This window comes from Taudactylus pleione, unplaced genomic scaffold (genome assembly GCF_031769625.1).
Source record: "Taudactylus pleione unplaced genomic scaffold, aTauple2 ptg000093l, whole genome shotgun sequence".
NCBI classification, from domain to species: domain Eukaryota; kingdom Metazoa; phylum Chordata; class Amphibia; order Anura; family Myobatrachidae; genus Taudactylus; species Taudactylus pleione.
In genome coordinates this window covers 15,213,359-15,328,255 of record NW_028284495.1, presented here as the reverse complement: position 1 = coordinate 15,328,255, position 114,897 = coordinate 15,213,359, and the positions used below count along the sequence as shown (strand labels likewise).

General features: G+C 42.6%; 1 protein-coding gene across 1 annotated transcript; it reads right to left on the bottom strand.

Annotated features, from left to right (window-relative positions):
• Positions 1–24,413: 24,413 nt before the first annotated feature.
• On the bottom strand, positions 24,414–107,308 carry B4GALT6 (beta-1,4-galactosyltransferase 6). The gene is made up of 9 exons (XM_088469578.1): positions 106,979–107,308; positions 74,054–74,170; positions 60,137–60,250; positions 58,884–59,005; positions 46,696–46,812; positions 39,759–39,946; positions 37,733–37,855; positions 33,688–33,789; positions 24,414–28,204 (listed from the first exon to the last, which is right to left on the bottom strand). Exons 1-9 carry the CDS (start codon positions 107,094–107,096, stop codon positions 28,057–28,059), a joined length of 1,149 nt encoding a protein of 382 aa, XP_088325704.1. The 5' UTR covers positions 107,097–107,308; the 3' UTR covers positions 24,414–28,056.
• Between the last annotated feature and the right edge of the window lie 7,589 nt (positions 107,309–114,897).

The window sequence follows — 114,897 nt, the reverse complement described above, 5'->3', positions numbered from 1 at the left end:
CAACAAAACAAAATAAGCATTTACTTATCCTGCTGCAATTATCTATTAACCTGTCTCTATTCTCTTCCCTTCTAAACATTTCTTCACAACAACCTTATCATAAGTGTTTGTGTCTGTGCACCAGATATCTTACTTTAAAAGTTCAACCTTTTACCACCCTCCAGTTAACAAAATATATATATTGTATACAGCCTGCTCTAAACATACAACATTGTATATATATGAACATTCCTTTTTCCTAAACAACACATTCACTCATTCAATCATACTGATGTCAGTTTTGTGAATGGTAAGACGCATAGAAAACCCAATATACTCCATGTTGTGTAAAATGGGTGTCTTTGCCTGAATCTTCTCAGACATCCCATAATATCAACAAATCAGTCTGTGTCACATCTTCAGGAAAGTCTCATATCTTGTATCACTCTGCTTGAGACAACTTCACTCCTGAATGACAGTGTTCTCTAGCTGTTCAGTACAACACTCGTCCTCCATCTTATTGGTTGCAAACGATGAATTCAAACTGCCAGACTTGTGCAGTCATTATTTCATAGTATATGAGGCCTTTATCAGTAGCAAGCAAGGTAGGCCACATTTCCAGCTGTTGGCAAATGTAACAGGTTTTTGCAGTGTCTCTGACCATGATTTGGATATAAAGAATCCCTTTGATTTGAGCTTGCTCGAATGCAGCTTCAGCTCCGTCATGGCTTAACAGTTCTAGCACCATCAGTGCTGTCTTTGCAGTAAATTGCAAACCATGTTCTGTGCTCAGTTCACTTGTGCACACACCATTGATGCTGTAGGTGTGTGTATCAGCATGTCCCACGTCGTTCTTCCAGCTTTGGACAGCAACGCATTTAGACTTTGTGTCAAATGTCCATTTCTCAGTGTGAAGACTTACAGGGCATCAAGTCTTGTCAGTGACTTGGAAAACAGTCATAGATGCAACAAGTTCACTAGCCCCTTCTTCTGGCTGTCTGCTGTCAGCTTGTAAAGATAGCTGCTTTGCTACAGCAATGGGCAGCAAAAGTCCTGTGTGCATGCAGATAACACCATAGTCCATGAACCAATAATGCTCTCTGTCTTGGAAATCTTCCCACCACCGTGGAGCTGTGATCATAAAGAAATCCAGTATGGACAGTTCAAACATTGGTTTAAATTTTACTCGGCCAGCCAGTAGTGCTTTAATATCCTCAATTAACATGAGAGTTTCTGCCATTGTCGTTAGTAACTGTGGGCCTGATTCAGAGCCGGACGCTCTGACCAGAGCGCTCGCTCTGAATCAGTGCCCTCCTACCTAAAAATGGAGCGGCCTCCTGGCCGCTCGCAGAGCTGTGGGTGACCACCCACAGCATATGCGAGTGGCCAAAAAGATGGTCGCGATGGTCAAGACCATCGCGACCATCGGGCTTGCGACGAGACCCTGCGGTAGTGTCTCGGTGACCGCAAGCCCTGGAGTGATTTTGGCTCTATAGGAACGCCTCCGTCTGGCAGCCATGCTCCCAGCACGCCCACCAAAGGGGGCATGCTGTCAGTCACCGTCAACAGCATGCCCCCTTTGGTGCAAGACCCGGAGCGACAGCTTGGCCGGGTTTCGCGCATGCTCACGACGGAGCTCCCTCCGTCGTGCGCATGCGCATTGGGGTAACATTGACCTGCTTGCGAGTGTCCTGCACTCGCGAGTGGGTCTGAATGACCCCCTGTGTGTCTTTCATCTGCTTCAAAACCTTTGGCTGGTAAGGCTTTGTAAGGAAATACACTGGGATGTGAATTTCATTACCAAACACAAAATCTGCAACTTTGTCACTACACAAACCCACAGCCAGTGTGTCTGTACTGCATGTATGCCCCTTGTGGTTAGTCAGTGTGTACCCACCAACCCCTCCTTCACAATGAGCAAGTAAACCATGAACATCATTTGCAATGGATGTTTCATCAGAAAACACAACTTGTTCACTTTTTGCATCTTTAAACTCAACAATGACACATTGATCATGAAATGTAAATTTAATGTTATCATGGGGGAAGTCTTCAGTCTCATGGGCATGGTCATTTACTGAAATCCCTTCTATCTTCCACCCCTTGCATTTTGTCTCATTGGGCAAGGCAAAAGGCATCATCACCACCCCTTCACTTAGTGACACCCCTCTGAATGGCCATGCAAACACAGCCTTTTTTTCGATCAGTTCACAGTGCATAGCAAACTGGACAGTCCTGGACAATTCAGACATACCAGAAATCAATGGCATGTTATCTGAAACCTCAACTGCATTCAATTTTGAATCTGATTTCTGGACATATTCCCTGCATTCATGGATTTCAACATTTTGTTTGCATTTTGTGAAATCAGAAATTTTCATCACACTGCTCTGATCAAACACATTTTCTGTAGTGTGAATACATTGTTTCATTTCTGTTTCAAGTTCTTTCTGCGTAACTTCACACACTTCTCTTTGTTTCAAGCGCACAAATTTGTGCACTTTCTGTGTGTAATAAATCAGCACTTATATCTGCGCTAGCTGACATCTCATCTCTTGCTTGTGTGGATTCCCTCCTCTTCCCTAAGGAATTTTTTAAAGGCAGACTGGCAGAATACTCAGAAACACGTAAAACTTCATCTGATTCAAAATCAGTTCCTTTTAAAAATCTCACATCACTACAACTTTGTAAGGCATCCCTAAACATGTTGGATTAATTGAGATTTTTTAACACATTTCTGCAATTTCATCAACTTTTTCTGTACTCTATCTTTTACAATTTTCACATGTTTCAAAAGTTTATAAAATATTTTTCTCAATTTTCTTTTTTTTGTTAAAAGAAAAAGACAAAACAACATACAATGTGATTTAAGCTAAATCAGAATCTTCTCATAGGAATGAGACAGAGAAAACAATACAATGTACAGGACAGCAATGAAAAAGCAAAACATAATTTTGCACTTTTTTTTTACAGAATCAATCAATTGGTAACAAACTAATTAACCTTTCCGATCCCACTTCTCGACACTAAGTGCATAACGGTGGGTTTCGTTCTGATTGAAATGAAATAGTACACACATGTGACCAATATGAGTGAGGTACAAATGAACACACTTTATTTACAATTAACAAACAAACAATAAACAAACAACATACAAAGTATAGAGTATACTCAACTTTTGTCTATGTATTCAGATGACACCAGTAAATCATCATCTTCAGCATAAGATGTACTTCATCTTATCTTCTTCTTTTGGGGAGCCCATCGTTTCACAACGCCCAGGTTATTCAATTTACATTGCAGGCACCTCTACTGCAGAGTCTTAGGTCCATACATGAGCTAAAGGGTCCTTTGTGTACCTCTGGTTTATATACCTTAGTATAGGGTGTTGGCTTTCCAGATATTAAGCATATCAGTTACATACAGTGCTAGGTATCAAGCACTCATTGGTCCAGCATAGCATTGACCAAACTTATCTCTCTTGCACATGCTCCGTAAGCAGTAAGATATTACCAGACAAAGACATACAGTAATGATGTGTCCTAATGTCTGGAGATGAACTTTTTCAAAGCTCCTTTGTGTGTAGAGTCTGGACATCACTGTTAATTACCCATAATGCTTAGCAGCTCTACACATCTTACGGTGGTCATTCCAATGGAATGTAGCTAACTGATAAGAACATAAAAGCTATGAATGGCTCATTATGCTTCTAGTTGCAATAGAAATGACAGGTAGAGCTAGGCCTCAATTTTTGTCTTCTTTGACCTCAAAAGGTTATATCTAACCATTCTGTCCATAGACTGCAACTATAGTACAATCTCTTTTCAAACCTCAAGAGGCCTAGCAAGGTGTGTATGTGTTTGTAACTTATATGCCTATGTAGAAATTAACTATTTAACCCACTGATTACAATGCCCTGCATTGTGCCGTCTGTCTCCCTATCTGTATGCCCTGCATTGTGCCATCTGTCTCCCCATCTGTATGCCCTTCATTGTGCCTTCTGTCTCCCCATATGTATGCCCTGCATTGTGCCGTCTGTCTCCCCATATGTATGCCCTGCATTGTGCCGTCTGTCTCCCAATATGTATGCCCTGCATTGTGCCGTCTTTCTCCCCATATGTATGTCCTGCATTGTGCCGTCTCTCCCCCATCTGTATGTCCTGTGTCGAAGCTGGTATATTGGTTGAGATAAGATCAGTTTAAAATTGAATCGCAGCGATGCCATCTTGGAAATGAGATCGCAAGACGCCATTTTGCGAATGCCCGCCCAAGCGCCATTTTAGCTAAACTCACAATTAAGTACATATGGAGATATTACTATTAGCACCATGCGATTGCATCTATCACCATTTCTCATATACACATTAATACACACAATTGCGCTGTTAACTAGTCACATATTAGCGAATGCATAATGAAAACACTGTTTATTAGCTAAATGCGCACGCATCTGTCCCAAGTTAACTAGCGTCCTTATATCAAACCCCGCATACTCGCACATTACATATCCACATACAAGGTTCCATAAGCTTTAAGGTATAAGATTTAAGTTTGTTCATTTAGTCTAAATGCTGTGAAATAAAGATTATTTGGTAATTAAGGTTTCATACATGATAAGTAAGTCGTGTTTGGTATTGTACTGATGCGTACTCTCTCCACAGTATTCCGGTATCATTGGTGTGGAGATCGCATCATGCATTCTCAACTTATGGACCGCAGAGACTTCAAGCAACAAAATGTATATTATATGAATAACTGTTAGGATGTTGCACGAGGCGGGAAACCAGAGACCCCCAGTTGTTGGAGGCTGGGTTGGGTCTATTTGAATCAGCCTGTTAAATGCTCTGTAACAGATGCATCCCCCTTGGGAACCAATGGCATCAGCAACAAACTTCTGTATTGTGTTGTCTATTTCTGGGAGGTATAAATATGTGTGCTCCAACACTGGGTTTTAGTCTTTGTGCTGAATGGTGATTGATGAAGGAGTTTCTTGCTGATGCGTAACATCTGGTCCGGAAGCGCTGCATATGTATACTGTACTTGGGTCTGTATAATTCCTTTGTGCCGAATTGTGTCTGGATCAATAGCGTGTAACTGACTGTACTTTTACTTGAATAATACTTGTGCTTTGGAACCATAGATTCCAGGTCTGAAGTCTTTATTTACTGTATGACATCTTATGCAAATTAGCGTCATCCTTAGAAGGTATAGGCAGGATATTAGAAGGTATAGGCAGGATATTAGAAGGTATAGGAAGGAGTGTATAGAGGTTCTGATCCAGTATCGTTAGTTGGGGGCTCGTAGTGAAGTCACTTACCTACTCACACGGTACATACGGCTATCGATATCTCAGCAAAGGGTGGAGTGGCCACATGCAGGGTTTACCTGCAACCACTTTGTGCTGAAAGATCGCTATCCGTTTCCATGTGAGCCAAGGAAGCTGACTAGAATCCAGGGACAAGAGAGGAAAAAGTTTGTTTTCCTTTGTTGATAGAACCTAACGTTTAAAGGGGTGCCGCAGTATTGAGTACGCGGCTGAGTCGCAGTTTTGCGCACAGCAAAGACACACTTTTGCATACGCAGCTAAAAAGTTGTCATATGGTTGTGTGGTAGTCGTGTTATTGTGTATACGACTGGTCACACAATAGCATATACGTATTTCCGGTTGTGCTGCCACGTGTTTTAAACAAAGCCATTGAGGTTTTACATTTTTTCGATTGTTATCAATATCTGGGTTAACGTGTATTTTTCTGCGCAGGAAAAAGTGTGTAACAGTGAGTATTTGTTGGTAGGGGTAACTTGTTCCCTACGGTACCGTATGACCTTTAAGGGCTAAGTATTAGTCGCTCGGTAAGCAGCTTACCGTTCTATACACAGTAGTAGGTGTACATGTTGTCTTTGTTGTAGAGAGGTGCATGGAAGTAGCCGACATACAAACTTCCATAGGTGTGGAAGTTGCCTTACTAAATCTTATCCGGGTGTGGAAGTTGCCTTTTTCAAATCTTATCCAGGTGTGTTGGCGCCGCCGTTTAAATCGTCCACAGGTAAGTGAAAGTATCTTGATTTTCTTTCACCAGTTTAAATCTTTATTGAAAAGCGTTGGATTTGTCTTAGAATGGGAGCCGCGCAAACAGTAGAGATGTTAGACAATGATGTGCTGCTAATGGAAGCGCCGATTGAATCGGCCTGTCGTATTATGCATACTAAGTACGGTACTTATGCGATAAGGTATTGTGATGTATGGTTTAAAATGACGATGAAGAGTGTTAGACCGTTTCCCAGAATTGGTAGTTTTGATAAAAATGTACTAGATAATGTCCGAGATCACATCAGTCTGATGCGCTCCCGAGAGAAAAAAGTAAAATATTATGAATGTTCAAAGTTGTGGCAGCATGAAGGGGATGCGTGGCTTAAAAATGCGCAAGCGACGCAAACTAGCGTTGTGAGCGCATTGCCAGAGAATACATCCGCAATGCTAAATTGCAATGGTGCGCAAGTGCACAAGGTAGCATTGTGGAGAGTATTACTAGCAGTTCACACTCACCTCCCCCCACCTTATGTGGATGGAGGTGCAAGTACAGTTACCAAAAATACCCATAAAAATGTAACAAGCAATTTGTACCCTCTCTTAAGCAACCATAAAGAAAATGTTTATGATGTGGATGATGAGCCTATTGTAATGTCTGCCATTTCCCATGCTGTGCAAATGATAGATGCTGCATCACCACAATCACGAGTGGTGCCGACATCTCCATCGGTAACAGCAAGGGAAGTGTTAACACCCTCTGTACCCGTAGAGGAAGTTGTTAATACCATATGTAGCAGCAACAGATTAAACCCCCAGCCAGGTAACAAGGTCAAAGGTAGCAGCGCTACTGATCTGCATCCCATTCGGATGATAACTGTTCCGAATGGAAATGCAGATGCGAAAGGTATAGTGCCCATGAGGGAAGTAGTAATGCATTGTCCTTGGACAAGAGCAGAACTAAATTCCATCATAAATAATTTCCCCGATCCCAAAAAGGAACTAGCCAAATGTCAAAGATTTTTGAGAAATTTGGGTAGTTCACATGAGCCAACCAATAAAGATTGGCGTGTGGTGTTAAGGGCCTGTCTACCATGCACCACCGACGTGACATAATTTATCACGGATTGTGTATTGGATGGTGACATTCCCTTAACAGACCAAGTAAACCAAGGTAACATTTCCCGCATTGTAACTCAATTGGGTATATATTTTCCAGTAGTAGTTATCTGGAACAAAATTTTCACCATTAAGCAAAAGGAGAATGAATCTGCAGAAGATTATTGCGACCGAGCTCTGCAGGCTATCACCCAGTACACTGGGATAGAAGATATTAAAGATAGCACTCACCACAGGGGAATGATAGTCATGGTACTCATGGACGGTCTGAAAGAGAATTTAAAGACTCGGGTTCAGACCTCACAGCCTGGCTGGAGGGGACTCACAATAGATACCCTCATAGAATCTGCCATAGAACTTGATAAAAACATCTCAAAGAAGAGAGAGGCCCAGAGCGAAAAACTAATGGCTGTCAGTATCCAAGCTCTGGAGGGTATGACGGTAACATCACAGCCAACAGACACACTCTCACCTGCACACACACTTACATCTGAACAGATATATGCCCTCACTAACCCCACGCAACAACAAACACAACTCTATTCCACTAACCCAATACAACCACAGGTCCAATACTACTCACAAACTTCATATCCCCCACAATACCCTTACCCTACCTATCTTTACCCATATCCACCACCTTTACCCTCTGCTCAAACCTCACAACAACACATGTCTTCACCCGATCCACGAACATGTTTTAATTGTAAACAAACAGGACACTTAAGTAGAAACTGTACAGTAAAAAGAGTAGGAACCCCAAATCAGGGAAGACCTGGACATCCCCATAAGGGATATGCACTGAGACCAGCAAATGTCCAGCAGGCACCAGCTCCAATTGTGGCCGTAAATGCTTTATTGGAGAATGGTAGCCAACGCTAGGGGTCATGTCATACCTGTAGTCTACAGATAGTCAGGTTAACGGGAAGTACTAGGGAAGAACCGGTCATGATGGTTGATGTAGCTGGTACTGAATATCCTTTTCTTGTAGACACAGGGGCGACCAGGTCAGTGATAAAATCTCCTGTTAATTTACAGGTGACCAATGAGACAGTACCAACAATCTGTCTAATAGGTAAAGTGGAACATTATCCTTTAACAAAGTCCACAGAGGTTACTATTGGGCTGTTGCATACCAGGCATTCTTTTCTTCTGGCTGCTGCGACTCCTACTAACCTGCTGGGTAGAGATCTGTTATGCAAAATGGGATGTGTTATATATTGCACCCCTGATGGTGTATTTTTAGAAATCCCAGAGAGAGTTGCATACGAGGTGCGGGATATGTTGGACACTCCCCAAAGGATAATGTATCACTCTACAAGTTTAAATGAAAATCCATCCAAGGTAGATGAAATGTTGTCCCAAATTCCAGATTCCCTGTGGACTAAGGATGGACAGGACACTGGATTAATGGCAAACATAAGCCCTGTAATGGTAAATTTAAAAAGCGGTAGGCAAGCTCCAAAAATTCCCCAGTACCCACTAAAACAGGAGTTAGAGTTAGGGGTCTTTCCAATTATTGAGCGATTATTGCAACAGGGAATTTTAGTTCGTACAGCTAGTGTAGCCAACAGTCCCATCTTTCCAGTGAGAAAGAGTGGTGGGAGGGGTTATAGGCTGGTACAAGACCGTAGAGGTATTAATAAGGTGGTAGAGAGCCAAATCCAGCTGTCATCCTTATGCAGATCCCACCAAATGCAACCCATTTCACTGTCATTGACCTCTGTTCTGCTTTCTTCTCTGTGCCTCTCCACCCTTACTGTCAGTATCTATTCGCATTTACATACGGAGTTGTACAATATACATGGACATGGTTACCCCAAGGTTTCATAGACAGCCCCAGTATCTTCTCCCAGGCATTACACGACTGTTTACAATCCTTTCAACCTGCCAATGGATCTGTTCTAATTCAATATGTGGACAATTTATTGCTATGTTCTGACTCGTTTATGTCATGTTTGAATAATACTAAACTTTTGCTACTTCATCTCTCACATACAGGATACAAGGTGGCTAAGGACAAACTACAGCCGTGCCAATCCAGAGTAAAATATTTGGGACACTGCCTAACCCAGGGGTTACGACATCTTACAAATGATAGAATCCAGCCCATACAGAACATGACACTACCGCAGAATCAACAGCAAATTCATACCTTCTTGGGAATGTGTGGATACTGTAGAATGTGGATACCAGGTTTTTCTATTTTGGCCTTGCCTTTACAGGAATTAGTCTCTTCCTCAAAGCCCGATCGTGTCATACACACAGAGGAATCAGAGCAGGCTTTCCTTAATCTTAAGGATAGTCTGACAAAAGCTCCTGCATTGGGAATACCTGATTATGAAAAACCTTTTGATTTGTATTGTACGGAAGCCGATGGTTGTGCTGCAGGTGTCCTTACACAAAAACATGGTGATGCCAGTAGGCCCGTAGCATACTACAGTGCCCAATTGGACACTGTAGCAAGATCACTCCCCACTTGTCTATGAAGTGTAGCAGCTACCGCTCTATTGGTGAGTAAAAGTGAGGACATAGTACTGGGTCATGATATGATTGTCTACACTCCCCATGGTGTATCTGCTCTGTTGAACTCAGCTCAAACCAGACATGTCTCTTCGGCTAGGTTTACCAAATGGGAACTAGCTCTAATCGCATCCGCAAACATCACTGTTAAACGTTGCAGCACGCTGAATCCAGCAACGTATTTACCATATGTACAACATGATGTACAAAGGGTGGAAGGAGGTGAGTTGCTGGCGGGAGGTGAGTTCAGCGGACATAATGATACGCACGATTGTATGAAATATCTGAATCAGACCTTTACTGCTAGACCTGACATACATGACACACCTTTAGAGAATGTGGATGTGACTTTTTATATGGATGGGAGTTGTCATAGACAAACAGACACAGGTGAATTATGTACAGGTTATGCTGTTGTAAATGACACAGACATCATAGAAGCTAAACCTCTTGTTTCTCCTCACTCAGCCCAGGTGGCAGAGTTAGTAGCACTAACTAGAGCATGTGAACTGGCAACAGGCAAATCTGCTAACATTTACACTGACTCGAGGTACGCGTTCGGGGTGGTGCACGATTTTGGGGCTCTATGGCGTCTGAGAAATTTTATGACAGCAGCAGGCACACCAGTTTCACATTCCCGACACATAAAACATCTTTTAGAAGCAATCCAACTGCCAAAGCGGTGGCAGTAATTAAATGTAAAGCCCATACATGTGAGGATGATCCGGTGTCACTGGGCAACCACAGAGCCGATGAAGCTGCAAAATGGGCAGCAGGGTTAAAAATATTTTCACCAACTGAAAAAATTATGTCTTTCCAAACAATTGATATGCTGAAATTAACTGAGATGCAAAACTTGTGTTCAATTCAGGAAAAATCCATTTGGAAGTCCAAGGGATGTGGGCAGGAGTCCTCCGGGCTCTGGAGGGATGGACAAGGTAAACCAGTAGCCCCCAAGGCATATTACCGCAGCCTGGTTGAGGCAGCACACGGTCTGACTCATCTGGGAAAACAAGGTGTGTGCAAGTTGGTGAGAGCATACTGGTGTGCACCAGGTTTTTCTTCACTAGCAGAAAAGATAGCAATGTCCTGTCTGACCTGCTTGAGGAAGAACATAGGGAAAGCGATCCCTACCGAACCGTCCCACATTCCACCGACTGATGGACCTTTCCAGGTGATACAAATTGATTTCATCCAATTACCACCCTACAGGAATCTTAAGTATGTATTAGTGTGCACTGATGTATTTTCTAATTGGGTTGAGGCCTACCCAGTGGCCACTAATACTGCTGCATTTACTGCCAAGAAAATAGTTCAGGAATTTGTATGCAGGTACGGTATCCCTAAAATCATCGAGAGTGACAGGGGTACTCATTTCACAGGTGATGTTTTTCAAAATATGTGTAAGCTGATGGGTATTAATAGCTGACTTCATACCCCCTAACGTCCGCAAGCCAGTGCCAAGGTAGAGAGGATGAACGGGACTATTAAAAATAAGTTAAGTAAAATCATGGCATAGACTGGACTAGGATGGCCAGAAGCGTTACCTTTGGTCTTACATAGCATAAGGACCACTCCTAGACCTCCTTTAAATCTGTCCCCATTTGAAATACTGTTCGGAAGACAACCTCATTTGATTATAAGTCCACAGGAAGACTTGAAGGGTAACAATGAGGTAACTGTAAAGTATCTTATAGCAATGAGTAAGCAGTTAAAGCAACAGCAGCAGAAACTGAAATTGTTGTCCCATGATATGCCCGAAACTAACTGTCATGATGTTGAACCAGGAGAATATGTTATGATCAGAAATTTCTTGCATTCAGGTTGTTTGACTGATCGGTGGGAAGGTCCATACCAGGTGCTGCTGACAAGTATTACATCTTTGAAAGTGGCTGAGAGAGATACCTGGGTCCATTCCACTCACTGCAAAAAGGTCAATCAACCGGTGGAGAAACAAGTCAGAGACAAGGCTGATAGCGTGGACCTGTCGCTCGCGAGCTTGTTCCGGGAGTGTTGAAAAGGTCGTAGTGAGATACCTGAACTAAGAGAAATTTGCAGGTCTTGTTGTGACAATGGACGGGCCTGCTGTGTTCATTTTCATATTCTCTTTTAGAGTGTTCACCATCCTGGTCGGTTTAGGAATATCCAGTTTTTGTGATGGGAGATCTATTAAGGAAATGGGAGCTGATGGCAGTGCTGATGGAGTGGAGTCAGGAAGAGTGCAGTGCCAATCAGGGGAGTGTCTGACCAATCTTAGTACTGTTATTGTTAAGAGAGCTGTCATTCCGGATACTCGGGGATGGTGTGGAGGTTTATCATCTGAAGATTCCTGCATTTGTGAGCTTTGTGGGTCCCTAGTTGATGAGAACTGTATCCAACGGTGCCAACCTAAATATAACCTGTACTGGGGTGGGTATCCTTTAGAGGATTATCATAGCATGGTAGGCAAAGTAGTAAATCAAACTGATTGCTGGGTGTGCTCACATGTGCCACAGAGGCAGCATAACGTAGGGTTGGTGCCATTTCCACTGAATATCATGGAAATTTTAGAATTACAAAAAGGGAAAACATTGGATGGAAAATTCCTCTCATCCAAACCACCTCATTTCAAACTCTATCAATTCCAAGTAGATAGATCACTTTTGTGTTTAAACATAACCAACCCCAATAAACCCAGGAGTTGGGAAGTGACGGGGAATAATCAGACGATGACCTTCTCACAAAGAGCTGATAATGAGTCCATAAACCATGATCTGTTACGCTCAATTAAATCTGGTGGGAAACATTTTAGGTATCGGTATACATTGAGTTCCACCAAAGAAATTATTGGTAAGGTGCCAGATGGTTATTGTGCTAAAATAATACAGCCAGAGACTTGCATGTACCAGATGGAAGACCCAGAAATAGGATTGTTTGCAAGGGAAATGTGCTTAATGATAATGATGCATACCATTCCTTATGTTCTCCCTGATAATGTATATTTTATATGTGGAAGAAAAGTGTATAAGTGGCTCTCCCCGAGTTCCGAAGGTTTGTGTTACCTGGGAAGAGTAGTCCCAGAAGTTATGACCCTCACACATGTTGAAATGCTTGGTATACATAAGAACACACCATCACCATATCTTCACACACAATATGAACACAGAGGCAAAATAAATATGATACCTGGTGACGTGCATAAAGCCACTCAGTTAATTTGTGAGACAACTGGCTTTCAAGTTTTAGTTGTACCCCACAGGATTGCTCGGGGTACATAAAATTTTAGGTATATTCAGTAACTTGCTAAATTGATAGATAATATCACCAAGATGTACGATGACACATTCAGGTATACAGGGAGAGAATTGCAAGCGTACAAGAAAGAACTGGTGCAACACAGGCTAGTGTTAAATTATTTAACTGCTGTTACTGGGGGGTATTGCGTAATGTTGGCCACCCAATTTGGAGTAAAATGTTGCACCTATGTCACCAATGATACCAGCGACCCCAAGGAGGTGATAGACCGGAAGATGGATGAAATTCTGCAGCTAAAATGGGAGTTTCATAAGAACCATAATGCCTCAGTGGCTGAAATAGGGGAAAAGATAGAAGGATGGGTTTCATGGCTGAACCCAGTGAAATGGTTCTCAGGTCTAGGGGAATGGGTTCAGGAAGTGATCGCCAGAATAGGCAAATTCTTGATCCTTATACTGATTGTCATCATAACAATTGGCATATGCATCTGGTGTGTTCCTATTGTGTTGAAGTGTGGAAAATTTAAAAATAGAGTAAAATGCAAGAATGAAACTATGATGGTGATCAGTAATGACAATATGAATACCGAGGTAAATATAGAACTGCATTACAACCCTGAACTAGGAAATATCATCATTTAATGTATTATATTTAGACGTGCATAGAATGTATTATTGAAATGTTATTTTTTTATAACACCTCAGATAATGTAAAGTCTCAATTCCCCTTCAAGACTGCATTTATAAGACTGGTGCATTCCCACCCCTTTCACATGATCTTCCAAGATCCGCGGTGTGCGTATAATAGTAGTTTTATGTCCCCACCCAGAGACACATTATTGATGGATTAAGAACCACCTTGTGCCATCCCATAATAACACTAAATAGTATATAAATGTAACCCTAAATTATATTTTAAAATCAGATTGTGATAGCATGTTGTTCGCTATCAAAGGGTGGACTGTCGAAGCTGGATTATTGGCTGAGACAAGATCAGTTTAAAATTGAATCGCAGCGACGCCATCTTGCGACTGGCCGCAAGACGCCATCTTGGAAATGAGATCGCAAGCGCCATTTTAGCTAAACTCACAATTAAGTTCATATGGCGATATTACTATTAGCACCATGCGATTGCATATTTCACCATTTCTCATATACACATTAATACACACAATTGCGCTGTTAACTAGTCACATATTAGCGAATGCATAATGAAAACGCTGTTTATTAGCTAAATGCGCACGCATCTGTCCCAAGTTAACTAGCATCCTTATTTCAAACCCCGCATACTCACACATTACATATCCACATACAAGGTTCCATAAGCTTTAAGGTATAAGATTTAAGTTTGTTCATTTAGTCTAAATGCTGTGAAATAAAGATTATTTGGTAATTAAGGTTTTATACATGATAAGTAAGTCGTGTTTGGTATTGTACTGATGCGTACTCTATCCACAGTATTCCGGTATCATCGGTGTGGAGATCGCATCATGCATTCTCAACTTATGGACCGCAGAGACTTCAAGCAACAAAATGTATATTATATGAATAACTGTTAGGATGTTGCACGAGGTGGGAAACCAGAGACCCCCAGTTGTTGGAGGCTGGGTTGGGTCTATTTGAATCAGCCTGTTAAACGCTCAGTAACAGATGCATCCCCCTTGGAAACCAATGGCATCAGCAACAACCTTCTGTATTGTGTTGTCTATTTCTGGGAGGTATAAATATGTGTGCTCCAACACTGGGTTTTAGTCTTTGTGCTGAATGCTGATTGACGAAGGGGTTTCTTGCTGATGCCTAACATCTGGTCCGGAAGCGTTGCGTATGTATACTGTACTTGGGTCTGTATAATTCCTTTGCACCAAATTGTGTCTTGATCGATAGCGTGTAACTGACTGTACTTTTACTTGAATAATACTTGTGCTTTGGAACCACAGATTCCAGGTCTGAAGTCTTTATTTACTGTATGACTGCATACGCAAATTAGCGTCATCCTTAGAAGGTATAGGCAGGATATTAGAAGGTATAGGCAGGATATTAGAAGGTATAGGAAGGAGTGTATAGAGGTTCTGATCCAGTATCGTTACCTGCATTGTGCTGTCTCTCCCCCATATGTATGCCCTACATTGTGCTGTCTGTACCCAATCTGTATGTGCTGCATTGTGCTGTCTCTTCCCCATATGTATGCCCTGAATTGTGCTGTCTCTCCCCCATCTGTATGTGCTGCATTGAGCTGTCTCTCCCCCATCTGTATGTGCTGCATTGTGCTGTCTCTCCCTCATATGTATGCCCTGAATTGTGCTGTCTCTCCCCCATCTGTATGTGCTGCATTGTGCTGTCTCTCCCCCATCTGTATGTGCTGCATTGTGCTGTCTCTCCCCCATCTGTATGTGCTGCATTGTGCTGTCTCTCCCCCATCTGTATGTGCTGCATTGTGCTGTCTCTCCCCCATCTGTATGTGCTGCATTGTGCTGTCTTTCTCCCCTACTTGCCTACTTGTGAAAACTACTTTCAGGGAGATTGTAGATAGCAGTAGAATGAGCCACGTATAGAGCGGCTCACCGCTGAGGAGGCATGACCAGCTCCGCCCATAGGGTTTGTTTAGCTCCGCCTATGGGCGTATCTAGTTCCACTCAGGGGTTTGTCCTGTTGTGGAAGTTGAAAGCTATAGTACTATGAGAAGCATGCTGCCAGAGCAGGTTTGTGTATGGGAAGTAACAAAGGACATATGAAAACATGGATCACTAAATGACTGCAAGTGTGGTAATCTGATAGACGCCCCCTCCCCTCCTCATTAAAAATAAGTTCCCAGATCTTACATCTCCTTCCTACCTAGTTTACAATCAAACCCACCCCTGATCTGACAGCCTGCCTCACTTATGATCATACACTATTACTGACAAACCCCCACCTCAATTATGATCATACACCACACTTCACAAACCCCCTCTTCAATTGGAAACATACCCTAGTCCTGACAATCTGCCCCTCCTTCCTCAATATACTTTATAATTAAATAAGTCTCAAATCTGAGAACTCCCCCAATTAAAATCACAGAATTGTCCCCCAGACCAAACAACCCCTTCTTCCTCAATTAACATCATGTCCCAGAAGTGTCCTACCCTTACCTACCACCCTTCCCCCCTCAATTACTAGCATGTTCCAACTGCCTTAAATCTGGTAAATAAAAATCCATTTTAGATGAGACCTCAGATCTATGGGGGTAGCCCATTACTCACCATCCTCCTGCTGCTGCTGTGGTCCCTCATATCTCTCCAAAGCTGGCTCTCTCCCAGTCTGCATGGCGGCTTGCACTGCAGTTTCCAGGAGCATCCACTGCCTGACACCTAGCTGTGGGGGGAGATGCCCTCCTGCCCAGTCCGCCCCCTACTTAGTTTTATTTATTTACTAAAGTTGTGCACACGTGGGGCTTGGGCCGGCTGCCAGGGAGTGGAAGAGGCCACTGATGCTACCGCCGCTGCCAGTCCCTCGGAGCAGGTACAGCAGTAAGTGATTTCGCAGGGCTAGGGGGCCACCACTACCCGCTATCCCGCGGTGGCCGGCCTATCGTATCAAGCTAAATGACGTCACATGTCGTGACGTCCTTGCACCCAGGCCCCGTCCCCATCACAGCCGACTTGCGCATGCGCAGAGCAGATTTTGACGGAGCAGTGGGGAAAACCAGGCGGTTGTTTACACTTTCCGGCGTAGCGGGAGCTCACAGCGTATAGCGGGAGGCTCCCGCGGAAATCTGGAGGGTAGGTAAGTATGCTTTCTCCCCATATGTATGTCCTGCATTGTGCTGTCTTTCTCCACATACGTATGTCCTGCATTGTGCTGTCTTTCTCCACAAATGTATGTCCTGCATTGTGCTGTCTGTCTCCCCATATGTATGCCCTGCATTGTGCTGTCTCTTCCCCATATGTATGTCTTGCATTGTGCTGTCTGCCTCCCCATATGTATGGCCTACATTGTGCTGTCTGCCTCCCCATATGTATGTCCTGCATTGTGCTGTCTCTCCATTATTTGTATGCCCTGCATTGTGCTGTCTGTCTCCCCATATGTATGTCCTGCATTGTGCTCTCTCCCCCATATGTATTCCCTGCATTGTGCTGTCTGCCTCCCCATATGTATGTCCTGCATTGTGCTGTCTCTCCATTATTTGTATGCCCTGCATTCTGCTGTCTGTCTCCCCATATGTATGCCCTGCATTGTGCTGTCTTTCTCCCGATATATGTATGTCCTGCATTTTTCCGTCTGTCTCCCCATATGTATGTCCTGCATTGTGCCGTCTCTCCCCCATCTGTATGCCCTGCATTGTGCCGTCTGTCTCCCCATATGTATGCCCTGCATTGTTCCGTCTGTCTCCCCATCTGTATGCCCTGCATTGTGCCATCTCTCCCCCATCTGTATGCCCTGCATTGTGCCGTCTGTCTCCCCATATGTATGTCCTGTATTGTGCCATCTCTCCCCCATATGTATGCCCTGCATTGTGCTGGCTGTCTCCCCATATATATGTCCTGCATTGTGCTGTCTCTCCCCCATCTGTATGTCCTGCATTGTGCTGTCTGTCTCCCCATATGTATGCCCTGCATTGTGCTGTCTGTCTCCCCATATGTATGTCCTGCATTGTGCTGTCTTTCTCCCCATATGTATGCCTGCATAACGGTGGGTTTCGTTCTGATTGAAATGAAATAGTACACACATGTGACCAATATGAGTGAGGTACAAATGAACACACTTTATTTACAAGTAACAAACAAACAATAAACAAACAATATACAATGTATAGAGTATACTCAACTTTTGTCTATGTATTCAGATGACACCGGTAAATCATCATCTTCAGCATAAGATGTACTTCAGCTTATCTTCTTCTTCTGTGGAGCCCATCATTTCACAATGCCCAGGTTATTCAATTTACATTGCAGGCACCTCTACTGCAGAGTCTTAGGTCCATACATGAGCTAAAGGGTCCTTTGTGTACCTCTGGTTTATATACCTTAGTATAGGGTGTTGGCTTTCTGGATATTAAGCCCATATCAGTTACATACAGTGCTAGGTATCAAGCACTCATTGGTCCAGCATAGCATTGACCAAACTTATCTCTCTTCCACATGCTCCGTAAGCAGTAAGATATTACCAGACAAAGACATACAGTAATGACGTGTCCTAATGTCTGGAGATGAACTCTTTCAAAGCTCCTTTGTGTGTAGAGTCTGGACATCACTGTTAATTACCCATAATGCTTAGCAGCTCTACACATCTTACGATGGTCATTCCAATGGAATGTAGCTAACTGATAAGAACATAGAAGCTATGAACGGCTCATTATACTTCTAGTTGCAATAGAAATGACAGGTAGAGCTAGGCCTCAATTTATGTCTTCTTTGACCTCAAAAGGTTAAATCTAACCATTCTGTCCATAGACTGCAACTATAGTACAATCTATTTTCAAACCTCATGAGGCCTAGCAAGGGGTATATGTGTTAGTTAATTTCTACATAGGCATATAAATTACAATTTAACCCACTGATTACAATGCCCTGCATTGTGCCGTCTGTCTCCCCATCTGTATGCCCTGCATTGTGCAGTCTGTCTCCCCATCTGTATGCCCTGCATTGTGCCATCTGTCTCCCCATATGTATGCCCTGCATTGTGCCGTCTGTCTCCCCATATGTATGCCCTGCATTGTGCCGTCTTTCTCCCCATATGTATTTCCTGCATTGTGCCGTCTCTCCCCCATTTGTATGTCCTGCATTGTGCTGTCTCTCCCCCACATGTATGCCCTGCATTGTGCTGTCTCTCCCCCATCTGTATGTGCTGCATTGTGCTATTTCTTCCCCATATGCATGTGCTGCATTGTGCTGTCTCTCCCCCATCTTTATGTGCTGCATTGTGCTGTCTCTCCCCCATCTGTATGTGCTGCATTATGCTGTCTCTCCCCCATCTGTATGTGCTGCATTGTGCTGTCTCTCCCCCATCTGTATGTGCTGCATTGTGCTGTCTCTCCCCCATATGTATGTGCTGCACTTCTCCCATACTTGCCTACTTTTGAAAACTACTTTCAGGCATATTGTAGATAGCAGTAGAATGAGCCACGTATAGAGCAGCTCGCCGCTGAGGGGGCATGACCAGCTCCGCCCAAAGGGTTTGCTTAGCTCCGCCTATGGGCGTATCTATTTCCACTAAGGGGTTTGTCCTTCCTACCTAGTTTACAATTAAACCCACCCCTGATCTGACAGCCTGCCTCACTTATGATCATACACTATTACTGACAAACCCCCACCTCAATTATGATCATACACCACACTTCACAAACCCCCTCAGCAATTGGAAACATACCCTAGTCCTGGCAATCTGCCCCTCCTTCCTCAATATACTTTATAATTAAATAAGTCTCAAATCTGAGAACTCCCCCAATTAAAATCACAGAATTGTCCCCCAGACCAAACAACCCCTTCTTCCTCAATTAACATCATGTCCCAGAAGTGTCCTTCCCTTACCTACAACCCTTCCCCCCTCAATTACTAGCATGTTCCAACTGCCTTAAATCTGGTAAATAAAAATCCATTTTAGATGAGACCTCAGATCTATGGGGGTAGCCCATTACTCACCATCCTCCTGCTGCTGCTGTGGTCCCTCATATCTCTCCAAAGCTGGCTCTCTCCCAGTCTGCATGGCGGCTTGCACTGCAGTTTTCGGGAGCATCCACTGCCTGACACCTAGCCGCGGGGGGAGATGCCCTCCTGCCCAGTGCGCCCCCTACTTAGATTTATTTATTTACTAAAGTTGTGCACAGGTGGGGTTTGGGCCGGCTGCTAGGGAGGGGAAGAGGCCACTGATGCTACCTCCACTGCCAGTCCCTTGGAGCAGGCACAGCAGTAAGTGATTTGGCAGGGCCAGGTGGCCACCACTACCCACTATCCCGCAGTGGCCGGCCTATCGTATTAAGCTAAATGATGTCACACGTCGTGACGTCCTCGTGCCCAAGCCCCGTCCCCATCACAGCCGACTTGCGCATGCGCAGAGCAGATTTTGACGGGGCAGTGGGGAAAACCAGAGTTGTTTACACTTTCCGGTGTAGCGGGAGCTCACAGCGTATAGCAGGAGGTTCCCGCGGAAATCTGGAGGGTAGGTAAGTATGCTTTCTCCCCATATGTATGTCCTGCATTGTGTGGTCTCTCCCCATATGTATGTCCTGCATTGTGCTGTCTTTCTCCACATATGTATGTCCTGCATTGTGCTGTCTTTCTCCACATATGTATGTCCTGCATTGTGCTGTCTGTCCCCCCATATGTATGTCCTGTATTGTGCTGTCTGTCCCCACATATGTATGTCCTGCATTGTGCTGTCTTTCTCCCCATATGTATGTCCTGCATTGTGCTGTCTGTCCCCCCATATGTATGTCCTGCATTGTGGTGTCTGTCCCCCCATATGTATGCCCTGCATTGTGCTGTCTCTCCCCCTATATTTATGTCCTGCATTGTGCTGTCTTTCTCCCCATATGTATGTCCTGCATTGTGCTGTCTGTCTCCCAATATGTATGGCCTACAATGTGCTGTCTGTCTCCCCATATGTATGGCCTGCATTGTGCTGGGGACACTGCGTGCTGCAGACATTGTCCCCCTCAGCAACTGACCAAGGCCCCGGCCGGGCCCTTTCAAAAACCCCGGCCGGGCCCTTTCAAAAACCCCTGGAGTGGGTAAAATTCGATAAAAGTTTACCAAACTCCATAACAGTCCAGGTTTTAAGGATATCCATGCTTGATTCCAGATGGTTAAATCAAATTGACTGAGGTACTAATTAAGCCACTGAAGTATGGATATCCTTAAAATCTGGACTAAAATAGTGGAGTTAGGAAAACTCTGGTCTAGTGTGTACTAAGTAAAAATACACCTTACCTATATGGTGGTGTCTCTGCCACGGGGGACCTCTGAAGAAATTAATCCTCCCTCAGCCGACAGTGACTTCAGTTGGTAATCACTATTTATGTAGGAGATCCCATGGTCTGGAAGATGCCTGTTTGTGTAGGAATATAACCATTGTCATTATCATATGGCAGCGGTTCAAGAAGACTTGTGCCCCCAGTGTCCCGTCCAGCCTCCTACCCGTCTCTCCAGCCTCTTGCTCTCTTTGTTTCAAGCCTCTTGCCCTGTGTCTCTCCAGTCTCGTGCCCTTTGTGTCTCAGCGCCTCCTTATCCCGATGTCTCTCCACTGCATCCTGCCACTCCAGCCTCCAAATTCCACCTTTATGGCAGCTGGGGATCCATCCATCCATGGAGGTAGGGAAATGCTGCTGCTGCATAGACGCTCTGTCCTTTGACTGCACACTGCTGCTGCACGGCTATGCAGCTTGACTCTCTTATACCCCTTTTCCACCAAAATTTCGGGGGCTGACCCGGAGTTGGAACAGCGTTCCTATCCGGATTAGACTCGGAATTTTGCCGGCGCTGACTCGGGATATTCCCGAGTCAGCGCCGCTCACACCGGAGTCGGGTCTGCATAGACCCGGCTTTTCCGGCGTGTAAGTGGTCGCTTAGAGATGACGTCCTCTCCAAGCACCACTGAAGCCGGACCAGTCGGCCTGGTAGCAGCGCACTCCAGGTCATCGTGACCCGGACTGCATTGTTCTCACAGCAGGGTTTCACGGGCTACGCCAGTGTTAAACCCTGCTATTTACCTGGGGTGGATTGCCGGGTCACTCGACGCGGTGATCCAACCCTCTCCCCTTTTACACCAGGGAGCTGCCTGGGTTAACCCTTCAATAACCCGGTTTTTAGCTCCGGTGTGAAAGGGGTATATGTGACAGTGATGCTGTATGTAGCAATGTGATAGGTTTGCCATGATATCCCTTTAATCTGGGACACCTATGAATTACACAGGTTCAGGCTAGCTAAATTCAAGCTTGGATTTCACCTCGTATAAATCAACCACAGAATCTGTGTAAATCATAGGTGTCCCAGATTAAAAGGATATAACGGTAAGCCTGTGTATAATACAGAATGGGTGGCAACCCTACCTCTCCCACACTTATCCTCTATATCTCGTATTGTCTCCTTCCTCCGGCCCTCTGTCATGCATTGTCCCTCCCCCTGCCCTCAGTCTGGCACTGTCCTCTCATTATTCCCTCCCTCCTGACCTTTGTCCTACAATGCCCTCTACCATCTGTCTCGCATTGTCGTCCCCCCTCGGTTACCGGTCTGTCTCTGCACTCATGTGCTCCTTCGCGCTGCTGCTCCTCCCAGGTACAGTACAGCTGCAGCATAGTTGTCAGACAGCAGTGTCATGATGTTGTCATCTGAGTCATCTGCATCGCTGCCTGGCCGTTGCGCCGAGGCCCGGCCCCAGCAAGAGAGGGGACAGAGTGGGGACTGTATCGGGATCAGAGGTAGGCGTTTTGCTGTGGAAGCAGTAGCAGGAGATCAGTCCCACGGGCTGCCGCCTTTCGTGTGTAGCAGCTAGACGAAGCATCCTGTATTCCCTGTCACTGACACTCGTTCAGCAGGCACTTGAGTGGGCAGTAAGGTGGTACAGCTGCCGGCCGATCCTGTGGGCCTATTATCATGGATAGGCCTGGAGCTGCAGTTCCACCCGCCCCATTGTTAATCTCCCCTATAATTTAGTAGACGTACTTCATTAAGGGGCGTTTTAAGAGACGAGGTGGCCCGTGTGCAGCCTTCGTTAGGGCCCCCTCCTGACAGCGCACTGAGCACAGTAGAATCTATTGCACAAGCACAGGTCTCTGAGAAAATGGCATCCGCGCCTTATTCCTGGAGACTTCTTTTCTGCACATGCGCAGGTCACAGAGAAAATGGCCGTTCCCATTTTCCCTGTGATTTTTGCTGCTCTGCAGAATTGGCCCGGCTCTGCAGGGCAGCACTGTGAAGATGGCATAAAGGTAAGTATAAACTAAATATGGGTGCAGGGTGTGGGCCCCCCCGGACCAAGGAGCACAGTTTTTGCATGGTTTTTAGCGATATTCTCACTTTTTTTTTTTTTTTTTTTTAACTCCGTATCCAATTCCATTCCGTTTTCGCCCATGCGGAAAGTCAAGGCACTAAAATAGGCGATACTTTTTCTCCACAGAATAGCAGGTGAAAAAGTGTCAAATCTATATTTTGGGGTGCAATGTTGGGAAACCACTCAAAACCCTTGGTATAACCCCCCATGGACAATTCATCCCAAAAAAATTATTTAAAAAGTTCCAGGAACTGAAAAAAAAAACCTTTGAAATTGGAGGCGAAAAAGACAAAAGTGGTGGGACAACTTCAAAAACTAGCGAAATAAGCTTCTGGGGGTGCTCTGCTGATACAGGTTTATAATCAACCTTTCCCAAGATATTCTAGAGTGGTCCAAACTGCTCTTCTCCTAAGCAATGACACCACCAAGGTACCAAGGAAGTGGTGACAATTTAGGGAGTGACCTTGACAGTGTGATAAAATTTGCATATGTAACTTGAAACTCATTTTGAAAACCACATACGGATAAATTAATCCTTAGATCTACAAGTAGGTCTATAAATGTGTTAGAATTGTTATTAAATGTACTCATATTGAAGACAAATGTACTCTCAACCTGAAATAGTCACATGAATTCCTGCCAACATGTGTGTCAAAAGCTCTATAATCAGAAGATATAAACAAACAAGACAAGTTTGATTTTATTTCAAGTTTATTATGTAACCAAGGTGGAATAACCGCAAAATAGGATGACCTTCATTGAGACATGCAATGCAAAGAAAAGCACTTTTGTTCATATTCAGTCTACTACAAATTGAATAGTGTAAGCGTCCCAGTTCATAGACATTATTGCTATTGTTCTGAAGAGCAACCTTCTCTTCCAAGACCGCATAACCATTAGCCTATTTAATAAATAAAGCACTGTACCAAAAAGAATATGGTCTTCATGCCTTTATATTACAAAATGTCACAAACTTCACGATATCCCATATTTAAATGTTTCAACACTACCCTAATTATTTAATAAACAAGGCACAGTAAATATGGCCTATATTTTATCTTGCCTTTGCGAGAAGAATGCACTCAGTGTTTAATTAGTATTTAAGTGTCTGGAGGACTGTTTCTAGAGAGGTTTTTCTTTACAATGTGTAGGGAAAAGTTTGCAGTGATGAGAGTTAAAGAGCCCATGTCATATACAGTGACAGCAGCCATTCTTCAATCGCTGCCTCACGCATGGTCATGTACTGTACACTGACAAGGGCTTGTTGATATTTTGGTTGACACACACAGTGTGTGTGTGTGTATATATACATACATACACACACACACATATACACACACACACACACACGCATATATATAGTTCTTAAAATGTATGTAATTTCAGTTTCCGCACTGACTTTCTTGATGGATCATTAAAAATGCTGAATAAATTTGATATACTTAAATGCCTGAATGTGTAACAAACAGACAATTCCTAAAATCCAGGAATCTTTATACATTTTAGTCACTTTTAGTAAACTCGGACTTCAAAAAGGTACAGTACTTTAATTTAAAAAAATGTGATAAGGCGCCCCCCCCCCCCCCAAAAAAAAAAGCATAAAAAAAAATTAGTGCTCGTGTATTTTAGTAAAAATTATATAGTATCTCTCATACACAACAGTCCTGTTCTCATGGGATTCAAAATAGCAGCCTCCTCTGAAGACACTTGTTTGTCAGCAAGCATAGCAATCTAAGGGGCATATGTATCAAATCTTGATACGAGATAAAATTGTGAGATATATAGCACCAACCAATCAGCTTCTAACTTACATTTTGCAGGCTGTGTTTAAGAAATGATAGTTTAGAGCTGATTGGTTGGCGATATCTATTTCACAATTGTATCTCACCATCAAGCTTTGATACATATGCCCCTAAAACTATAAAGGGGTATCTGATAGTTAAGTGAAACACACCATGTACTGTAAGTACACATATACACACGAATGTATAATGACTTTTAGCCCACAATGGCTCCTGTCACTAGAATGGTCCCGTATAGAGCTACGCATTTCAACTTATCAAAGACTTGAGAATTATTTTCCATTTGTCACAGCTCATACCAATGCCAATTAAGTGCTTCACTAATATACTGTGAAACATGAGAAGTAGGTTTTAAGACCTCAGATGTACAGTAGTCTTGAAAAGATGAAACATATAAGATCTCTGTACAAACCAGTTAGGCCATTACTTAGACCACAGTGGGACCATGTGGAAGGAGTTACTTTGTTCAAAAGGACTGTATGTCCAGTGTACTCTATTCCGATTCCAGATCATAATTGTTTTAATGTAGTTGCAATTTTAATAGTTAAATTAAAAAGTTTGCTTTTGCTACACTATATAGTAATTATTTTTCTGTTCTATTTGTTTGTACTAATTGGAACATTGACAGAAGGGAGAGAGATCTATTACATCTGAGCTAAAAGGTTAAGTTTTAATGGTTACACATTTGTTACGTAGGGTCAAAATCCCTGAGCCGGCATCCCGATAGGGTCATGATACAGACACCTCTCGGGAAGGTAACCTAACCCTCTAACCCTCCCTGGTGCCTACCCTCCCCACAACCCCACTATTTATCTTCGGGCTGCTGACGCCAGGATTCTGACAGGGATATAGAACGTATCCTGTTATGTAGACACTATACCTTCCTTAACACATGGTTGCGGTGCCGTTCATACACTGCAGTATTAGACTTCCTGCTCTGTATATTATTTTCAGAGTACTTGAAATTAACTTGTGGAATTTGGCATTTCCATTGACGTTGGAAAATACTCTTCGGAACTGTTAGGATTAATATAAAAATATATATACTAAACTCACAAGGTACAGTGGGGTTGAAAATGTGGAATTAAAAAAGTAAAGCTTCTCTGATGGCTAGAATGAAGTTTTGCGTCCCATATGTAAAGTAAACTGAATTACCTATCATTCCCTAATGCACGGGCACATTTATGAAAACTAGTGGTTAAGACAAACTTTATGTACATAGAGATATTTGCCTTAATTTTACAAACTATACTAGTTTAGAGCAGAGTTTTAGTGTTGATGGTACAATAAGGTTAAGCTGCATTCAGCCGCTTGCAAAACACAGATTAAACGTCTAAGTTGGAGTCTCTTATTTGAAAATGTCCACATGGAATAGATGAATGGACATTAAGTAAAACTATTTATTTAATACTATGTTCAGTGTGTTGTTCCTTACAGAGATGAGTTACTGGAGGAGGAAACCAGTGGTTGTTTCTCAATATTTATTGCAATTGACTGGGCAAGCCTTTAAGAGCAGGAAGTTTCTGGCTGAAGATAGTGCCTTGAGAACAACTGAAATTCTACCCTGGATGCCCTCTTATGGCAAAAGGAGAAAGCCACTGCTGCCAAGTCCCCTGGCCATTCGCTACAATACATTTTCACTTTAAAGCTGGGTACACACTATACGATGTGCGACCCCAGCGACGGTGCGATGCACGATCCAGCGTATGATGCGTCGATACATGCTGCATGTAACCAGCACAGTGCTGTGCAGCACAACAGATGGGACAGAGATGGATGACCACTGTTAACAATAGGTCAGACATACACACACTATACGATGTGTATGATATGTCGTTCTCATCTGCGTTGGAACAATAAATATTACAATAGATTGTCTAGTGTGTACCCAACTTTACTCTATTTCACATTATATAAGTGGAGACCAGCATAAGACTGAATGCAACTGAACATTCCAGTGCCAAACACACTCAGGGAACACCTTATGTACATTGCCCTAACCTGATTGGTTGTTGTGGGTTACGGCACCTTTTTCCTGCGCGCCAGTATTCATAAATATGTATGGAAGTGTGGTGAAGTGCTTCTTAACACTAAAGCAATTTGTTTTGCATTCTTCAGTTACAAAGTATCAAATGTTGAACACAGGTTTTCATTTTATAACTTATAACATAAAAAGACATATCAAATACACCAAACTTATTTACCTCCGAAAATGGAGAATAAAGTACATAATATATTCTCTGAAGCAATGTGAATTATATTGTACTCTTAGAAAAACATCACCAATATAATATGTAATAGAAGAACATATTTTTGGCTCATTCTGAATTTCAAAAGTAATTATGTGCTGCAAATAAAAATATACAGTATAAAAAAACCCTTAAAAATAAATTAGCAACGTAAAAACAAAAACACAAAACATATTCTTGGCATCAGCTCCCTGACATTAACTAAGTTGGCACAAATATTTTTTGACGACCTGTATGTATATGATATGTACTGTACCTTTTTTTTTTAAGATACAATAACGATGCCATAGAATAAATCATACCATTACAAATGATATGGGGATTAGCTGTACATTCTGTAGCACTGTGGCTGCGGCTGTATTTGATCAATTTATTACAGGACCCTTTTCTTTCAACTGAGATGACAATGAAGATATGAACCCCTAACAGACTTTTCATTAAGGCCTTAAGCTCACAAACCTTTATAACAGTTTACAGTCATAGCTGGCCATTCAGTATAAACATTTCCTTCATTTTACATAAAGCGTAAACATTTTTAAAAACTCTAATATGTACATGTTCCTTTTTCATGCAAATGAAGACAATGCTGTATTAAAAAAATACAGTTATAGAATAAAGACATGCAAAGTTGTAAAACTGGGGTCATTAAAAAAATCGCTGGGAGGACCTTTACATCAATCCATGTGTGTATACATGAACGCAAGTACACATATATACACACAAATATAACCAATGTATGTACAAAAATCAAACTAATATATACATATACAATGTACACCTGCAGAATACAAAAAATAAAAAATAATAAAAGGCCTATTTTTTTTTTTTTAAACAGGGCCAAAAAGTACATTTAACTTAAGAAGCTGTAGATTGGTGCAAAAATGGTAAATTATTCTGTGTTTGGGGAAAAAAAAAAAAAAAATCACTGCAGAGTGGAGTGAAAGGTGAAAATGTGTAGCATTTGGTGAGACAAGGCTTGCATTATGAGCAGTCTTCTGCTGTAACCACTGATATATAGCAGCTGCTGGCTTCAGACGAAATGCACGGTCACACATTCAGATAATTGGAATTTGATATCAGTCACTAGTATCCCATTGGAGGTCCATTACTTCCGTTCCTGCTCCAGTAGGTGTCACATTGGTTTTTTGTCTGCGAGACTCCCATTAATAGTCCTTTACTGGAGCCAGCTCTGGCACTAGATTTACAGTGATGTTTTTATACAACTTGTCTATTATGATATTTGGAGCGTATATCAAATTATTTAACCCATCTAGATATTGACGTTCTTTAGAGTATCGCAACAATTTGTACCTGCCAAAATAAATGCAAAAACGTTAATTATCTTGTATCTGTAACCCTAATAAAAAAAAGCTACTAATAAACATAGAAAACATACAAGTGGTTTTTGAAAAGAATTAGATAAGCTTTGAAAATGTAAAGAAGTTTCCATGCACTTAGTGCGGGAACATATGCAGGCCAATCTCCATCCAACTCAGAGCCATTTCGTGTCAAATCAACACACTTTTTGTTAAAATTTTACCTCACCAGCTCAGATTTTGTTCAAATGTGGTATATGGAGAGTATAGATGTAGTCTAAGGAAAACAACATTTTATTTAAATATCTCATGCCATCTCCAAAATATGTAACGTTTTCAAAAATCGGTCAAAAACGCACAACCAGCATATTTTCAAATCGCCATAGCAGCCATCCTAATTACGCTAGAGTGGTGGGAATACTGGCATTTTACAGTGTTTTTTATTTCCTATGATATACAACACAATAGGCTTTGTGAGGAAAAACCTTTTCCAAATTAGAGGGAAGGTCTGCTGGACTTGGTATTGTCTGATAGAACAGCTCTCTAATGTACTGTTAAAGTGAATAGTGATCACAACAATATGGTAACAGTTGAATTCTGTGCCATAAAATGGGATTTGTATATTTAAGTTAAATCATTTTCTGTGAGTCCAGTAGAGGAAACTGTAGACACCAGTGTACAAAAAAGCTCAGCTAAAGGTTAAAGATCATTGCCCTCCACAACCCCGGAGCTTACAGGGATACCTCAGTTATTTTCTAACCAAGTGTCAAAGCCAGATAAGGAAGGAACCAAATGATATAGAGAGAAAACAATGCCCTCCAGCAACAGTTTTAATCAAAAACTGTAACAAAGAACAGGAATATAAAGGGTAGTCATCCATCCAGTGTCCATTTTTGCTTACATCCATGAGGGGCACTGCAGTGATCCTAAAGCTTTTCCTAAGAAAGTACACTCAGGAGCAGTAATGTTGAATCAGTAGAATTTTGTGTAAGTGTGTACCAAAGACCTGGTGGTTGTCTGCCACAGCTGCTCAGCTAAAGCCTCTGCCGTACCGCCCAGGACACATTCACTAGTGTGGAAGAATGTGCCATCACATTTAGAGGAGCAAAATGCCCAGCTCCATTGTTACCCTGACTGATTACCGAAGCAATCCACCAGGCAATGGTCTGTTTTCACGCTGGCAATCCTCTCTTGTGGGCATCACAGAGGACCAAATGTTTATTATTCCTATAGACTCTTACACAGTCCTATCAACACGTTTCCCAAGCCTGGTTTAAAGCTGGAATCAAAATGTCCAGATTTAGATGGAACTTTGTGCTAAATTTACTAAGCGTCAGCTTACAAAAGTCACCACTTCTCAGCGAGTTAAAGCAGGAAATTTAAAACAGGTATATTATTCAGAGCAAAACATGTCATGTATTATATTAGTATTGCCATTTTAAATTTCCTGCTTAAACATGTAGAGAAACAACATCAAATTTCCTTCAGCCAAGTGTGGACTCCAGAGGGTATGATTCTGTCCGAAGAACAGCCCTTTGTTCACGAAAATCATACATGGAGACATACAAGACAGAACCCAGAGCTCCAAAACTCTATTACCCGTGGAGATAGCTAAATTAAGGCGACCCTCCAAGAAAAGAACATTGACTCCACAGAATCCAAAGGTTTAATAGGAAGATGCTCTAAGGCTGTCAACACCATAGTGAGAACCCAGGAGCCATTGGGAGGATGAGTGGAAGTTATACACGCACCACTCCTTAAAGGAAAAAGCATGATTTTTCTTTGAAAGAAACAGAAAGCAGGCATCTTTAGCACTGTCCCTAGTATGGATCCTTTATATGTTTTGCTGTGTAAACAGTTTCCCGACTTTTCTAAACCTTATAAATCTATGTAGTCATGTGTTTAATGCAGCTAAACTTTTGAAAGCCACTAACTGGAAACAATCTACTGCACCTTCTATTTCAACGCTAATTAATAGCATTTGGTACACCGCTTCCATGGAGTACATTACTGGTCTCCTCCATGATAAAATTACAAAATTAATTGAAGTTTGGACCCCTTGGTACTTTCATCATCATAGAACCCTTCCAGGTCTGACCTGAAACTTACTCTAGAGCAGGGGTCTTCAACCTTGGCCCTCCAGCTGCTGTGGACCTACACATCCCAGCATGCACTGCCACCTTTTTGATATAGCAGCAGGCTAAAACTATGGCAGTGGATGCTGGGATGTGTAGTTCCACAGCAGCTGGAGGGCCAAGGTTGAAGACCCCTGCTCTAGAGTATTAGTACTGTATGTTATTTCTACATATTCCATCTAGTTTAGTTATGTTCCTTGTGCCCTTATGACTGGTGTTCCCCCTCCTTTTCCCCTACGCTATTCAGTTGTTTCTTACTTTATATCTATTGTTGTATTTCTTAGATGATGATACTAGATGACGTTGGCTAACATCTTGATTTAAAAAAAACAATTAAAATGTGGTAGTTTGATGTTATTCATGATCTTGTTTTTTTAATGTACTGTATTTTATAGTCTCAGGGGTATATGTACTGTTCTGTACTTTTGCCTATTTGTGGCTCTGTACTGTCTGATGTTAAAATACTCTTTGCTGTATGTACTTTTTATTTACTGGTCATCTACCCTTATAAATAAAGATTTTATTTATTTATTTTTAAAAGAAAAACAGAAAGCAGGGTCTCCAGCTATCAGACCAGACTGCAAGAACAGCACTAAACAGGCCACCTGAAATTAAGTGTTAGGAACACACTTTGGGATTGGACTATAAAGCGTTGGATTGTAAAAAAAAGCGCTGACCGTGTTTATGCCAGATATTTAAAAAGGGCAATGCTTCTACTAGCAAGACACACTAGTAAAAGCATTGCCGTTTTAAATATTAATAAAAAGAATCAGCTGGGCTGTGTTTTAGACCCTGACACTTTGTAAATAAACCCCATTGTTTCACACCAGGCTATGAAAGTCCTTCATGTGCAGTGATGATAAAGCTCAAACTGGGTTTCAAACCTTAAGCTCATTTGTTTATTTACTTTGTAAGGCGTTGCGGAACCCTTATAAGTATAATAATAATAATAATTATTATTATTATTAAGCATGGTCTACACGAAAGCAGGAACATTCCATTTCACTCATTGCATGACCCTGCTGTCTCTCTCATGGCCAGAGACCTGCTGTGATTGAGGATACCAAACTGTATATTTATGGCTGTGTCTAGACCAGTGATTCTCAAACTCGGTCCTCAGGACCCCACACAGGTTACGTTTTCCAGGTCAGCCAGCGGGTGCACAGGTGTGTTCATTACTCAATGTCACATTTTAAAAGATAAACAGGTGGAGCTAATTTCACTTGTGATTCTGTCAGGAGACCTGCAAAACATGCACCGTTTGGGGTCCCGAGGACAGAGATTGAGAACCTGTGGTCTAGACCATTGAACACTGATCTTAGTTTCAGCACAGTCATTGAGAGCTTTGACTAATCTGGAGCAGAAAAACCCTGAAAGCAGCACCAGTTCTAAATGCTGTTATGTGTTGTCACAAACAGTCCAATACAAATGAAGGGCAACCCCTGTAGAGGTTGTCACCCATCAGCCACCAGAGGAGTGACTGATGCACCTCTGGAGAGGGTCTAATGTACTAGCTGGCATACTATCTATGATTTGGAAATTAGCGTTCCAAGTCTGTTTATCTCTCAGTCAGCCTCAATGAGGAGCAGAAGTTTGTCCTCTAGAATGTCTGACTGGTTTACCTGATCCACAACAAAACATTGAAACTTAGAGCCCTTATGGTGGGTACACACTACACGATATGCTCCCTGAGCGATATCGTGTAGTGTTGTCCCCGGCAGGCTGTGCTCAATGTCGTTCATGACATTGAGCACAGCCGCTGAACGATATCATTAACGATATCGTTCAGCGCCGGGCTCTCTCCCCCATTCCCTGACATGCAGCAACCTGACGAGGTCGTCAGGTTGGCCTGCATGTCAGCCCGATGAACGATAATGACGAACGACCCACGGGAACGCACGTCGTCGTTATCGTTCATCTTTTTGGGTTTAAAAATGGACGATAAAGTGGACGACTGAACGATAACGATATTGTTATCGTTCAGTCGTCCACTTTATCGCCCAGTGTGTACGCGCCATTAGGCTATGGGGCATAGTTTGGTAGATAGGACATTTTTCTCCCCACTGTCAGGTTTATAATGGTGTCAAGAAGTGAATAAAGTAATGGGTTGGCGTTCCAGAGACCACCTTGGACTGCCAGGTACTAAGCCAGAAGGATCATCATGCTGATACTGCAGAGGCTTGAAATCCAGCCCAGCACCCAGTGCTGCTACCCTTTGCCAGTTATTCTGACCATCACTGACCCAAGCCAAAGCAAAAATGGGTACAAAAGAAAGTCCCTGAAGCAATGAAAACTGGGTAAAGTATACTTTGAATCTTCCTTTTGCTGCTGTTCCATAGAGGTCCACAGTAATCAATCAAAACGGCTAGAGTACAAGAAGCCGGCACTGGGGATCCTGGCTGTCAGAGTTCAGACGCCAGCATCCTGACAGAGTTAGGGTAGCCTCCCCCCTAAACCCACTACTTACCGTCGGGATCCCGGAGGTCGGTATGCTGGCATCTGTATTCTGGTATTCTGGCATCGGGATTCTGACTGGTGACGGGATTCCAGCGCTGGCATTGTGAGCGCTGGCATCCTGACAGCCGGGATTTAAACTACATCTCATCAAAATAATGGTAGCCGCAGACAAAGGCATTAATGACAGCATCCTTATACTGTATTAGCAGTGGTGAGATAAGGGTATACAACCTTTGCAAGATCTATTCCTCAGATTAGATCGAGTCCAGGACTCGCTTAAAGGGTCTGATAACTAGGACAAGGAAACAAAAAATCTTTTCTTCTTCCTCCAAAGTATCAAACTGAACAACTGCAGAGTACAGCAGGCAGCCACAATGTGCAACTGCAAACCAAGACACGTGTTCCACAGCAAAGTGATGGAGAAGAATCCCAGTGACAACACCTCACATAAATTCTCAGTTGTATGTCCACATCCCATTACACACACACACCCCCCTCCCCCCCCAAACAAAGGTGGGGGACTAACAATCCAGCTAATTAAGTGAAGCCCAATTCCAGTGGATACTTGGGTATCACAGCAGTTTGCGCAGGTCTAGAGGGAGAGTAGCTTAGCCTCTACATTTCAGTAAGGGAAAATGATCATTTCAAAACAGCATTTAAGATATAGAAAGGGGTTTAAATAAATAGGAGACTAAATAGGATTTTAAAGAATACATATTGCAAGTGCACACACTTTTTTTCTGTCATTACTAGATTAAGAAGTACAAAGAAAGGAAAATTCAATAAAAAAACCAATTTTCTGCTTCAATGAGCTTGTTAGTTGGCAATGTACTGTTGGCGAATAAGTGTCAAACATATGAGAAATAAGTACACTAATGACACTTACCGGCCTAAGAACTGGACCTCTCCCCTGTGGTGATGAGGAATTGACTTGTATTTCCCAAGGTCTCCTTCTGGTCTAGACACATTAAAGCCAGCATAATGCACCCTGGAATGATCAATAAACATAATACAAATTAACAGATTCATAAATCTAACTAAACGAATATAAGCAAGCAATTAAACGGCTCCACTGTGTACGCTATGAGAAGGCTTCTGCAGAAATATACAGTAGTCAGTTAGAACTGGTACAGGTTCTGCTTTGTCCTGCAATTGTTTGTGTTAATAAGTGCAGAGAGTAGAGATTCCTAAACTCCACCATTACAGTCCAGGTTTTAAAGGATATCCATGCTCGAGTCTAGATGGTTAAATCAAATTGACTGAGATACTAATTAAGTCACCTGTGCTCAAGCATGGATATCCTTATAACCTGAACTGGAGTGTGGGAACCTCTGACAGTGTAACACAAGAGCGTAGCAGCACAAGGTATATCAGCGTTTATATTTTTTCTTCTCCTAGTGGCAAGTATTCTCATATAATGCATAAATTGTAGTCATCAGTGTTCCGTGATTTGTAATGCCACCCAATGTACAGGTTCAGGCACCGGGGAGGGATGGTTAGGTGAGGGACAGGGGGGAGGGTTAGGGTACAGACCAACAAAGTGTTGGTATTCTAATCTGTCTGTACGCCGGCGTTGGGATTCTGACCGCCGAGATCCCAGACACCAGCATCCCGTACGTATTCCACCCTTATAAGCGAGTGCACTCGGTAGAGCAGAAAGTCTATATGAATGGTATGGAGATGGCAGTTAGATATACTGTAGAAGTACGTTAGATAAGCTCTGTGCTCTATCTCCCACATATAAAACCATTACACATATCTGACCTCATGTTATATATGCAGTTCTATATACAACTGGCAAATGAGTTGTACAGAGAGGTTGTGCTGCACCTCAGTGGTGAGAGAACTGCTCTGCGGCAGGAGAATGTGGCAGAATTGCTGAAGGACATATTAAGCTGGGAACTGGGAGAGAGTTAGAAGAGAGAAGCGGTGTACAGTATATTGTAGACAGGCTACAGGGCTTAGCAAAGTGAAATATGGAGTAAGGACAGAAAAATTCAGTATTAATGGGCCCTGTCCTTTCAATTCTTGTATTAATGACTTGTAGATAGCAGAGAATGTATGGTATCTATATTTGCTGACACTAAGCTATGTAGGTTTAGCACAGAATAGGAACTTGCTATAAAAATTTTAGACCAAATGGAAAACGGAGACAATATATGGCAGACAATGCTTAATACAGACACACTATATACGGCCAAAGTACAGTATATGGACATCCCTTCTAATTTGTGTGTTTAGCTGTATCAGCCACATCCAATTCTAACCTGTGCATAAAATCATACAGCCATGTAATATCCGTATTCAAATAGTCCTAAAAGTTATAAATGTATGCTATGCTATATGGGAAGGAAACATAATTAATTCAAATGTGATGTATACAGACAGATTTTAAGAAGTGCAAATATGAAATAAGTATGAATGTATTGGCATCAGTCTGATATACTTATTCACGGAGATCCCATCTAAAATCAGACCGATCTATGCATATGCTACACTCATCATAGTCTGCAATTCCGCCTACATGCCCAAAGGCCCGCCATTAGAACCTAGTCTACGTGCAAATGCCTTAATTCCTCCCAGTTAGATCAAAAAGACTAAAACGGAGACGTGACAGAGATACGTACGAGACTGAATCACCCGCAGTTTCTCATAGATACATACTGTACACTCAGCCAAGCACCATATACAGTGCTAAAAATCATATGTCCGCAAATTTAGATCTCAAGTAGCATAGCATCTGTTGTGTGCAAGTCTGAATCAGCCCCAGGATTACCAAGGGCCGGTTTGTGCATACGGTAGCCAAACAATTCAAAATGTCACCGTATTATTGATGCCCGATGACTGCATATACAAATCGTGACTAAGTGGGAGTTTCAATGTAGTTGGAGCAATGCGTGAGGTTACTGGTATAAAGCTTTTAAAGAAAAAATAAATAAAATGCGCGACGGCGATCGCTCGTGCCAGTCTGAATATGCCATTTGTATATGTTATGGGGACAGTAGTTCGTACAAGTGTTCTATGATTAGACGCTTCGACTGATAAGGAGCGAGCTGAATGCTGCACGACGCTGCTGTCAGTGCAGATACCGAGAGATCAGCCGCCCGCCGCCATAAGCCACGTTGACAGCCCGGTATGAATACGGTGAAGAGAGGCTATGTCGGCGATAGGGATATAATAGCTAATCTGAAAACAACTGTGTTATTCAAAAGAATGAAATGAATGTTAATCTGCTGGCAGCCTTATGTATTGTGACCAGAAAATATACAGTGAAACACTTCTAATAAGAATAAGATGCTATATATAGTGGAGACCAATTAGTTATAAGGTATAATTAATGAATTATAAAGGGAGAAGTCCGATATATTGCGTACACATGAATGTGGATTATGTTATGACCACAATAAATTGAATTATAAGGGACACATGGGTTAATTTATGAATCACCGCAATACACTATAAAAGGTGATCGCCTGGAACCTGCCTCAAACCGTTTTGAGGCAAATTATGACTCACTGCTCATATTATACCATACTGTCAAACCTTTCTGGATATTAGATCACAATAATAGAATAATTAAATAAACTCTATTGATGTGAGAAACCTTCAATGAGTGCAGACATAATACTTGGAGTGGATACGTATAACTCCTATACGAGCTCTCCTCAATAGACATCGCGACTAGATCTACTGAAAGGTCTGCGGAGATGAGATGAACCAGATATTGTATAATAATAATCCCTTGTGTTTATGTGAAAATTGTATGTAATTTAATAATACTCTTGTGGTGGTACTCCTAGCCATATATACACTATAAGGCACCAAAGATATCTATTTGGTGAATACAATTAAGGATGGAACCAGAGCGTCACTTTACCAGCATCATATGAGGATTAAACACATTATTACTGTACTACTGTCATATGTACGGGCACTGAATATGAAAGCAAGGTTTGATTGTTCTAAAGAATTAAATACATAAATTGGACCCACACATAACAGAACACTACTTATACCCCTTTTACACCGGAGCTAAAACCCGGGTTTTTGAAGGGTTAACCCGGGCAGCTCCCTGGTGTAAAAGGGGAGAGAGTTGGATCGCTGGGTCGAGTGACCCGGCAATCCAACCCAGGTAACTAGCAGGGTTTAACGCGGGCGTAGCCCGTGAAACCCTGCTGTGAGAACAGCGCACTCCGGGTCACGATGACCTGGAGTGCGCTGCTAGCCGGCCGATTGGTCCGGCTTCAGTGGCGCTTGGAGATGGCGTCATCTCCAAGCGACCACTTTCACTCCGCAAAAGCCGGGTCTATGCAGACCTGACTGCGGTGTGAGCGGCGCCTACTCGGGAATATCCCGAGTTGGCGCCGGCAAAATTCCGGGTCTGATCCGGATAGGAACTTTGTTCCAACTCCGGGTCAGACCCGGAATTTAGGTGGAAAAGGGGTATAAGTGTATATATTAAAAAACAAAGACTGAGCACGATTGTGTATTTTAAATCATTCTTCATACTATATATTTCTCCCCTTACATTTTGTGTTGTTAATTTGCTGTGTTTTGATTAATCACTTATGTGGATATTAATGTGATATTAAAAGTTATGTTTTAATTACGAATTATAGCGAGACAATGTGCACTCGTATGTGATATTTTCCTTTTTATATTGTGGGTATAAAACTGGCTTATTTTTGCTTGCGCCTCTATACAACCATGCTTTGTTTTCTGTACAATAATATCTAGAAATGTGCGCTGAAGCACATGGCGCAACTGTCAATTAAGCGCAAGGCTATCATTGCGCTTAAATTATTTCATCGGAATCTGCCCCTAAATGTGAAACAACCCCAGCATGGTACTTTTCTCCCTGCACTTCTCATTTCATCAACTAAAATCATCTCATTTTAAAGTTACCGTGCTGCAAATGGCCGGAAACTTACCTGTTCCATAAATCATCATCCTCACCGCCCCATCCCCAGAACGCGTTGGGAAACCCATTGACCTTTCTAAACTGCTCCACAGTCAAACCACTCACACCTCCAAAGAACTCATTGTATGGTAGACTGAAAAACATGAAACAAATGAGGACATTCCTAATTATTATGCAGTTTCACAAATTTTTATGACATTTGTTACATTGTTACAGTATCTAACTTTTACCAACTATCCCAACTAATATAGTTTTAGCAAATAATGGGGTCTTACTCTTACCATACACTTGAAATTGAAGTCTCATAAAGAAACAGAAGACAAACTTGGATCAATATGTAACTAATGCAATTTATCTTGAGAACTCACAAATCTTTTTTCTTTCCTTTTTCGGGATGTATATAGAAAACCAGAAAGGTATCAAGCTGCCCACTGGAACTTGTAGTAGAAGTCCCCATGTCTTTTTCAACAAGATCGCACATGTTCTGTTCTCCACTATTTGGCGCCGGTAAACAAACTTAGATGTGCGAGCCTGCTGAAAGAGACATGAGAACTTCTACTACAAGTTCTAGTAGGCAGCTTGATACCTTTCTGGTTCCCTATCTTTGTACAGCAGCTCCTATGTCCCTCTGTACACAGCTGTATGTAGGGGGACACCAGCCGTGAAATTCCTCATCACATTGTCATCTGGAGATGATCGCTCATTTCCTGCTGAGCATTTTAGCTAACACTGCAATTTGTACGAGCCAACACACTACTGCAACAGTCTCCATGCTTATTTGTGTGGTTCTTACATAGCTGTATATGCAATATTTTATCATACATCATGAAGTTACTTAATATTAAGCTAATTAGATCGGTCTGATCTATGTTACATTGCAGACTGCCTTAATTAATTCCCTGTATATTTTTGTAATTAAAATTCTGATATGTGTTATGTTTATTCCATCACACTTCTGCCTCTTTATTTTACCGTGATCATGTAACATAGTGAGGAAAGGCTGCATAAAACTAGAGGTGACAAGCCTGGAGTTAGGCAGTCAGTTTTCTGCTGTTTGCTGAATGTAGCAGGTCTGTAACCTACAAAGCTTTGATTCAGGCACTTAACTAGCTTATTAATAGCACAACTGTGCACTTATAATATTCAGCAACCGATTAGTAAATATACCCCATAGTCTATTTTCTTAAGTGCAGGATTTTAGAAGTGGAGTTGTTGCCCATAGCAACCAATGAGCTTCTTCTTATCATTTATCTAGCACCTGCTAGTAGGTAATAGCTAGAATCTTATTGGTTACTATGGGCAATAATTCCACTTCTAAAAACCCACACTTTAGTAAATATACCCGTACTACTGCAAGTTCATCCAAGCAGCCTTCTTATGTAGTCAAAACAAAATCAGACAGATATGGGGTAAAACTAATCACACAAACTAGTAAGCATGCATTAAAGACCAGGGAAACCGCAATGTCATGTGTGACTCCTCAGTGGTATATTCAAGTAAACAGAGTAGGAAATGTCCAAGAGAAACAGCACCTAAATGCTCCTGACTGCAAATGCAAAGGCTGGCGAGTATGGAGTCATTAGCATTAATGGCCCAATGTCCATTCCCGTTAACAGGCTTTTACTAGCATCAATAAGCAGTTTTTAAGTCATGCATTTGATAATGGTAGTTATACGAAGGATTATGGGTTATGTTCATACATATTTTACATTTTTATTAAGCTAGTTTGAATGTAGTTTTCCTTTAAAGTAATTAACTAATGTACTATGCAAAATGTAAACTGGAGATGGCATCTATTAGAGAAATAAAGATAAAACGGAGGAGAGATTTCTAATACTGACATCTGCACTCCCAATCTGAGTTGACTGAACAGTTGGGTAGTGAAGGCAAAAGAAGTAGACCGCCAATATTACAGGACTTGGTAACCATTTAACAAAGAAAAAAAAAAAAAAAAAGTAATTTAGAAGCGACTATTTATCAAACAGAAAAGCAATAGATTTAATCCAAGCTTTGTCCGAAACAAAACATTAACTTACATGTACATGTATTTGTCAAGTTTTGCAGCAAAATGGCGTGGCATTTCCCCACATCCATAATAATTTCTATCATTTTCAGGAATGTGATCCACATCGTGGAAAAGGACACAATCCCATTTCCGGTCCTTCATGGCTTCTTTAAAACCAACATTAAACAGCATTGCTCGGTTGAACGTTTGAGTGCCAGCCTGGGAAAAAAAAAAAGAATTGCATAGTCACATGGCTTTTACATGTAGGATTATGCAGATGCACTGACATACAGTGTAGGCAGCCAGTGTGTGAAGAGAAGCATTTTACTGCACCAATAAACAAGTACCATGTGGACATCGGATGGAATTTTCTATAGAACTTCAAGAAACATATGGGGTACACCCTTTGAATATGCTACATGGCAGAGTTCATATAGCATTAAATACAAATCACATCTAATGTAATAGGATAATCTATTATAAACACAGTACATTTGACATGTTAAAATAAAACTGCCTGACTACTTTAGAGGCGGCCAACACACGGATTGAATCAATATTATAAGAAACCGCTTATAAATTCTCGATGCCTATTAATATATTGGAAGCACATGTGCCTCAGTGTCATCCCTAGTTTATTATTAACATTCACTTATATAGTTTCAGCATATTATACTGCGCTTTAGTTTATGCGAAAATTACAAAATTAGATCATTAAACTGCATAGTGCCTCATAGAGGGCACTTGTTCCTAGTGAAGCGACTGATAGGCTGCATTCTCACAAATATTGGGTCAAAGTGACTGCCTTCACTGTGTATATGGACAGGTGTAACCTAACCTACTAGTATAAGTGAGAAATATTTCAAAATCACCTTTACACTCCTGCCACTAGAGGACACTACAAACAAAGTAATGGAGAGATCATAAAAGTACAGCTGTAGCAAGTGTCACACTAAAGGGGCCTATCCATTAGCAGATCTTTCGGAAAGACAAAAGATTTATCTTTTGAAAATTCCTGGGGCTGCTGTGACAGATATCGGTCATGTACATGACAGATTTTTGCAAACGACGAACAATATTGCATGACATCATTCTGGGAGTGGATTTTTTTTGTGTTTCTATTCATTTTCATTTAAAAAAACGCTCGGCGTTCGTCATTTACCGCAACAGATATTTCTAACACCTGTCAGCGATAAACGATAATTGACCAACATGTTGGAGAGACAAAACACCAAATTTGTCGGCCGTGGTAGTGCGCATTTTTATCGTTCAGAGGCTATCCATTAGCAGATAAATTGAACGCCCGAAGGATAAATCGTTCAACGTTCAAATTTATCTGTTAATGGATAGGCCCCCTTAACACTTGCTACATCTGCTATATGTGCATTAAGATTCTGAAAGGAAAAAACAGTGCACTGTGGGGGTCATTCAGACCCGCTCGAGAGCGCAGGACGTTCGCAAGCGGGTCGATGTTGCCCCACAGCGCATGCGCACGATGGAGGGAGCTCCGTCGTGCGCATGCGCGAGACCCGGATAGCGACGGGCTCTGTCGCTCCGGGTCTCGCACCAAAGGGGCGTGCTGTCGATGTTCCCATGGGAACGCCTACCGTCTGAAGCCGGCCCCACTGACTTCACTAGTGAGGTCAGTGGGAGTGATTTTGGCTCTGATAGAGCCAAAATCACTCCGGGGCTTGCGGCAGCGAAACCCTACCGCAGGGTCTCCGTCGCAAGCTCGATGGTCGCGATGGTCTTGACCATCATCATGGACGCTCGCATAAGCTGTGGGTGGTCACCCACAGCTATGCGAGCGTCCAGGAGGACGCTCCATTTCATGGAGGAGGGCCCTGATTCAGAGCGAGCGCTCTGGTCAGAGCGTTCGGCTCTGAATCAGGCCCTGTGTGTTTACTGAAGTGTAAAACTGATTGGTGAACCAAACAACAAAAATATTGCCAGCATTTTATGTTGGGAGTGTAGATAACTACTCCTACAGTCCAGTTTAGACTCTCTAGGGTCAAAGGGGAAGGGTTGGTCAATGGTGCTTATTGACAGAACACCACAACTTCTGGTCCAAAAAATAAAAATAAATTAGATAGATCTAGTACACACTGACTGTGAGCGACAGTGTGGTTGCAGCATTCTAAATTACTGCCTACTGAGCTATACCTGACTGTCTCCCTCTTCCATCTCCACCAATAATGTGCCTGTATTACTTAAAGCCATGTTAAATTTAATCTCTGCAGCAAGTTGCCACCAAGACGTGTCTGTCCCCCTTCTCTCTCCTCCAGGCACAATTTGTGTCTGCACATATCACTGTGCACGTGATAACTTGTCTGCACTCAGCACTCCTCCCTCCCTGTCCAGATTCTGCATTGTGAGATTAGAAACTAAAAAAAGGTGTAAATAACACCTATAATCAACTCAAATGTTCACTATAATACATTACTGGTACAAATGCAGAGTCCCTGACCCCAGCATCGGCAGTACGAGAATTGGCCTGATAGATGTATGGCATGCTTTAAGGGGAAAATGCATCGTGCGTCTACCCAGCTATTCCCAGATACCGATCTGCAGACTCCAATGATCGACGTTTTATCAAGGGATCGACCCAGATGTTTGAGCTAGATGTATATGCCTGATGTAAGAGTCCCTTAAGTTTAATGCTAGCTACATCTGTACAGATATCCAGAACTGCTGGCAAAGCAAAAGAAAGTTAGCAAAAATTCAAATAAATCTGAGAATTTTGGTGCCCTGTGCCAGAGACAGCATTGCCCTGCCCCCCCCCTTCCTCCCCCCCAATTTTTAAATAGGGAAATAAGATAGTGCCCCTGAAAAAGGGCCAACGCCTCATGGGGAAGGGCCAGGGAAGAGATAGGGGAGGCCAGGAGATGCTGGGGATAAAAGAAGAGGAAGCTACAAGTGAGAATGATAATAAACAGGAAATTGACAGACCCAAACAGCGCCCCCTGCGGTGCCCTGGCACTGGTCGTACTACCCTAGTTACGGCCCTGAGATCCACCACTGTTTTGGCCACAGAAAAAGGATTACTTAAATCATCATAAGTAAGAACAATTGTTTCAAGACGTTTCTATTTATTTGGTAATCATAACCCCTATCCCTCCCATAATAGTTAGGTACTCTCTCTTGTATGGGGCATCTGTAGCTGTTCTCTCAAAGTGTTTAGAGGTTTTTTTGGACAGTCAGTCCTGTAAGCAGACTGTGCTGTTGATTTGATATGTGATACTTGTATATCTGTGTGTGACTGAGTCTCTGAATCTGTATATGAAGTGCTACAATGTAGCGCCCGCAGCTGTTTTCATTCCAAGTTCCGTTGTGGTTCATATACAGACTCAGGTGCGCACAGATATACAAGTGTCACAAATCAGATTAATCAGCACAGTCTGTTGGTGCAAAAACAAGATCCCCAATGCTATCAGAGTAGCATGGGACCTGGCGGCTCACTCATGCCAGGCAAGTCGCACTGCATGGCGTATTGAGGCTAGATGTATGAGGACACATTATTTAATACTACAAATAGGTTTCCCATTAAAAGGAGTTTGAAAGATCTGCAACTCCACACACAAGATGAAAAAACTGGAGGGCTGAAGCTTCTGTCTCAAAACATAGATACAAAGAATCCTGTATTACAGCATAAACCAGTCTGTATTAAGAGGTGACACCTGGGAAAATGGCTACACCCTAAGCAGCATCAGACATTTAGCACTTCCTTCTCGGATAACATGTGCAAGGAACTCCATGCTACATGCAGACTGTAATGCAGGTATTTCTGAAATGTGATGCCATAATGGGCAATGTTTATACAAGCTTGACTGCTTTTTAAAATCTCAATGTCATCCTTTTGTGACCTTATGCTTTCCATACTTACAAATAGCAACCAATTGGCTAGGCAAAACTGTATGTGTAACCAGCCTTCCATTTGGATCAATCAGATGGAGAACTTGACTGATAATAAACCTAACTGGACAACGTTTGTGATTTGCTAGGCCGGTGTACAGTCCACAGCTGGATTGTAGAGGATCCAAGTAAATTTCTCAGAGTGCTCGGGAAACACAGCAGTTTAAATCTATGTATTATCAAGGGATTCTCTCTCTGCAACCCAAATAACAATGTTTTATGTATTAAGCAGTGAAGAGTGGCGATGTGGACCAGTGGAGAAGTTTAGTAACCAATCAGCTTATACTTATGATTTTATAAAATATACTACATTAAATGCTACATCAATGCTGATTGGTTGCTATGGGAAACTTCTCCAATAGTCTACAGCCATGACCAAAAGTTTTGAGAATGACACAAGTATTGGTTTTCACAGTCTGCTACTTCAGTTTTTATGATGGCAATTTGCATATACTCCAGAATGTCAAGAAGAGTAATCAGATGAATTGCAATTAATTGAAAAAAGTCCCTCTTTGCCATAGCAATGAACTTAATCCCCAAAAGAACATTTCCACTGCATTTCCCTTGCACAAAAGGACCAGCTGACATGTCAGTGATTCTCTCGTTAATACAGGTGAGTGTTGACGAGGACAAGGCTGGAGATCACTCTGTCATGCTGATTGAGTTAGAACAACAGGCTAGAAGCTTTAAAAAGGAGGATGGAGCTTGAAATCATTGTTCTTCCTCTGTTAACCATGGTCACCTGCAAGGAAACGTGCAGTCATCATTGCTTTGCACAAAAAGGGCTTCACAGGCAAGGATATTGCTGCTAGTAAGATTGCACCTAAATCAACCATTTATCGGATCATCAAGAACTTCAAGGAGAGAGGTTCAATAGTTGTGAAGAAGGCTTCAGGACGCCCAAGAACGTCCAGCAAGCGCCAGTACCGTCTCCTAAAGTTGATTTAGCTGCGGGATTGGGGCACCACCAGTGCAGAGCTTGCTCAGGAATGGCAGCAGGCAGGAGTGAATGCATCTTCATGCACAGTGAGGCGAAGACTTTTGGAAGATGGCCTGGTGTCAAGAAGGGCAGCAAAGAAGCCACTTCTCTCCAGGAAAAACATCAGGGACAGACTGATATTCTGCAAAAGGTACAGGGATTGGACTGCTGAGGACTGGGGTAAAGTTATTTTCTCTGATGAATCCCCTTTTCAGATTGTTTGGGGCATCTGGAAAAACGCTTGTCCGGAGAAGGAAAGATGAGCGCTACCATCAGTCCTGTGTCATGCCAACAGTAAAGCCACCTGAGACCATTCATCTGTGGGGTTGCTTCTCAGCCAAGGGAGTGGGCTCACTCACAAGAACTCAGAACACAGTCATGAATAAAGAATGGTACCAAAACATCCTCCAAGAGCAACTTCTCCCAACCATCCAAGAACAGTTTGGCAAAAGTGAAAACTAAGTGACTGGGAGAAAAAAAACTTCAAAATTTTCGGTCCATGGCCAAGAAACTCCCCAGACCTTAATCCCATTGAGAATTTGTGGTCAATCCTCAAGAGGAGGGCAGACAAACAAAAACCCACTAATTCTGACAAACTCCAAGCATTGATTAGGCAAAAGTGGGCGGTCATCAGTCAGTATGTGGCAAGTTGATTGACAGCATGCCAGGGCGATTGCAGAGGTCTTGAAAAAGAAGGGTTAACACTGCAAATATTGACTCTTTGCATAAACTTAATGTAGATGTCAATAAAAAGCCTTTGACACTTATGAAATGTTTGTAATTTTACTTCAGTATACCATAGTAACATCTGACAAAAAGGTCTAAAAAAGGTCATTCTCAAAACTTTTGCCCATGGCTGTACTTCCCCAGTCTTTTCACTGATTGATACATCAATCCCAGAGTTCAGTATGTCAGGAAAATTCCTGCATCTTAAACTGCATACAACTATGTGAGCTTAATATATTAGAGATATTTACATAAATATTGAAATCCAGAAGCTGTTGAACCGCATTCCACAAAGGGTTTATTGATTAATACTTACCACTCACCTCAGTTTGTCTACTGAAAATAGAGTATATTAGGAAACGGTACGCTGTCTGCCATTACAGCATCAAACATGCATACCACAATGGGCACTGTAACAGGAATTTGTATAATGTACAATGGGTTTACAGGGTGTCGCATAAAAAATATTGTTTTAAATATTATTGGAGATATAGGGATGCATTTTATTGTAGGCAATAAGATTTATCAGGTCACATTATACATTCAATGAATCAAGTTTTGTTTAGCAATGTTATAACTGGGATTCATTAATCATTTGAAAGAACCTTTAAAAAAAAAAAAAGTTGGTGTGGCAATACGCTTGACTTGCACAATATGTAGAAATTAAAATTTTAATGCAAGTGACCAGCCCCCCTCCTTCACAAAAAAAACAATGTCCAGGGGTAGGAGCGCAATCGCTCCCATCCCCACTTATATCGCTGGGGGAGAGAGAGAGAACTGACTGCTGTTGCAGCCTCTCTCCCTAGTCCAGCACACAGCGTGACAGCAGCCAGTCCTCCTCTCTCTCCCTGCGTGAATTGAAAGTAGCGGTGAGGGAGGGGGCGGGCTGCAGGACCTGGGCCCCCGCCGGGCTTCTCCAACAGGCCCGGGTAAATAGTAACCACTCTCCCCCCCCTCTCGGCACCCCTGCATGGCATATGAAAGTGTGCTTGGAGGAAATAGTAACTGTCAGTACAGGTGCAGTGTGACAGTTGATCCTCCGACTCACTGTTCTTCTATTGGAGCCCTGCCTGCCCTCTCCTGGTACATATCAGCCTCCTGTGTATTTAGATAAGTGCAGTTTTAGGCACTGGAAGATATCCTAAGTGATCTTGCATAAAACAAAAATGTGAGTGTCATTTATTTATATTAAGACTTGCAAGCATGCTTTATAGACGCAGAACAATAAATTGCTGTGCATTTATAATATGTCCATCAATGAGAGCAATTGCTTCAGCATAAAAAAAAAAAAAACTGAACATGTGTCTTGCAGAATTGCAGAAAAGGGTAGAGTCAACATCATAAAATGTACCTGTTCAATTACATAGAAGGAAAACTCTAAACGTTGTCTCTGGAGCATAGGTATAAGATGCCTGAAGAAGATTGGTAAATGTTCATGGCGGTTTCGGAATGGAATAAGGATTGCTACCTGCAAACATGAGAAAAAGCAGAACCATTAACATATTAATTGGTTTCTATTTTATTGCCAAACAAATATAGTATTAGTAACAAATGATCTTGTAGAAATGAATAACGATCACAAACAAGGTGAGCAGTGGAAATGCCGCTCTGGGTGGCTTTCCATACACTTGTGCAGATTACCACCTGGAGTCTGGAGACCCTCCCAGCAAGTCCTATGACATTTGCCGTGATGTGGCGCTGTTCCCCTCACTCCAACAGAAATGTTTTGTTAAAGGAGAACTCACTTCCTGCATGAAAATTCTGAATGGAGAGGAGTGAGAAGAGTTCCTTTAAGGTCTGCTGAGTTTCGGGTTGTTTATCTAGATCCTGCAAGGCAGGCTAGCGGCAGACATTGAGGGACTGCAGGACTTCCATCCAAAACTACATTTTCTTTTGTTTTGTTTTTTTTGGGGGGGGGTTGAATTGGGTTTTAGAATTAGCCTTTAATTTCCATGTGTTACAGGATTCTTCTCCACACTAAACAATAGTTGTGCTTTCTAGGGAGAAATCGCTGAGACACCTCAGTAAGTAGAACTATTTACATACCAGTTGTATGTGGGTGTTAACTGTTCATTCTAAAACATGGTATTAAAGAAGTTACTCTTAGAGTGCAGTTTAGAGAATTCTTCAAATGTGACTGATATCCAACAACTATTTCCCTAGCATAGTTTAGAGTAGTGGTTCTAAAACTGGGTGCCGTGGGGCACTTGCAGGGGTGCCACGAATTGGTAGTCCAGGACGAAATAAAATTATTTGTGGTTCATGTGATAGTCAAAACCAGTGATAGTTGTTGCCAATCAAAAAATTTGCGGACAAAAAGAGAAAACGCAACACTGTCCACCACCACATAACTGAACCTAAGGATGACAAGTAAGCACAATTGACTTACTTTAATAATTTTTGCTGAATTTCTCAATAAGAAACTTTTGGCCTAGGGGTGCTGTGAAAATAATGCTGATGTTCTAGGGTGCCGTGATTCAAGAAAGTTTGGGAACCACTGGTTTAGAGAATGCTTCAAATGTGATTGATTGAGAATAAAAAAAAAATTCCTGCTGTCACTAGTCTTCAGAAATATTGAATATGTACAGGTGTATTATAAACAGAAATACACTACATCATTCGTGCATTTGGAAAACTATTAGCCAAGTCAAGGCCCCCATACATTAGCAATCGATTGTGGCAATTCTGCAATTTGCAATCGATTGTGTATAAAAATCTGCAATGTATGGGCTTCACAGATCGCAGATTGCAACCAAAAAGTGAACGGAATTTGTAAATCAGATTGTCCAACATGTTGGAATTTTACAGATCGATTGGGGCTGTAGATTGCTAGTGTATGGACATGATCAGCAGATTTGCAGACAGTTACTAGTAAAATGATGGGCCTTTCAAGACTGGCAGATCTGTGTTTGTTGCAATCGATCTGCAAATCACAGAAAAAGATCTGTAACGTATGGGCGCAGATTGCTAGACTGGAAAATCCTAACATCGGGCAACAAATCTTCAAATTGTTCAATTGTGGTTTTCAGATTGCTGATGTATGGGGCCTTCACTGCTATATAAAGATTAAGACAGCAGTAAACTATTCTATTATCTCTCTGCAATGCTATACCATACAAATGATATACTATACAAGTGCTATGGACAACATGACTAACAGCAGCATTGCTTTGATAGTTTTTAAACACGGGGAAAAAAAATAAAAAATTCAAAGTGATATAATCGCTACAACCTTTGTGTAACCTCTTCTAATATGTGTATGTTTATGCATTCAATGTTTTTCTGTCTTGCTACTATTAATATTACTTTCATATCATTAGCTTATATTTAAAAAAATATATATATTTTTCCTGTAAATGACAGAGAGAATGCAAGTCCAAATAGCAATCACACAATACGTCTGCTCATTGCCAGTATTACACTTATTACTTTTGACATTAGTGACCATGAAAATTCTGCTGGTCTGCCCATCACTGTGCAGAATTTCTTGCTTCGGTCTCTGAAGAATGAGGACTCATCACTCTAAAGGTGGGTACACACTGGACGATGTGTGCTGAGACGATATGTCGGATCACTCGTTCCGTCCTTCATTAACATGAATGGGGCCGCATGCGATATCGTCAGGTTTGATGTGCAGCAAGTCACACGCGACCGTGGGAGCGCGCATATCGTGCATACACACTGCACGATAGGTCGTTACGAGTTGGCCAAACGACATTGTCCCAGTGAATACCCGGCTTAAAGCAGAAGAGTTTGAGGCACCCATAGGGTCTCCATCATGTTTTCACGGCACAACAAAGCCAAAATAATTACTGAGCAGTCCTGTTTTTTCAGTAGCTGGAACAAAATAACACTATAGGTACTTATGTCAGGACATACTTGTTATACTTCTAATGTGGTTTGCAAAAATAATACACATACATCCAGGGAAAATATTTTATATCCATGTCTCTCCATTTGCCCCTCAAATTGTCTCATTGTAGCCCCCTCCATGCCTCTTCATTTACCCAATGTTTCTCATTAAAGCCCCTCCGTTTGGCCCCCCTCCATGTCTCTAATTTCAGCTCCACCATTTGTCCCCCTCCATGTCTCTCAGTGCAGCCCCCTCCATGTCTCTCCCTTTACCCCCCGACTTACCTTTCGTTGTGAGTACCGGTGCTGCTCTGTAGCATCGCTCCTCACATCAGACACGAACTGCGTTGAAGGACCTCATTTAGCAACAGGCAGCCTTGCGATTCTCTGCATTCCACTGGCAGGACAGCTCCCACACATTCCCACAGCTCAGTGCCCCCCCTCCCCCGGTCCACTATACTCATCAGCCTGACCCCCCTGCACAAAAAAAAAAATAATTAAATTAAAGAAAAATAATAATAATAATACCCTGGGTGACCTCGTTAAGCCACCGCCCGCTGCGGCGCAGTGTTTTGGAACCACTGCTCTACAAACATTATTAACAAACGCCTTAACAAATACTGAACTTTTTGCAATCATTTTTTCATCTACTTGGAGATTTAACTGATATTTCTTTATAGGTTATAATGGGAAAAATTGAGAGAACAGTGGTTGCATTCCATTACACACACGTGCATGAGCTTGGTAATGCAATAACCACAACGTTACTACCATATGTACGACAGGCAGAGACCCATTATCAATAATTTCAGAGTAACACTCAATCATTTGATCAAGGTGATTTCCTTGGACTTTGAAATCAGATTACACTACAGGATCTTCGCCTTGTAGCACAAAGCTTCCTTTTTAGAAATACTGAGACTATATATTCACTTCCTTCTTCTATTCAGAGTTGCAAACATTTATCGCTCTTGGCTAACGGTAATACTTAAGGACAAATGAGACATATAAAATTTGTTTCCATAGCTTCATGGACACAGAAGTCTGCTTTTTTTTTTGTCTACATATTTGCAATGTTGGGGAAAAAATTATTTAGCGGCGAGGAACTGCAAAAATCCCGGCGCTAATTACAAAATGAATATAACAATCAGTGCCAGCTGCAAGTATTAAGGTTATGGTCAGTAACCCAGAGACAATGGTCTCTATAGCAATGTGCAATATTTGCAATGTTAACACCTTTTTAGCCAGGATATTATGCAAGGATATAGCAATCACAATTTTTGGACAACAATGTTTAGAAAATGTCTGTCACAACATTGCATATTTCCTGTATTAGTAAGAGGATGAAAAGTGAACCAATATAAAAGCAATATTTATCAGCAGCGCTGTAACAGGGCGACAGTGCCGCTGGCTCTAGGAAGTAGAGCACTGCCCATAGCTCCAGACGCTCCTGGGTGCTTGGATGCTCCCTGTGGATGCTCCCTGTGGATGCTCCCTGTGGATGCTCCCTGTGGATGCTCCCTGTGGCTCTGCAGTAGCATTTCTGGATGCAGGTTGCCATTCCAGGCACCCTGCAAACCACATGCAGGTGCCATGGGATAGCAAAGGTGCCACTCATAGGGCCATGTTCCTTGTGCAACAGCACCACTAGTTCACCCCTCTGTTTTTCAGACTGCAGCCAAAGAAATGGAAGCTCTTTGAAAAACAAAAATGTCAGACGATTGAAATGTCCTTTTAAAATCCTTCCCTGCAACCAGTTTAAAGAAGGTCCCTTCAAGTCTCAACTATTTCCAAAATTCTCCACATACCACAAACAGATTGAAGAGTTCTGGCACGAGGGGTCAGCGACTAAATAAATTTGGGAATCCCAGAGTAGGGTCGGGAGTTTGTCATTTAATTAAATTCTACAAACAATTTCTGTGATAATTTCAAGCACAAGTCAAAATAGATTTCAATAGAACAGCACCCCTAGTCACCAAATTATTATTGGAATTAGTAACTGTAAATGTGGCTTGTGTTTTATAATCCGTTGTATGCTATTAAATGCATATTAATTCTATAAGTTACAGGCAATGTATAGAATCCAGTAATTCTGTACAATATATTGACTGTTTTTATGCAAAGTATGAAATAAATAAAAGATTTGTAAAACAAGGCTGCTACAGGAAGTCTGGTTGTCATTATTTTCAGGTAATTGTTACAGTCAGGGGTCTCACTTAAGGATTGTGGTTAGTGTCAGGCATTGGATTTGAGCCTTCCTTCCTTGGTTTAGGGCAGTACTTATTGCACAGAGGTTGCTAGAAGATAAATCAATTTTTAATAAAGCACACTATTATAATACAACTGCCATGCATAAGCAACACAAGTCACTAATCGCTGTAACCGTTCAGAAGTACAGTATATGTCCTTTGCTGTATCAGATTTCCCTTTTTAATGTTTCTGGCTGTCAGGGACAACAGTAACCACAACCTGACTGACTGTAGCAGTGTAGCCAAACCTAAATGAATACAATAGGCTTTGTAGTCTACAGACGTCCCTGCAACCAAGGACAGCAAGAGGAGAAAAGATGAAGCCGATACATACACAACAGTGTAACCAACTAATCTTAGTTACCAGCAAGTCCAATGCTTTAAATATATGTCCCTAGGAATGTCCCATATTTATCAATTCTGTCAAACTACTCCATTGCTCTTATTTGATTACACAGTACTTAATGCAATTATCACCATTATTCTAAATCTCTGGGATTTACAGCAGGTAAAATAAGTATTGAACACATCAATATTTTTCTCAGTAAATATGTTTGTAATGGGGCTGTTGTAATGAAATGTTCACCAAATGTCAGCAACAACCCATGCAATCCACATATGCAAAGAAGTCAAACCATAGATGTCCGTAACTTAAGTTATGTATAATAATGTGAAATGACACCGGGGAAAAGTATTGAACATGCTTACTGAAATGTATTTAATACTTCGTACAAAAGCCTTTGTTGGTAATGACAGCTTCAATAAGCCTCCTGTATGGAGAAACTAGTCGCATACATTGCTCAGGTGTGATTTTGGCCCATTCTTCCACACAGTCTTCACATCTTGAAGGCTCCATGGGCCTCTTCTGTGAACTCTGATCTTTAGTTCTTTCCATATATTTTCAATTGGATTCAAGTCAGGTGATTGGCTGGGCCATTCTAGCAGCTTTATTTTCTCTCTCTGACCCCAATTGAGTGTCCTTGGATGTGTGTTTGGGATCGTTGTCTTGCTGAAATGTCCACTCTCGTTTCATCTTCAGCATCCTGGTAGAAGGCAGCAGATTTTTATCAAGAATGTCTCAATACAGTTTCCATTCATCCTTCCTTCAACTATATGAAGTATGCCAGTACCATATGCTGAAAAACAGCCATACACCATGATGTTCCCACCTCCAAACTTCACTGTTGGTATGGTGTTTTTGGGGTGATGTGCAGTGCCATTTCTCCTCCAAACATGGTGTGTATTATGGCATCCAAAGAGTTCAATTTTGGTCTCTGACCAGACTATATTCTCCCAGTATTGCACAGGCTTGTCCAAATGTTGTGCAGCAATCTTTAAATGAGCTTCAACAAGCGTGCTGAGCGTGCATACAGGCCATGGCGGTTGAGTGCATTACTTATTGTTTTCTTTGAAACAATTGAACCTGCTAATTCCAGGTCTTTCTGAAGCTCTCCACAAGTGGTCTTTGGCTCTTGGACAACTCTTCTGATAATTCTTTTCACTCCTCTGTTAGAAATCTTGCGAGGAGCACCTGGTCATGGCCGGTTTATGGTGAAATTATGTTCTTTTCACTTCAGGATTATGGCCCCAACAGTGCTCACTGGAACATTCAGAAGTTTAGAAATCCTTCTGTAACAAATGCCATCAGTATGTTTTGCAACAATAAGGTTGTGAAGGTCTTAAAAGAGCTCTTTGCTTTTACCCATCATGAGATGTTTCTTGTGTGACACCTTGGTAATGAGACACCTTTTTATAGGCCATCAGTTGGGACTGAACCAGCTTATATCAATTTGCACTGACAAGGGGCATTCTAATTACTGATAGATTTCAGCTGGTGTCTTGGCTTTCCATGCCTTTTGCACCTCCCTTTCTTCATGTGTTCAATACTTCTCCCCTGTGTCATTTCACATTATTACACATAACTTAATTTATGGACATCAATGGTTTGATTTCCTTGCATGTGTGGATTGCATGGGTTGTTGCTGACATTTGGTGAAAATGTCATTACAATAGCCCCGTTACAAATACATTTATTGAGAAAAATGTTGATGTGTTCAATACTTATTTTAGACAGAGTATCTGATGTAAAAGTGGGTGAAAACCTGGGATCCAGTGATCATCAAGCAGTATGGTTCAGAATAAAGACAGATACTGACTCACCCCATACAAAAACAAAGTTGTTAGATTTTAGGAAGGCTGATTTTGCAGGTATGGGAAGATGTGTAAGCGAATCTTTGGCAGAGTGGAGGAACATGAAAGGAGTGCAGGAGAGGTGGGAAAATTTTAAAAGTGCAATATTAAAAGGCAACAGACCTGTGGCTTCCTTTTCCTTGTGGTTTTCCTAACCCTTTTGATACAGTGTGGTTTGGGAAAGAGGTAGCACGTATTGTGAATACAAAAGCTGGCCTTTAGGAAATACAAGCAGACGCAAAGTAATGAAGACAAAGAGGAGTATCTTGTAAAACAGAAGAAGGCTAAGAAAGTAATCAGATGTGTAAAGGCTAAAGCTGAGGAGAAAATAGCACAGTCAGTGGGTAAAGGGGGAAAAACTTTATATAAGCGAAAGGAGAAAAACAAAAAGGTGGAATAAAAAGACTAAAGACAGAAAGAGGGAATCTTGTTGAGGGAGACAATGTAATAGCTGATCATCTTAATAATTATTTTTGTTCAGTATTCACTACTGAGAGAGAGGGAAAGGGGCCACAGCTAAGTTGCAGGTGTAATCAGGAAAATGAGGTAAGAACAAGCACATTTACAGAGGAGAAGATCCTAACAGAACTCTCAAAACTGAAAGTGGATCAATCAATGGGGCCTGGTGGGATACATCCAAGGATACTAAATGAGCTTAAAGGGGTGCTGGTTACACCATTAACAGAATAATTCAACCAGTCACTAGCTACTGGAGTAATTCCAGAGGACTGGAAAAGAGCAAATATTGTCCCACTGCACAAAAGTGGAAGCAAGGAAGAGGCAAGCAACAACTGACCAGTGAGCCTTACATCAGTAGTTGGGAAATTGATGGAAACACTCTTAAAAGAAAGAGTCGTAGATTATCTCAAATCCAGCAAATTGCAGGATCCCAAACAGCATTGCTTTACTGGGGGGAGATCATGTCAAACAAATCTTATTGACTTTTTTGACTGGGTGACTAAGGAAATAGATAAAGGGGGGGCCATAGATATAGATTATCTAGACTTTAGTAAGGCTTTTGACACTGTTCCACATAGCAGACTTAAATAAACTGGAAAGCATGGGATTGGATACAAAGATAGTTGAAAGGATAAGATCATGGCTGCAGGATAGGAAACAGAGAGTTGTAGTAAACGGAGTGCAGTCTCAAGAGGGAAATGTTACCAGTGGAGTACCTCAGTGCTTTTTAATATCTTTATTTGTGACATTGCAAATGGTATTGAAGAGAAACTATGCCTTTTTGCAGAGGACACAAAGGTATGCAACAGGGTAGACACACCAGGAGGGGTAAAACAAATGATTGATTATCTAGGTAGACTAGAGGGATGGTCAAGAACGTGGCAACTACAGTTTAATGCCAAAAAATGCAAGATCATGCACTTGGGTCTCAAAAATCCAAAGGCTAAACATAGTATTAATGACACTATACTGGAAACTACTGAAGAGGAAAGGGATCTAGGAGTCATTATTTCAGGTGACTTAAAGGCAAGCAAAAATTGTAACAAAGCCATGAGGAAGGCAAGTCAGATGCTTGGTTGCATAGGGAGAGGAATCAGTAGTAGAAAGAAAGAAGTGATAATACGACTGTATAGGTCATTTGTACATCCTCATCTTGAATACTATGTTCAGTTCTGGAGGCCATATCTCCAAAAGGATATTAATACATTATAAACTGTACAAAGAAGGGCAACTAAAATGGTGCAAGGTCTACACCACAAAACGTACCAGGAAAGACTAAATATGTATAGTTTGGAGCAGAGAAGGGAAAGGGGGTACATGATAGAAACGTTCAAATATATAAAGGGTTTTAACAAGGTAAAGGAAGGAGACATTCTTCAAAGAAAGAAGGATTAGAACAAGAGGACATGTTCTGAAAATGGAGGGTGGTAGGTTCAGGGGAAATTTGAGGAATAATTACTTCACAGAAAGGGCAGTGGACAAGTGGAATAGCCTCCCATCAGAGGTGGTAGAGGCTAAGACAGTAGAGCAATTTAAACATGCATGGGATAGACATAAGGATATCCTTCAGAAGAAGTAAGGATCAATAAGGGTTGAGGTAACAATATGTTTAAAAATGGGGCAGACTAGATGGGCCAAGTGGTTCTTATCTGCCCTCAAATTCAATGTTTCTAATTTTCAACTTAGAATCAGGCCCACCGTGTGTGTCACAGAGTGCTGCTGCATTGTGTGTATATAACATAGAAGTATTCTACATACCGTGTGTATCAGAGTGCTGCTGCATTGTGTGTATATAACAGAGTGATGCTACATACGGTGTATCAGAGTGCTGCTGCATTGTGTGTGTATAACAGAGCGATGCTACATACGGTGTATCAGAGTGCTGCTGCATTGTGTGTGTGTATAACAGAGCGATGCTACATAAGGTGTGGCACAGAGTGCTGCTGCTGCATTGTGTGTGTGTAGAACAGAGCTATGCTACATACAGTGTGTCACAGAGTGCTGCTGCATTGTGTGTGTGTATAACAGAGCGATGCTACATACGGTGTATCAGAGTGCTGCTGCATTGTGTGTGTGTATAACAGAGCGATGCTACATAAGGTGTGGCACAGAGTGCTGCTGCTGCATTGTGTGTGTGTAGAACAGAGCTATGCTACATACAGTGTGTCACAGAGTGCTGCTGCATAGTGTGTGTGTATAACAGAGCAATGCTACATAAGGTGTGGCACAGAGTGCTGCTGCATTGTGTGTGTGTGTGTGTGTGTGTGTGTGTGTGTGTGTGTGTATAGAACGATGCTACATACGGTGTCAGTGATTGCACTTACGCGCTATCTTTTACACTAGCTCTACAAGAGGAGCCTTTAAGTTAAAATGTTTGGTTACACTGCTAATTTTTCATTATTTCTTTCAAAGATTTAGATTTTACACCAAACCTTACGCTATGATGGGAGCCAGAAAAAGTTAGGTAGGACCCCATATTTTTTATAAAATGGGTCCCTGGGACCCACATAATATTCAACTAAGTGCAATACTGTCTAGTACTAAAGATAAAATACAGTATCTAGGTTTACATTCTTCTCTACAGTTTTAGTGGGCAGGGCAGAAGAAGCAGATGCTTACTGGAAAACCATACCTTTTTTATTTTTAACCTACAGGAAGTGACCCTGGGAAATCCCCAATTGCATTTTTTTTTGCCGTCCCCAAAAAATTTTTCTACATGCTGTAGGTCTGGATTCAAAACTGAGGAACGTGGCAGCTTACATAGCTGAGCACAGCTTAACACTTTACAGTAATGCATCTACTGCCTTTTGTCTACAGGTGGTGTTTCTGCCCTAAAAAGAGTGTTTTACATGTAAACTGGTTTAAAAAGAAAAAAAAAAAGCCTATGTACAGATCAATCACAAAAAATAAGTAAATTATATCCAACTATAAGTATCATGAAACACGTTTTACAGATGTGTCCTCATACACTGTTACTCTATTTGCACCAAATAGCCCATCTCAGTGTGCCAGGTCTCGCAAGACTCTCTCACACAAAGGGGTAAATTCACTAATGTGAGAATTTTTAGAAGTGAGTTTTAGAAGTGATGTTGCCCATAGCAACCAATTCTGCACTTTTTTCTGCTATTCATAGGTGAAACTTGTCCGCCTATTACATTGCATTGACTTTCCGCCTGGGCGGAAAGTCTTTCATATTGTATACGGCGATACTTTTCCGACTAGCGAAATGACGTCATCGGCGAAACTTTTTTGCTGATTCCGGCTTTTTGTTCCAAATTGAATACGGGCCTAAGATGCAAAATGTAAAGAAAAAGTTGGTATGCTACTCATGTCAGTCACTCCCAACATCCCGCCCCATATGGCACAAAGACGCCCAGGACACATCAGGATGTGCATACAAGCCCCAATAAACCTCCGCAGCGATGGTGCAAAAAACCCCAAAGCCTATCCTACTTGTGCCTCACCTGTCGTAACTATTCGAATCAGGAAGTGAAGAAAAAAATAAATAAAAGAGGTTAGGACAACTTTATGTCCCTCTAATTCCACAACACCACCACCTAGAAAGATGACAGGTACCCTCACTTTCAAATAGAATGCCAATATAAAAGTTAATGATCGATGTGATCACCAAACATTAACCCCTTCACTACAGAAAAAGAATGTAGTCCAGGCATGGGACTACACCTGGCTACAAATAATTAAGGCACATTCCCTCTTTCAAATGTTGGGGCCCCTTAGTACGTGTTGCCTTTTGATCTCCGGACAATGTTACTCTATGGGTGTGATCACTCATATACATGATTAAATCTGTAAATGTGGGGTCACTCACATGTGATAGAGGGGAGTCCCCTCGATCAAAGTAGGTGGACTAGCAGCTATTGGTTGGTAATAATCTGTAAATCACCAGGCAATATTGCCCAGAGCAACGGAAAAAAGTAGTTTTCTATAGATGAGGGAAAGGCAGATTGTGCCCTATCTACCCCTATATTGTCCCGCACACATATGGAGGGGGCACCCTGTCTTGAAAGAGGGGACCTCTTTCAAATTATGTGCCTGTTTAGTAGTGATCACCAGACAATAACAAACTGTACACAAAAAATTTAATTTTCCACATAGAAAATGGAAATGAAAAAAAATAATAATAATAATTTCAAGTGCAGATTTTCTTGTCAAAACCTACTCTGGGTATATTTACTAAAGTGTGGGGTTTTAGACGTGGAGATGTTGCCCATAGCAACCAATCAGATTCTGCTATTATTTTCTAGAAGGTGGTAGATAAATATTAAGTACAATCTAATTGGTTGCTATGGGCAACATCTCCACTTCTAAAAACCCGCACTTTAGTAAATATACCTCATAGTGTCTGTCCAAAACATTCTTAGGGGTAAATTTACTAAAGTGAGAGCTTTTAGAGGGGAGTTTTAAAAGTGATGTTGCCCATAGCAACCAATCAGATTCTACTTAACATTTAACTAGCACCTTCTAGAAGATAATAGCTAGAATCTGATTGGTTGCTATGGGCAACATCACTTTTAAAACTCACTTCTAAAAAACTCTCACTTTAGTAAATTTACCCCTTAGAGCTAAAGTATACCACCAAAAACAAAAGTACATTGTTCATCAGTACATGTTCGATACTAGGTAATTTGTAAGATGCTTGTGCAAATAGGTCCTACAATAAATGTCCATTATAATGACACTCCCAAGAATGCGGGTCTCATGACTGAGTGCGAGTGTAATGAGTCACTGGCCGTCTGTACATAACACAGTTATATCCTTCTGCTCTCACCTTCCAGCGAGGAGTGCAGTCTGTGGGTTTCCAATGTCCTCCAGGCCCAATACTCATATTAGAATATAGCTGGTGAATTTCTTCTAATGTGATCTCACTCATGTTAATGTCTGTAGGCCCGCCTGCATTGAACGACATTTCTCAGTTTTGTTAAACAATAATAAAAACGAAAAGAGGAAGAAAGAGTGAAAAAAAGCTGTACCTAAGTGTAACCGCAATGAATTATTTCCTGATAGTATCTATGAACCTAAAATGTGTGTCTCTCTCTCTCTCTCTATCTACATATACACACACACACACACACACACACATAGCGTTCCCGCTAGGCTGATTTAGCGGGGCGCGGCGCCCTGCCCTCCTTCTGGAGGGCAAAAAGCACCCTGCCCTCCAGGAGGAGGGCAAAAAGCGCCCTGCCCTAACAGCCTGCGGGAACCGTTCTCACCCGCGGGACGCAGTGTCCCGCGGGTGGAGAAACATGCGGTGACCCGGTCACCGCCGGAGAATAGACGCCGGGCGCATGCGCCCGGCATCTATTCTCCCTTTCTGCAGCGCTTGGGGGCTGCCCGGCATGTCCGTAAGCGCCGGGCACGCCCCCAAGTATGCCGAAAAGGGGACGCGTCTTATAGACACGCCCCCTTTTCATGACCACGCCCCCTTTTCGGTCGCGCACGGACAAGGTTGCCCTCTCTAGCTCCGGCGCCCTGCCTGCCGCCGGAGCTAGAGGGAACACTACACACATTATATAGAACACCGGTATGCAATCCTAAATAGCCGCCGGATCAAATACAGACAGTTGAAGACCATTGGATCAAAATCCCGACTAGGGCTGGTAAGCACCCTAACCCTCCCTTACTGGTGCCTAACCCGTTCCTCCCACCCATTGGTGCTTAACCCTCCCTTCCTGCACTATAACATTCCAGGGGGGGGATGACTAACCCTAACCCCCCCTTTTTCCTAGCCTAACCCTAAGTTCCCCCAGGGATTCGTGAACCGAACACTCGCACTATAGTAGACATTTATCCCATGACTTTTGGCACTTCAGTGTATATACATATATACACACAGAAATACAGTATATTGGCTGTGCTCACACAGACTAAATTAAAATTGTCTCCTCTTAAATAATTTATTAGCAAATATAACATACATATATAATAAAGTATGACAAAAAATATATGCATCCAGATGACATAAAAACATGTTAATGTACTTATTTAGACTAAAATTTTGAATAAATTAAATCAAATACTTACGCATAAAAGGCAGCTTTTCCGGACAGAGGTGATGTGGAGAGAATGTGAAGTTTTCAGGCAGATACATTGTTGACTGCGCAGTGAAATCTGTAGAATTTGTACCATCAGGATAATCTTTTAAAAAATAAAATAGAAGAGATAAAATATACCACCAAAAACTTCTAATAATGAAAAGCAGCGTTATACTGTTTGTCCTAGTCATAGTAGTTATTGTTTGCCAACGTTGAGTGAATGTGCACCCAGCACGCTATTGTGTTGGTCAACGCTGTATAGTAAATGCTATAGATCAGATATAGGACACCAAATAACTAATACCATTTCAGTGGCCATGTCTGGGTGATAACAGGAGGGTGAGGCTAGACAGACGAGGGCGTGTCGGGGTCAGCGATTGCGTCTTTTGCCGCAGTTGCACTGATTTTGGCGATTTAGGAGATTCTGCACCTCCATAGGGCTGGTGCTATATCCAGTAGTGAGTCTTAATGAGCACAGCGGCGGATTACAATTTGTAATCTCTGCTGGGCCAGAGACTACTGTGAATGATTAAGTATTCCATACATTTGTCAGTTTAGAGTTGGGACCCTGCCCACCTGCCCGAAAAGGGTGCTTGGCATCGCGTCATGCCCCCAGTTTTCGTCACTCTAGGGGCATGCCAGCACTTTCCCAGGCTCTCCCCGCCATGTGAACAGAAGCAGTGCGCATGAGCTCTGCATCTATTTACCATAAGAGTGCTCCACCCAAACTCAGCCCGCGAGTGGGACAGTCCCCTAAATGCGGGTCTGGACAGTTGGGAGGTAAAATGATGCTCTGTAAAATGCTGTATAATAAGTAGGTGCTATATAAAGAACAGTTTAGAAATAATTTAGGTTCTCCTCACTACGGATTGTGTATTAGATCATCTGGACAGAACCCTAAAAAAAGAAAAAAAAGATATGGATTGTTCCCAACAAACAGGAGCATCCGATAGCCATACCCTAACTACATAGTAGATGCAGCACTACTGGGAGCAACCAAGCATTTAATTGATATATTCTTTGCCTAGAGTTCCCCCAGCAATGGTTGTTTATCTCCAATTACCCTCTGCCTCAGTAGTTACATTCAGCACAGCCTCACATGCTGTGAAACAATCAGAATGAGACCTCTGTTTGTTTAGCTTTCATTGGTCACAGGAGCTGCCAAACTGGGACAACTGGCAAACAGCAGTAAAACTAATTTATCTCAATAAAATCTTGCACTTAGAAGTTGCCAACACCTACCATAAAACATAATCTAGACTGGTACCACTACAAATACATGCATAAATAACATGACTGGAGGTACAGAAGTTCGTGTTGTGCTGTACTTCACTTAAATGCAAGTGCACTTAGCAACATGCTGGAATTTGTGGAGAAGCCGACATTTGGTAGATGTGCCTAATTTTGTGGTACAGTCTGAAAAAAGAATTTCAATTTGCCAAGAGAGTCCCACTGAAAGGAGATAATGGGGCAGAGAAAGGACTTTGATTTTCCACTGACTCAGAGCTGCAGATCTTTGGTTCTGGTCCGAATGTTACACCTCAGTGGAGAAGCCCATTTCAAAGTGCACGCCAAGTTATGCAATAAAATACTTCACACATGCAAAACGGACACGTAACAAACAGAACATTAATGTCCCCTGACTTTCAGAATTCATTTAAGATATAAATCGGTATTTCAGGAAAAAAATGCAAGTTTTATTTAATGAAATGTGAGGTTGTACAGTGGTTGGAGTTTAATGCGAGTGTCACACTTTTCCATGTTGCTTTTGTCATCTCCCTGTACCCCTAGGCAGGTTTCCGGCTATCGGAGGGGTTTACCAAGAGCGCAGAGTGGAGAACGACGTGTGCATGCATTAGAACATTATTTTTTTATAATGTTCACTAAAACATTTGCCATAATTACCCCAAAGAATAATATAGTGAGAAGTATTATAAGAAAATTAGAACACGGAGGGTTCCATGATACTAAAAACACAGAAGTGCCTTTACATAGGTCATGGGTCTCTGCGTCATCTACAAATGTCTCCATAATGTTATTCTTAATAATACTAAAATTATATTTCTAAAATGCTTGAAGATAAAGTTCTAAAAGTGACTAAAAAAGGAGAAGACATGTGAGGGGAAGAATGTGTGGGAGGAAGAGGTATGTGAATGAATCTAGCTGTGACAGCAAACTCTGCACTTCGCTGACTGCCACTGACCACTACCTGTTGCTCGTACTTTAGCATCAATACAGTCCTGATGTCACCTCACTGATCGGAATGAGGCAGAATCAGGCAGTAGTTTTATTTGATGACAGTGGTGCGTCCTAGGTGACATGATGGGAAGTTTACAGTTCCGCACAGTGCGTCTCTTCAGGCTTTCCCATAGCGCTACACACCTATGTGCACTTCTAGGCTATATGTCATTTCCTCAGAGTAAAGGCTAGGGAGGCGGTTTTGCAATCCACTGATTTACTAAGGATCGGGTTCTGATTACAGCAAAAGACGAGTAAGTAACTGTGGGCCTTATTCAGAGGTTGATATAATGCCGATGTTCGCAGAGTTAAGCATTTTTTTTTCGTACTGGGTATGCGTCAGTTGCACTGCGTGCGTGCCAAGCTGACGGCAGTCTGAGGATTTGGATGCAGCTTGACAGCCAGAGAACGTTGGCGGGTGGTAACGTGAGGACGGGGGTTGCAAGTCAAACACAGGCGTGACGCCACCATTGAGGGGCGTGTCTTAGAGCCTGTGACTGTTTGTGTACCCAGTTGCAGAGGCTCCAGCGAGTTACTACTGACAGACATTCTGAGGAACCATAGGGCTGCTCAGAGGATGGATGGTGTGACTGAGGGTGCGTCTTCGTAAGCACGCGGTGGATTCGTGACGTAGCCAGTGGGCATCTGTATACAAATCCTAGCAGCTGCGGGACAGCTCAGAGAGCATTCCTTTATAGCTATCTGGCCAATCTGAAGGACAGGAATCACAATACACTGATATAGGCAAATATCATGTATTGAACTGAGAGTCAAACTGTTACACTGAATTCTCTTGTGCAATATTATGCATCAATTATATTAAAGGGCAATATTAAGTCATTATTAATTGGTATTTGACTTTTTTTTTTTTAATGACATGGAGGCATTATTTTATGATGTGGACACCATTTATATAGCCAGAAAATACTAAATACTCTCCCCATCATTAAAATACATTTTTACATACCAATTGCTTAATATTGGCCCTTTAATATAATTCAATATTTAACTCTTAATACAGTTATACAATAATTTGTCCACTAATATATTAACAAAATAAGAGACTGATCAAAGTAACAGTTTGATTCCTTTTTCAATACATAATAATTGACTTAATTACAAGTGTATTGCCATTCCTCTCCTTAGATTGGCCAGATAGATGTGTTGGTTTTACTCCAAAAAAAAAAAAAAAAGGGACGTAAAACAGATGCACATCAACAATGAATACAAAACCCCAACAAAACCGCTGAATAGTAAATACAGTGGTTTGGTGCTTCAATCTGCCGGTGATGTGCAGAGGTTTTAAAACCCCTGAAAGATAAATGCTGAATAAATTTACCCCTAGAAGCGCGCACACAGTTTCACTGGGCCAATCATCCAGCGCTCTTTTTAGATGACCTCCAATACATAATCTCTTTAGATTTCAAAGTAAATATAAAGGTGACGTATTAAATCAAAATAGTTATCCCTTACAACACATTAATAGTATTCCTTACATTGAGTATTTGTGGCATCTTTTATTAAGGAAAAAAAAAGGTGAAATGGGAAAATGGTCAAAGTTTAGTTTTATTAGAAGTTGTGCCCATTGTTGACTAGCTGTTTTTGCATAGGGGAGCAGAGCCGTATTAAGGGCCACATGGGCCTAGAGCAGAAAATGATCAAGGGCCTATTGTGAGAAGCAGAGGAGGAGGGCATGTTCACAAAAACGACATCATTTTGTGAGGACAATAGAAATGCAATAAGATTTATGACTGACAGTGCCAGCTGAGCGGCTGGTCATGGTCATCATCATCATCATCATCCTGCCATGATGGGCCTACTTTTATGTGGAGGCTGTAGCTCTATCCGTCCCATTTTTAATCTGGGCCTGTAGGGGAGGGGCTTAGGCGGAGCCAGGTGCTATTAGTGGGTGGCGATTGTGATCATACTGGCCAGTGCAATTTTTGGCTGAGCATACTAAGATGGGGAGAGAGGAGTGAAGTAGAGAATCAGCGCACAAGTAAACATGACACAGATAGTTTCTCACTCTGTGGCAAGGGTGAGGTACGTTCTAATACACCAACAGCATAGCAAAATGTATTGCCGTTAGAGAAGTATTTTATTACATGCAAGAAAAGCCTTTATATAAGCTATAAAACCGGCATTACACCACACCAAGTCATAAAAGATTTGATTAATAGTCTCCCTAGAACATGTGGAAGACATATGAACAGCAAATCACCTGTACATACTCGTACAAAATGGATGTTGTAACCAATATTTTGAAGGGATGAATCATTTTCAGAGGAAAGCAGAAATGTGAGATAGTCGTGTAAAAACAAGAGAGGATTATGAGGTATAATTACGGACAAATAAAGCTGGGAACGCGTAATGAGGTTATTTGGCAGAGTTGTTGACAACTAAATCTGTAGTTAATTAGGCCACACACAGAAAAGGTACATTTTGGACAGTTTTGGATTCTGTAATGTCCGAGTTTTCAGATTCCGGGAATATCGACTGCAAATTTAAAGCAGCAATAATCTGCAGCCCAAGGTCGCCGGAATCGCGCTGCTTCTGAAAACTTGGATCCTATTGCGTGGCCCCAATGGACTTTTCAGAAACGAAGCTAAATAATTTTGCAAGTGGCCCCATACGTTCATTTTAGCCAATGACACTAGAACATGCCGAAAGGATTATGGACCATCTTTACATTGTCAAGATTTAGGGGTCTACGTTCACGTGTGAGTTGCACAGCGCATGCATTGTTTCATTACCATTGTCGCTTGCCGTGAGGATTTACACGCAAAGTGACTGACAGATAGGGACAGTTTGCGGGCGGCAACAGGGGGGGTTTGAGACTCAGACGCAGGCTTGTCACGACCATTTTTGGAGCCCGTCTCTGCCTGCTACTGCAGCCGGAAAACAGACAGAATGACTCCGGCGTCCCAGATCACGCGGCCATTATACGTGACCAGGCCGATGGACTGATCTGCTACATCTTTGTACGCAGCCGCTTGGATTTGCGAAGCCGCCAGTATGCGCTTCAATACGAATCCATACGGCTGCAACATTTGCATATTCTCACATAGTACATCTCTGAATCAGGCCCCTTATATACACAAACATGATAGTCAAGTGCATCTTTCTACAGTCAGCACTGGTAGGGTTAATGTTTCCAGCTGCATGACAAACTAGGGCAAGATTTTGTTAACATGGCTCCTCTTGCCTAGTTGGAACCCCGGGGTGTGTGCTCTGCACATCTTTCTCAGGGCTCCACCATTCCACAACTCCAACTGCAAACTGGAGAAAGGTGAGGGGCAGGGGATTGAACAAGACGACTAATCAAAAATGTCCTTCCACTCACCTTTCCATTAAACCATGGCAAATTTAACTGATTTGCTGCTTTGTATTAGCTATATGGAGCCATTTCTTACCAAGGTTCCAGCTGTAGTGAGGGGTCACGTTAGTAAAATATGTTACTCTGTACTAAGGCAGCTTTAAACTTAATTTACTATATTTTAGGAAAGGTATTCAAAATAAAGAATAAAACAGTATCTGTAACGCCACAATCATTGAAGATAATAATTCCATCAAACTAAATAACCTGCAAAATTCAAATTGAATTTACAGAGCACTGCCAAATGATAGTCATATGCAGTGATCGCAAATACCAGCTATAGAGCGTATTTTACCCGGTATCGAGGACCCACTTTTTCGGAATGGGTGCGTCCTTGGAGAAGCGCTCCGCTGTGGCCAATCCCTGGCTCCTCATTAAATGATTGGCTGCAGGCAATAAAAAGCAGACGGACCTCTTAGGCGCCTTTAGTGTCATGCTGCAGCACTACAAGGACTGGCGTGACGATGATGGCCCCTGCACCCAGAGTGAAGACAAAGTGTAAGCAGGAGCGGCTTAATTATGAGCAGGTGACTGGTGTTCCGGACCAGCTCGAGACAGAATAGCTGTACAAGGGGTGCCACAGTGCACGAGGTGCGGCCGCTGGAACCCACACCGGGCCGCCATGAGTGTTTGGGGGGCTTGTTTTTGTCTGCACCAGGAGAATGGGAGTTGCCCGCTGGCTGTCCATACTCACCGGCCTGGCAGTATGGCGTGATATTTGTGAAAGGCAGCCTAGCAGAGAATCAGATTGGCTGCCTGTCATTGCAGCGCGGCGGTCCTGCGGAACTCAGTGCGGTGAGCAGAGAAGATCCCGAGATTGCTCAACATTCAAAGTACTTTTGAGCGGACAGAGCTCCCCGCAGCTGGCGCATTGTAATGACAGGCGCCCAATCTTCTGATGTCACTGCTTCCAGACCCTGGTGATATATACTGCTGCCCACACAGGTTTTTTATTTATATATATATATATATATATATATATATATATATTTACAAACCCCATGTGTGCCGCTGCCCCCCTCCCCATATATGCTTCTGCCCACCCAGCCTTCGCCCGCTTCCCCGTATCTGTATGCCTCTGGTTGGGAAGCACTACTTGTTTAATTTATACTGGGTCCCACATATTCTGATTAAATCCTGCCTACACCCACCGTGCTGCATCCTTGTAGCCTGGCAGCGCTGGACTTTTCCAGGTGACTCAGACACAGCCCGATCCTGGCATGACCCAGAGATGGTGATTTTGTGACATGACATCACATAGCTGCATGCTGCCTCCTGCTACAGTGATGCAATGACACAGCAGGGCAGGCTGCAGTGCAATTAATTTGAATCAATGCATTTCATTTTTTTTCCTGCGAGGACAAAACGTGTTTTTTTTTTTCCTGTGGGGGCCAATGTGTTTGTTTTTTTTCATACCAGGGCCAATGTGCTACATGCTTCATGGGATGTAGATGATAAATTGTTAGATTTACAGAAAACCTTAATCTAGATGGGACCCATAAAAGGTCAGGTAGGACCCTGATTTTTTTTTTAACTGAGGGTTCCCTGGGACCCACATTTTATTTGGCTCAGCGCGATCAATGATATGAAGATAAGCTCATGGAGCCTCCTAAGGTCACATAGCTCTAGGGTGGAATTTATGGAAGCTGCAAAGAGCAGAACACTTGAATTGTTTGTGTGACATGTCCTTCAATTGTTATCCCTTTTGTCCTTGAGGACTTGTCATTCAAATAATTGCATATATTTAAAATTTCAGGGTGGAGGCATAGTTTCAGTTTCTCGGTCAGGTCGCACTGATGCTCTGAAAGAATGCCAGGTATGTCCACTTCCACCATGACGAGCTGCCACAATGCCCATGGAGTCTAAAAGGAGGCAGCTGAAAGCTGCTGAAGATGCCCAAAAGAAAAGTAATGTATTTACAAGAACAAGTAATTGTGGGCCTGAATCAGAGGTGGACAAATGTAAAACATTTTGGGCAAGCGCTACAAGTTTTAAGTTTGCGCATATGCCCCGATAGTTACAGACGGTGTACGAATATCGAACTTAAAATGGAGATCCATGCAATTTCTGTAGGTGTTCCTGGGTGGTGACTTTCGTCAGCGAGCGTGCTCGTAACATGGACTGGACCAAAATTCGCTTGATGGTGCAAATTTCAATGTACTGCAGCCGGTTGGGGTTGCAGCCGGTGGGCATCTCAGTAAGAAACCAATTGGCTTCTGCATTAGAATAAATTCACACCTCCATCCACCTCTGGCCCTCTTATTCATACAGAAGCATATGCATGGAGGACCTGTTTGAAAACATACAAGAAGTTCACAAAGAAGAACTTGGAAAAAAAACACACAAATTAAAGAAAGATGAGAAAATTGGGGCTCAATCCAAATAGCAGTGAAGGGAACGAGGAACTGTTGCAACGGTGTAGAAATGCTGGCACAGCCATGCAACTCCCCCCCCTCGCTGTCCAATCTCACCCCAGACTCAAACCTATGTGGCTGCAAACAATTGTACGAGTCAAGTGGTTACTGTAGATGCAGAATACATCTGCACTTACTTACGCTGCGAGTGGACTAAAAGAGATTGAGTCGTCTGTCTCTTGTTAGAACATATTGGTCACTTCTCACTTGAGGCTCACTGGGTGTTAATAGGTGGCAATGGGGCATTCGCATATAGAATAAATTAGCAGAGAGCATGTACATTGAGTTACATCCTATTCTGAGCTATGCAAATGCAGAAATCTGTCCAATTTCAGTCAGATCTCCTGTACCAAGGATGGGTCTGGTACAAACTGTTATCTATGTGACCCCAGTCCTTCACTTGTTTAGTCAGACACAGAATACTGGCGGACTTTGGATCACAGGAAGCAGCCACAACTGCAATGCTATTATGTGGAATTCAGAATCAGGCCCCTGTAGAAATCAGGACTCAGGGAGGAAAACTATTCTTTTTTTTCTACAATCTCGTCTATGACCACAGCCTGGCATGTGCAGCAATACCACCAAGACATGTTATTGAAACGTTTTTGGGGGTATCCGCAAATATTAAGGAGCCTCCGAATGTATGTAGGGGGAACTGCAGCAAATATCTCCATATCTGCCACTGTCCCTCCATTTCCATAGCAGCCACAGCCCTCATAGGTTGCTATGGTTGCTGCGAAGCTGTCAGATTTACCAAGCTCTGGAATGCAAAGCAAAGCATTCCGGAGTTTGGCCCTGGCAGCTAATGCCACCTGTACATGGCGTTACAGATGTGTACTCCTGTATCTTTGCTGCCTTCACGGCAAATGGAACCGGTAGGCGCGCTGTGTTCGCACCTGCGACTCCATAGGATTGTATGGTGCGAACACAGCAAGTGCCATGGCGATGCATAGCGCACGCGACTAACTGCACGGCGCCATGTGTGCGCACGTTTGTAGCGTGATCGGCAAAGATGCAAGTGAACACATCTGTATCTGCTGTAGCCTATGGACTACAATCTGCAGAAAATACTGGGAGAGGATTCTTCTGGAACCCTCCCTGGGGGATGTAGTCAGGAAGCAGACGGTCTAAATGCCGACCGCTGGCTTCCCGACTGTCTAATCCCGGCAAAGTACTAGTGACAAACGAAATCCCGACGCCTGTCATTAGACCTACGCCGGGAGACAGACGCCGGGCATACTGAACGAAGGTAAGCTGGGCGTGGACAGCCGCGGAGGGGGAGGGTTAAATTGTAGGGTTCCCGGGGGGAGATTTTGGATTAGGCCCCCCCGGGAGGGTTAGGCTAGGGGAAGGGGGGTTACGGTCAACCGCCAAGGAGTGGGGCTGCGGGGACAGGGGGTGGGGAGATTAGGGTTAGGCACCCCTAAAGGAGGGTTAGGGGGGAAAGTAGGGTTAGTATACTTACCTTATTAGCGATCGGGATCTTCACCTCTGCCGGGCTTCCGCTGTCGGGATTTGTACCTACTACACCCCTCCCTGGCAATGGCTGCGAATGCACGGACAGCAGACCGCGCATGTGGTCCAGTCTCCCGAAGGAGAAGTGAAAAGATACCTTTTGCGATCATTTCACGTCTTACATATCACAGGGACTGGCTCCTGAAGGTGATTAATAGTACATCTGGGCTATCTGTATTTTCTTATTGCCACGAATAACAGCGATAACAAATTATAATTATTGTGTATTAAACCTGATAAGTAGTAAATATGCCCCTAAGTGAGTGAAAGGCCTGGTCTCTATGTGTATGTGCCATTGATTGTGAGCCCATAGAGATACCATGTACCCTCAGCCAGCACAAAAGGCTGCCTTTGGGCTGACCATCTAGCGCTGAATATCAAATGAGCTAATTCATTACCATAGGCTTAAACTTTCACTGTTGTAAACCGTTTTGACACCTCTGGGCCTATGTACTGTAAATACAGCTGAGAAAGTGAGATCGCAAGAGGTGGTGGTCTCCCGGAGCTCCGACCGCAAGCACTACTCATATCGGACGGTTCTACACAGCCTCCTGCACACTCAGCCGTCTACACCTTTCTGTAAGTGGCTGTGTTCATTTTATTCAAAAAAAAATGTTATTGTTACAACAATATATTTCATTCATTTTTATGAATGGATTCGGAATCAACACTGACAACTACTGAGGATAGCAAATGTACCTGGTGAATACAATGCTAGAAGTGGGACACATCACCATTGGAGATCCTCTCCTCCACATATAATAATTATATTTTATTTGTAAGGCACGAAATAGTTTCCGCAGTGTCATACAGGCAATATCCAGGTAACAATTAAACTGACATGTACAGTAAATGTAAATCGACAATTAGTTGCAACACTTCGCAAGAAAAGGTGGGTACACACCTGTACAATCAGCGGCTGATCGGGTAAACCTCTCCCGATCAGCTGTGCAGTTTGTCCGCAGTGTGACCCCCTCTCAGCTGCTTGTGAACCACGTACACCACTCTGCAGACATAGCACAGTGTGTACTGGCCTCTATGGGATTCCACCACCCGATCCCGGCTGTTGCAGGAGCATTAGAAGCCGTTTATCGGCTAACGCTCCTGCATCGGGACAGCGTACACACCGGATATCGAAAGAACGGCCCCACGATTTTATAGGTGTGTTCCCAGCTTAACCCGACAAACTAGTGGGAGAATTTAGAACATTGGACAAGTAATTTGTCCGTCGTATTTTCTCTTAATATGTTGTTTGATCATTTAGATCAGCAACATACACTACACTTTGAGAACCTTGTTGCACTTATAATCTTATTGCTCCATCCTTCCACTTTGTAGTGAAAACGCCTCGTCGTGGACTCTGCACCATAAAGATGTTAGATTATCTATATAGGGTCATACATCTGGTGTCAGGCATTTTTCAGCTCTCCTTTCCTATTGCCTGTGAGGAATGCTAATTCCTTCATCTCATTGCATTAGGTTTCTCAGGGTACATTTTTTTATTATGTATTATACAGCGAAACGTATACACCATCGTATAACACTTCTGGATATTAGACTTCAAGATGTCCAGGGGCCATATAACAGGCATGCTGTACAGGACAAGGAATGTTGTGGTGGTTTCTACTAGCAATGTTATGTTAGACTAAAAGGTTCACACATAAAATAAATATTGTTGTTGAAAGACTCAGAGGAGCATTTGATAAAATGATTTTGTTGGGACAAAGAAGGGAGAAGGAAAGGAAAAGGGTAGCTTGTTCAATTAAGACTGTTTGCCAAACTAGCATTATAATTTTTTTTAGGTGCACTTGACTAGGCTCAGAACACATATTGTATTCATTCCTCTAATCAAGGGATACACGAAGATGAAGGAGCAGGATTAGAACAATTAGCCAAGCAGAGCACTGGAATGTTAAAACAGACGTGCAGAACTCTCCAGCTCAGCTATGTGTAGGCCAGTTTAACGTGGGAGAGGTTAGGTCAGCATGTCACCAAAGCCAATCATCTAAACATTAAATGGATCGCTAAACGTAATATTAGTGCTCACCTCCCCCTCGTTTCATGAAGTATTTACCCTGCCCATCCCCTCCAGCTATGAAAGGCTTTATAGAGGAAACCTGCCAAGAAAACACTGTTACCACCTTCTTGGGGTAATCCATTTCAACACGATTTGCTGCCGGGCATGGCCTAGATGCTCGCGTATCCAACAATTACAGTACTTCTGGCATTGCAAACATTTGCGATGTAGAAGGGCTCATTTTATAATTTAGAAACCTGTAAATTCATCTGCCCCAAAAAGAACAGTTAGTGCTTTCCAGCAAAGCCTAGCAAAGTGCTCTATGACAGGCTCCAAATATAAATGTAAGCATATGGACCAGTATACAAGTTTCCTTTTGTGACAATTTTGACATGCTATTTACATTATGGATAAGTGATCTGTGTCCATGTTGGTTTATTCACTTGTTAAATGTAAGTGTTTTTTGTCCTAATCTAATAAATTCTAACACAAAGAAATATAAAGGAATGTTTTAAAAAATAAAGAAAAATAACCCAACCAAACATTTTGTGGCTTTCACATCTAGGATCGGACGGGAAAATATCGCTATATCATATTTATACATACACACAGAATTAAATAGAATTAATGAAAAGGGTATAGGAATATATCATCTTCCTCTGTACTAGATCAGCGGTGAGATCAATTTATGCCAAGAGAAGGAAACTGTTCCATGTGTGTTAACATTTAAATCACGGTAGTGATAACTGCAAAGCAATTTCCTTTCTGTATTTTCATTAAATCAGTGTATTTTTATTTTTTTTGCAGGTTTGTAAAAGATACATAGTAACTACTTTAAAGCTGGCCACACACTAACCAACTGGCCAACTAAATGATTGTGTTCTCCTTTACACTACCCAACTTTTTCATCAGACCAGCCAAATGAATACCTTTTCTATCCAAACATTTTCGGATGTCACAGAAGGCGGCGGACACGGTCTGACAACTTTTGCGCAATGGGACCACCCACACACAAACAAACACACACACACCTTTTCTTCATTTTTTATTTTTTTTATTTTTAAGATTCATAAACATTGCCTACTTACGTGCTGAAAATAGTTCAGCTTGGGGAAAGGCTTCCAACATTTATCCTTCACTGGAACGATCATCAGCTGGTTGGGTTAGTTAAAGCAAACATGTTTGATTTGACCAACATGTTGGAACGGAATTGGTTTGGGAAGCCAGCAGTCGGGATGCCGGCTGTCAGAATCCAGACACTGGTATCCCAACAGGGCTAGCATACAGACACTTGTTGTTCGGTATGCTAACCCTTCCTCTTTGGTGCTTAACCTCCCCCCCAGGTGCCTGAACCTTACCCCGCACCCCACCACGCTACTTACCTTCGGTATCCCGGCGGTCGGGATGTTGGCGCCGGGATTGTGATAGGAGTCGGGTTTTCGCCGCCAGCATCGCAGCCGCCGGGATACTGACTGTATCCCGTTGGAACACCTGTTTTTGGACGTTCAGCGACAGCCGATTGTTTTTTCATCCATACACTGCACGATTATTGTTCCTACCAGTCAACAGAACAATTATCAAAGGTGTATGCCCTGCTGAAGACTCTGTTTTGTTTTCCAGGTTGGAAAATACAAAACTGCAGCAAGCATCTAGGATGGGGGTTATTTCTCACTTGTATTAGGTGACTGAGGACCTGACTTTTCTTCTAAACTCTTTCCTTTATACTATAAAAAAATGTTTATTTCCTGCATAGGTGCATCCTAGCCGATAAATCAGCTATTTAGCAAGAATTTACTCTGTCCATCGCCTCCAGTTATGAAGCCCTTTATAAAGAAAACCTACCAAGGGAACATGTACCCCCCTTCTAGGGGTGGAATCCAATTTCGTCACGATATGCTGCACGCCCAACTGCGCATGTACCTGGCAATTGCGGTAGCCTAGGCCATCTGCAAGATCCTAATACACTGACTGCAGAGGACTTGACGCTAAATCAGTGAACATGCCATCCGTGGACGATATAATCTGAAGCAGCATATGAGGAACATCCAAGTGGTCTCATTTCATGCATGAAGCCCTTAAGCCTACATATCATTATATGCACATAGAAAATAAATGGTGCACTTGCATCTATTGATTGTCTACACAGCTTTTCTGACATCCCGACTAGTGAACATCATTTTATTTAACATGTATGAACAATCTGAGACTTGAAAGAGTGAATGTCTTAAAGGCAAATGTGTAAAAAATTATTTACCAAACACGTATGCAAATATAGCAATAATAATTCTATTCACATATACATAGATCATCACATACACATGAACACATGAAAGATGAAAGTCTTACCTGTTCCATTGAGTGTACCATTTTTATTGGTATACTGTCTAAGCATATGCCCAATGGTCCGAACGTTGTCTCTTAGCATTATGCCTTGTGCTTGCACCATGAAGAGGTAGGTGTTTGCTGGAAAAACATAACATTAGAAATCAGTTTGAAATTCAATAATATCCCGTAAACAACAATTCCCAATAAATAATTAAAACTTTTAGGGATAGATTTACTATCGGTCAATCCGATGGTGGGCGGCATTCATTGATGCATTTCAAATGGTAATAATAATTTAAGTAAGCAAGCCTGATTTAGCATTAATACCTCTTGCTATTTGAAATCCATTGGTTAAAGCCGCCGATCATAGTCGGCTTCGAAAACCCGACAGTTAGGAAAAATATGTAAAGCATCGCTGCTTCAGTATACATTACAGATATTAAAAAAATATAGCTCCAAGCATTATAAAAATTAGAACTCCATCAAAACAAACCCTCACCGACATATACCCAAATCATCCTTCCAACCACTGATCGGTCCAGGCACAACATTTTGGTGAACCCACACCTCCTTTCCAATTGGCCACATCCCCTATGAGGTCAGAGAATTGGAACTATTGGTAATCATAATTAAAAATAGGTATTTTTAGGTATAGTACCTCTTGCAAGGCGCAAACTACATTTCTGTTTATACTCCTGTTACACTACAAAAATTGCCAACACATCAATGGATAAATAAGCTAGTTCTTTAGAGAAGAACATAATTATGGATTTTCTATGATACCAGTCTATAGGCATGTATGTAGTTTTCCTGGACAGACTAGCAATGTCATATTCTGTGCCTTGTTTTTCTCTTAAATAAATTATTGCTCTGCTCAAGTCCATATTTCCCCTGACTACTATTAAACAATGCCTCAGAGACAACTGTTGTTTTCACCAGGAAACACTGGCAGATGTCCCAGTAACGTAGAACTAACTCAATTATACATATCCCAAGGTGAGAGATTACTTCCTATAATACTATCCGGAGAAGAAAAACAGATTGGCATACCACAACCTGGTCACGTATCATGCCTCAGTATACTGAAGACAATGGCCTGTTCCTTTAACCCCCAATGCATTTTCTAACTGCAGTAAAACTGGATGCATTAATTTATTAGCCGATTAAAATAATTCAGCCGAGATTATGGCAATTTGAAAAGAAGTATGGGTAAAAGGAGTAAACAATGGGGTATCTGGCCGGTCTTAATTGCAGGATCAAGAGGTTTTTTTGGTGCATGCCGTCACCACATTCAAACTGTATTATTAAATGAATGTATTGCATCAGTAAATAATGGATCCACGTGCGAGTACAGATGCTATATGTAAACAAAAAAAGGCCTGAGATAGACAAAAGACCAACTTGCACCACTCCTCAAACTGTACTAGTAAATTTTAACTGGAGTTCATATAAGTTCACTTTCAGTTCCTTCTTGAGATATGATGATAATGTGAATGATGAATTCAGATGAGACAACACATGTCAGGCTTTGATGGCATCACCATGACAAAGCTATGAAGAATGTTGATTTGGAAACTCACTCAAAGAGGGGTATGCAATATGGGAGCGAAAAGTCCGTGCTGGACTTTTCGCTCCACATCGGAGCTTTTCCTGGGATAAAGTATTGGGTGCGCGCCCGCTTTATCCCCGTATTCAATTAAAAAGCTACGAAAATGGGAGCCGGCGAAATAGGATCGGAGAAAATTTACCAGCAATAAATTGTAGGACCCCCTAAAGCTTTCAAAACATGGGGGATCACTATGAGTACCCCCGTTTGAGCCTGCAAATGAAAGTCCGGGTTTTAAATAGCCGCAGCAGGTGTTTTTTTCCAGACATTGAAGAAGTGATGCAGAAGAGCACTTAGGTTATTTTTTTCGTTTTTTTAAGTGGTCCCATCAAATTTGGGGTACATGAAAATGGGTACTAGCATATTTTTAAAGGTGCATACACACAACGATTTTTGGAACGATTATCGTTTAACGATAATAGTTTGAAAAAATCGTTCACTTTCTGAGTCAAATGATGAACGATCATTGTTCATAAGCGTTCACGTTTGTAGTTCAGTCAGACTTGTCAACTCAACGATTTTCATTAAGTGAATATACAAAAATCGTTTGTAGTTCAAAAAAATTAATTCATAAAGGTGCATACACAATGATTTTTTGAACGATTATCGTTAAACAATATCGTTTAATGATAATCGTTTGAAAAAATCGTTCACTTTCTGAGTCAAACGTTGAACGATTATTGTTCATGCGCGTTCACGTTTGTAGTTCAGTCAGACTTGTCAACTCAACGATTTTCATTAAGTTAATATGCAAAAATCATTTGTAGTTCATAAAAATCGTTCATTACATTTAAATGAACATAGTAAATGAACAACTTTAGTAAACGATTTCAGTTAATTTTTTCAAGGTAGAAAATAGTTTACTAAAATCGTTCATTAACTCAATCGTTGTGTGTATGCAGCTTTATGGAGCGTACACACGGTCAGATTTGTCAGACTTGTCAGATTTGTCAGATGAACGACTGAACGATTAAACGATTTGAACGATTTGGACGATTTGACCAAAGTTTTGAACGATTTGAACGATTTGAACGATTGAACGATTTTTGACTGCATTAAAATGAATGGAATCGTCCAAGTCTGACTGCAAACCCATCAGATGTCAGATATCGTTATCTGACCATCGGGAACGCGCATCGTTGATCGTCCATCGTTCAGGTATGTCAGATATGTCAGATTTTCCTTCAGATATGAACGACTGAACGATTTTTAAATCGTTATCGTTCATATCTGAAGGAAAAATCTGACCGTGTGTATGCACCATTACACTTTAAAAAAATCTGACAGATAATCGTTCATAAAAATCGTTCATAAAATCGTTGGTAACAAAATCGTTGTGTGTGTATGCAGCTTAATGGAGCATACACACGGTCAGATTTGTCAGACTTGTCAGATTTGTCAGATGAACGACTGAACGATTGAACGATTTGAACGATTTGAACAAAGTTTTGAACGATTTGAACGATTGAACGATTTTTGACTGCATTAAAATGAATGGAATCGTCCAAGTCTGACTGCAAACCCATCAGATGTCAGATATCGTTATCTGACAAACGGGAACGCGCATCGTTGATCGTCCATCGTTCAGGCATGTCAGATATGAACGATTTTCCTTCAGATATGAACGACTGAACGATTTTTAAATCGTTATCGTTCATATCTGAAGGAAAAATCTGATCGTGTGTATGCACCATTAGTCCCTAAAGTGTTTTTTAAAAAATTCAGCAAAAATGCACCTGCCGCTGCTAATCTATTCTAGAAAACACCTGCAGCATATTTGCAGAATAGCCCTGAACCTATTTCCCTATTTTTAAACACTTTTTCCTTTTTTTGGTTTTAACCCCAAATTTTATTAATTTTTTGGGGTGTCCCTATTTTTTTTTAAAAACTTTTTTTGACAATTATTTTTTTAAATGTCATTCCCAGGGGTGCAGGCAATTTTTTTTAAGCCTGCACCCCTAAACCCCAATTCTGCACTTTTTTTCGCCACCTATTCAGTGGTGAAAAGTTATCCCCGTTTTTTTTTTTCAAAGACTTTTCGAGCCTGCGAAAAGTCTTTGTAATTGAATATGGGGACAATTGAAATCGGCGAAAATGATGTCATCGGCGATAATTTATCACCGATTCCGAAATTATCGCTCCAAATTGAATACCCCTGAAAGTATGGGTCTGTTTACCCAGAGATAGTCAGAACTAATTTTTTTATTTTTTTTTAATTACGGGACAAGACATATAAGTAAAGCAGTGTGGGAATAATATAGAGAAAGGGTTGGGGTTATTATATAGCCCAAAAAATGACAAAACAAATGCGATGGAGAAATTATATTGAAATATATATTAAAGGCAACTTCCTTTTATTCCTTATTTGGATTTCTGTAGTCTTTTCCTCATAATGGAGATTACGAAAAGAGAAGTATAATATATAGAGTAATACCTTCAATACTAAATTGAACAAATACCACAAAAAGAACAGATTATGCAGTGTGTTACACACAATTCTAATGTGGTTTCAACATAAGATAATGGTGATGCAAAAATGCTGGTAATTATGTCTGATAAATACATGGTAGGACAAAAAGTAGCCTTAATAAAACAAATTACAAAGACATTGGTGCATTAAATGTGGCAGTTGAAAGAATATTTAGGAGTACATCTGAACCTCCATTGAATGGTTAAAATGACCTTAGAAAGCATATGAAATTGGCAACCACAGTATTAGTATATATCAAAGTTTATTGGTGCACACCGTGAATATAAAATATGAAAAAAATTTATAAAATATGTACATACTGTAAAATAGCAGCTGGGTAAGCGGTGCCTGGGTACCTCCCTCCGCCAATGCATTTTGAGACGTTTGTCTCTTTATCAAGGCATGGAGGTACAGTGATTTTCTACTTCCTTTTGTAGAGCGTCTACTGCTAACTTCTGGTGCCGGACGAAATCGGAAGTGATATTCCGCAATCGGTATAGTAATATTGTATTAAACATTAGAGGTCACTGCTGTTGAAAAGGATCACAGGGGGTAAGCATAATGAAGTTATAAATACTTCATTGGGTTTGCCCAGAGTTGCTGAATAAATCCAATATTCATATCTGCGCTGTCTTTTTAAAACCGAAAGTGACGTTTTCAGGGTTGTTTTTTTTCCTCCTATTAGATCTTAACAGTAACGACGTTCGCTAGGGTCTCAAAGAGCCGGAATTGATGTTCTGGAAATTACTTTCTATATTTGGCATCTGGTTGTTAGGAGAATTTACAAGCTCATGTACTTTTTGTCACATTCCAAGGTGATTGACAGCAGTTCTTCCGGGGAATTCTATTTTAAGAGTAGTTTTCTCTCTCAAACTAATGCGGGCCATACACGGGGCGATTTGAAAACGTACGACACCCCGGTACGTCTTCAAATTCAGCCTGATACATCACATGCTGCTGTGAATGGTAAACGATGAATCTTACAAGATGCTTCATTTACCTATTTAACTGCATGACGGATCGCAGATCTTATGGTTTTTCCATAAGATCTACGATGCCAATATAAGACGGCGGGGACACGCATCGCCGTCGTACAGCATGGCAAACCACACACGATATGCACGATTGATCGTTGCGACCGATCGAAATCGTGCACATCGTATAAAAAATCTTACCATGTATGGCTGGCATTAGGTGGATAAAAAAAGCTGGATCTGATAAAAGAGAAATTATGGCCCTCATTCAGAGCCGCTCGTTAGCGGCAGTACGCTCGTTCCGAGCGATGTTTGCACATCTGCGCATGCGTACGGTTTTTAGTACGCATGCGCGAACCAGTCAGTGCGGCCGAAAATCGTTTGTACGCTATATAGCGAGTGCCTGCTATTTTGAGTGACAGAATGAGGCGTATGTGGGTGGTAACAGGGGATGGTGCTTGAAAATGGGGAGTGGAGATCCGAACGCAGGCGTGCTTAAAGGTCAAAACGGGCGTTTTATGGGTGTGTATATTTAAAACAGCAGCGTCATTGACCACGTCACTGGGTTATTTTAGAGCCAGAACTGCTCGCAAATTTGTGGTAGCAAACACCAACCACAAGAATAGCGAGCAGTTCATACGCTGGTCGATGTACTCGATTAATCTAATAAATAGCGGACATGACGTAGGATGCGAGCGGCCAGGGGGCGTTCTTAACAAATAAACGAGCGTATGTTTTGCTCGCTCGTTCAGACTTAGAGGTGTGAACAGACTACAATGTGCGTACGGATCATTTGAATAGCCACCCCTTGTTTTTAAACGAACGACCGCAAATAGCGAACGGCTCTGAATGAGGGCCTATGTTTGTAAGTAGCAGTTTGGTATCGAGCCAATAGCTGCCGTGATGCAACATATTCTGTAATACACCCTCCGCCCCAGAGCACTTCCGGCTCAGTGCAACATGGTTTCTAATGGCAACTTCCAGTGTCCTGTGAGGCAGCAGTCAACACATGTGCAGAATGGGTCCTGCGATCATGGTCGCAGTGCCCCCTTGAACCGCAACCTGACTCACAGGCTGCGGCCATTTGGGGGGGCACCAGCTGCATTCTGAGAAATAGGGATGGGGCGCCCCTGTTAACTGGGAGTGCCGAGGCCAGGGTATGCATTGTAGGACGCATATTTCCTGGCCTCGCAAGGGACCAGGACCCAGCCCAGCTGAGTAAGAATCAGTTTACGCAGCCTGGCCAAAGCAGCAACCGATAATGATCAGAGGCAGTGTCTACCAAAGCTGCTCTCAGATTGCAGATGGATGCAGGAGGAGTCTATTTCCCACAGACACATGCTGCTGTATTAGCATATTAGCTGCAATCCCGCCCACATCTGAATCAGGTCCAGGTTCTAATGCAATGCGATACAGGTCAAAAAAGAGTGACAATGGTGAAACTACTATGACATAATTGCCCCATCTATGTATGAACCTATCAATCCACGCCGTGTATTTCTGTAGTGCAAATGTGATAAAATGTCACATCGGGATAGATTCAATTAGGAGGTACAGTTGTAGCCTCATGCGATGTGCTTCTGTGTACGTTACCAAATAGAATGGTACAGAAAACGTCACTTCACTTTGCAAAAACCTAAGCTTTAGTACAAGTAACATCACATGGGGACACATCGCACAAGACTCCAACAGGAACAACGTATAAACATCCCAGTTATGTCATTAGCTCAGTAATACGCAGCCAATTATACACTGATTATAATGTTAACTGGTGGCTATAATTACACATTAAAGCTGCATTGCTTTTAAATAGGCATAGCTTAAATGACTTGCCAGACATGTATTACAAAAAAGGGAAAAAAACTCGCAGATACCTGAGGAAGGTGGCTGGGTGTAGAAGGTGGCATTGCATCTGTAACTAAACTAACTGGCAACCCCTCAGAAAGGTTATTTAAATGAGTGCATATGAAAAGCCAGTTTGTATCACACAGTGACCCTCATAATTATATAGCATTCACTGGACACAAAGCAGCCACATCATTATAATTGCACTGTTTGATTAACATCAAAGCACAATACTTAGCAATCAGAGTCTAATGATCGTTTAACGGGTTCACATTCATAATGCCGTCATGGTCGTAATGTCAACGTTTCAAACGTCGACATGATTAGTGTCTAATCCTATTTTTCCTGCAGACTAACCCTCCCTACCGCCTATATTCTTCCTCCCACAGCCTAATCCTACCTCCTGCAGCCTAACCATAACCCTCCCTCTAGTGCCTATCCCTAACCCTCCTGTCTAACCCTCCCTCCCGCAGCCTAACCCTATCCCTCCAGCAGCCTAGCCATAACCCTCCTGTCTAACCCTCCCGCAGCCTAACCCTATCCCTCCAACAGCCTAGCCATAACCCTCCTGTCTAACCCTCCCTCCCGCAGCCTAACCCTATCCCTCCAGCAACCTAACCATAACCCTCCCTCTAGTGTCTATTCCTAACCCATCCTCCCGCAGCCTAACCGTAACTCTTCCTTCAGCAGCCTAACCCTAAGCCTCCCCCATAGTGCTTAACCCTAATGTTGGCAATGTACAGTCTGTCAACATTTCACAGGTGTCGACATTGTGAACATGTCGACATGTTCCATGTTGACATTTTACAAATGTCAAAATCATAACACAACATGGTGATTGCATCGCCATTTAACTAGAACATTCATTAAAATGAGAGAAAGAGAATCTCATTGGTTCATTTGGGCAACCTCTCCATTTGCACTCTTTGGAAGGTTTGCTGTACAGTGTACAATGAAACAATATTGAAGACAATAGAAATAAAGTAAAAAAAAAAAAAGGAGAGAACAGAAACTGGCCTTCCCAATGCCACAGCTAACAGGAATGTTCTGTATAGGTTGCAATGTTGATATATGTGGAGCTTGCATGTCAGGCATACTTGACATGTCATGGTGTCATTTCTGCATTTAGCCCTAATCCAGATCCCCTTTGCATATTGTCTAAAAGCTGTAGGTTGGGGTGTAGCTGTTTGTAATTGGATAGTGGGGTGAATTAAGTCCCTAACCCAAAAAAAAGGGGGCAGTATTTTTCTAGCTGACACACTAAAGTGAAAGGAGAACATTCTCTCTCTATCCCATGGGAGTAATTACGCTCAGGGACTTCTGCATGCAGCCTCTTAGAAGCTTTTAGTCTTACACAGGGAAAGTGTTCCCCAGTCACTGCAATGAGTCAGCTTGGTGCGATTTCCACACCTTTAATAGCACCTGTGTGACACAACCCTAAAGCTACTAATTCATAAGGCAGAAATCATTGCTTATTGCCAGTCGATAAAAAAGCTGCTTGATAGAGTTTAAGGACATATTTAGGCTAAAGGAAATCATTCAGAATTGTAGTATTAGCAGGTTAGTGGGGAAGTTAGGGGGCAAACTTACTCAGATCTGCAGTGGAAATTGGGTTTAGATTAAGGGGTAAATTGATCAAATAGCAATTTATAAACACCTCTCTACTCTATTGATAGTCAGTTTAACTTAAATTCAGGTGATTTGGAGCAAGTTTACTCCATTGAAGAAAATGACAGCTTTGCACATTCATTTCAAGTGCAGTGTTCTCCCCAGGCTATTTTTTGGGGGTGCACCACCCGGCACTTTGGGAGCCTGCAAGACGGAACAGTACTTGGGAGCTGTATAAAAGGACCAGACCCTACAGACTTTGCAGCTTTTTCATAATCAGACTGGGCCTCTAATAAGAAGAGGAGAGTTAATATATACAATGTTATTTCAATTTAAATCATTACAGGGTCAGGGTTTAAAACATTTTATTATTGCGAAGACCCCCACCCGGCTACTTCTTGATGCCACCCGGCTGGAAAAAAATTCTGGGGAGAACAGTAAACTGGCAATGGGGCAGGACGCCTTACTGAAAAGCATTTTGCCACTAGAATCCTCTTAAATGAGAAAAAGTCAGCCACTCACAAGTTACTAGGAAAAAGGGATTTTATAGACACTTAAAATAGGAAATCTGTCAAATGTTAACTTTAGCCAAATCTCCTAAGTATTGTTTCTCATGTTCATAGATGAAAGTTTACATCCTTGGGTTTAGCTTGTTTACAGTAATATATCCCAAATAATCTTAATCTAACTCCAACTTGTAACTGCAAGGAACTACAGCTAAACAAAACAGTTACAAAGATTAAAAACGTAAATAGAAATCCTGGTGTCACAGGATATTCTCCTTGAAGGATTTCTCGTAGTACTTGTTATAAGGGATAAGGATAACTGAAGACACGCTGGCAGGCAATGTAAAATCATAAATTACCAATCTCACACAATACATTTAACCTGCTGTTACTGTAACTTTAAAGACATGCTGAAAGAGACAAGAAAAGGCACAAATACTTATATGATCAATGGAAAGAACTGACAGGAAAACACTGGCTGAGCATGCAAGTACTACAACTCTCACTACGCTGCTACTGAACGTGTGGACTAGAAGCTCTGTCATACATCATAACTTGTATTTATAGGCACCAGTTAACAAACAGACAAAAAATGTTTTAAAAAATTACAATTTGCCTTTTTGGCTTAACATGAAGCAGACAAATGCTTTTCTTTCCTTTTAAAGTATAAAAAATAAAACTGTTGCAGCGTTAGCCCTGAAATATACAAATGGACTGCAGCACCTGAACACAAAATATGTATAACGCCACACCTTAGCAGTGCTTGATGTTTCCCTGAACAAACAAGTACTGCTTACATTCTATGGAGTAATCACTCAGGCAGACAGAAATTGCTCAGCAACCACAAACTCACTACAAAGCACTAACACACACTTACTGATGCTGCTTGTTGCAGAATTGCACTTCACCTTACGTACATCTAGGCACAGATTCCCCGTTCTGCCTATTTGACCTGATCAGCAATCCAACGTACATATCGGCGAACCATCGGCTGATCGGGGGAAATTTAGCATGTAAAAAAATCTGACTTGTGGATTCCGACCATTTTTGGGTCCGGAGCGGGGAATCTGGATTTTTCAACATGTTGAATATTCCCAATTTCCCGTCATGGGAGTAACAGGTAATTGCAGCAATAGGGGCTAGATGTATGGGCCCAATAAGAAAACCCAGACTTGTGTCAGTTAGCATCAACATTTTCAATAACCCAATCATTTCTTGCAATCAAGTCTATAAAAGCATACAAAAGAGGTACTAGCAATTTTGAGTTTTCTATACTGTCTAAGATAGGATACCATCCCACAATCAAATAGTAGAACTTTAAAGTAATAAAGTACATGTCTATCAATCCAGGATTAGTGTATACAGACCTACTACGTATAAAATGAACTATACAAAATGTATATACATACATACAACCACACTACAAAAAAAAGACAAGGGAATGCTCATAACCAGGGATGGGAGAAAAAAAAAACCTGTTTTTTTTTTGTTTAAACCATTTTTTTTGCATGGTTAAAATGAAAACAAATTAATCTTGCCATGTATTAGAAACCTTGATCAATCACCTTTTAATGCTTTCTAACATTAACAAACCAAAGTTATTAGGGATTCAATAAAACAAATTTTAGACTAAACATAATTAAAACATGCAAAAGCACTTTTCAGAGAAACACACAAACACAAAAAAAGGAGTTAAGCATTAGAACTGGAAATGTCACTGGCGTTAAACGTTTTGAATAAAAATACCAGTTTAGAGACCTTTTCCGTTCCCAGTCTGTTTCGAAGCTTCGATTAAACTAAGCTGAAAGAAGAAAAAATTCCGTGTACACTAGCTGAAGATACTCGAGCCGTCAGAAGTTGTTAAATAATGGATAATACATTAGGGTTAACTTTTTTCAATTGCGCTATTTTTTTTTTGTCCACCATCATAAGATGATACTTGTGACATCACAGAGACCGTATTCAATTAGAAGCGAAAAGCCATTTTCCGCGGAAAAGTATCGCGGATTGTGGCTTTTCACGTAGTCGGAACTTATCTCTGTATTCAATTCCAGCTGCTTTTCGCCTACGAGGAAAGTCAATACAATGTAATAGGCGAAAGAGAGTTAAAGGATCAAGACGAAACACGTTGGGATTGCTGTATCTTGACCCCCCTAAATGGACAGATAAGCATTTATTGTATATATTTCTTGTACGTGTTTTTATACCATTGTTTGTCACTGTATTATTAAACGTTGCTTTTAAACTTATTATGACCCTGGAATGTGTATAAAAAATATTCTTGGGGAAAGAGGATCCCTAAAAAGGTTTAATTGCTTACTTGGTTGTATGAAGCAATACACAGTGCGGTATGGTACAAACTATGTTGTTCTTCTTTTCCATATCCTTCCTATAATGGTCATATGACCGAAGAACACCTTACCAGATAAGTAGTGGATCCATCACCAGTTTTTTTCACTTTTGTGTATAATTTTAATTTTCTGACACTAGTAGGCGCTTCTTCCTTTCCCTATTCACAATCGCTTATTTGAGTGCCAAACTCTATCACTATATTGAAGCTGCCACGCAATTATTTTTTGAGGTATGTCACATATTGCAATTAATATTTTCAGTATTTTTTTTTTTCTCTTTATATATATTTGGTGTGTTACACTATAATCAGTGGGCCTCTGTATCTCCTACACACACACACGTTATAATATATATATATGAAATGTATTTTTATTTTATTTATTTTCAAATTATTTCTATTCCAGTTACAACTTACATTACATAAAAAAATAGCTATCTTGAACAGTGCTGTGCATAAGGCCTGATTCACTACCAATCGCAACTGCGATTACGCACACAATCTGCACGCGAACACTCCACTGTGACTGCGATCGCGGTGACTACACGGACCCACCGCAGAGTGATTGACAGGCAGTACTGCTTGAGGGTGATGATGGGCGGGTGGTCGGCGAAACGCAGGGGTGCCAGTGCGTTTGAACGCCATTACAGGGCCGTGAGTAAGGTCAGACCTTGTACAAGTGTGCGTGAGGCTGCGATGGTACTCGATGTTACCGATGGCTTTGCAGTCTTGCTAAGTATTACAAATGTGTGTATGGTAAAGTGGGTGTCCTTATGTTAGGCTGCCACGGCATTGCAATCATTAACATATCTTCGCAGTGAGACTACGTGTGTATTCGTTATTGCGATCCTTACTGAATCAGGCCAATAGTGCGGAACCATGGGTTTTGCATTTTTTCTGCAGAAACCTCAGGAAAGTTTACCATCTCTTCTTCAGGCAGTGTAGAGGCTGCACAGGAGTCTATATTTGGGGAACATGGCATTGTTATACACTTAACGAACATTTGTGTAGCATACTGCATTTTTTCTTTTTTTTTTTTAAAGAAATCTCTAAAGCTAATTTACAGAATGTATGCAATATTTTATCAGCCAAACCAGGTGCAGGGCGGGTGGGGGCCTTCCTCCAGCTCTATACTGCACCTGTTCTAGATGGCCACAGCAGGAAATATATATTAGATTCTATTTCAAATTAAAGCATATAAACCTCCAATACTATTTTATTCCAGTTAATCAGTTCTTAAGTCATAGTTAATAAACATAAAACTAGGAATTGAATTTAAGAAATACATCTACAACACTTGTTATATTAGACCAATAAATGAAGTGTAGATTGTGCCTAATGCAGCGGATTTAACTTGTGTTTGAACACAGGACTATATAAACAGTAGTCAATACACTGGGTGGGGATCTGGTTACCTGCGACAGCTCTACTAGAGCAATAGTTCATATTTGTTTGAGTGTGTAGCATAGTATACGCAATAAGACTCTGTGGTTTGTCCTACATCAAATATTATGTATATGTTCATCAACCATTGTCAATGATGGATGTGGAGCAGGGTTAGTGTCAAGCTATCAGTAAAATAGAAAAAAAAAATGTATACTATTCTAAATGTTATAAATTGATTATTATTATTATTATTAATTCAGACATGAACAAAACAAGTGAGCTGACAAGACTATTTATTTTTTAAGCAAGGACACACTGGGGATCATTTACAAACCATTAGCACAGAGCAAGGGGCCTTCAAATATATCTGTCTATTTTTAGAGGACTGTGCATAGATAAGACATACAGCTCTGAGCTACATCTTCAAAATGGCAATTGCAATGAGCACTCACACTTTGTAGTGCAGGAGTAGAGGAGGATTCACAGTCCCGCTCTTTATAAATACTCAAATAAGTGCAGAATTATTTATGTGCAATTGTTCCCATCTGTACACATTTGTACATACAGATGCATGTCCCAGCTGAACAAGTTCAAGGTCCATGTGTGCATTTACTGTGCAAAATCATTACGGTTTTTCAGGTGCAATTTCAAATATAGGATTTTATTTTAGAAGTGAAAATATCACATTAGCAACTCCCCATACCTCCAATACTTTAAACCATTCATTTTCCCCTAATGTAATGCTTGTTTGCCTGTGCCATAACTCCTAAAGGTAAGGAAATTAATAGCCTTTCCTGTGTAAGCATAGGCACCCGGTATGCCAAGTACTCACTTATCTGTCCTTTCATGTGAGTTTCTCCAGCTTCTGTAATCAACTGAGTTGATGATGAAATCATACTGAGATCACTGAATTGTACGTGACACACAGCGTTAGTTGCAGTCATCAATTGTCCTCCCTAGCCCAGCTCCCCAAATCCTCAACAACTCTGGTCTGCGCACTCCCCTCCTACCCATTAACCTGCCCTCTAACAATGTGACTCCAACATTCTCATGGACACTGTCCCCTTTACAGGAATTCTGCTGTCTCAAGGAAAGGGATCTATATACACACATACTATATTTGTTTGCCTCAATAATGACAATAAAATTCAACATCATGTAAACAGTTTAAAAAATGTTTACTTAAGAAAATCATGATTAAATGCAGAGCAAAGTAAATTAGCCTTCCATGTTTTCATAAGGGTATCCCTTGCTTCAGCAAGTTCACAACGCTGGCACATACTGAATTTTCAGATGACAATGAAACCATGTAGCAATACTTCTTGGGGAGTCTTACATTGAAAACTGTCTCCTATTAATAAAAAAAATAAATAACAACAACAATAACGTCCACATAGTAAATAGTACCAGCTTTATAGTTATAATATGTACATTAATATATACACAGATTTTATGTGTATATATACACACGAGTGTATAATATATATATATATATATATATATATATATATATATATACACACACACACACACACACATACACTAACCAGACCTAATGAACACTAATACTGTTCGTATGTCGCCTCATCCCGCCCGAACACTGTTCGTATGCCACCTCATCCATCACGCATAAGACGGAGCGCACACCGCAGACTGCACATCAGCTCGTCTATCTAGGACACAAACGCCAGGGAGAGAACTGGAACAGTGGCAACAGTACTAGCTATACCACCAACAGAGGCGAAAAGGAATCAACTAGGGTGAGGTAGGGGTAGTCTCCTGAGGCACTGCACTACAGCAACAGGAATCTCACCACCCCGCAAAAGATCTATAACATTATCTACCTACGGTATATTTCCTAGGAATTAAATTGCAGTTTTTTTTACTGGTTTTATAACTTTTTTTTTGTTGTTGTTGTTATTAACCATACTTTTAGAAGTAGGTTTTTGGAGTTTTGTCATTTTTGATGACCGCCATTTCAATCACCCCCCAAATTTCTCACTTACATTTCTAACACGCATGAAATACACCACTTATACACATTCTTTCAATAATTTTTTCAACCACTTTGCTAGATATTAAACACACACATCACACCAGTGCTTAAAGTGGTCCTCCTCGGTGCAATGACAATAAAGGGACAGTGCGTGCCATGGGCGTGGTCATAAAAGGGGCGTGGTCACAATAGTATTCCAGATACAAATTACACCACATATTAGTGTCTTATTTATGTATGACACGCAGCAGTGCCCCAAATACACAATGCCCACATTTGTGCCCCTTATACACAATGCCCCCAGCAGTGGTAGTGCCCACAGCAGTGGTAGTGCCCCTTATGCAGTGCCCACAGTAGTGGTAGTGCCCCTTATGCAGTGCCCACAGTAGTGGTAGTGCCCCATATGCAGTGCCACTTATGCAGTGCCCACAGTAGTGGTAGTGCCCCTATGCAATGCCCAATTAGTAATCCCCCAGTAATAGTGCCCCCTGTAGTAGTGCCCCCTATTGTGAAGCCGCTTACTCAACATAAAAAAAAAAAATAATAATACTTACCTTAAGCCCTGCTCCCGTGTCTGTCTGGTCCCTCTGGCTGCCCCTCAGTCTGAACTATGGGAGAGACCTCATGACGCCTCTCCCATAGTGCACTGCACATAGCGGGACCCAGAAGCCAGAGCTCATTAGTGAGCTCCAGCCTCCGGATTGCGTTGCGGGGAGGGTGCCAGCTAGGAAAAAAAATTCTCAGCGGGTGCCCGGCAAATGGAGCGTCCCTGTGGCACCAGGGTTAGGTAGGTCGGAGGAGGCGGAACTGGTTCAGTCTCCAAATAGAAGTGATGGAACACAGTTGCGCCCCACTTTAACACCTGCGTCACACCTTCTAATTCACATTAAGCATACAGCGCTTCCCCATTACCTATGTTTTTCACTTCCTATTATTTATAAGAAGTACGGAAGCAGCTCAAAACATTAAAAGGAGCGCTATTACTTCTATCTACATTAAGCTGTGGGATATGTTGTTAGGCAGCAAGCGAACAACTCAGTTCTTGAAGATGAAGTGTTGGAAGCAGGAAAGATGGGAAGCGTAAAGATCTTGGCAACTTTGACAAGGGCCAAATATTTGATAGCTAGACGACTGGGTCAGAACATCTCTAAAACGGCAGATCTTGTGAGGTGTTCCCAGTATGCAGTGGTTTGTACCTACCAAAAGTGGTCCAAGGAACAACAACTGGTGAACTGGGGACGGGGTCATGGGTGCTCAAGGCTCATTGATGCGCATGGGGAGTGAAGGCTATCCCATCTGGTCCAATCCCACAGAAGAGCTACTTAAGCACAATTGCTGAAAAAGGTGAATGCTGGCTATGATAGAGAGGTGTCAGAAGACAGAGAGCATCAGAGCTTGCTGCGTAGCTGCAGACTGGTCAGTGCCCATACTGACATTTATCCACAGTCACAGCCTGGGCATGTGAGTGTCAGAAATGGAAGACGGTAGCCTGGTCTGATGAATCACGTTTTCTTTTACATCATGTGGACATCTGGGTGGGTGTGCGATGTTTACCTGGGAATATGCCCAGCTGCAGCCAACAGACAGACATTTCCCCTGTCTCTTCCCATGGAAGGAATGGGGAAATGTCTCCTCCCCTGGTGGCGGAGCGCAGATATCGGGGGCCATTACACTGCGAGATGTCTCACAGTGTATGCCCGCGATATCTGCAGGCTGACAGATAAAAGGTCTGACAGGCATTTTATCTGGCAATGTATGCCCGACATTACCAATTATGAGTCTTACACAATGAGCAGTGTTTCTACTGTGAATTTAATTTTTGTGATTCTTACTTTTGCTGCAAGCCAGTGGTTCCCAAACTGTGCGGCGTGGAACCCTGGGGTGCCTCGGGACACTTACAGGGGTGCCTCAGGTTGGTGGTTCAGCACCAAATCAAATTATTGGTGGTCAATGCAATGTAAATATGTGGACAAACAGAAGCACAAATCTGTCCACACCACATTGAGTGAGCACTGTCCACACCACAACTGAGCCTAAGGATGACAGGTCAGCACAGTTTACTTCACTTTACTAAATTTCTTTCTGAAGCTCTCAACAACAAACTTTTGGCTTAGGGGTGCCGAGAAAACAATGCTGACACTCTACGGCGCCGTGATTCAAAAAAGTTTAGGAACCACTGCTGTAAGCATTGTTTTAATAATGTAAGTTCCTGATGCAGTTCACAGACAAAAGTGTATTGCACAACAGAAAGTTTCAGTGACTAGCAACGCATTCATGAGATCCCCTAGCAACTAGCCCAATGGCCTACAAGGTAATTACAGAAATGTGCGATTACTACGTGATGCAGTATTCACACATTTCTGAAATTAACTTACATTTAAAGCATTAAGTGGCTACTATCCTAGATTAGTTTCAGGATAACAATAGCTTTGCTAATTTGTATTTGAAGTGTATAATGTAAGGTGTGATATCTTACATTATACATTTATACACTTCAAATACAAATTAGCAAAGCTATTGTTATCCTGAAACTAATCTAGGATAGTAGCCACTTAATGCTTTAAATCAGGGGTTCCCAAACTATGTGCCGCTGCACCCTGGGGTGTCTCGAGGCACTTGCAGGGGTGCCTCAGGTTGGTGGTCCAGCACCAAATTAAATTCTTTATGGTCAATGTAATGTCAATATGTGGATAAACAAAAGCACAAACCTGTCCCCACCACATATCTGAGCCGAAGGATGACAGGTCAGCGCAATTTACTTCACTACATTTTTTTTCTGAATTTCTCAACAAAAAAACTTTTGGATTAGGGGTGCTGTGAAAACAATGCTGATGTGCTAGGGTGCCATGATCCAAAAAAAGTTTGGGAACCACTGCTTTATATGATAATCCCATTCATAGCCTAGAGGTAATAGCATTGGGTCTACCAGTGGGACTCTGGGTATATGACATGGCTGCTCGAAAAGTATATATTTCCAGCCATAGCTCCCCGGCTGAGGGAAAGACTATTTCCTCCATCAGCCAAAATAAATATTTTCAAATGAATGTGCGACAAGGCAGCAGTTAGGCTTGGTACACATTATAGCGGACTGCCACTAGGCTGTTTTAGCGGCGCCCCGTTAAAACAACCTGGTGGGTACTGTTCCCACCCCACGGGCCGCAGTGTCCCAAGGGTGGATAAAACAGCGGTTCAGCAATCACCACACGGCATCTATTCACATAGAGAGGAGCACTTTTCTTGTGGCCACGCACCCTTTTCGGCCAGGCACGCGTGATACAGTGCCCTTTCTAGGTCCGGCGCCGGACCTAGCATGAATACTACATTAGACGATGTGCAAACGACGGAATGATCATCCAGATTTCCCTTCAAACGACTGAACGATAGCATAGTTTGGCCGTTATATCGTTAAGACAGTGTTAACATATCGTCTAGTCGCCCTGTGGGCGAACACACTTCATGGTTTCACAAAATCGCTAAAAGGTATCTTCTCATTTGCTATGCATATACAGCAGATCGATGCGAGGAACGATGTACAGGAGCGCACCATAGTGCGTACACATTAGACGATGTGGATGATTTGTCATTACAGTTCAGCTCAAAATGACAAATTGTCCAATTTATCATCTACTGCAGGTGTGTCAAACTCGTGGTCATCCAGCTGCGGTGGGACTACATATCCCAGCATGCCCTGCCACAGTTTTAGCATGCCCTAATAGCAAAACTGGCAGTGCATGCTGGGATGTATAGTTCCACTGCAGCTGGAGGGCCGCAACTTTGACACCACTGGTCTAGTGTGTACCCCAGCCTTAAGGGGGGTATCCACTTGTAGATATACAAATGACAGCACGATTACGACATTGCAACCGTGCTGTCGTTTGTATAGCTAGTGATGTGCCTAGACTGAACGTTCACTCGTTCAGTCCCGGCACATCCCTCATCCCCGCACATGCTGAACCTGACGAGATCGTCAGGTCGACCTGCATGTATGGGCGATGTCGGATGTCAGAAGCGACCAGCGGGAACGCGCATCGCTGGTCACTTATGACCAAAACATGCCCGATGCATGCGCGATTTGCAAGCGATTGCACGATAACGATGTCGTTATCGTGCAATCACTTGGCTAAATTGCTAAGTGGATACCCCCCATTAGGCTGCACAATCTTGTAAGAAGCCTAATGGTCATTTTCCAGAAATACTTAACCCACATATCACGTTGAAAATAAAAAATGTTACATTTCAACAATTACTTTTAAAAGAACGTTTAAAATAAGCCAGTAAGGATCTAGAACTATAAAGCGGATGCGGTTTAATCAAATCAATGTTGTAATAAAAGATTTAAGGATATTATCGTAAGGATGAAAAACGCAATAAGTCTTAAATAAAGGGAACAGAAAGGCCCATGGAATCCCTATGTGGGAGAAAGGAGAGCACAATTTCTATAGCAACTAGAAGCTTTGTAGCTGTAAAGAGCAATATGGCCCTCAGTGCAGGCTCATATCTCAAGATATACCTGTGGTTTCATGACACACTGCAAACATAATGTAAGTTCAGCCACACAATAGTACCGAGGAACAAACAGTACAGTGTTGCGTGTTGCAACACCACCAAGCAGGGAGAAACTTGCTCCACAACTTTACACATTGTTGAAGTCTAAAACAAAAAACACATTTTAAGCATACCAAAAAAAAAACATTTCAGACTGAAACAAATAAAATATAAATTAATATGCAAGTACTTAAAAGGCTACAAAGCAATTACCAATCTAGAGCTCTTATGAGATGCTGATCATATTTTACTGTTTAGGCTGTTTGCTTTGTGCATACCTTGGAATGGTGCAACGTCATCATTGCGCAACTGATTGGATCAGTCTTGGATACTTGAAATATGCATATAAGGCTAGCACATCTGGCATATCTTGCCTTTGGCAAAAGAGCAGTAATACTTGTAACATATGGGATGATCTTGTCACTCTACCCAAGTGCTGAGCTCTGGGATCCTTTTGCAAATCAGCCACACAATAGGATAAACTGTCACAACATTTTACACATAGATATATACATACACACACACACACACACACACACACAGTAAACTTGTCTTGGCTGGCACTCCACATGCTTCTTAAGAAACTACTGCGCCCGGTGCCCTCTGATTACCTCTCCAACAGGAGGTAAATAATAGCACAGTTCCTCTGGCGGCACTCAAGGCGACTGTAATAACACACACGGATTACCGCTCAGTAGTCCGTGTGTCTTATAACAGTTGCCTTGAGTACCGCCGGAGGAACTGTGCTATATATATTTAGTGCTGGGAAGTATATTTGCATATTCATGTGTATATGTGACGGCACCCGTCTACAGGGAGAGCCGAGCCATTTCAGTATAATTATATATATATTTATATATATATATATATATATATATACATACACACATATATATATATATATATATATATATATTACACACCCCTATGCTTTAAGCCTCAGATGGGGTACACACCTATATAATCGTCACCCCGTTCTTTCGATTTCCGACCAGTTCATGCGATATCTTAACAGCGTATACGCACTATCCATCATGTTTTCTTGGAAGAAAACCGGCTTTATGTGCACCCGAATAGATGGTAGAAAAAGTGAAGCGTGTATGCAGTTCCCGACCGGTCTGTCCGATGCTTCTGCCCATACTCCTCCAGCAGTGGTGCGGTCTTTGTGTCTTTTCAGCGTATAATTTAGACAGATAAGTCTCCTGAACCGCAAGTTAGAGTGTAAAGGTGTGTAGCCATGAATTGCAACTTTGAACAGGACTTTCAAACGTAAGTGTAATCGAAAGGAAAATCGCATCAAATGTGTGACTGTAGAAAAGTGTACCTAGCTAACAAACACACTGCCGTGCATCTGTATACCTATTGCTCTGCCCAGCTTCCCTTGCTCTGTGGTCGCTACCAAACTCAGTGTATGTCTGTGGGTGGCAGTGCCAAGCTCAGGGGGAAGTGTAGGGCTCAAATTAGCATTTGCAAAACAGGCAGGGCACGGCACGCTGATAATAATGCCTACAGTGAACACACATTATATATATACATACATACATACATACATGAAACTTCCATACATAGGCATTCCAATGCAAAGCCATGTAATATGTCCTTGTCTCTGGTATGCATTAAGAAAAGAGGAGGAAGAAGACACCACATATGGACTTCAAAACCCAACTTGATTACTACATACAAGAGTTTTGCCTACAGGAAATTCATGCAGGATAAACAAGTTTTCCTGTAAGTGGGATGCAGAAAAGACAAAGAAAATTGCTTCTTTATGAGAACAGTGAAAGCAGATCATGTGTTTGCACCCATAACAACCACATCTAAGGTTTCATTAGTCTGACTACAATGGACAGCTAAAAGCGGATATAAGATTGGTTACTATGGGTTACATTGCATCACTGCTCATTGCACCCGGTTATTAAATAAATCCCCAATGTGTTCTATTTCTTATTCACTAATATAGTGTAACTTAAAAGGTAAACTTACCACTGATAGGCCCACTGTAACCACAGATGTGTAATTATGTGTGTCAGTGCCCTTTTTGATATGTTTTTGGAATATAATTCATTATACATTTGAACTAAAACACAGCATGAATTTATTTCTCCTCTCATAGTATTTGTACACCTTCTACCCGCACTTCCTTCATTCTGTTACTTTGCTAGGGAAGCCGCACACAGGACGGTGCATCTTGCCAACAGAAATATCCCTTCAGAGGTCATTCCTAGCAGCATTTAGAGGAAATCATTAATCTAAACGGACATGATGGATAGAAGATAAATACATGCTTCTGAGCCAGATACCTGGATTTATTCTACCTAGCAGGAGGGGAGCATTATGAAAGACAGCGGGGTTATGAAAAGGAGTAGCAAAACAAAGTAATAACTACAATTTTGAAAGTAATTGACAAAAGTATACCATCAATAAATACAACACTAACTCACCCATAAAAAAGGCTGCTGCAGAGCGGGTACTACGCCAGTTTGCATCATGTTACTATGAACGCCCAGAAAGAGGGCATACTTTCATGACCCTGTCACTTATGAACGGCTGTGCTTTATGACATGAGAAGGGGAAAGGGCATTCTAATGTAAGCCAAGTACAGTAAGGGAGTGTTAGCACAATTGCATACCCATGTAGGATGGGAGACACAAGCAAATATACGAGAGCAGTATTAGTGTCAGGTGGCCACTGAAAGGTGAAATACTGGATGGAGAGGACATTTGACAACACTAGCAAACTTTTTGTGATTGGCAATTTTGCAGTAGGTACTTTCTTCGTTCTTCTACTATAGACTATGCTTTTTTGTGTGTATTTTAGGAATTTCATTACTTTTTTCCATAAGTATTAAAGATGCCTATGCCGGTCTAAATATGAATTATATAAGCAAGGCAATGTTTAAAATGTGGCTGTAAGTGCATGTGTAGTATTCCTGGCATAAACCAGGCACACTTGCTATGTGTGCCGACCTGCACGCATCTTCCAATGCTTACACCTAAGCACATGGTCAATTATATGCTATTTGTACGCCTTTTTTTTTTTTTTTTCAATAGCATAAATCACAATGAGCCTAATTTGGGGTCAATTCTACATCAGGCCCATTGTTTACATACTAACAAAAACAAACACTGTGAAACAGTCATTTTACATTATCTAATTTTACAGAATTCACACTCTGGGGCCAATCCAGAGTTGGAAGCAAAGCAAATAAAAGTTACTAACTGGGTACACACCTGAACGACGATGCGATGTAACAATATATCACATCACTGTACACTCTATACGATCAGATATATTGTTACATGCTACATGTAACACCACGTTATCCGTCCGTGGATTCATCCCAACGGACATGTAGAACATCTAATGGATGATGGGTGAAAACGACGGATTGGGGGTACACAATATATGATGGTTGTGTGGCTTGGTCGAAAGTACCAAGATTGCACGATATATCGTATGATTTGGGAGGGGAGTGTGCAAACTCACACCTAACTTGCAGTGTAAAGATGAGGCATGTATCTGCACCCTTGCAGTGCAGCATGGCTGGTCAGTTACTTGCTTTTTTTTCTTGCTTGGCTTCCAACTCGGAAACAGCCCCTGTTGCTATTGTGATACCAAAAATTCTAGGACATATTTTATTAGGTCCATTTTGCTAATGTTTTACTATATTTTCCCACTTTTAACAAAACATATCACCCAGACACAGTATTGTATGATGCCATATCTGCCATATTGCTGCACCATAGTTCTAATGTGTAGGCATTACTCTTACATTGTAAGTCCACCACGTATACACGTTACATGCTAGAACAAAATAATAGAATGTGGTCAGCTGCAACTTCCAGTCTGTGTTTCTGCCTTATATCACAAGTATGAGCAGGTATAAGACCTTACTCCATATTTACAGGTTTTTCTTTTGCCGGTCAATGAAAAGAAAAAAGTAAAATGAGGTAGGAGTACGTCACATAAAACCAGATTCAAAGAAAAATACTTTAAATAATAGATTTGCCCATTACGGGCATGATTCGCACGCAGGTCACAATGCACGCAGAACTCACGGATGTCAGCCTGCTGTGCATATTGGAACAAAAGAAATTGGTTTCTGTGCATGCGCCAGATCAAGCATACGCACATGGAGGACGGAGCACTCTAGTCATACGGACTTATCTGTATTTCCATGAAATTAGCGTTTCTGGGTGGTGTCTACATGAGCGCACTGAACTCTTCTGTCTCGTGGGTGTGTCATGGCTTTCCCGGGCTCCATCGTCGCATGCAGATGGAAAATGGATACCTGTTTCAGACAGATCTAATGCACCCAGCATGGGGGGTGGGTGCAAGTCCAGATGCTGATGATGGTTGCGGACATAGCACAGTGGGTGGGACAGGCTACCACAGACAAACGCACAGATATTTTGCTTATGCAAGAATCCACTTGTATATACTAAAGGAAGCAAGTAGGCTGCCACAGCCGCACAGAATAGTGGCCAGGGATGTGTCAGGTATTTTTGGAATATTGCAGTACGAGCAGATGTGCACATAGCAGGGCACTAGATCAGGAAAACCCCCGCACCTCTACGGGCTGCAAGCAAAAACGATTGAAATGATCCTACCTGGTCAACCTGCATAATAGAAGCATGAGTGGTATGGGATGGTATTCATGAAAGCCAACAAAAACAAAACACTGTGAAACAGTCATTTTACATTTACTAATTTTAACAATTAGGATAAAATTGTGAGAGATAATGTACCAACCAATCCGCTCCTAACTGTCACTTTACAGGCAGTGTTTGAAAAATGACAGGAGCTGATTTGGTTGGTACTTTATCACAATTTTCTTCACTCTCCAAGCTTTCATGAATACCCCCTAAGTCAGTTGGCGTATCATACGCACATAAGCAATTATTTTGCATACAACTTTTTCCATTTGTAATTATGCAAATTTTGCCGCCGACTCTACATAACTTCCTATGGGTTTATAATCTGTAAGATACAAAGACACACAATAAATAGTGAATAAAAATTTACTGAACAATGCAGACTGCTCTATACAAGAGTAAAGCCCAGTATTTTGGTGCAATAAGAAAAAAGTGCAGTAAACAGATCAGTGCTCTTTTAAGGTGGGTACACACTGCAAAGATATATCTGCAGATTGAGTGATCTGCAGATATATCTGTAGATGTTGATCGTTCATTTACACTGACCGACCATCTTCCAGGCAGCGGTGGATCCCAACCCCCTCCCCGAAGCTGTCACTGCATGTGTACGGGCGATCAGCTGATCACCTGTACACACTGGCCAACGGACAGATATATCTACAGATATATCCGTCCATCGGCTGTGCAGCACAGCCGTCGTGATTTGTCTGAACGACGTCATTCACAGACATATTGCTGGTACACACTGGCCGACGGGCAGCCAATATATTGATCAGCCCATAGATCTGTCAGTGTGTACCCAGTTTTAGACAGCAAAACATATGCATGAAGGGTCATGACTGCTGTGTGCTGTTTTACTATGGACAATGGATGAACAGTGTTCTACAGATTAACTGTATATAAAACTAATGGATAATTCAACTTCTACAGCAATTAGATACTGCCAATTTTTTAGTACAGATTATAAAATAAAATCGAACACACTGATTTACAATGGGCACCACCACCTACTCTAGAAATACCTGTAGAAACTTTTTCATAAATATCACAAATGTAATGTTATGAATATAATAATTCCATGATATCCATATAGACACAAATGACCTGTATAACTCAGAAGTGATTGTGGTAGGGACTCTGGATTGTAAACTCATCTGGGGCAGCGACTGACGTGAATAGGCAAATATTCTCTGTAATGTGCTGCAGAATATGTGTGTGCTATATAAATAACTGGCAATAATAATAATAATAATAATAATAGCCTATTGTAATACAAATTTAACAAAAAAAAAAACAAGAATTGCATAAAGAAACACAATAGATAATTTCTTCTGTTACACAAAGCACAGTGGCTCATCTTAATGCCATTTGTCATTGTACATATGATTCTTGGTACACATTGTCCGACATATCAGCCGTTCAAATGTATGGCCGATACATCGTGTGCCCGTCGGCCAGTGTGTACAGACTATATGTCTGAACGACATCGTTCACAGACATATAGCGTCGGCTGTGCAGCACAGCCGATGGTCATATAAATCTGCATATATATCTGCACATCGTGCTGTGTGTACAGGCGGTCAGCCGACCTCCTGTACACCTGCTGCAGAGGCCACCGGGGAGACGCGACCCCCCCCCCCCGACCAGCGGGACCGCAAATGATGGTTGTTCAGTGTGTATGATCAACTATCACCTGCAGTTATATCTGCAGATCTGTCAGGGGTGTACCCACCTTTAGACTCCAGCCCCAGCACAATGTAATGCAATTAGTGTTATCTATGGAGGAACATAGATAATGTATAACAGCGTTGTAACTTTCCTCAAGGCAATGGTGCCAAGAAGAGTTTTGGGTATTCAGTATGCTGTAAATTAAGGTCAAATGCGTTGCTCAAATTGGGGGGCCTTACTTGGTTGCTATATGGAGGCTCAGGGGTGCTCAAAAGGTGAATAAAACCAGTAAGACTGAGATGGCTTGCGAAAAAGTATTGTGTAATTAAAACAACATGCTTTAGATCATTATCACAACTTATAAACTTTTCCCTGGTCATAATATTCCATGATGGTGTGTAAAAGGTACAAAGTAGCATGCTGTGCTCACATGAGATAAGGAATGGAGAGAATCATAAATTTGTGATAGAAGCTGAATGACTGACGTGTTAACAAAAATAATTGGCTGTTGACACAACTATATGCTATTAAACTGCAATAGGTCTTTCATATCACCCTCTACTTTCAAGGAGAGAAGACAAAAAGGGGGCTGCTTTTACATCCGACTAAACACATACAGGGAAGAGAAGTCACAAAACAGCAGAATGATGTACAGGTCTCAGACTACACCTGTTAGTGTGCATTGCTTCATCTTTTAATATAGGAATATCATAGGTCTCGCACAGTGTCCTGCTTATAGTTATTTAGCAGAACAATGTAAGATTTATTTTAGGTGTTTATGAGACCATTACAAGGAAATTACATTAGTATATCACTGTGCAAATGAAGTCACAGCACTTGGCAGGGTATAAACCTGCTCAAAACTTTAGCAAAGAACACATTTTAAAAGATACATGAAACAGCTTTTATGATGTATTTGGCAAGACAAGGAAGATAGCTACATAAACGCTGTTCCTATTTTCCTTTTTACAGTTGTTAGTATTCAGATTAAGTACGCATAAACAAATATTGAACAGCCAGATTATATGGTACATGCCAGCAAATAGACATTTTAACCTATCCCATGGTGTGAAGTAGAGGGCACAGCTTTGCACTATAAGTACGCTGCCATTTTTTAATTCCTGTCTGACAGGTAAACCGAAAAGGCAAGATCTGAATCAGTGCCCGCCTATTGTATTTTTAGAGCGGGCTCCTGGCCGCTTGCATAGCTGTGGGTGACCACCTACAGCTAGTGCGAGCGGCCAGGATGATTGTAGCGATGGTCAAGACCATCGCGACCATCGGGCTTGCGACGAGACCCTTGTGGTAGGGTGTGGTAGGCTTGGCCATCGCTATCCGGGTCTCGCGCATGTGCACGACGGAGCCGCCTCCGTCGTGCGCATGTGCACTGGGCCAACATCGACCCGCTTGTGAGCGCTCAGCGCTCGCGAGCGGGTCTGAATCAGGCCCAGAGTTCACTATGAGCAAATGCCTCGGATGCAATGCAAATGGCCATTGTACTAAAGGGGATGATGGAGTAAGGACTTGTGTGTCCATATGTCCTGGCATTCTCACAGGATGGTGACATTCATGGAGATAAATAAAATCTCTTTCAACTTCATGTTTCTCTTTTACTTATGTGAGATACACACTTTGCAGACAAACTGGTATGTACGCGGCTGTGCATGCACACGTAACAATCGGTTGACCAATTTGTCTGGCCGCAGGATCCAATAGTGACGTCACGGTCACTGGTTCCTTTAGCCAGCATATGGGTCAGTAGATAGTCTGTACACACAGGCTGATGTGCACGATATATATTTCAGATAGATCACATCTGCCGTTCTGCATGGCCGACACAAATCTGTTACAAGTTGGCTGACGGTAACGATGTTAGATTGTTAGTCGGCTGTACGAACGTTATATCATCCAGCATTACAGTACTAACAGAATGATTCAGTTGTTTGTTGCTCCAGTTTAACCAGCATGGGAGATTTTCAATTGTCTGCTTGACCAGACCCTTTTTCAAGCAAGAATGCGCGGGATTAGACACTTTAAGCAGCTTCTCCCATGCTAAAGTGCTTGGCGAGCTACAGTTACGGCTTGCCCGCCACAAGCGACCAGCCTCAAAGCCCCATTTCACGCCGATTTCTGCTTGCACTTCAGGAGGATGCAAGCAGAAATTCATGATAAGTGCAGCCTCTGGGCTGGTTGCGCAAACAATTGAATAGCTCCCTGCAGTGTAGACGGGAGCTACAAACAATTGAATCGCCCCCTTAAAGTCGGATGACAGAAAGCTTTATTGGAAGGCTTGTCGTACAACAGTGTATGGATGGAAGTAAACCAGCTACTATACAGTGAAGAGAGGGAGGGGAACATTGGTGCCTATGCTATGAGTTAATGCTGTGCGAGTATAGCGAGGATAGGAACACTGGTCATTATGCTGTGAGGAGAGGCTGGTAAATTTACTGTGAGAAGAAAGAGGGTCACTAACCACTATGCAATGGCCATATACTCATTTTATTATAATTAGTCACGGCAAGAAACACCTTTTAATTTGTGCATTCATATTTCTGATATTTCACGCAGTCATCATCCTGTTACTTTCCTTTACCTCAAGTAGCCATATGATTTGATCAGTTCTCGAATTTATTACAGCTTACTGACATACTCGTTGCAAGCATCCATGTTATGTCCCATATAAAGCACTGGTCACTGTGTGACAAACATTGGAAAAGTGTCAGTGTGCTATTACAGTTTATAGATAAAATTATCTATAACGTTTCTGAGGTCCATGCGGCAGTCAACATTCCAAACATCAATCAGATTCTACTTAACATTTAACTAGCACCTTATAGAAGATAATAGCTAGAATCTGATTGGTTGCTATGGCAACAGCTCCACTTCTAAAAACTCTCACTTTAGTAAATTTACCCCTTAGCCTCATAAGAATTATAATTGCAACCAGACTTTACTCCTGCTCAGTCCACACCCAATTTAAATTACAGATACATTAATGAAGTAAATGCATTTAAAAAAAAAAAAAAAAGACGATGCAATGAATGGCATTACTCATTTTGCTTATAAGATCGCCCCTAAGAGGGCTTAGCCAAAACTTAACAAGATGATGGGAGCTTTCCCTCAGAGCAATTACTGGAGAAAAATATAAAAACTTCATAGTTTAACAACTATAAGTTGATACGTTTCTTAGTACACACGTCTGTGGTGTACTTTGTCATGTACTTAAATCATAAAAATATATTATTTAACAACCTGTCTTTCCAAACTCCACTAACCATGCTTAAAGGAGAAGGGAAAGCAACAAATCAGTTACAGACCAGAGAGATAAGGAAATAAAGTCTCTAAAGGTGCGTACACCAGGACAGATATATCGTTACGATATGAACAATAACGATATCGTTTAACAATATATCATTCATATCGTTCGTTTTTATGCAGTGAACGACCAACGATGTGTGTTCCCGCATGAACGATATCTATGATCGTTCGTACATGCCGGCCAGTCTGGACGATATCGTCAACTTTGCCTGTTTAGAGATGTGGCAGGATGACTCACTTAAAGATATCTTTCAAGTCGTTGGTGGTACAGATTGTACCGTGTGTATACACCTTAATGCTGGGTACACACTGACAGATACATTGGCCGATCAATTGATTGGCTAGTGTATCTGCTGCAAGTCGACCAGTGTGTACCCACGATATGTCGGTGAACGTCGCCGTTCACAGACATATCGCATTAGCTGTGCCGCAGAGCCGATGGACAGATATGTCTGCAGACATATCTGTCCATTGGCAGGTGTGTACGGGCGGTCGGCAGACCGCCTGTACACACACAGCGGCAGCCGCGAGGAAGGGGATGGGACATGCCCCCGACTCGCCCACCGGGACCCGAGGGCACAAGCAGATGATAGCCGTTCAGTGTGTATGAACGACCGTCATCTGCAGATATAGCTGTCAGGTGTGTACCTACATTTACATTAGAACGCAATGGTTCCCAATCCCCTTCACAATTCAAATGAACGCCATAGACCCAGGACTATTTGCATAACAAACAGAGCTGAGACTCATCATTTGAAATTCAACATTTGACTACGGTAAATAGAGCCCTGTAAAATATACATACCTTCAGGAAAACTATAGTCACTTTTGGGCAAAAATAACAACAAATATATAAATGCTATACAATTTTAGAATAACAACAATAGTAACAAAAACATTTAAATATGATAGTTACATTAGGAAACCAGACATGCCTGCATGGACATGCACCAATCACAACCCCTCTTTTCAGAAAGTAAAATTTACAAGCAATATACAAATGAAGCTGGAAATTGTAACAGTATTTTGCAAGATAGTAAATTGCAAGTTACTGCCATCATATATAAGGGACAGATATGACACCACAACTTTGGTTAATTGTTTTAAAAAGCATTTTTAAAAATGTTTGAAATTCTAGGGGGCAATTCAATTACTTTGTGGGTACTCATTAAGTAATGGATGCCCATCGGAGCAATTCAATTGTTCCCCCCCATAGGGCGCAAGTGTGCGCCCAGAAGCAATGGGTTTAGCCGCGCAAAGCGGCTAAACCAGTCAAAAGTGCTGCTTTGGGCACCCAAAATGCCAACTTATCACATTTCTACTCACCTCCTCGGGAGGGGTGAGCAAACGTGTGCTCCAGCGGCTTTTCCCACCCAAACAAAGCAGCAATTGAATTGCTCCGTCGGGTGCCCAAAAGAAGCCACGGGCACAACTGAATCACCCCCCTAAAGTTTGGGAAGGGTGTTTGGATGAAATTTCCTAAAACAAAAGGATGAATCTTAATTGCCACACAATCAAGATACTAATAATAATCAGACACCCATAGCAAACCACTTTTGCAGTATCTGTCTGTGTCACAGACATGCAAAACAAAAAGAACTCAAAAGTGCATGAATAGCCAGCACAGGAAAGAGGAAGTAGTCTTGTGAAATGAAGTGAACCAACATTCATGACAATATAGTCTATGACATCACCGTGACAGTAAGGTAACTTGTTCCAAGTGATTGAATATAATGCAATCTGAGTGATGTAGTCATTTCCTTGGGAACAGATATGCTCCATTCTCCATGCCATAGATAGGACTGATTTCTTCATTCTCAGAAATAAAAAATACAAATTGTACTTTTAATTTATCACCTGCCTGCATAAGTGTCCATGTAACACCAATAACTACAATTGTTATTCCGTCACCTCATGGTAAGTGTCCACACACCTATAATACCTCTTTTCCACCAAAAACCCAGGTCCGACCTGGGTTTTTGGACATGGTTCCAACCCTGGTCAGACCCATTTACACTGCACCTTTGATCTGGGTTACTCCCAGGTCAGCCCTGTTCACACTGAACTCAGGTCTGCCCTGCTAAACCTGTGAGGTCATAAAACCACAACCACCAATCAGCTCATTTTAGGCATGACCAAGGTCGGATAACACGGGTTGCACCGTTTACACTGCACCATTACCTGGGTCCATCCTGGGTCCAACCCTGGTATCTACCTGTGTTGGATTGCAGGGTCACTTGACCCAGGTTATTTTTCAGGGACCCTTTTACACTGAGCTGCGACCCGGGTAGACCCAGCAAAATCCCAGGTTTTTGCTCTGGTGTAAAAGGGGTATTAGATTGCAAGCTCCTTTTGAACAAGGCCATCTGTACCTTCTGCTTCATATCATTGTAAGCCAATTGTTCATATCATTACTCTCTGAATGTACATAGACAATACGTAAGAGATTACAAACAAAAGGTAGTAATTGAAAATATCGACTCAGCCATCCAAAATATGTCTTTACTTTAAGTTGCGAGTACAATTTAAATTTGCAAAGAGAGAGTGATAGAGTAAAAACATCTGAGAACATAAATGTATGACAACAACTGATCCAGCTATAACAATATTAAACTGTACAATACATGTATTTACTATGGTGTCTTAAAGCCAATAAAAACATGCAAATGATTACATGAAAGGAACATTGGTTCCAAATACCACATACCCATTTCCCCACCTGCAGTTAGAGGCAGGAGCACAGCAGTGACTTTTAGATGCTAATGTTCCACCTCCTCCTATACGTTAAAGTTAATGTAAGGGGGTCAAAGGAGTATCCTCAGAAATGACCGCAGGTGCAAATGCTAGATACGCAGAACATAGCAAACAAAATCGCATCTGACATGTGGTGTCACTGGTGTTTTCTGAGATTCATCAGGTAACTGACCTTACAAAACAGCATTTACAGATATGTTAATGTCTTTACTTTTTATGCCTAGATCCAAATACAAAGGTCATCACATCAACTGATCTTCACAACTCTTATGGGGCTGTCCTGATTTACAATTTTTTAAAAGAATATAAAAGCATCCACAAAACCTTGAATGCAAAGAAAACGCAACTATGTTTTGACACCAAGATCATTAAACACCTACACTGTGTTATTATGACAAGGACAAAACCTAAAAGTTTGCATTCAAATTATCCCAGAGGTGTAACAAAATGCTCACAGGCCACTCCAGTCATAAGTATTTGCATAAGCTTTAGCGCTAATTAAGTTTTTCAGTGGATACACACCTTCTATAAACATAAATTATTTTTAACATTACCACATAAAGCAGATTCCCAAAACTAATGGATAATACCACTACTATAGCACCATACTGATTGCTTATTCAAAAGGACATAAAAAGTGAGATGGACAATATAACACAAGTACAAAACGTACCAAAAAGCTACTAACTTAAGCTGGGTACACACCTAAACGATGTGCTGGTGCAGCAAGGCAACGATATATCGCATAACCGTACACACTGCAAAGTCCGCCATACGGCAACACAATATATCGTTACAAGAGTAATGTAACACAGGGTTGTCCGTGGCATCATCCCATCTGATTAGTAGTACACTATATGGTGGTCGTTGTGATCCATCATGGATCATAAGATCGGCCAATATATTATATTGGGTGTACCCAGCTTTAGATTATTGCTGCAAGTAAGGTAGCATGTTGTACCAATTGCCTTTATTGTGCTATATATATTATATATACATACAAACACATACACACACATCGTTGCCAGTGTGTGTGTGTGTTGCACACTAGACACCCCCGTTTCTGGGAGCTGGCCTTGCTACAGGCAGGATTGGGAGCCTGTGATAATAAATGAGATGCCAGTGATCAGTAACAGCAGCCACACGAATGCCATCCATCACCACCAGCCCGGGACTGGACAGGAGTGGCAGGGCCCTGATGTAAGTAAAATGGTCTCCCCACGCTTTGGTGCCACCAGACCCTCGGAGGGGCCCCTCTTACTCACCTATGCCAGGGGCTACATAGACGAAGTAGAGGCAAGACGAAGACAGCGAGAAAAAGAAGATGAAGGCGAAGATGGATCGGTTAGAGACCCGCAGGAGCCTCCGGAAGAGCGGCCTCATGGTGCCCGGGGACGGAAGGCTGCTCTCAGGAGAGCTCGCTGGCGGACAGGCTACGGAGGGAGGACAAGCCCATCGGGTGACAGGAGTGAGGGGACGAGGCAGCAGCAGCACCGCACCGGGAGGAGGAAAGCGGTGGGGAATGGCAGAGCAGGAGCTGATACACCTACCCCCGTAGGGAGGAGAGAGGACTCGGCAGCAGCGGGTGGGAGGGGGAAGTCACTGAGAGGAGGAGGAGGCGGGGGGGTTACTGGTGCTAGGAGGGGGCTAATGTTCAGGATGGATTCTCTTCTCTGTGTGTCTCACGTCTGGCAGCCGGTGTTCCTGCGGCAGGGATATCACATATCCCACAGTGCTGGGCACTGTCTGTCTATCTATCTATCTATCTATCTATCTATCTATCTATCTATCTATCTATCTATCTATCTATCTATCTATCTATCATCATAACGTACTATACATACACACACTCTATATATCAGGCAGGGATATATCACACAGTGCTAGGCAGTATATATATATCATCACACTGTACTGTATATACACACACTCTATGGGGTGAATTTACTAAGAATCATTTTGGTCCCGATTTGTCCCGTTTTTCAACTCGGATAGGATCGATCAAAAACGGACGTTTTTTTCACTATAAAAATTGGGAATTTACCATGCTCCTGGTTTTGACACGATCGTTTTATTTGATGGTGTATTTGATCGATCCTGTCCGTGTTGAAGCCCTGATTTGCCTGCCCGACTTTCTCTCCCGAATAAGCTGCCTGCACATATCAGTAAAATATGTGCAGGCAGCTTGTTTTTTTTATATTTAAGAGTTCATTTATTTGTTAAAAATGACGTAGGGTCCCCCCTCAAAAGCCTAACCAGCCCCAGACTGGTCAGCCAGTACTGGTTCCGAAAATTACGGGGAACAAAATGAGTAGGGTATGTGCTGGTTTTAAATATAGGAGGGAAAATGCGTAGGGGTCCCCCTATATTTAAAACCAGCACCGGACCCAAACCGACCAGAGTGTAATGCCACAGCCAGTGATCGCGCTGAGCGGAAAATATGTGGGTCCCAGGGACCAGCTACTTTAAAAAAATGGGGTCCTACCTGACCATTTCTGGGTCCCATCATAATTTATGCTTTAGAGCTCCCCATATGCCCCTCAGACCTCCCCACATGCTGCCACACTTTCTCACATACCCCTAGAGTGCCCCTCTGATATCCCCAATAGCATCAGTTTTGTACACAGAGGGCCTGATTCAGAGCTGGACGCTCTTTCAGAGCGCTCGCTCTGAATCAGTGCCCTCCTTCTCTTTTTTAGAGCGGCCGCTCGCATAGCTGTGGGTGACCACCCACAGCTATAGCGAGCGGCCAAAAAGATGGTCGCGGTGGTCAAGACCATCGCGACCATCGGGCTTGCGACGAGACCCTTGTGGTAGGGTCTCGTCTGCTGCAAGCCCAGGAGTGCTTTTGGCTCTATCAGAGCCAAAAGTACTCCCACTGACATCACTTGTGATGTCGGTGGGGCCGGCCCCAGACGGTAGGCGTTCCCATGGGAACGCCTGCGTCTGGCCAGCCACGCCCCCGGCACGCCCACCAAAGGGGGCGTGCTGTCACTCACCATCGACAGCACGCCCCTTTGGTGCGAGACCCATAGCGACGGCTTGCCCGTCACTATGCGGGTCTCGCGCATGCGCACGACGGAGCCGGCTCCCTCGTGCGCATGCGCACTTGGCCAACATCGACCTGCTTGCGAGCTCTCAGCGCTCGCGAGCGGGTCTGAATCAGGCCCAGAGGTCAGACTGCAGTACCCATTGATAATAATGGGGACTGCAGTAGTTAGCCTTCTGCAGGAGATTTCTGTGAAATCTGTGATAATAAAGGAGAAGGAGGAGGGTAGCTTGGCACAGGAAAAGTAGGCAGGGAAAGGAGAAGGGTTTGGGTGCCACCGGGTATTGGAGGTGGAGGGGTAAGCAGGGACAGGAGTAAGGGTTAATTTTATTTCCCCTTCACCATAAGGACCTGGGCGTGATGTGGAGTGAGGGCAGAAGTGCAGTTCCAGGCCCTCACAGCGCTGATATGTTGTCTCAGCTGGAGTATCTAGCCACCAATAGTAGAGATTTGTACCCTCATGGACTCAGGGCCTAATTCAGACCCGCTCGCGAGTGCTGAGCGCTCGCAAGCGGGTCGATGTTGGCCAAGTGCGCATGCGCACAAGGGAGCCAGCTCCGTCGTGTGCATGCGCGAGACCCGGATAGCGACGGCCCCTCGCTACAAAGGGGGCGTGCTGTCGATGGTGAGTGACAGCACGCCCCCTTTGGTGGGCGTGCCAGGGGCGTGGCTGCCCAGACGGAGGCGTTCCCATGGGAACACCTACCGTCTGGGGGCCCCACTGACATCACTAGTGATGTCAGTGGGAGTGATTTTGGCTCTGATAGAGCCAAAAGCACTCCAGGGCTTGCGGCAGACGAGACCCTACCACAAGGGTCTCGTTGCAAGCACGATGGTCGCGATGGTCTTGACCATCGCGACCATCTTTTTGGCCGCTCGCTATAGTTGTGGGTGGTCACCCACAGCTATGCGAGCCGCCAGGAGGCCGCTCTAAAATTCAGAGGGACGGCCCTGATTCAGAGCGAGCACTCTGTCAGAGCGTCCGGCTCTGAATCAGGGCCTCAGTTCACTCGCCACGGGCCTTCTATTTACAACTAGATCCCCTTCAGTTTCTGTACCCTGAAATCATCAGCTACTGTCCAACGTCATTCCCTACCATCCAAGTTGGCATAGAAGGGAAATATAATTTTGTAGCGAGCCTGCGAGGGGACAAGTTTCTTTTTTAGTAAACTGTGTGGGTAGGGAACCGCACTTCCGCCCTCACTGCACGTCACTTCCAGGTACAAATACAGAAGGGGAAATATTCCTTTCCATTTCTATTCCCCCTCTATTCCCACGTGGATAGTAACTGATGACATCAGGGTCCGTTTGGTGAAGAGCATCTAGAAACTACCCAGGAGAAAGGGTTGGGTGCCACCTGTTATTAGAGGGGTATAGGAGCTGCAGACATGAGGTGGAGGGGAGTAGACAGGGACAAGAGAAGGGCCTGGGTGCCACTGGGTATTAAGAGGGGGAGGGGGGCTGCAGACAGGATGAGGTGGAGAGGAGCTGGGGAGTGGGACGAGGAGTAAGCAGGGACAGAGGCTGGTTGCCACCGGGTATTAGAGGTGGATGGAAGGCAGGGATTAGAGGTTGAAAGCCGGGGACTGCTGGGGCCAGGCACGCTGCTGTACTCTACCTCCACATTCACAGCAGGCTCCCGGCTGGCTATTGACTGAAACTGTCTGTCACTGAGTGAATGTTCCCAGAATGCAGATGGGGCGGGGCTTCGCGTCTGCATACATTTCTAGGCAGACAGCTGTGGACCAGCCAGCGGTACATCTGTTACTCTTCTTCCCCCCTGCACCACATCAAGCCCACCTGAAGCGCTACCTGCTTTAGGGTGCCGGAGGCCGGGCCGTGGTCTATTCACACCAGAGGAGGGAGGCGGAGCGGCCGCAGTCTTCTAAACACCGGGGGAGGAGAGGCAGCCCACAGTCTTCTTCATGCTAGAGGAGGGGGGGTGGGCCAGCCGCAGTCTTCAAAACGCTGGGGGAGGACAGGCAGCCCGCAGACTTCATCACACCGGGGAAGGAGAGGCAGCCCGCAGTTTTCTCAACATCGGGGAAGGTCCACTCAGAGTAACACTGACTGCTGAGTGAGCTGCAGCATCTAGGGGCATCTACCGGCTGGCTCCACCTCCTTTTTGATGTCTCCCCTGCAGCCGGGCCAGGGGAGACAACAATCAAATAACCAGGAGCCGGGGAGTGGCCGGCAGTGGAGCGCGTCCCCGGGGACTCACCCATTCAAAGGGAGTCCACGGTCCTCATTAGTGGGTAAAATACACGCTATAGCGGGTATTTGCGAACACTGACAGCAAGGAGACCCTATTATTGGGTCTCCATAGTCAAAGCATTCTCACCCCAAGCCGGTCAGGCCAAGCCCAGGATCTCAGGGGAGTTGGGGACCCCCCCAAAAATGGGTCTTCCCTCTCCCAAAACCCCAAGGCTTGGTCTGAAGCCCAGGGCTCTTCCCCGCACCCCTGGAGTGGTGGGTACAGGGGTAGTAAAGTTTTAATGAGTATTAATTGTATTTTACAATGGAACTATAGGTGCCATAATACCTGCCCTTTGGCACTTGTGGAACTACAACTGCCAGCAGGCGGCCGGCACCCGTACCCCCACTGTAAAATAAATAGTTAAAAAAAGACACTACACACACACCGTAGATAGTATAAATTTATTACACACCGACCTCAATCACACATACTTACCTCAGTGATCACGCCGAGAGGAAAAAATGATGGGTCCCAGGGACCCCTCACTTTAAAAAATTGGGGTTCTAATCCATTGTTTTGGGGTCCCATCACATATTATGCGGGGTGAGGGCAGACAGCAGCTGGTGCAGTACTTGGGGGGCAAGGAGGGGGTTATGGGCAGGCATAACTAGGGGTAGGAAGGGGGGCAAGGTTATATAGCAACTGGCACAGTACTGGGGGACAAGAATGGGTTTAGGGGGAGGGGGTCAGGATAGCAGCTGGGGCAACCCTGAGGGTAGGGAGGGCGCAAGTGTAGATAGCAGCTGGGGCAGTGAGGGGGTATGGGTAGATAGCAGCTGGCGCAGTACTGGGGGCAAGAAAGAGGTTAGGGGCTGGCAGTACTGCGGGTAGGGAAGGGGTAATGGTAGATAGCACCTAGGGCAGTACTTGGGGCAAGGAGGGGGTTAGGGGCAGGCAGAACTCGGGTAGGGAGGGGGGCAAGGTTAGATAGCAGCTGGCACAGTGTGGGGGGGCAAGGATGGGGTTAGGGGGACACGATAGCAACTGGGGCTAGAGATGGCGAAAGTGTAGATAGCAGCTGGGGCAGTGAGGGGGACAGTGAGGGTGCATGGGTAGATAGCAGCTGATGCAGTACTGGGGGCAAGAAAGAGGTTAGGGGCAGGCATTACTGGGGGTAGGGAGGGGGTAAGGGTAGATGGCAGCTAGGGCAGTACTTGGTAGCAAGGAGGGGTTTAGGGGCAGGCAATACTGGTGGCAGTGCTGGGAGTAGGTAGGGGGTCAGGATAGCAGCTGGGGCAGTACTGGGGAGGGGGTAAGGGTAGATAGCACTTGGGGCAGTGGTTACCTCTTTTATTCCTGGTGGGAGCCCTTGCTCACTGTTGTTCGCCTGCATCTCCTTTCTGCTCCGTGCAGTGGGCCTGATTCAGAGCCGGACGCTCTGACCAGAGCGCTCGCTCTGAATCAGGGCCCTCCTCCATGAAAATGGAGCGGCCTCCTGGCCGCTCGCATAGCTGTGGGTGACCACCCACAGCATATGCGAGCGGCCATGATGATGGTCGCGATGGTCTTGACCATCACGACCATCGGACTTGCGACGGAGACCCTGCGGTAGGGTCTCCCTGCCACAAGCCCTGGAGTGATTTTGGCTCTATCAGAGCCAAAATCACTCCCACTGACATCACTAGTGATATCAGTGGGGCCGGCTTCAGACGGTAGGCGTTCCCATGGGAACGCCTCCGTCTGGCAGGCACGCCCACCAAAGGGGGCGTGCTGTCAATCAACATCATTCCCCGGGTCTCGCGCATGCGCACGACAGAGCTCCCTCCGTCGTGCGCATGCGCAGTGGGGAACATCGACCCACTTGCGAGCGTACTGCCGCTTGCGAGTGGGTCTGAATGACCCCCAGTGTCCATCTACCCACCTCCTGTGTGCAGAGAGCTCAGCTGGCTGAAGGAGCGCAGGTTGCTAGAGGGTGATACCGCTCTCCTTCAGAAACCTGCTGCCTCTACTTCTGATGCTCTGCCTCCACCTCAGCCTGCAGGATCAGGGCTCCTCTCTGCTGCTGCTTCTGCCAACCTATGCTGGCTTCCTCGTCTCTATTTATGCTCCCCGGGTAGCCCCAGCCTCCGCCGGGAATGGATGTAGAGCGCGGCGCACTGAGGTGAAAGAAGAGGTGTCAGGACACGGCGCCACGTGGCGATTGGCTGGGGACACGGCGCTGCGCGGCGATTGGCTGGGGACATGGTGCCGCGTGGCGATTGGCTGGGGACACGGCGCTGCGCGGCGATTGGCTTTGCTCCCAGCAGAAGCAAAGGAGGTAATCACTTATTGGCTGGGTGATATGGCACCGTGCGGCAATTGGCTACTGCGGTACAACATAGTGCCAGCAGTGCATCCTACAGGACCTGATAAGTTTTAAAAAGTGGGTCCCCAGCTTCTTATAGCGTGTAAAAATGCGCTATAGCGCGTATTTTGCAATCACTGTTACCTGCTGCCAGATGTTCTGTCCCCTTGTTCCAATTGAGTCCAATGGGTGTACTTGAAAAAAAGTTCCTATATTCACCTCCATCCTGACGCCGCTCTCCGTAGCATCCAGGGTCTTGGCAAAACAAAAAAATGACTTACGCGATCCATACCGGACATGTGTAAGTATATGTATACTTACACCACATTGGCTGGTTCCACGTGGGTCCCAGCCGCCTGCTGGCACTTGTAGTTCCACAAGTGCCAAAGGGCAGGCATGCTGACACCTGTAGTTCCACTGTAAATACAATAGTTTAATATTATTTAACACTTTATTACCCCCGTACCCACCGCTCCAGGGGTGCGGGGAAGAGCCTCAGGCTTCAGAGCAAACCTGGGGTTTCAGGAGAGCGGGGGACCCCTTTTTTGGGGGGTCCCACCTCCCCTGAGATCCCCGGCTTGGCCTGACCGGCTTGGGGTGAGAATGCTTTGGCCATGGAGACCCGGTAATAGGCTCTCCTCGCTATGGCATTACACCCTGGTCGGTTTGGTTCCATTGCTGGTCTTAAATATAGGGGGACCCATATGCATTTTTCCCCAATATATTTAAAACCAGCACTGGCCCTGCAGCCAGGTTCTTAAATTATGGTGGAACCCTACACGTTTTGTTCCCCGTAATTTTCGAAACCAGGACTGGCTGACCAGTGCGGGACTGGTTAGGCCTTTGGGGGGGATCCTACGTAAATTTTTTTAAAAACCCTAAACACACACTATTCATTAGTAATCATACACAAATCCCACTGATTTGTGTATGTTTGATGGCAACTCGCAGCTCAGGTGGTGGTGCATTTAAAACTTCTATTGAGTCCCCGATTTGGCTGTAGATACGGCCAGATATAGCAAAACAAATAAAGGCAGAAATGAATGAAAAGTACTTCCGATTTGAGCCGATGGTGAATTCATTTCTAGTGATGAAAACGGTCAAATTTGCAGCATTCCCCGATTTCAACCCCAAAAGATGAACAAATCACCCTACTTCAATGATAGTAAGTTCCCGATTTGCAAAAAAGTTATATTTTCACCCGAGATAGCAATCTCGGATCAACACGAATCTTAGTAAATTTACCCCTATATATCAGGCAGGGATATCACACAGTGCTGGTCAGGCACGGGTATCGGCGGCGCGGGTGTCGGTGGGACCCAGCAGCAGCGGAGGGTCCGGCGGCAATGCGGGCCTGGATCCAAGAGGATCCAGTCCCCGCCAGCCATTCTGCTGATTACAGTAGCAGCACCCATTTCAAGAATGGCTGCCACGAGCCAATCACATTTTTTAAATGGGCGCCGCTGCCGAACTCGGCAGAATGGCTGGTGGGGACTGTATCCTCTCGGCCCTAGGTCTGTCGCCGACACCTGAACAGGCGCAGGTCCCGCTGTTGCCAGGTGCCGCCGCTGATGACGTCGCGAGCCGTGATTGG

Coding starts and splice junctions, on each gene's coding strand:
- B4GALT6 (XM_088469578.1), bottom strand. CDS start 107,096: ATGAGGCCGCTCTTCCGGAGGCTCCTGCGGGTCTCTAACCGATCCATC. Junction 74,171..106,978: donor CTATGTAGCCCCTGGCATAG/GTGAGTAAGAGG, acceptor ATGTTTTTCCAG/CAAACACCTACCTCTTCATG. Junction 33,790..37,732: donor GATGATGATTTATGGAACAG/GTAAGTTTCCGG, acceptor TGATCATTCCAG/GGTGCATTATGCTGGCTTTA.